Raw genomic sequence first — 144,179 nt, forward strand, 5'->3', positions numbered from 1 at the left:
CCCTGCAATCTCAGGAATGTCTTCAATTCTGAGAGTTGCACTTTCTCCCAGGGTATCTTGGTAGAAAGAGATTTTGGCCTTTGTCAGTACTGGGTATTGACATAAACCAGAAGGATCCTGTCCAAGTCTGCTTTTAGTTACCTGTGTCCAGAGGGCTCCACGAGTATTTCTCTTGGGCCAGGTTTCTGAGCAGTTGTGGTGGTCTCTCATGAGCTCTGAGGATTGTCCAGTCTTCTGAGAGTCACACTTTCTCCACTGGGGATTTGGAACCAGTTCAGTTCTGGGCACAGGCAGAAACAAGAAGCATCCTGTCCTAGATGGCTCCTGGTTTCCTATGGCATGAGGGCTCCAGAAATGTGGAAATTGTGGTCTTATGTCTGTTCTCATGTGTGTCGGTGCTTTTGGAGACTGGCCTTCAGCTCCTTGCACAGGCAAAGCCTGGAAAGATTTTGTCTCTGACTGCTCCTAATATCTTGTGTCCAGAAAGCTCCAGGCAGAACCTGGAGAACCTCTTCTGCCAGCAAGGTGAGCAGAAGAGGTGGTCTCCCCTGTCCTCTCAGGATTGTCTGCACTTCTGAGAGTCCCACTCTCTCCCAAGGGGATCTGAGTACAGAAAGCTTTATGCCTATGTCGGCACAGCACACTGCCAGAAACCAGAAGGATCCTGCCCACGTCTTCTCTTAGCTTCTTGTGTAGGAGAGGATCAAGGTGGGTTCAATTTGGGCCTGAAAGTTGAGTCAAAAAGAGGCCTCCCATATCCTCCCAGGTTTGAAGTACTTCTGAGTGTCCTGCTGTGTTCCCAGGAGATCTGTGTACAGGGAGCTTTGTGTCTGGGTAAGCAGTGGGCAGAGCCAGAATCCAGAAGAATCCTGTCCAAGGCTGCTCTTAGATCCCTGTTTTCAAAGGGATCCATGTGGCCTCCTCTTGGGTCAGGTATGTGACCAAAAGTGGTGATCTCCCCTGTTCCCTCAGGATTGTCAATATTTCTTAGAGTCACGCTTTCTTTCCAGGGGAACTGGAAAGCTGGGGGATCCGTTCAGTTCCAGGCCCAAGAAGGAACCAGAAGGATACTGTCCCAGATGGCTCCTGGAGTCTTTTTCCTTAAGTGCTCCGGGTGCATATCTCCTAACAGAAGTTGTAATGTTACCTCTGCTCTCAGGTTTGTCAGTGCTTTTTGAGACTGGCTTTCAGCTACTTTCACAAAGACCTGAAGCTGACTGCTCTTAGATCCTGTGTCCAGAAGACTCCGGCTGCAGGCTGGTTCAATTTGATCAGGAATGTGAGCAGTATTGGCCGTCTTCCTTCCTCGAGGTCTTTATTTAAATTATACATATATGTGTTTCAGAAAACCATAGGGAAACATCATGTAAGCTTACTTACCTGTGTGTTCATCTTTATAGAGTCTATCCTTAAATTTATTTATATGGCTGTGAAAGAAAAAGAAGTAGAAATGATGTTAAAATAAATTAGCCAAATATTTCAAATAAGATCTTTAAACAGTTTTAGCGAAACCCATGGTTTGGCTTTTCTAAACATGTTTGATCTGGTTTTAGGCTGTAAATATTTAAAGTCATTCTTGTTCAAGTCGTTTTTGTTTCTTTGCTGAGATTAAAGGTGCGTGCAGCACCTAACCTGGTGCAATGTTTTGTTCAGATTTATTTTATGTGTATGAGTATTTTGCCTCGCTATCTTTATGCACCACATTTATGCACCATGTGAATGCCTGGTGGCCACGAAGTTAAGAAGAGGGCATTGGATCCTTTGAAACTGGGGTTACAGGTGGTTATTTGTCACTAGATGGGTGATGGGAACTGAACTTGGATCTTTTTAAAGAGCAACCAGTGGTCTTAACCACTGAGCTGTCTGTCTGTCCAACCCCTAGAACAACTTTCAAAAAAAATGTCTAGTTGAACCTCCAGCTTTGTTCCAACTGGAGTTGTGTTTATTATTAGTGTAGATCTACTTCTGGAAATTCTATTTGGATTTTTAAAATAGGTCATTTTTTAAAATAGTTTCCCGTCATTGAATAAAGTGGTCAGCCTTGTCTTTTATATCTTTGAATACATTCAACAACTATTTTAATATCTTTCTGAAAAATCATACCATCTAGATCCTTAATGGGCTCTTTCCATTGTCCCCTGGTTATGATAACATGATTTTATTTCTTTATGTACCTACTTGATTTTTATTGTGGACTTAATATATGTGAAAAATATAAATCTAACTTTTAGCCTTTTTGTCAATGTTTCTATCATCCAGAAAGAATGGTTTTGTTTAGTTTTTGTTTTATAACAGCCACCTAGAGGTATAAGCAAAGTCCGACCACCTTAATCCTACTGCAGGGGCAAAAATGATTTAATACGGAGTTTTGGTAACTTCAAAGCGCAGGTCTGGTATTTCCTTCTTAGTTTTTAATCCTTACGGTTTTTTTTTTAACCCAAAGTATGATTTCTTTTTATTCTGAACATTTTTTATTTAGGTTCATATAACCATGAATTTTCTGGGGTGTCTACATGATTAGCATTGTGTAGAGGTTGTTAAATTTTTTGAATCAAATGCATTTCTTGGGTTTCAGAGAGTGGGATTTCTAAGGTACATCAGGACACAAGAACACCACAATAGTGGTGCCCACACGTAGGGCGTGTTTCTGAAGGTGATGGGAGCATATTTGAATTATGGCGCATTTTCCTGAGTGTGGAGCCACGCAGGGACAGAGCTCAGCTTGCATGTTGTCTCTTACTGACACAGTTTTGTAGCTATATTTTCATTTGTGCCCCCTGTAGAAATCCCCAAAGTGTGATTTCTTATCAACATTCTCCTCCTTGGCATGCCACGGAATCTAATTATCTTATGTCTTGGCTTATCCACCTCTTCCTGGAACCAGTTAGGAAACTAATTCAAATGTGACGTTTTACTGTTTTCCTACTTTTTGTCAACATTGTTAGTGAAAAAGTTTATGCTCAGTCCTTAGTTCACCATGAGATAGAATTCAAATCATTTCTAAAATATTTTAAATGCTTTTTTAGGTAAGATTTCCCAAGACTAATTTGAGATCTACTCATGATCCTACTATTTAGGAGACTGACACAAGAGAACACGAGTTCTAGGCCAGCATTGACTACAGAAAGATTCCATTTAAAACCATCACCACCAAATGTAAACAAACAAAATATTTAGGTTAAAATCACTCCTTAAGAATTGCTAGTATCTGTTCTATATCTGTAATCTCAGTACTCCAGTAGCCGAGGTAGAAAGGTTTTTGAGTTCTAGAGTCAGCCCTAAGTTTCATAAGTGAGACCTTGTTTCAAAAAGGAGCAAAGAAACAAAAACGACTTGAACAAGAATGACTTATAAATATTTACAGCCTAAAACCAGATCAAACATGTTTAGAAAAGCCAAACCATGGGTTTCGCTAAAACTGTTTAAAGATCTTATTTGAAATATTTGGCTAATTTATTTTAACATCATTTCTACTTCTTTTTCCTTCACAGCCATATAAATAAATTTAAGGATAGACTCTATAAAGATGAACACACAGGTAAGTAAGCTTACATGATGTTTCCCTATGGTTTTCTGAAACACATATATGTATAATTTAAATAAAGTTATGCCACACTCAGGTGATAATCCTCACTCAAGAGCCTTAGACTATGCAGCAAAACACCCCAATGGAGGCCAGAGACCAATATTGGTGTCTTCCTCAATTGCTCACCATGTTAATTTTTAAGAGTGACTCACTCCCTGAAATCTGGGAAACACCATTTATGCTAGACTGGCTGACTTGCAAACCCCAGGAATCCTACTGTCTATGTCTCCCCAACACTGGGATTATGTAGTAAGCCATATCCCCATCTCTACATCCATCTTTTTGATAGAATTCACTATTCGCAATAAAAACGAAACACTAACCATAGGATTTTTTCTGTCTGTTCTGTCAAAGGGAAAAATCACATGGGTAAGTCATGACCAATTGGGCCTGAGGAAAAGACTCCTGGAGACTAGAAAATATTGCTGATGTTCTGAAGACAGTACTGTGTGAAGACAGAAAGCACAAATACCCTACAAAAGCTTTTGAGCAAATATATCAATCAGGAACATAAATTGACCTTTACATTCCTGGTTATACAAAAAAACATGAACATTATTACTTTAGTTCTTCCTACTTGGGTTTTCTGTTACTAATAAAAGGAGCATACTAATAAAATTACAAAGATTTAAAGTACATTCTCAAAATTATTTGCTACTTCTTCCATTGACAGACCATAGAAGTTGCTTATAGAATGTATGGGGTGTTTTCTTGAATGTATGTGCACCATATGTGCCTAGAGCCTGAAGAGGCCAGAAAAGGGTGTTGAGTCCCCTCGAACCAGAGGTACATACAGCCTTTAGCTAACACATGGGCACCGGGAACGAAACCTAGGTCCTCTGTAAGAGTAGTGATTGCTAACTTCTAAGCCATCTCCTTAGCCTCAATCACATATTTTTTGCAATAGTCTGGCAAAACCCAGAATAGAATAGAACCAGTACAACAAAAATCACATCATCAAGTTTGATTCAATATTCATAAAGTGAGAGTGGTGAATTGGGGGACTTGAGGATTCAGTTAACATCTATATAGGCTTCAAGTTACTTCATGTCTCTTAATTCCTGTTTTACTCTCAAAGTAATAGAAAGGGATTAGAAAACCAATGAGCCTTCTGACTTTGATACTGGGAAACAAAATAGAAGTCATTGTGTTGGGCTGAATATTTCCCCCCACCAAACATATCTACATTTGAATCCCAGAAACTGGCAATGTCCTAGCCTACATGGCCAAAAGCCTTTTGTTTGTACGTGTAGTTAAGACTAACACAGGAGAGGTGGTGGTGGCTCAGAAGCTGTAGGAATGTTACTAAAAGTTGTAAATAGCAAGAAACTGAGTAGCTGCTAGCCCGTAGTTCTCAACTCTCCTATCGCTACAACCCTTTAACACAGTTCCTCATGCTGTGGTGACCCCGGACCATGACATTTTTTGTTGCCACTTCATTATCGTAATTTTGCTACTGTTATGAATTGCAGTAGTAGATGTAAATATCTGCTATACAGGATATCTGATATGCAACCCCCGAAGGGGTCATAACCCATGGATTGAGAACCTCTGTGCTAGTGTCTCCAGACCCATTTTAGATATGTGACCTTTAAAACTGTGAAATAATGCTTTTGGTGCTCTAAACTACTATGTGGTAATTTGTTATAGCAGCAACAGGAAGCTCACAACGGTGTTCAGGAACTTGAGCTTTGCTAACAGACTGCAGCACTCGAGCTAATAGACCTCTTCTATCACATACTGTATATATGACCTTGGATCGGTTACTTCAAATTTTTGCATCTTAGCTGTACTGAGAACAAGAGAATAAAGGAAGGAAAAAAAATCCAAATTTCTGAGAATTTGAGAAAAATCTCAAAACCAACCCCACTTAGTAAAGGAATCCTAAAATAAATATAAACACAGTACTTCTGCTAAGGGTTATAATTCCATTTAGGGCATTTGCTCATTTCTCAAAAATCACACACACACACACACACACACACACACACACACACAGTCTTGATGGAAGAGGGAGGGGCAGCAACTTTAGGAATTGTTTGTACAGTACAGTCACAAAATAGAGGGATTTTTGTTTATCATATGTGAAAACTGAATCTGTGGGGTTTTATATTTTTCAAAGTCAGTAACTAGTACAGGGAGAAATAAGTCAGTTACTTGATCAGCTGCTACACTCATTTGCTGGCTAACTGTGGATGACTGAATTTTGTGCTCAATATCTCAGCAGGAAGCCCTAAACCACTTGTGCTGAGTCTAGACTGGCTGACACAAGATTATCCTAACTAATCCCCACGGAAGCCCTTTGAGCTCTTAACGTGCTTCCCTTATTTTCAGAAGACCAGCCTAGCCTGAAGAACACTCTAGACCTAGCAGGCACCCTTAGCCTTGCTACAGGGCTCAACTCAACCAAAGCCCCTCCCACTGTCCTTTAACCCCGCCCACATCGGGTCCTTGCCTGTTTACGTCAGTAGGGCAGGGCCTACGTAACAAAAGCCCTGGGTCTTGACTGGAGGCGGGGCCTCCCCAGAGGCCAGTGCGCCGCTGAGGAGCTGGACCGAGGGTTTGCTCCGCCCCCGGGGATAGCCACCATGGACGGGTACCAGCGGCCCTGCGACGAGGTACCGCCCCTCTAGCGCCAGGAAGAGCCCCCCAGCCCTCTCTGACTGGCTGTGGAAACACTGCCGGGTGGTCTCTTTAGCCTAGGTCTGCCCCGTGCCGCCTGGATCCTTCTTAGCCTTAGGCGTCTCCCTCTCCCCGCCCTCCCCCCCCCCACTTCCCCCGCCCGAGGTCCTTAGGGTAGGCTGATGATCGCGCTGGCCTGAGTGACCTAAAGCGCTTGGGGGCAGACATCGGGGTCTGAGAGGGCCAGCCAAGTGGGTGTTCGGAAGGCCTAACTTGGGATGCAAGGGCAGGCGTTGGCAGCCCCGCCCTTTTCCGATCAGGGCCTGGGAAACCGGTCTTCTTTCTGATTCTTCCACTCATTTGGGTCTCCTTTACCTGGTGCAGCAAGGTGACTCTAGTCCTGGGAGTTATCCCCAGGAAAGGCTAGAGGAAGTGCTTTATGGATTAAGAGCCCTTGCTCACTGATTCAGGTTTCCCTAAGCCTCACAAAACATAATGTCTGTTATTTTCCTGTTATTGATGGTGACTCTGACTTTTCATGGCAACCAAGTAATAGGCCCCAAGTTAAAACTGCTAGGAATGACAGATGTTCCATTTGAACCCAGGTCTCTGGCTTCATATTTAAGCCCTTGTTTCAAGGACTTGGAAGGTGAGTCCTGTTGAATTATCGCACAGCCTGTAAGAGTTTGCAAGGACAGAATACACAGAGATTTTCTGCCCAGTGATAGCCACTGGTGAGATACAGTAAAACAAATGATGAGACCTGGAGGCAAAATGTGACGTCATCCTTGTAAGGGGCTTCTGGTCCAATGGGAACTTTTAAGGTACAAGTTTCTGCACAAGATTCTGGACTGCAAGGGAGTATGCATACTTGTAGGCGAATGGTGAAACATGCTAATGTTCGAAATAAGGACTTGCCCCCACCCCCAATCACAGGCTTCTTCCTCAGATTTACCTCCTAACAAAGATGCAAGGAGATCTATTTTGCATTACTTCCTAAATACATGAAATTTCAAAAGAAAAAAAAAGTAGAGAAATAAATCCTAGAGTGCTTGTGTAGCACATGAGAAGCCCCGAGGTCATAGCACCAGAAGAGAGAGAGACGCATCCACAGTATTGGGCGACTTTCCAAACTGCAGTGAAATAAATGCACGTCCTTTATTTCTTAGGCCAATTTTTATCTGATTTTGAAGTAAAAATGATATTTTATCATAGGACCAAAATATGAGACCTCTTTTCATAATGTCTCCAACTATTTAGATTTTCATTCCTTTTTTAGGGGAATGGTGGGAACTTGTGTAGAACAGTTAACAGAATTAAAATAGGGAGATCTATACTTAAAACATAACTCCAGGGTTGGGGATTTAGCTCAGTGGTAGAGCGCTTGCCTAGCAAACGCAAGGCCCTGGGTTCGGTACCCAGCTCCAAAAAGAAAAAAAAAAGTAGTAGAATGTAAATAAATAAATTAAATTAAATTAAAATAAACATAACTCCAGGATTTACTTATTTCAAGTAGTTTGAAGTTGCATAGTAGTTTTTATTTTTTATTTTTTATTTTTGACTTTCCAGGGTTTTTGCATAGTGGTTTTTAAAACACAGAAGTGCTGCTTTCTTTTCCAAATGCACGCAAAGTATCTTCATGGAAGTGATTTTTGTTTTACCCAAAACATCTTGGCTTGTATTTCAATCTTATCACATAACCTAGCTTTGCACTAGGTGACACTTAGATGCTATTGAAAATTGCTGCTCACCTAAGATTCTAACAAGCTACTCCAAAAAAATGAAATACCAATTTATACAATTAAATTAACATTAATTTCTAATGACAAATTATTGCCATAATCGTTTATTTGGGAAAGCAATGGTTTGTCTCACATCAGTTCAAAATAAAATTGGAAGTGACAGTTGAGCATCCTCTTCTTGTGGGCCACTTTAGCAGAAATGATTTCCTGTATTCTGATAGCACACATCAGACATCTTTTATAGCTACTAAATGCTAGTTTCTTATGATTTATTATATAATTATTATCTAGAATATTCATTACACTCCCTATTGTAAAAGTACTTTTCAAAAATGGTATTTGCCTAGGTCCTGCCCAATTCTAATGGCTTCACATTAACAGGGAATAGTATCAGGGTCCTCAGTAGACCTAGCACTGTGGTCTTCTGTCACTATGGCTTTCTTAGGCCAGATGAGGGCATCCTGAATATTGCCTGTGCTGAAAGCAGTTTTATTGTGTGTTTTCTTTTTAGATTGGCTTCAATGCTGAGGAAGCACATAATATAGTCAAAGAGGTGAGTTCTATTTGCTATTATCTCAAAGTTGGTTTTGTTGATGGAAAAACCTTTTTTTAATTTTATTTTTCTTGGATATTTTATGTATTTACATTTCAAACGTTATCCCCTTTCCCCCTCTGTCATGCCTCCTCTCCCTGCTTCTATGAAGATGCTCCCACTCCCACCCACCCCCTCCCACCTCAATGCCCTGACATTCCCCTACAGTGTGGAATTGAGTCTTCACAGGACCATGGTCTTCTCCTCCTATTGATGCCAGACAATGCCATCCTCTGCCACATATGCAGCTAGAGCCATGGGTCCCTCCATGTGTAATCTTTGGTTGGTGGTTTAGTCCCTGGGAGCTCTGGTGGTATCTGGTTAGTTGATATTATTGTTCTTCCTATGGGGTTGCAAACCCCTTCAGCTCCCTCAGTCCTTTCTCTAACTCCTCCCTTGGGGTCCCTGTGCTCAGTCTGATGGTTGGCTGCAAACATCCTCATCTGTATCAGTAAGGCTCTAGCAGAGCCTCTCAGGAGACATCCATATCAGGTTTCTGTCAGCATCCAGTTTTTGATTTGTCAGGCCAAAGCTAGAGATGTTAATGATAAAAACAAAAATTTAAAATATTTATTCCGTCTTTGTAGGGGTGTGGATGTAGTACAAGCAGTGAGGCTTAGTTGGACTTTTTTCAGGAAGACCCACTGAAGCTCTGTTTCAAGTCTACAGAAAGAAAAGATACTAAGGATCCTTATTGATTCTAGTGTTATCAATATAGACTACACTGTGGGTGAGGTACTTTAAGAGTACTCTAAAGAGTCAACATTAACTCTGCCAAATCCCAGGTTAAAAAAAAAAAAAAACCGAGCTGGCTCAGGAGGCTTCAATTGCGGGTGTGGCTCTTGAGGCCTGTGTCCTTGCAAGCCCTGACTTGAATTCTGTCTGGGCAGGAGTGGCTCCGTGTGTGTGTGTGTGTGTGTGTGTGTGTGTGTGTGTGTGTGTGTGTGTGTGTGTGTTTGTGTGTGTTTGTGTGTGTTTGTGTGTGTTTGTGTGTGTTTGTGTGGGTGTGTGTGTGTGTGTGTGTGCGCGCACACACACACACACACACACACACACACCATCAGTTTCCCCAGAGGCCCTTCTTGCCTTGCCTGACTGCTTGCTCTAAGGGTATAGTCTCATCCGCAGCTCAGCTGGACTGACCCTGTGTAAGTACAGTCATCAGCTCAACATCCCAGAGGGCTAGGCAACATGGAAAACAATTGCTGTATTTTAATAGTTGAAGAATTCTTATTAGATATTTAATTATTTAAAATACTCAGACTGTGTTATATAGCTGTGTATTTATGAATATTGAATTAAAATAAAATGCAAATGTGTTCAATGCCTTCACAGTGTCCGAGAACAAGGAAGAGCAATTAGAAGGGAGAGATAAGGGGGTTGGGGATTTAGCTCAGTGGTAGAGCGCTTGCCTAGGAAGCGCAAGGCCCTGGGTTCGGTCCCCAGCTCCGAAAAAAAAAGAACCAAAAAAAAAAGACAAAGCATTAGAAGGGAGAGATAGTGCTCATCTTATTTTTCAAAATAGAATGTCAAGAAACATTAGCATTAGTGGTTAGTACACATGAAAGGAAAGATGCTGGGTCTTTGGAAAAGCCACTTTAATATATTTTCCTTACCCAAGTTTTGAACCTTATGGAGAGGCAAATGCGTCACTTGAAAGAGTGAAACACTGCCTTTATTGTAGATAAAAACTAGGCTGATGACTGGGTCGTGTTATACTAACCCTTGCTCAGTTCAGAACTTGCAATACTGGCTCTGCATGCACACAAGGGAAAGTTTGAGTCAGCAGAGAGAAGCAGGATAATGTGACTCTTTGGTCTGGGTGGGGATGGGAGAAAACTGGAAAACCCAAGTTCCAAGTGCTGGGGAATGTGGTTTTCTCAGCTTGCTAAGGAAGAACAATGCTGACCACTCACCAACCAGGTAACTTACTCTGTCTCCCTAGGAAGGAATGATGGATGGCGTAAGGGGTCAAGAATGTTAAAGACGTGTGTGTGTGTGTGTGTGTGTGTGTGTGTGTGTGTGTGTGTGTGTGTGTGTGTAAGAAATGTGTTTCTATCTGTAAACATGTTGAAGTAAATCTACTGAGACCTCTATCTTGAGAAGAGGTGGGGGGAGCTAATGGGGAACTAAATTTTCACCTATCATAGCATAGAAGTTCTGGACATGCTTAGCTATATAAGCTGTTAACTGAAAACAGTTTGATACCAACTGAACTTGAATTCTAGATTTGAAAGATAACACTTAGGAAAAATCTTAGGCTTCATACATGTTGCTTTGAGGCACACGTCTCTGGTCTCCTTGGTCTTTCTTTCCTGTGTCACCTTTCTATGCCACTAAAATATTTCCATTGAAAAGCTGGAAAGGCTTAAAGGTACAAGCACTTTTTTAAAACCCTTTCGATCATCCTAGGTAATTCTATAATTTCAATGGTCATTTCTGTTTTATTCCATACTCAGTCTCATTCCTTTAATTTCAGGTTTTGATTTGATTTGGTTTGGTTGTTAGCTTAGTTTTTCTTTTTTCTTTGTTTTTGTTTTGTTTTGTTTGTTTGTTTTATTTTTTGTTTTCAAGACAAAGTCTGTCTGTGTAGCTCTGGCTATTCTGGAATTTGCTCTGTAGACAAGGCTGGCCTTGAAGGCCCAGAGTATCACCAGCCTCTGCCTTTGAGTGCTGGCATTAAAGGCTTGTGCCACCACCAGCAGCTTCTTTTAATTTCTTGCTCTGGGCTCTCTCTTCCTGTCAACTTACTTTTACTGCTGAGCTTTTAGAGCCAGTCTTGTACTAGTACTAGAAGACATTTAATTTAGTGAGTGATAGAATTTCCCCCATCCCCAACATTTCCTCAAAGAAAAATTACATTTTAAATGACATAAACTCAAGACTTAGTCTAAAGCATGTTTAGTTTAAACTATCTCGAAAGCACATTTTAATCAATATTGCTTCAACAACAAACATTTAAGTACTTACTGTTGTGCCCAGGTCCTGAGCTTTGCTCTGGGGGAACACAGCACTGTTTAAATCTCTGATTTGTAGTATCTTTAAGGGTTGATGGTAACTAGTTAGGGGCTTCACTTGGCTCAAATCAATGAAGAGATGAAGAAAAGACAAACACAGACAGACACATGGCTAGAAATCTGGGATCAGGCACAGTGGAAGGAGGGGGCCAGGGTAATCTACAAGGTTATCCATTCATATTGTGACATTAAGGGTTAAGCAAAGAAACATCTGTTGGAGACTAGGCCTTAGCCAGTGCATCTGACTTCAAGGCCGTCAATTCATTCTCCTACACTTTTGGTCCAAAACTCAGAGTGAAAAGAGGACAAAGGCATTAGTTCTTGGGAATTGCATCTCTCCCCACAGTCTGGGAACTCGTGGGTAAAGATCATTAGCTAAAACTTTCACAGCAGACAGATACAGAGCCTGGCCTAAAAGCCCAGGTATCCAAAGTGGATGCAAGTAAACACTGTGGTAGATTGTTTGACTTTCTTTTCTATATAATATCTTTATTCACTTCCACTGGCAGGTGTATTAATTACTTCATAGCTAAGCAATTATTTGTCATGAATGGAATTCCAATTATACTCCAGAGAATTGTTTTTAAATTAGCCTTTCTTTAGACGTCTTTGATTAGTGCCTCTGCTAGATTAAGGTCTTTAACACAGAGGCAGTGGCTAATTTATCTTTGTATGACCTGTAAATTTTCGTAGAATGAGATAAGGCTCATGGAAATGTTTAGAAAACTCTTAATCGCTTAGAGACAGTGCACAACAAACATTTAGTAGATATGTGTTTTCTGTTAATGCCTTAGCAGATGCTAACTTGAATGTATTTCTCTTGGAGTATATGTCCAGTTTGGTTCATCTGGGTTAATTGAGCTGTTCTTTCTCCTAGTGTGTTGAAGGAGTCTTGGGTGGTAATGACTATAACCAGAATAGCATCAACCAGTGGACCGCAAGCATCGTTGAACAATCTATAGCTCATTTGGTCAAACTGGGGAAAGCTTACAAGTACATCGGTAAGTGATAATTGTAAGTCCGTCCTCATTAGTTTGCATACCTCTCTTCTGATTTTCTCTGAATTTTGAGAGCGTACCTGAATGATAGGTATTATAGCTGAACACTCATAGTGTAGGATACACTTCTGACTTATCCCTTCAACATAATACACGATAGTGTGCGGAAAGGAGAGGCTTTCCGTCTAAAGTGGTTTGAACTGCTTGTCCTTGGTAGCACTTTGTACCTTGCCCTTTGTAGTACGGAGACCCTTCAATGCTGTCTTCTGCTCATCCATCCATGCCTCCGCAGAGGCCTGTGAAGATCTCCGCCAAGTACAAAGTGGAATATTCTCTGCATTTCTGTCTGAAATCTGTTAATGGCACAGAGCACACAATTTGACCCAGAATTTTTCTGCCATGCAATTGCTAGCAGCGGTGGAAACAGTCCGTGAAATGGCTGAATCCCATGGAGTAAGGTTCAGGGTGGTAGGAAATGTTCAACATAGGAGACTATTTTAGTTGACTGGCTGAATTGTTTTGTGTTACATTTTTAGTTTCTAGAGTTCTAATACAGACCCTGCAGCCTTGCCTCCTTCCCTTTTTCAGTAACTGCTGTTCTGTGTCTTTCTTTGTAGTGACCTGTGCAGTAGTCCAGAGGAGCCCATATGGATTTCACGTGGCCAGCTCCTGTTTTTGGGATACAACATCTGATGGTGAGGGACCTTAAGTGAATTTACCCAGAATCAAAGTTCCAGCAAAGTCAGACTGGAGTTATTACATAGTGCTACTTAAAGTCTGAAAAGATAGTATCAATAGAATTGCTTTGTACCTAGTCACAAGTATGATTTCAGTCCAGTATGAAATGTAAAGACACCATGTGTTGGAGGAAATACTACTAAAATCTTTAAGAGTATGGCATACGCGTGCGTGCGTGCATGCGTGCGTGCATGCGTGTATGCATGTATGAATGTGTATGTGTTTAGTGTTTTAAATGTGAGATTTTGCTAGTATATCAAAGTCCTCTTCTTGTATACTTTCAGGCACCTGTACCGTTAGATGGGAGAATCGAACCATGAACTGCGTTGTTAATGTTTTTGCAGTAGCAATTGTCCTATAACATGTGACACAGTAAATGTGTTGGGTTAAAGCCATTAACTTAAGTTTGTGAGTGTATCCTTTCTTAAAAGTAACAATTACATATTAATGTGCTAGATGACAAGTGTGCAATATGCTTAAAAGCTATCAACAGAGAATTGATATTGTAAGCAGAAGTCTAAGAGGAAGTTGGCAGATTATCTTGTATTCTATACAGCATTATTTAAGGACATAAAATGTTAGCCAACAATTAATGCAGAGATACGGCTGACCTAAAAATAGAATCTTCTAATTATACAAGCCTTTCACTAGTATTATGTTCCCACAGAGATGCTGAAATCTATTTAGATACTAACATTAATAACTAGAAAATGTGACAGGGATAAGTATGTGCATAAAAAACGACAAGGATCAATGCAGAGAAAATGACATGAATTAGCTAATACCTTTTTGGTTTAAGTTTTTTCCTTCGTTGAATTGCATATAGTAGTTCATGGAAAGTAATTTCGACACCCACATGCCAGCCCCCTCGAATGTTGTCATTGCTGCTGTGCCTAACCAGTTTTGTTTTCCTGAGAACTGGCAAATCCATTGATTGTCAATGTCAGTTTCTTACATTTACCCTTGAGGTGGGATTAAATACGATCAACCAGATTTCCTGGGTGAGCAAAATTAGTTTAGTGTATGATCAACGATGTATGACTCAGACAACTGCCTTATAATCCACTCCTTCCACGGGGGACGGCTCACTATTGAATGTGTGCTCTGCATGTTTCTCTGCCAGGCAGACAACTCTTAACGTTGTTTCCCCAGGTCAAGTTTGTTGGCAGCTAGCTGTTCAGTTGGAAAACTGGTGTTTATGTTTGAAGGAAAACAAAAGAAAGGAAGAGAGTCTGGCCCTCTATGGGAAAATTAACTAGAAAGAAAGCACGAATTGCTGACAGAATTATAGATGTAGTTTTTAAGGGTTGCTTCCCACAAAGTAATACATCAAATATGCAACTCTTACTTAAAGGCCTTATTACTAGTCTCAGCTATACAGTAATAAATTTTATCATTGAATTAGTTTCAACTATGTGTGAATAATTTAAAATACTTAAGTAGAGTTAGGACAAGAATAGAAAATACATGTAAAGTGAACAATCATTAGCAGGTTATCTAATATCTCAGGGCTTATGAAATATAGTTCAATTTATTAATAAAATCAAAGATAAATATTAGGATACACAGCTGACCACCAAATGCAAAGTCAGTCTGCCATTTAACCTTGAACGTGAAATCAATTTCACATATTACCATTGACACTCAATCCATATAAACACTGGAATTGCAATTCATTGAATTTTGGGGGTAAGGAAAAGTTTAGTATTAGTGGCAACAGCGAAACAGGATTCTTGTATGAGGACTCCGTGCATGGCTGACATTTTTGCTAAATAACTGTAATGACAAGAATGCAAAGGTAGGGTTTAATGAGGTGACCTGTAGCTTTGGCACATCAGGAGTTCTTTGTCATTACCTTTATGTTACTTTATGCTGCTGGCTCTTGTACCCCAGGAGATTGTAACAGTGACCAAATTATCTGTGCAGTTAAGATTTATTCTTTGATTATTATTGTTGAAGACTCATTTTAAAATTATCAAATCATACCTCGTGAGCTTGCTATCTGCTGTTTCTAGTTTAAAATATAATAAAGACTATCTTATTGTGCTGAAAAATCTGGCTCTGGTTGATCATTCAGTGGTAAAGAAATCAGGATTGGGCTTACTTGAATAAATTCCAAATAGGATAAATGGGGGAAGAAAATACATGTGGGACCACATAAATATATTACAGAAATTAATACATCAAGTGTGTGAGGCCAGACTCAGTTACCCAACAAAACTGTGTCTTAAAAATGTTGCTACCCAAATCTAGTCTTTACCATTACAATTTCATTAATAGCTTCTGTTTTGTGTATTTTATGATCTTTAACATGACAGTTTTCTTTAAAGCTAGTGTAAAATATACTTTGTAACTATTTTTGAACTTGTAATGATAATTTTTAGTGATTTGTCTTGTTTGTCAAATTGCAAATGAGTTGTTGCTTATTTTTAACAAATTGGGGACTTCAAGTAAAATAAGAGTAATCGCATGTAAGCCCTAACTGTGGTTTCTGAAAAGCTATAATTTTGTGTTTGTAAAGTCCAAATAGACTGCCCCAATAATGGCAACATTGCATTACATTTTCTCTTTGTAAAGAGCACATTTCTCTTCTTCCCAAGTTGGGTGTTATTTAATTATGAGCCACCAGATGGGTTTTCACTGTGTGCATTCAACATTGTAATTTTTAGTGATCATAGGATGATTTTAGGGTTTCTTCTTCAACATTTGAGCAAAAATAGTTACATGTTCTTAATAGTAGTTATTAAAATGGATGAGAAAATAGTCATCTATTTGGGGAAAGTGGTTAAGGCTCTTCTAGGGCACATATCAAAAGTAAGTTGAAGGTGAGTTGAAATTCTTTCCTCATGTGCTACAATCTGACCAAAGGGAATTGGTTTTATAATTCAAAAGGTGGAACTATGTTTGTGGCTGAATCATCTATGACCAGTGTTAGATAGTTCTGTAAAGTTAACCCTCTGCCTTTTACAGTGAATATTTTAAGTTAGCATACAAAGTAATGGGTTTTTATTATATTTTCATACATATGCGTCATACTTTGTTTTTGTCTGATGATCCCACTGCTCCCACATCCTTCTCCCTACTCCCACTTGCTGGTTCCCTTCCTCTTCTAATAGTCCTTCCTCTGTCTTCGTATTTCATGTATTCTATACAATAATCTTAAACACCCATCCCTTATAAGATGTAATACTGACTTTTAATGGAGGATTGAGCTGTGACTTTGTGCTGCTCACTTGGCAAGCTTTCTACCATTGAGCTATGTCCCTAGTGAAGGGCTCTAGCAGGCTCAAGCATGACAAAAACAGCCCCCAGCATGGCAAACATGGAGCTTGCAGTTTTACCTTTTCTCCCTTCCTTCTCCCTTGCTTTACGCTATTACTATTAGATTACATTCCTGAAGCTAGCCACCAAGGCCTATTCCCTTATTTGAATACGTGGTTATGCCTGACTCATTCCCGAGGCTCATCACCAAGTTCCAAATATCCAAACATCAAGGTCCAGCAATCAAAATACATCAGTTTGTCTACCCTGATTAAAATACCCAATCGGAACTTAACAACACATCTTAGCTTATTCTAACAGACCTTCCCCCTTTTTCCTGTTAAAATTAACACTTGCAAAGCTATTGTTTCTGCCCAATTCAGAGTCAGCCACTTTGTCTCTTGCCTTGCTTAATTAAAGGAGTTCATTGTGTTTGGTTTGTGCTTGGAAATTGGTATTTGGGTGTGGTCTATGCCTAATCAGGGATTCAGATGGGACACACTGAAGTGGGTCCCTTCACCTAGCCCTATTTGAGGGGCTTATTTTATGTGTACAGGTTGTTTGCCTACGAGGATATCTGTATTACTTGCATGCCTGGTGGTGCCTGTGCAGGCCCAAAGAGGGCATCAGTTCCCTTGGAACTGGGGTTAGAGACAGTTGAGAGCTACCATGTAGGTGCGGGGAATCAAACCGCATTCCTCTACAAGAGCAGTCAGTGCTTGTAAAGGCTGAACCATCTCTCCAGCATCAGTTTTCACATTTATTTTGAGACAGGGTCTTCTTTTGGAGGATCTAGAGCTCTTTTTCTGACTTGTTTTGTTTCTGGAGGCTAAGTGAATTTCGTGAGGTTCATTTCAGTGATTCCAACCTGGATCTTCAAAGCCACTAGAACTGCATCTTCAGACCCCATCTCTGACCCCTGAGGTTTTGAGTTTGATTTGGTTTTTGTTCTTTGGTTTTGTTGGTTTCTTTTTCTTTCTGCCTGATCCTTCATCTTGCCCTAGTACACCATCTTGAGAATACACTGGCTGCACTCAGGATTTTATTATCTCCACAAGATCATTAATCATACCTGCATAGTTTCTGTTAACTGAAAACAAATTCGCAGGTTTCAAACTGAAAGATGTAGACATCTTTCTGTGAGTATTATTCTGCTATAACTCTTATCACCACATGATACCGAGTGTCAATGGACTCTCAATGTAAGTATCAGAAAAATAGAGAACAGGTAAATAGTGAGTGATAGACTGGATTGCACATGTGCTATTATTCCAAGGGAAGTTACAGTTCAACTCTATCTGCTGTTTCTATTAAGGAATGGAGGCTCAGGTATTGCTAATCTTTCAGCTTCACAAAGAATCACAATTATTGGTTATAATGGAAAGATTCACAAAACTGAAATAAAAAAATTAAACATTGACTTTTAATTTAAGCAAGCTCAATAAATAGTTTTTTCATCCTGTAGTCCCTCCCTTCCTTCCCTTCCTTCTCTTCCTCCCTCTGCTATGCCTTCCTCCTTCCCTTCTCTCCCCTCCCATTTTCTATTTTGACACATAGTCTTGTAATGTAAACCAGACTGTCCAACTATCCTGCTTCTGCCTACCAAGTGGATTGAGGTGGGCTCCATCATCTCCAGACCCTTACCTTATCTGTGAACAAGTTAGGAGATGAGAATGATAGAATAATAATAGGAAAATGGTACCTTTCCATTCCAGATTAGGAATTTTCTGGAGCAACTGGTCTCTCTCATTAAATTCCAGTATTAGAATCTCAACCCATGAATGTAGGGCCGTGCTGTTTTTGGGAAGCCAAATACAAAATCAAGGAAGACAAAGAATCCCAAGGATGATGGAAATGAAGGAGTAAAATATCAAGATGTTATAGAAATGTATTATTCTGTTCATAGAAAACTACAAGGGAAAAATCTACCATAAGTAGGGATTAAATTGATCCCTTAAAGTTTGGTGAGATTGGCCAATTTCATAGTTGTTAGTAGTTATGGGCTTCTACCAGCCCCTCAAGCCCCATCCTAGCAACCTCTGCTGATTGTATAGTCTTGTCACACATCATACTTATTCGACCAATAGTCAATAAGCAAAAGGTTGGGAATGAAGTTAGCTACAGTGTGGGCTTAAGGCCAAGTCAATACTGGGTACAGCTGCTATAGTTGTCACCATTGCCAATGGGGACAAGATATTTCAGCAGAATTAATGTCCTATGAATCATTAGAGGGTTTTTAAATGGTAATTTAGTGACATCTGTCAATTTTTTTGTTTGTTCTATCATGTGAATAGTTCTTTGGCTCACTGCTACAGAACTAACAGCATAGCTCATAAATGGAAAAGGCAAATAAATAAAGCTTTTCTCTTGAATAGTGTTAGGAAAGTAAATTTTAAAAATGAAAATAAGAACAGGGATGGCTTTAGCACAGAGGAAGCAAGCTGAAGTGTTAGGACTGCAAGTCTCAGGCCATCCTAGCTACATAGTGTGTTGCAGGTCAGCTTAAGGTTCATAAGATGCTCAAAAGCAAACAGAAAAAGAAAACCAGAGTATCTGTCTGCCAAGAGGACCAGGGATAAAAGCAAATTACATTAGTTGAAATAGTTAAGCCACTGTTAACTTTAAAATTTTTTAAATAGAATGCATTAATATATTTTTATGCAAAACTATTGTGAGGTCCGGATTGAACCTCTTCTGGGACCTCCCAAAATGAGACTCACAGAGGCGGTGATCGATGCAAAAGCAAAAGGAGTTTAATCGTTCCAACAGGTGGGGCCATCCCACTTCGAGGGGGAGACGACCTCCAGCAGATTATAATAGGGGATCATATAGCTTGCAAACAATTGGGGCAGAATTCAAACAACTGGGGCGGATTTTGCACAATGGTAACCAGGCAGGGCACTATATACATTTCTTAGAGCAAAACAACTTTCAGATAGACTCAGTGTATTTTTCAGGACTTTCCAAGAGGGATCAGTTGGGAGTCACAGGTAGCTTTGTGGGATAGTTTGGCTTGCAGCTGTTCCAGGAACTAAACCAGCTATTTCTTTCTTCCTGGAAGGGAGGTTTCCTTGTGCTTGGAGATTTGTGGTGGAATTTTTCCACTGGCCTTAGATTGACCCCAACTCCGACTCATTCCTTTCCCCCTTTTCTTTTAGCATATCTTAAATCTTGAAGCTCATATTATTGATTCTCTGCTTCCAAATGCATATATTGTTGCCTTAAAATCATTAACTGAACTGTATTTATTCATTCTCTTATAAAAAGCTACTAAGTGGTTTAAAATGCAGTGGACAAAAGTTAGAAATAGCAATAAAATTAAGGTTTCCAGCAAGGTAGAAATCATGGTGGTAAACCAGGGCTGTGCTATTAAACCAGGATTCAAACCTTGCTAGTTCCTGTTTTCTTTCTCTCTTTCTCTTGGCAAATCTTTCTCTAATTTTGGCCATGGAGTCTTTAACAACGACTCCTGAGTGGTCTCTGTAAAAACAGCATTCTTCCCAGAGGGCTGGAGGAATAAGAGGTCTAGACCACATTGGTTCTGCAATGCCAGCAGCAAACCACTGAACTGAGAATAGGACCCCCGTTGAAGGAATCAGAGAAAGAACTGGAAGAGCTTGAAGGGGCTCGAGACCCCATATGTACAACAATGCCAAGCAACCAGAGCTTCCAGGGACTAAGCCAATACCTAAAGACTATACATGGACTGACCCTGGACTCTGACCTCATAGGTAGCAATGAATATCCTAGTAAGAGCACCAGTGGAAGGGGAAGCCCTGGGTCCTGCTAAGACTGAACCCCCAGTGAACTAGACTGTTGGGGGGAGGGCGGCAATGGGGGGAGGGTTGGGAGGGGAACACCCATAAGGAAGGGGAGGGGGGAGGGGGATGTTTGCCCGGAAACCAGGAAAGGGAATAGCACTCGAAATGTATATAAGAAATACTCAAGTTAATAAAAAAAAAAAAGAAAGAAAGAAAGTGAGGTCAATGACTCTTGTAAATGGGAGATGGAAGTCTCAATTATTTCAATATCTGCATCTATAGCTATTCTGGGTTTTTGATAGCTCTGTCCCTGGGGTACTAAAGAAGTGGTCCCAGTGGGTCCCTACCACGCCCAGACCCAGCTCAGACACAGTTATAGCTACAGGCCCTCTTTTGACTTGGTAGTCTTATCCTATCTATCCAGGATTTTTTCAAAAGGGTGGTATATTAGCCTGGGGATTAACAGTACAAGAACACAGAAATCTTTTGTCTGGTCCAAGACTTGTGTGTGAACACAGGGCACAAGGTCTGTGGAGCAAGCCCACTATTGGTTCTGGGGTGGTATAATGTGTGAAGCTCAGTAACCTGGGGAATAGGTAGAGTTGCACAAAGACCAGTGCGACAGTGGGACCTGCCCTAGGCAGAGTCCAGGCCCCTTCACCACCTATAAGGTAAGATCTATTCCCAACTTTTGAGCCCACCTGCAGGAAGGTGATGCATTGGACAGGGTGATATCTGAGGGGGTAAAAGCAATGCCTTCATAATAAGAGAGTGCTAGGTCAAAGCAGAGCCAGTGAGAATTAGTGGCCCTAGGGTTAAATTCATTCAGCACATGAAAGGTTTTCTTGATAAGGTCAGTTCAAGGGGGCTGGGTCAGGTGGATATTGGGTTGGATTTCCTAAAACACAGGAGACTGTCTTATAAGCTGACTGAGTCATCAGAGGGGGAGCTCCAGCAGCTTTGGTGGCACGATGGCCATTTCTTTGTTGGGTCCCACTGAAGCAGTGGGAACTTCTACCCTGAGCCAGACAGTAAAAGGGAGACCATCATCATACCAGAGTTTATAGAGTCTAAGCGCCCAGGTTTTTCCCTTGAGTCAGCTACTATTAGCCTACTTCCCTGGCTCAGTGAAGTTTACAAGTAGGGGTTTGCAGGCCCCAGATTAGCAGGGAGAGGTTGTTAGATCTGGTTTGCAGTTAGTGGCTTTGGTTAGATTTCTCCTGACTGTAACAAGGTCCCAGGAGGAGGATGGGCCCCAGTATCTCAAGTAGTCTCACATCCCCAACTACTGCAGTAGAAGTAGTCAGCCCCCCACACCTGTACTGATCTTTCTTGGTAGGTTTGTCCAAGGGCAGACACAGACTGAGGTATCATGAAAGTGACACCATGGGTTGGAGCATCCGCAGCCAATCCCTAAGTCTCCCAGACCCTGAATTACCCTTGGTGTATTTAAGAGTACAGGAAGGCCATCTAACCTAGCCCCATCAGCCAAGGGTATAGAGTCTAGTCCCACAGCCAATTGACATAAGTCAAAGTCAATCATTGACCACCATGTGTAAGGGGGTGTTTCTCGGTCACTGTGGTCACCTCATCTCCCGTGATGTTCTAAGGCACACTCCAGGTCAGCTTGGCCACTTGGTGGGGGCTTGTCCCTCTGGCCATCCCTTCGGCTGGGAACGGGATCAGGATCAGGATCAGGATGATTCTCAGCCAGAGAAGGAGTTCCATTTCTCCTAGGCCACCAAGTGAGCTTGAACTTCAGAGATCTGTGTGGGAAATGCTCCAATTTCCATTCCAGGAAAGATGACCAACTGGGAACAAGCAGGGAACTGGCTTTACATGAGAGGCGTGTATCCAGACTGCAAATTTGTTCACCTTTATGGCCATTGGTGTGGTCATGAGTACTATGTAGGAACCCTTCCACTGAGGTTCTAAAGACTGGGACTGGTGCCAGTGGGACATATACAGTGTCTCCAGCTTGAAACTGATGGGGTACTTCAGTAGTCCCTGGATCATATAGAGCAGACAAATTGGACCTGATTTCTCTCTGAACTATCTGAAGGGCTATTAGCCTTTTATGAGCTCATGGTCGCCTTAGTTGGAAATCTCAAGGTCAGGTCCAGAAGCTACCAATGGGGCGGGCCCCCCCATGGAGAATTTCAAAAGGGGTCAAAGTTAGAAGTAAGGGTTGTTCCGGTCTCGAAACAGGGCCAAGAGAAGGAGCACCACACAGTTACCACAAATCTCCAAGGTCAATTTCATCAAGGTCTCTTTTAGAGCTCTATTCATCCTTTCTACCTATCCTGAACTTTGGGGATGATATGCACAATGGTGTTTCCAATTAATCCCCAAGACCTTAGCAAGCCTAACTTACCTGACATACGAAGGCAGGCCCATTATCTAATCCTATTACCTTATGTGCTCCAAACTTGGGAAAAATCTCTTCTAGTATTTTCTTTGCCACCACCATGGCTGTCTTCTGTTTGGTGAAAGGCCTCCACCCCTCCTGAAAAGGTAGCTACAAAAACCAGTAAATATTTGTAACCATATTTCCTAGGCTTTATTTCAGTAAAATCTATTTCCCAAAAGACTCCTGGCCTGCTCCCAGGATAGGTCTTTTTTCTTTCTCTATCTTGGTGTGGCAGGCATTCACTCATTGACAAACCTGGCATCTTTCTACTATTTCTTCTGCCAGGTTTCTCAGGTTTATAATAAACACTCAAGAACCTTTGACTACTTGCACTAGTTTCTTGGCACCCAGTGTCCATTGGTGCATCTGGGCAAGCGGGTCTCTTGATTAGACCTGAGGCAAAATAACTTTTCTTTCTTGTGTCTTCCATTCTCCATCTTTTTAAAGGTAATAGTGAGGCAACCAGAGATCTGAGCTGCTTCCTCTGGGGAGTACTGTAGAAGGGACCAGCCCTTAGTCCAGTCATTTACCCCCCTTTTCTTTGTCTTTATTAGTTGGACGGTAACTGTGGCAGGGTCTTTAGTAGCAACTTCTTTTGCCATTTTATCCGCAAAGTTGTTTCCCTGGCTATGAAACTCTGTCCTTTTTGATGGCCTGGGCAATGGATGATGCTCACTGTTAGTGGTTTAAGGAGAGCCTCCAAAAGTGCCTTGTTCTCAGCTTTGTTCGTAATTTCCTTGCTATTGGATGTCAGGGGCCCCCTCTGCTCCTGAGCACCATGCACATAAGCAGTGGTGAAAGCATACCTTCTATCAGTGTAGATATTGATTCTCTTTCCAGCTCCTAGATCTAAGGCCTTGACTAGTTCCACTTTCTGGGCTGACATTCCAGGGGGCAATGGTTCTACCCAGAGCACTCATCGCCCATTTACCACAGCCGCTCTGGCCTTGTGCTGCCTGTCTAGGAGATAGCTGCTGCTGTCAGTGAACCAGGTAACCTCAGCATCAGTCAGTGGCTGGTCAGAGAGATCTTTCTGCCACCCCTGATTCTCTGGCAGGACCTGCAAACACTCGTGGGCAGGTACCTCAGGATCAGGGCCAGGTAATAAAGTCGCCGAATTGAAATTCACCAGAGGTCTTAAAGTGATTCAATCCGAGTTCAGCAACAAAGTCTGGTAGTGGGTCATAGGGGCATTAGTGAGCCACCAGTAAGGGGACTGGCACACCACACTCTAAAGGCATAGGGGAGGGCTATTGCAGTCAAACCCTGTACCAAAGTCAGCTTATCTTCATCCTTGACCAGGACTGCCAAGACCACTATTATTCTGAGACAGGTAGGCCATCCAGCCACTACTAGGTCCAGTTTCTTTGACAGGTAAGCAATGAAGAATTTCCATAGACCCAATGATTAGGACAGCAACCCCTTAGCCATCCCTCAGAATGAAATGAAAAGGCTTGCTGTCATCAGGCAGCCCAAGCACAGGTGCTTCTAAAAGAGCACTCTTAAGGGCAAACCCAGGAATCCAAAACCAACAACAGCAAGACATCCTCCCAAATTTTCACATTTGTTTAGGGGTCTTCGGGGCTGGGATATGAAGGATGGTTTCTTTCCTGGCCTCTGATAACCAGCAACTCCCATCCTCTAACAGGTACCCCACATAGCTAACCTTACGTCGACAGATTTGGGCTTTCTTGGCTGAGGTTCAATAACCCAACTCAGCTCTTTCATGAAGTTGCTTAGTGCCCCTGAGACAGTCTTCCTCAGTCTCTGCTGCAATTAAAAGATTATCTACATATTGCAGGAGGGTCACCTATGGGTAAGACTCATGATAGATGTCGAGGACATAATATGGGGCCTCATCGAAGAAGGTTGGAGAGTCCTTGTAGCCCTAGGACAACCTGGTCCAGGTGAGCTGTCCTATGATTCCCCCTCTCCTGATCTTTCCATTCAAAAACTAAGTACTCCTGACTTTGGGAAGTCAAGTTTAAGCAAAAGAAGGAATCGTTGAGATCTGAAACTGTGTACCATGTCCTGGTAGGTGGTAGTGAGCTCAGTGGGATATAGGATTTTGTACTGTGGGGTGTATGTTGGCTGTTTACCGATTTACCACATGTAGGTCCTGTACAGGGTGATAATCCTGGGTGCCAGGTTTCTTGGCAGGTAGGAGAGGCATGTTCCATGTGACTGACATCTCCTCAGGATCCCCAAGTCCAGGAGACTATTAATGTGAGGCTGGATCCCCTCCCAGACCTCCTGAGACATGGGGTACTGGTGCACAGATGTCAGGGTAACAGTGGCCTTCAGCTCTACATGAATAGGGGCTGGTTGGTAGACTTTCCCATGCCTGCTATCTCCACCCAGGCCTGGGACTACTTTTGGAGCCAAAAGTCCAAGTTTTGGGATGTCTCCTTGATATTCTCAAATGGTTTGTATTCATTTTTCTATCTTATGGTCAGAACCTATATAGGTTCCCCCTTGGGACCCATGATGGTAGGGGCTTCCAGGAGGAAGTGGATCTGAGCACCCATTTTAATAAGCAAGTCTCAGCTAAGGAAGGAGTAAGGACATTCAGGTATGAACATAAAAGAGTAGGATACACTAGCCCACACCTAGATCAACAGATCTTTGGGCCGTCCATGAATAATCTTTGGTCCCTGTGGCTTCTTGGACCTACGTCTTTTTCTTGGACAGAGACCTCTCTCTTTGCAGGAGTTAAGACTCTTTGGATCTGTGAGCCATCTTCCTTCCTTCTTGCCCCCACCACCTGCTTTTTCTTGTTGGGATAATTTCTAGCCCAGTGGCCACATTCTTTGCAATAAGCACACTGGTCTTCTCAAGTGGATCTCTCTGTCTTCTCATTTGTGGCAGAGGCTCAGGTCCCTTCCTGAATTCTTTGGCCATTGCTGTCAGGATCTTTTTTAAGTTCTATCTTGGCAGTTCTCATTTTGCAATTCCCTTTCCTCTGCTTCTTTCTGTTTCCTCTCTTCCTTTTCTTCCTCTGTTTCCTTATTATGGTAAACCTTCTAAGCTACCTGTACTAGCTCTCTCAAGGACTTACCTTGTAAGCTTTCTAGTTTCTGGATCTTCTTCTTTATGTCCCTAGCAGCCTGATCTTTAAATGCCATAATCAGTGTGGCCCTACGTTCCTTAGCACTAGGATCATAGGGTGTATACTGGTGGAAAGCTTCCATAAGTCACTCTAGAAAGGCTGAAGAGTCTCATCATGGTCCTGCCATACTTCTCGTACCTTAGTCAGATTGGTGGGTCACTTTGCTGCACCCCTGAGACCTGCCAGCAGAGCCTGGCAGTAGACCTTTCAGCTCTCTTACCTGATGCCTCATTGTAGTTCCAGGTAGGCCTCCTGAGGGAGAAATCCCTCATCTATGTCAGCAGGGTTCTGGGTTCGGGCTCCATTATTCTCTGGGATGTTCTTCCTGGCCTCCAGGAGAATTCATTCCTTCTCCTCTGTGGTAAAGAGGACCCATAAAAGCTGCTGACAGTCATCCCAAGTAGGCTGGTGTGTGAAAAGAATGAACTCTATTAAGTTAGTGAGGCCCTTGGGGTTATCTGAGAAGGCTGGATGTTGATCTTTCCAGTTATAGATGTCAGAAGTGGAAAAAGGCCAATATTGCATGGCCTGATTCCCAGTTGCATCTGCAGGCCCAAAGGCCTGTAGTATCAGGAGATGCAGTTCTACAACTTTGCATTCCCATGCCAGGACCTGTGTACTTCTCTAGGGAGTGGGAGCAAACTGGCACAGGAGCTGGAGCCAGCTGAGCCTCAGCCTCTGCTAGGGGCTTCTGTGGCACACTCAGAATAAGAGTGGGCAGATATGGTGGAGGGGGACCAAATAGGAGATCTACAGCCCCCTGATTCATGAAGAACCTCAGTCTTCTTCCCTAAACCAGCCAGTGGCTCAGGCTGAGTCTTGAAAGTCAGAACCCTGCCAGGGAGAAAAGGACAGACCCAAGCAGGGGGGCTAGTTATAAGTTCTTTCCAGACAATTATATAGGGGACCTGAACCAGGTGACAGGCAGATTGGATCCAAGTTCCAGGAGCTTATGCTTGACTGCTATGGTTATCGGGAGATCAAATGTCTCTTCCTGGGGCCAATTGACACAAAAATCTGGCTACTCAGTCATGCACAGGGTCTGGAGTTTCTCTTTATGTCTACTGATAAGTTGTGTGCACATCTCTGGACTTCATCCCAATGCTTCAGGACCAGACCCAGTGGGGTTGTAGAAAGTTTGTGTCCCATGACCAAAAATTTTGTCAGTCCAAAAACACAAAGAAAAACAAGAATGCAAAAAAGAAACAGAACTAGCACACACAGACCAATTGCTCACTCTGTGGGCTGAATACACAGACCAGTCCATCCCACAGACAGAATAACTCAAACAACCTGTCCCTGTCACTGGCAAGATTCACACAGATTACACACAAATTCTGTTCCTGTCATGGGCAAAATACACACAGGTTCTGCCCCTGCCATGGGCAAAATACACACAGCTCTGGTGACTTTGTTGGCTCAAGCTGGAACCAAAGTCCTAGCAACCCCGTGGGCTCATGTGGGAACCAGAGCTAGTGTCCTCCAAGTTCCTCCTTAGTTACTATGGTGACCCTGTCAGCTCATGCTGGAAATAGAGTCTGAAAGGCTGGAGCATCCTCCAAGCCTCTCTCTAGTTACTGAGGCTCTCTAAGCCTTCCTGATGCTTGTAAGTACAAACCAAACCGAATGGAGAGCACAAACAGAAAAGCTAAATAGGGGAAACTCAGACAAAACTTGGTAACTTACTTGAGCTGTTCCTCCCATCCACCGTTCTCCAGAGAGTCCCCCATAGGAGGTGAGATTCTCGGCCAATGCACCAAATGTGAGGTTCGAATTGAACCTCTTCTGGGACCTCCTGAACTGAGACTCACAGATGTGGTGATTGATGCAAAAGCAAGAGGAGTTTAATCATTCCAACATGTGGGGCCATCCCACTTTAAGGGGGAGACGACCTCGAGAAAATTCTAACAGGGAGTTATATACCTTGCAAACAATTGGGGCAGAATTCAAACAATGGTAACTAGACAGGGTACTATGCACATTTTGTGGAGCAAAACAACTTTCAGATCAACTTAGTGTATTGTTCAGGACTTTCCAAGGGGGATTGGTTGGGAGTCACAGGTAGCTTTGTGTGGTAAGTTTGCCTTGCAGCTCTTTCAGGAACTAAACCAGCTATTTCTTTCTTCCTGGAAGTGAGGAGTTCTTGTGCTTGGAGGTTTGTGGTGGAATTTTCCCACTGGCCTTAGATTGATCTCAAATCTGGCTCTTTCAGTATAACATAGTTTAACAAACTATGTGGCTTCCATCTTGTTCTCTCTTTGTCCTCCAAATCTGAAACTACTCCAAAAGGTCAAAACTGGTATTTTGTTGGACACAATTCAGGCTATGGTTTTGCATTGATATAAGGATATGAATATATGTTTTTTACAGTTATATGTGACATAAAACTGCAGAATGATCCTTTAAAATTTTTTAAATGGGGGGCCTGGAGAGATGGCTCAGTGATTAAGAGCACTGGCTGTTCTTCCAGCCTGTATCTGTATCTGAATCTGTAGTACCACATGACAGCTCACAGCTGTCTGCAATTCCAGTCCAGGTATCCAGTGCTCTCCTCTCGCCTCCAGGGATTCCAGGCATGGGCATGGTGCACATACATGGATGCAGGCAAAACACCCACACAGAAAATAAAAACAAGTACATCTTTAATAAAACCAGAAAATTTAAATGTTACATTTGGGAGGGGGGCTCGTGTGCCACAACACAAGTTTGGAGTTGAAGACAACTCGTGTAAGTTGGTTATCAGGCTTGGCAGGAAGCACAGACATGTCACCTATCAAGGGTGCGCTTTTTATATTGTACTTTACTTACAGACTTTTTCCTGTTAATGAGTAAAGTCTCAGTGTTGAGCTTAGGTAATAGTTTATTCACTTTGAACATTTAGGAAGTATCCCATGTTCCACTCTTACAAAAAGGTTGCCTATGAAGATCTTTTGACAGATCGACTGGTTTACATATATAGATTCTTCTTTAAAATAATTTAGAAGTGGAAGTATTGAATGGCTAGACCTTTGGCACCTTGTTTTCTTTTGTATTTTAAAAACAATAACTTGGGGCTAGAGAGATGGCTCAGTTGTTAAGAGCACTGACTGCTCTTCCAGAGGTCCTGAGTTCAATTCCCAGCAACCACATGGTGGCTCACAACCATCTGTAATGGGATCTGATGTCCTCTTTTGGTGTGTCTGAAGACAACTACAGTATATTCATATACATAAAATAAATAAATGAACCTAAAAAGAAAAAAGAAATATCTTTTAAAAAATAAAAACAATAACTTGTCTTTATATAGTAACAGTTGCCCTTGTGGTTTATTTTTATTATTGTTTTAAAATTATATGTGTGGGTTTACCTGAAACCAGAGGTATAGGCAGTTGTGAGTTGCCCAGTGCTAGGAACACAAGTTCCTACAAGAGCAGTACATGTTGCTAACTGCTGAGCTATCTTTTCAGCCCTGTGTAATGGTTTGTTTTATCAACTTAGTTGCATTGGAATGTGTACAAAACTCATGAGGCACACTTGTACATTTCCAGAGAGGATTGAATAAGGGGATAAAGATATACCCTGAATGTGGGCAATGGTGGTTCAGCTCTGAGGTCCCAGATAGGTTAAGAGAGGGAAACAGAGGATACTAGCTAACACAGATATTCTCTAACTCTACTCTCAGACCACTACAATGTGATCTGCTCTGCCATACCCTCCTCACCAGGATGGGCTGAAACATCTAGAACCATCAGCCAAAACCAAATCTTTTCTTCTTATAGTTCATCCTGTCAGGTTATTTGTCACAATAATAAGGATACTGATACACCTTCAAATATATAGTGTATTCATCAGCTCTGAAAGTTATCAGTCTCAAATGAAATTCTTCGTTGTCTGTAGTGTTGACTAACTCTCCCAAAAGTCCAAAAGTCATAGACAGTGGGCCTGATTTGGGGGTAGGCATGCTTAGGATATCATATCTGGATTTGGACAAGGAAAGATTTTAGCTCATGATCCTATGCTCTGCTGATGGGTCTTAGACAATGTTAGAACATCATAATGGTACAAGCCTGTGCACAGTAGATTCTGTGCACAAGAGTCAGGCAAAGCAGTGATCTACAAGAAGCAGAGGACAGGCACCAGAACCAGATACACTCTTCCAAGTCATGACCACTGTGAACCAATTTCTTCGGAACTTTTCACAACCTCCAAAACCAGCACCACCAGTAGGGTAACAGTGTTCAGCAAATTAGAGGCTGTGGAGGGTGTGCCATACCCAAACCACAGAACTGGTAGTTTGTACTTCAACTTAAGTGGGAAGACCTGAAGTGGCAGAGTAGTATCTAAGTAAAAATAACTAGACTCCATCTTTGGCATACTTAACCACAGCTGAACTTTCATCTGACTATTAGCTTTTGTCTGACCTACCTCCAGGGAACTCTGCAATGGAGGCTGTGTTCTCTCTGTTACACCTTAGTTTCTTTCCTTTTCCAATATCCTTTCACTTCCTTCGATGACTTGTGATGTTTCTCTTCTGCTTCTCTCTTGGGTACAGAATCTATTCTTTCCCTATTCTGATTTTGCCCTTTGCCAAGTTGTACAGAGTAGACTCTGGTCCACCCTTGGGAACCCCGAGAATGACTCAGCATATGTGGTACAATCCTAGAGTTGGAGAGCACTTTGAGGCTGCTTATGCCAGCACTCCAGCCACAGCAGAAATCCTTTCTTCAAACACTTAGCAGAAGGCTAGGAGAGAAGGTTGCCCAAACTAGAAGCTGTCTTGCACTCAAGCAGACCCATGAGGGAAATGCCCTCAGTTTAACTGGCTCCTTTGATGTTGAACTCAAGACATATAAGGAAAGATGGTCAAGCTTCCTTTGGAAACCTTTATCCCAAGAATCCCCAAAAGAAATACATACATACATACATACACACACGCGTGCGCGCACACACGCACACACACACACGCGCACCTTTAACAATGCACACTATGCATGTACACGAAATGAAGCTTAGCTTATGCATTTTTAGTTTGTCTCCCCGTGTAGTTTAGCATTGCTGCCACCAGGGGACAGAAGGGTGCTATTGCCACTGATTGTGCCCTGAAGTATAAACTTGGAGTTTACTTTGTATGAGTAAGTGATTCAAAGTGATGCATTTTTCTTCACTCTTCCCCCTTACCTACACTGAATGTTCATAGATCCCCAGTTTTTGCTACAAAGCAGCCTTCTGTTAAAGTCATTAGACTATGTTAACCTAAACTCATGCTACAGCCAAGTTTCCCAGGCCTCACTATATGCAGTAGGAACAACAACAACCATTTTGGATTTGTTGCTATTCCTTCAGAGAAATTACCAGAATACTGGTTTTTGTTTGTTTGTTTGTTTGTTTGTTTGTTTGTTTTTAACTTTGAAGCCTCTCAGCTATAATATTGTCTTAGCGTCTTTTTACACAGGCCTTTCCTGGACTCTTTCTACAAACAACATGTGAATAGGCACTTAATGTTCGCTGTATATTCAAAATTTCAGAAAAAAAAAAGAGTGAGGAAACCTACTTGCTGAGCTTACCATTTTGGTGGAGTGAACCATAAGTCAATACAATCAAATGCTAACATGTGCTGTAGAGCACTGACAGGGTGGAAGATGGAGTGTTTGAAGCAGTAGGAAAGAAAAGTTCAAAGGAAAAATGGGGACTTAGACCTCTTTAGACTACTTGTTGCTGATTACATGGGTTAGGTTCCTTGGGGCAAGTCCAGTGTTTGTTATCAGAATAGCCACAGTCCAGCAGTAGCAAACAAGCAATAACAACCCACAAAGCCATCAATAGCAACAGTAATATGGACCAGTAGCAGCCACCACAGGCCCTCTTGGGACTCTCCTATTTATATCCCCCTCAGAGTCCCCAGGATTAAACTACCTGCAGTGGGCAAAAATCATGCCCTTCCTATAGCATAAGACAACTATAGTTAATAGCTGTGAACAAGCTGAATGAAAACAAAAGCATATTCATATACCATAACTTTTTTTTTAAGAAATCCAAATTCTCACTACACCTCTCTAATAAAAATTCTATTTCAGCTGAAACCTGGAGGAAATGAGAGGGAGTAAACCACATATATTTGAAAAAAAAATGAGTTCAGGCAACAGGGCCACAAATGTAAAGACCTAGAAGTAGAATCTACCAGTATATTTGAAGGACAACAATTCTGCCATCACTGTAGGAGCTCAGTGAGCAAAGCAGAGAAGTATACCTCATTCTGTGTTTCTGTCACCATATCTTCCCTGCCACAGTGGACTATATTGTACCCCTTAGAAGTGCCTGACCAGTGAACCTAAAACGGTAGAGAGAGTTCCCTGAACTATAGTTGTAGACAGTTTTGAGCCACCATGTGGTTGTTGGGAATCGAACCCAGGTCCTATGGAAGAGCAGCCAGTGCTCTTAACCAGAGGCGCACCTTTTCAACCCTACACCCGTAACCTTTTTAAAGAAAAAGTTTGAGTGTATGTATACGTGTCTGCATGAGCCTGTGTGTACCACTGCATGTATATGTGTCTGCATGAGCCTGTGTGTACCACCATATGTATATGTGTCTGTATGTATACGTGTCTGCATGAGTCTGTGTGTACCACTGGTTTACCAGGTGCTCACGGAGGTCAGAGGGCATCAGACTTCCCAGAACTGGAATTACAGGTCCTTGTGAGCCATCGGATACTGTGCTGGGAACTGAAGCCAGATTCTCTGCCAGGGCAATAAGCACTCTTAACCACTGAATTATCTCTTCAGACCTGGCAGTACTCTGCTCTAAATGTGTCAGAGCCTTCTTATCAGCTAGTGTTCACTGCCTGGTCTCAGAGATCTCAGGGGTCCAGGTTAATTGAGACTGCTGGTCTTCCTCTAGGGACCCCCTCCTCCTCCTCAGCTTCTTCCAGCTTTTCCCTAATTCAACCACAGGGATCAGCAGCTTCTGTCCATTGGTTGGGTGTAAATACCTGCATCTGACTCTTTCAGCCACTTGTTGGGTCTTCCGGAGAGCAGTTATGGTAGGTACCTTTTTGTGAGTGCCTCATAGCATCACTAATAGTGTCAGTTCTTGCCCGCCCCCCATAAGCTGGATCCCACTTTGGGCCTGTCACTGGACCTCCTTTTCCTCAGGCTCTTCCCCATTTTTGTCCCTGCAGTTCTTTCAGACAGGAACAATTCCAGGTCAGAGTTTTTGACTATGGGATGGCAACCTCATCCCTCCATTTGATGCCCTGTCTTTCTGCTGGAGGTGGGTTCTACAAGTGCCCTCTCCCCACTGTAGGGCATTTCATCTAAGGCCCCTCCCTTTGAGTCCTGAGAGTCTCTCACCTCCCAGGTCTCTGGTACATTCTAGAGGGTACCCCAACCTCTTACCTCCTGAGCTTGCATGTTTCCATTCATTCTGCTGGCCCTCAGGGCTTCAGTCCTGTCCCCCACCCAATACCAGATCACGTTCCCTCTTCCCTTCCATGTCCCTTTTCCCACACAGGTCCCTCCCTCCCTCCCCTTCCTATGATTGCTTTCTTCTCCCTCCCAAGTGGGATCGAAGTGTCCTCAATTAGGCCCTTCAGCTTGTTAACTGTTTTGTTCTGTGGACTGTATCCTGGGCATTCTGTACCTTTTTTTTTTTTTGGCTAATATCCACTTATTAGTGAGAACACACAGTGCATTTCCTTTTGGGTCTGAGATACCTCACCCAGGATGATATTTTCTAGTTCCATCCATTTGCCTGCAAAGCTCATGATGTCCTTGTTCTTAATATAGAACTAAACAGAGAATTCACAAGAGAAGAATCTCAAATGGCTGAGAAGCACTTAAAGAAACGTTCAAAATCCTTAGTGATCAGGGAAATACAAGGCAAAATGACCCTGAGATTCCACCTCACACTAGTCAGAATGGCTAAGATCAAAACCTCAGGCAACAACACATTGGATGTGGAGAGGATGTGGAGAAAGAGGAAAACTCCTCCATTGCTGGTGGGATTGCAAACTGGTTAAACTATTCTGAGAATCAATCTGGAGGTTCCTCAGAAAATTGGAAATAGACCTACCTAAAGATCCAGAAACACCACTCTTGGGAATATACCCCAAAGATGCCCCACCATGCCACAGGGGCACCTGTTCCACTATGTTTATAGTGGCCTTATTTGTGATAGCCAGAAGCTGGAAAGAACCCAGATGGCCTTCAACAGAGGAATGGATACAGAAAATGTGGTACATCTACACAATGGAAGCAGAGAGACGTTTTAAAAGATGTATTTATTCATTTTATGTATGTCTCCAGACACACCAGAAGAGGGCGCCATATCTCATTATAGATGGTTGTGAGTCACCATATGGTTGCTGGGAATTGAACTCAGGACCTCTGGAAGAGTAGTCAGTGCTCCTAACCGCTGCTGAGCCCTCTCTACAGCCCCAGGGATTTTGTTTTTGTTTTTGTTTTGTTTTGTTTTATTTTTATGCATCTCATATGTACCAAATAGAAAGTAAATTTTATTGCTTATATTTTACCAAGGAAAACTCACTCATCTAAAAGGTTTCAAAGCTCACTCCTTTTGTGATTTGTTCATAGTCAAGTTTCCTGTTACCTTTGATCTCAGAAAAGCCAGAGGTACTCCAGCAGAACAGAGCCCCTTGTAAATGAACGCAGCAGGGAGCTGACAACACAGAAGTCTGAGTGTGACGTTTCAGCCATTTCAGCACTGAAAACTGGGATGATCGGCTAGCTCTGCAGACCCTTACACACCAGCTATGGATTGATTTACATGTGACTAAAGTGCCATAGTGGTTTCCCAATCCATACACCATGATAGACGGTTAAATAATACTTTTTAAAATCAACCAACACAGACATAGCAGAAATTTAGTCTACAATCTTGGCAAAGATAGGTGATTTATTCTTATAGCTTGGCTTATCCACATCTGACTCTGAAGAGCGAGAAGTTCATAACTAAAAGGAGGAAGTATTGCTTAGCAATCAAGTAATCTAACATAATGGAAAAATTGAGGATTGTTTAATATTTGAATGCAATTTTAGGATTTATGAAGATGTTTTGAACTTGATGTTTTAATATAAATCAGATTTGCAGACTGTGTGATCTTCTCTAAAGAATCAAATTTCAGAATATAATGTTTGGGGATTTTTCCAATAAATAAGCAAGCACAACCCATTTGTTGTTCGTTCCCAGGGTGAAATCTCCTAACTAAACTCATAGTGGTTTCTCGTGTTGCTACTCTTAGTACTGCCTTTAGTCATAAAGCAGTTACTTGGGGATTGAGTTCTTTTTAGTACAATTTGAGAGACTCTATTTTCTTGGTTGCTGCTAATACATTGCCAGTAATTGTGTAGAGTAACCCCTCATTTACCAACACAACATGTAAGACTATAGCATTCAAACCATCTCAAGTCATGCTCGACTGCTTGATCGTTTTCCACATTTTAGAAATTACCAGTGGTCAGATTTCCCAGCCACTGTCAGCATATTTTTTTGGTTCTGCAGAACAGCACTTTAATGTTGAGAAATACTGTCATTTTATAATTTCACTTCTTCCTCCTGAAAATGTATCACACATGCATACGCTTGCACATGCGCGTGCACGCACACACACACACACACACACACACACTTACTTCAAACAGTGGCTGGTCAATTCTCCAAAAGACATAAATGTTTATAAATAAATAAATTATATACATATATATATATATGACTTTTAAATTGAATCATTAGGCTTTTTTTTTCAAGAAAAGTAACCTTTTCTTTGTGCGGGACAGAGCTAAAACAGAGTTGGATATGCAGAGCAGCCTACCCTCGAATTTATAATTCTGACTGAGCCTCTTGTGTGCTTTATTACATGGATTTACCAGAACACCTGACTCTTCTCTTCTTTTATAATATATTTCTATATATTTTCAGTAAAATTCCATCACTCTTTTCTTTTCCTCCTTCCAGCATCCTACTTTATTTAAATTTAAAAGTGACGTATTTGATCTCTATTGCCACCATTACCCATTTTCAATGCCTATTTTGATTCCATAAACCTTATCTAATCTGCTAGTGGAAAGAACATAGGCCCAATTGCTGGTAAATGTCGATTTCATGTTGACCAACTGTGGGGCCTTTGCTTATCAACCATATTCCCTTGGGCAGTTTTCTTATCAACAAGCTTAGGGTTAAAATGGCATTGTGCTGTAGCTGAGGTGTATGTAAAATGTTTGCCATAATAGTGGGCACTCACTAAATGCTTGCTATTTCTGTTATTACCATTTGTCTCTGGTGATGTGCTTTGCACCCATGATAGCAACAACCGACCCAGCCCAAAACAGATGCTCATGGCTCCATGCATTACCTACACAGGGAGAATTGTAACTGATGGACTCATTTAGAACAACCTTCTTGGTAAAAGACAGGATCTTTGCTAGTTGGATTCACCCTTTAATGACAAGTTCAATAACAAAGACACAGGGAAAGCTCACCGATTTCAGCATCAAAGCAAGCTTTAATAGTTATTTCTAAAAATTGTCTCCAGATCATCTTCTACCCCAGACTATTCATATACAATGGCTGCAAGAATTCAAATTCCATAAACATGATACTGCAAAAGCGGAAAAACCCAGGAAAATCGTTTCTAGACTTATATTCTCATTTTATATTTGTTACTAAAGACAGATCTCAGTATCTGTTACTAAATTCTAAGAACTAACTGTGGAGAGAGTTGTGCTGGCAGCTGGTGGCTGGGAGCCAGGAACTTGGGAGGAAAAAGAAGGAAGTTCTCAAACAAGAAGCACATGCGCACTGCACTCATTTTCCATCTCATAACCAGAATAACTCAGTGTAGATCTCTATTTTGGGAACTATGTTGATATCAACTATTGCCTGCTTATGGGATCCTTTTCCTCCTACTGGGTTGCCTCATCCAGACTTGATAAGAGGGTTTGTGCCTGTTCTTATTGCATCTTGTTATGCTGTGTTCAGCTGATATCCCTGGGAGGCCTGCTCTTTTTTTTTTTTAAGGGAAACAGAGGAACAATGGACCTGGGGAAGAGGAGGTGCAGAGGTAGGGCTTAGAGAGAGGGAGGAGGGAGGCTGCAGTCTGGATCTATTGTGTGTGAGAATAATAAAGAAAAAAGGAAGAAAAAAAACCCCAGAAAACTGGAGAAACATTCTTGGAACAACAAACAGACTCATTACCATCTTTGTTAGAAAGGTATTTTCAGATTCCTTGTGACTGAAAGAATGAATGAACTAATGCCTGGGGCACAACACAAAGGGGCTGGACCTTTCTCCAAGGGCAACAATCCTTGTGGTGCATATGCATTTCTAGGAAGGCCTTATTTGCCAGAACCAGCCTTCAGTGCTCTAAGGATGGTAAGAGAACAAGGGTATAGCAGGAATATAAGGAGAATCTGGGCTCACACTTCATCTAGTCCCTTCAAAAATGCCCCTACAATAGCAAAATTTGTGACCAGCATTGAAACTATGCAATACTACATGAAGTCAAAACAAGATGAGTGCATGCATCCTTCAGTTACATGTGGTACATACCAAAGAAAAATAGAGGGTGAATGCCAACACTGTGAGATCCTTTCCCCCGCCTTTTTCCTTTTGAGTGTTGTGCTTTCCTTTGTCTCCTGTTATCTCCATGCTTTCTCTCCAACAAGGCCTCTGCCCTCTCTCTACTCTTCCTTCCTCATTACTAAAGCTGAAGAGTCATTTGTATCCCTAGTGGTGGGGTAACAGAAATGCTTTTAGTCCCCAGAAATGGGAGGAGGGATGCTTTTCTTTTTTTTTTTTTTGGATCTTTTTTTCGGAGCTGGGGACCGAACCCAGGGCCTTGCGCTTCCTAGGTAAGCGCTCTACCACTGAGCTAAATCCCCAGCCCCTGAGGGATGCTTTTCACATCTGACTACTCTAGCAGTGATCTAGACTCTGTCCTTCACTTCTGAATACCCATAAAATATTGGGTGTGATTTTACTATGTACCCAGTTATTTGGGGATTACAGTTTCTAGGACTTATATTTCAGGATGATTGTGATACTGATTCCAGTGGTGATGAAAATGCTGTAATAAAAAACATCATTGTCTATACACATAAGATCTATTTGTGTAGGAATTTAAGCCAAAGGAGAAATGCATTCTAAGCAGGTTACGTATTATCAGGTATACATTTGCTAGAATTCAGTTCAAAATTCACAAGGGTTGGCTGGAGCAGACCAGTTAGTAAATGAATGTTTTTCTTTTCCAGCTTACAGAGTAGACGAGAAGTGTTAGCCAGCATCATCATAGGAGGATAGGTCTCTAAATTCAACCCTCCTGCCTCCAATCAGTCTAATATTCCTTAGTAGGAATAGTCTCTGACCCAGTTACGCTGTTGTGCTGGTAAACTGGAAAATACTTGTATCAATACTGTCATTAGTAAGTATTAAGTCACTGTCAGTGTCACTATCTCCTATTAAAAAAAAGTCTCCTTTAGCATGATGCTAAGGTTAAAGATGAAACAAAAAAAATGAAGAAAGATAAGCTACTCTTTGATTTGCTCGGGGAGAGTATAAGAACTGACTCTTGAGATAACTTGGTATTAAATGTGAAAAAAATGGCCATACCCAGAGTCAGATGGCTTAGATCTGGTTTCAGCTTCTGAATTGAAAGGAAGAAGGTGTTGAACTCATTTGTGTTCCTATTATTTATCTTAGAACAAGTCCCGGAAAATGCTTTTGCCTTACCCTCTTCTCGCATGGCAGAGGGAAATATGAAACAATGCAACATAACAATGTTTGTAAAAGGCGCTCTGAAACCATGACGCTCCGTGTAAAGATGACCTATGACTAGCGAACAATCTTTGGAATTCTTTTTAGGGGGCCTGTGCGAGTACAGTTTCCTTTCCTCCTCCTCTCCCACAATCAACCGGCAATATCAGGGCATTTGGCTGCATACGCTGGTTTCCTTGGGAAAGAGCTGAGTTAGAAGTTTTCCTTGTTGAAGATGAAGTGGACTCCACGTGGGCCGGACTCAGAGTTGGAGATGCTCTGTTTACTGAGAGTTTTAGCCAAGGCTTCGGGGCCACACAGAAAAACTCCTATTCTGGTGCTTTGGAGAAAGAAAAGAAAATTTCAGGCTTTGGCATAAGTTGAGCATCAAAAAGAGTTGTTAAATTTCCTATAAAGTAGAGGCTACTGAATTCCTATCTTTTTCTACAAGTGACAAAAAATGTTCAATTTATTCCCAAAGAGCAGGCTCAACTGAGTATAGAGACAGCTGTCAAACTCTAATGGCGTTGACATCCTCAGCTTAGGTGTACTGAGCCCTGTTGGACTTGAGCCCCCCAAATCTTTCCAGTATTCTGAGATCAGTAACAAACCCTCATCGGGTGCCTCAACTCTGACAGTGGCTTCATCCTCCAAAGTCTTACAGTTGAAATCCTTGTGGTCCCATGCCATCTTCAAAAGCATTATGTTTTTAATGATGCAGGTTTCTGGACCCCACTTCAAACCAACTAAATCAGAGTCTATATGTAATAACATAGCAAGGAACTTTATGTGCACATTAACGCACATTAAAGCTCATTAAAGCAATGGTTCAAGTAAAGCAAGTGTTTCAAGCCTGGGGCCAATGGGCCACATACGTCTAAGAACAGCTGTACATGCAGCCTGACACATTTCTAGATCATATCGTGTTGCAACAGCAAGTCAACCTGTTTGCTACATCTATTTGAAAAGATACATTTAAAGTTAGAAATTGAGTTTCCTGTGTGTTCTATGTGACAGGGGGATTTCCTGGGTTTCATGATAGCTAAAACTGTAATGACAATAGAAAGACTCCAGGTCACCTGTCATGCTTGTGATTTTTAGACTCACTTGATCTGAAAGTGAAGGTATGATAGTCTTAATAGTAAGCTTACACTGAACTCACTACTTAAAATCAATATATACAATAGTGAAATTTGAGCAAGCGAAGAAGAGAAATGCTGTGGTACATTGAGAGAATTACTCTCCATGTGATTTTGCTATGATTTAAAGATTATTTCTAAAAGTCAGAGCTATCAGACATCTGTTGGATAAGAATTCAACCCAGTCACAGCATTATGGAAGTGGTAATGGTAACGTTTAGATGACAAAGTACAGTCAGTGCTCAGGAACTGCTGCTTTAAGCAGACCACAAGCTTCAAGAACACTTGAGTGGAGGACTCCTTACTTGGGGTGTTGACTTGCAATGGTCTTGAACTCGTTATCCCAGTTGGGCCGTCCATACAGAGTCTTCTGTTTTAGGCCTGTAATCACATCTTTCTCCTCATCGTGGTGCACAGCAAAGTGATTGGCCTGTAGCAAAGGATATACCATCAGGCAAAAGAGACATAGCTCTTACTCCTTAACATACACACACAGTGACATACACACAGAATGATGGTAGAGGGTGATGGGGATGAAAGGGTCCTCTGTACCCATCTGCTATCACGATTTTATACTCGATATGTAGGGATCAATAAGTCAGTTCCTTATGAGACATATGGCATAGTCGATAGGTGCCTTTACAGAAGGTGCTTTTACAAAAAAGCTTTGGAAAAGTTCAGGTGTCAAGGAAGAGACCATTTGAAGCAAGACTTGCCCTGCATTAAAGAGAAAATTCCTCTTTTACAATCCAAATAAGGCCAGCCTAATCTCAATGGTAAAGGGAATATAACACAAACAAAGAATAGATTACAAAATGTGAAGAAGATCTGTCCCTGGAATGAGATGTGTCCTTTGTATACACCAAAAGCTCGGCCTCTAGAGGCAGGTGCCTATAGGACCTTCACTGCTGGGCCAGTTGGTGTAGGCAGTGGATTAGAACATTTAGGAGGGGGCTGGAGAGATGGCTCAGCAGTTAAAAGCACCCGACTACTCTTCCAGAGGCCCTGAGTTCAATTCCCAGCAACCACATGGTGGCTCATAACCATCTGTAAAGAGATCTGATGCCCTCTTCTGGTGTATCTGAAGACAGCTACAGTGTACTTATATATAATCAATGAATAAATCTTTAAAAAAAACATTTAGGAGGAGATGGATTTCAAGGCTGTGAGGGGAAATCTGCCAACTGTTTGTAACTCATCTAAAGAGTTGGCCTTCCTTTGCTGGATCAAAAAGAAGTCAGCTCCAGCCTCTCAGTAAAACATCTAGACATGCAGCTGCTTGTGACTCCTGGTAGGGCTCAAGATGAACCCATGGACAGGGCTTTGAACACCTATGGAGCCAAAGGGAAACGGCTGACAATCACTCAATGAACTCTATCTAAGCTCACAAAGCTAAAAGGTAAAGATGGTCATACATACAATTAGTCATTATTCCTCCCTGTCTCAGACATACCCTGAGCTCGGGGTCACACAGAGCAAGTGTTGACTGACTCCAAGCTAAACAAAATAATACAGAAGTTAACTATTTCCTCCCTGGTTGATGCAAAAGTGTGAAGTTCTGCTTATGCCCCCAAGGATCCTATCACTCTCTAAGAAGGGCAAATTCATACTTCAGGGAACCTGCCCTAGTTTCCTTTCTTGTCACTGTCACAAAGAATTACGATAAAATCGACTTAGGAAAGAAAGGGGTATTTGGCTCACACTTGCAGGTTACAGTCCATTATTGTGGAGAAGTCAAGGCAGCAGGTACTGGAAACAGCCAGTCACATTCACAGTCAAGAGAAGGAAGAAAGAAATGCACCCATGTGGGTTGCTCTCTGCTTCTATCTAAGCTTTCTTCTGTCCTATGTAGTTCAGGGTCCCCTCCCCAAGGACTGGCAGCACCTACAATGGGCTGCATCTCCCCACATCACTTAGCAACTAAGACAATCCCAGATAGATATGCCTGTAAGTCACTTCGATATAAATATTTAATCAATTGAGACTCTCTTCCCAGACTGACATTTATAACTAACCATATAAGCCCTAATGAAGCTTCATACAGCATTGCTTAACGTTGTCAATTATAAGATGCTTATATTGCTAAATGATCCTGGTGGGAGACTATATTGCATTCTGTTGAAGACAAGTGACTTATTTTAGTAGACTCCAAATATTCTTGTAACACATATTCATATACATATATGCATATATACTATATATCCAACTTTCTTCATCATATATGTCAATTTATTTGTTACTAATAGGCACAAACTGCTGAGAACTGCTAAGTGCATTTGGGCTCTGCTGTTTACTTGTTGAATGCCTTTATGCAAATCAAATTTAGAGAATAATAGTAGTTTATCATAGGGTTTGCTGAGAACAAAGACTAGAAAATCTGCATAAGGTCTTGGGGAGGAGATGTAATAAAAAAAAGAAAATCTGCATAAACACTAAAAACAATACCTTGAAAAAGACTCAGTATGCAAAGGATTGTAGGACCCCAATCCTTTGACACCCAAATCCATAACTGCTGAAGTCTCTTACATACTCTGAATCATATCTAGATTAGTTATGACACCTCAGGCAATGGAAGCCTTACGTAACTAGTTGTTATACTGTATCATTTAGGGAGCAATTACAAGAAAAAGAATATATGTTTAGTATGGCTAACTTTTCCCCATATATTTTGATTAGGTTGATAGCGTATATAGATGCAGAACCTCATGTATGGAGAGCTGACTAGACATAAACATGTTGAATACATCATACAGCATACATATAATATCATTATAATATCAACGCAGGCCTTTTAATTTGGAATCTAGTCTCAATGATCTAAATATCTTATGATGATATTGAGTGGCCGTGAGCAGGCTGGCTCACTTGAGTCTATTAGCTGTCCTGGTGGGGGGAGTACTGTATGGAAATTTCCCAAAAAGTAAAAGGAAGCCAGCATGTTCTGGTTATACTAAGAAATACCTGAGAACTGGATTCTTGTTCTCACCTGAGATTCATCCCAGCCAGTAAGGTAGATGTTGTAGCTGAGGAAGTTGGCATTGTTTCTTTCTTGCATCTGGGTCTCCAGGAGCTGCAGCAGGTCTGCGAACCACTCAAAAGCATGCGTGTCCCTGCACAGCCAGTAGAAGTAGATCTGGAGAAGGACAGGCCACAAATCAGATTAGATCAGCTTTGATGAATGGGTTTCGAATGATCTCAACTTTTTCATTATGCCAGAAACGTCTAGAAACAGGTTTTTAGAAATCTAGAGATGTTTGTCATTATTTCAAGACAGGGTCTTTAATATGGACTAAATCAATAGTAGTTTAAACTTGGGATCCTCCCGTTCCTGCTACTCAAGTGCTGATATTGTGAGTATGAGTTACCAAACTATATATCCTTCATAGGCTGATTTATACAAATCTTCTCTGACATTCAAGCACGCAGATCAGATTTTTCAGTAGCTGCTAGAGAGGTGGTTCACTGGGTAAGACTGCTTTTTTGCTCTTCGAGGGCATCAGAGTTCTGTTGCCAGCATCTGTGTCAAGTGGCTCACAACTGCCTGTTACTCCTGCTCAAGGCCATGCGATGCACTCTTTTAGCCTCTAACTGCATCTCTATATGTGGTGTGTGTATGCACACACAAACACACGGACATAGATAAAAATTAATATTTAAAGCTAAATCAATAAATTGATGATTTAGGCTCACAAATATGTGGCTAGCCCCTACCTTGTGGCTTGCTAATTTCCCTCTGCTGGCTGCTGTTCTGCTCCCAGAATCCCTGACTTCCTATATATCTGCTCTGAGAAAGGCCAAAGAAATCAACACAACGGCTGCCACAGGATGTTCTCCCTGCCTGGGACTGACAGATCATACTAAGTTCCTAGGGGGAAAAGGAAGTCTTACTAATACCTTCTTCACTAGAAAAGAATGAAATGTGAAGCTGGGGTCAATGACCCTCTCAGAACCAATCTTAACAATTAGTAGAATAATGTGAGGTTAATAAGGCGTCTTTCTTCAAGTAAGATGTAACCGTTCCCTGGAAGTTTATCCCCAGGAGACCTCCATAACTCATTTCCATGTCCCCTGCCCTATTCTGCTAAAAAGCAGTATATTGAAGAGCTGAAAATAGAGTCAGTATCATTGTATAATACAGGATAACAGGGAAAAGAATGCTTTCAGCTTGGCCTGCTGCTGCAGTCTATAATTGCAACACTTCAGGTCTGTAATCACAACTCTTCTGAAGACTGAGGAGGGAGGATCATAAGTTAAAGGCTTGCCTGGGCTGCACAGGAAACTGCAGGCCAGGCTAGGGAGCCTAGTGAGTCCCTGTCCTAATACAAAAAGGGAAATGAGCGTCAAGTTGTATCTTAGTGGTTCAGCAATTGACTAGCAGGTGTAAGGCCCTGGGCGCCATCTCCAACCGTGCGTTCCTGTCTATAAAAATTATGGAAAACGGGGTCTTAAATTGTATATGTTTAATATTTATAAATTTCTAAAAATATGTTAATTTACAGAGGTAAAAGTAGAAAAGAATATCCAAGGAAAAGGAGATGTAATTCAGGGGTAAAACATTTGAGTAGCACATTTGAAGCCTTGGCTGCCACCCTCAGTACTGCTTGGTGTGTGTGTGTGTGTGTGTGTGTGTGTGTGTGTGTGTGTGTGTGTGTACACATATATATGTGATCATGTATGTGCATACTCAAAGTGTAACTATTATTCCTCTTTTTCTCAAATTTTATGAATTTATAATGCTGCTAGACAAATACAGCATATTACTTTTACTTTACTAACAGGTCTGTTTATATACAAGCTTACCTTCTTCTCCCTTGAGGTAAGTCTACCCCTTTGGAGTCACTCAAACCTTTTCTTCATTTTCCCCATTCCTGAAAGCCTTTCAGAAAGTGATGGTTAATCCAGCCCCTCCAGCAAGTAAGAGGAACTTACCTTTTTGAGTCTCAGACTGGTGGCATTGTCACAATATTTGTACCAGACAGACTTGAGAATGGAGGCAAAGGGCGTGACTCCAATCCCAGCTCCCACTAACATCACCACCTCATAGCTGAACACATCTTCACTGGCTGTACCAAAGGGCCCATCAACTGCTATCCTGAATGGAGAATAAAGAGGGGATGGTTATGGGGGTATTGATCTGCAAAGCAGAATACCCACTGTTGGAAATGTGCACTATGTGGACTCTAACTGACGTAATGTATGTATTGGAAACCCCTATAAATTGACTTTCATGGAAGTCATTTAATGCCACCACTGGGGTTGAAAGTAAGAATATGAATGATTAGCTAACTGAAAATATTTGCTAGATTGCCATGGATTTTTTTTCATTTTCTTACTTTTCTTTCCCTCTACACTCAACAAATATGCCTCTTTAGATTAGTTTTATTTTGTCACTTGCATATGTGGTATTTTGTCTGCATGAATATCTGTGTACCATATACATGCCTGGTGCTCATAGAGGCTATAAAATGATGATGGGTCCCCTGGAATGGGAGTTACCATAGTTGTGAGCGCTCATACTTGAACTCAGGTCTTCTGGAAGAACAGCTAGTATCTGAGCCATCTCTGTCTGTCTCTCTGTCTCTCTGTCTCTCTGTCTGTCTGTCTCTGTTATGAAAATCTATACTTCATTTTTTTTTGTTTTGTGCTGTTGTTGTTGTTGTTGTTGTTGTTGTTGCTGCTGCTGCTGTTGTTGTGTATACACATGCCAAAGAGGACAACTTTCAGGAGTTTCTCTCCTTCAACCATGGGATCTGGGGGGCAGGGGTCAGACTTAAGGATGTCTGGTCTTCAGAGCAAGCTCTTACTCATCGAGGCATAGCCCTGTGTTTGCTTGTTTCCTTCCTTCCTTCCTTGTTTGTTTGAACCAAGATTTCTTGTATCCCAGGCTAGCTTCAATGTTTCTATCTAGTGAGTGAGAACTTTAAGCTCCCCATTCTCCTGCTTCCACTTCCCAAGTCCTGGGATTATAGACGTGGGCCCCACGCCTGACAGGAAAATCTACATTTGAGATTCCTAATTGCATTACACACTTGGTTTCTACTGAGTCCCTGACATGATTTTCAAAAGGGCACCATTTGTTTGTGTTAGGCAACTGGCGAGAAGGATATGAATCAAATAGTATGTTCAAACAAATGCTATCATTTAAAATGTAAGAATATCCCTGACACAATTTTTGTTTCCCTGAAAAACTCAATATAATTTGCCCTTGAACTATACATATTTAAAGAAAGTTGAGGGTATTACTAATATTGGATCTCAATGCTTTAATAATTCACCCAAAATATCTAAACACACACACACACACACACACACACACACACACACACACACACACACATACCCCATGCAATTGTGAACACAGAGAAACACCATACAGTTTTTTGAACCACTGTACTTTGTCACTCAGAAGATTATGTGGTAAGATATGAGGGAATCACAACTATTTAGCCATTTCTCCTGAACACATACACACTTGCAATATGTGTCCCATACTCACTTAGGTAGTTTCCAGGCATCTTGGAACTCCTGCTTATCACAGCCACAAGCATTGAATAGCCCCTCAGTCCAGTCTCCCACAATACGGATATGGATGCTAAAAAAGTCTTCCTCAGGAGCAGAGGTCAGTGTGAATGGGTGCCACTCTAGCTTGGATACCTGGGGACACTTGACAAAAATGTACTGTCCCACCTCCATCTTGAATCCCTTCTTCTTCATCTGAAGCTCGATGGTTTTGAAAGGGTGCGTGACCACCTGTAGAATAAAACACAGCCCTGGAAATTGCATATGCACATTTGCATTTTCATGGTCCATATGGATAAGATAATTAAGATGCTCTACATGTGTTTTTTTTTGGGGGGAACCAACACAGACGGTCTATCAGCAGACCTATCTGTCATTGGGATTTGTCCTCAAGTGTAGCTGATGGCTAACCATGGACTGAGGAATGGACACCAAGTTCAAGTCCTTCAACCTGAGACAACTCCAACAGTGCCTTTTAGGATCAGGTGGCATTGCAGCTGCAACCACATTGTGGGCCAGGCCAGCCCTTCTCTCTTCCTCATTCTGTCTTTTTCATTTTTTTATTTGTTTCGAGACATGTTTTCTGTATGTAACCCGGGGTAGCTAGAAACATGTGCTGTAGCCTAAGCTGGCCCGGAACTCTTGCTCTCCTACCTCAGTTTCCTGATTACGGAGATCGTGGGAATGTGCTACCACACTCTGGTTTTCTTTCCTTATGAGCACAGCCCCTGAGAACACACCCCTAATAAGCATTTTGCATACAGTTCTCTGTTTCAGTCTTTGTCAGGAAATCGAAACTATCAGTCTGTGTAGTTTCTCTCTCTCTTTGAAGCTAAAGAAGGTACAAAAGAATTAGAAAAAATAGTCTCCTGTTCACTCTGTGTCCCCAGGTCATGAGAGAGGACACTGGTAGCTAAACATAATATTGAGCTTTCACTGCAATAGCCCCCAAATGAAGCTAACCATGCTGTCTGTTCTTGTCCTGAATCATGCTTAAGTATGCCCAATTCCACGCATTGTTTCCACATTCCTCCTCACTTAGGGAGAGCACCATCCATCTTTCCCCAAGCCAGTTACTATATTTATTCTCTATATATTATATATATTCTCTATATATTATATTATATATTATTCTCTATATACACAAATGTCCACAGAAAATCTATTCAAATTATGCAAATCAAGTAAATCGATGCATCTAAAAGAGAATGGAATAAAAGAAACAGAAAGCAAATATTCTTTCTTGTCAGAAAGCTATCTTCACTCCCAAGTTATTTCAGCATCATAGCTAGGATGTAGAATCAACCTCACTGCACAGAAACAATGAATGCTATTCAGCTTAAAAGGGTGAAATCTTGCCATGGGTCAGATTATATGATCTTATAGGACCCTGAATAATATAGGTGAAATAATCCAGACACAGATACAGCATAATCTCCCTCAGATGATGAACCTGCATGAGTTCAACTCATAGTATTGAGTCTAAAATGATGGTTACTAGAGGATAAGGAGAATGGGGTAGAAGGAGACATGGCCATCTCAGGAACTGAGTTACAGTCAAGTATGATGAATAGGTTCTGGTGGTCTGGTGGACAGTAGCTATGGTAAATACGGTGAATAATATGTTTTCTATTTTAAGACGTTTTAGCAGACTGGATATTTTTGTAACAGTGAGATCATACATGTTTGAGTTGAAAGATGTGCTACTACTTTACTTGATGACGCAAGTGTAACATAGGAGAATACGATATTGTAGCCTATAAACACAATTCTGAGCTAAGTGAAAATGAAATCGAGCTTAAACCTAACTGCAAAGGTCATATACTGTTCCTGTGAAGACGCCTGTAACACCTAGAAGAATCTCAGAGGTATGGGTACAAACCAAAGGTCATCAAAGGACAGAAAGTTACTGAGAACTGAAACAACAGCTTTTCAATGCTCATTGATATTGCTGGGGTTTTCTTTCCTACAGTAGACTGAAGAAGTGTGGTAAATCCTATTAATAAAAATGAGTGCTGAGGCTGTGGCTAATTGGCAAAGCAGACATTTAGTATATGGGATGCCTGAGTTTGACCCCTAGCACCACCAAAAGAAATAGAAAGCATTTTCAAAACAGAGGATTAAATGTGTCTCATAAGACAAGGCTACAAACACTTTCCTCTTCTCCGAAACAAGCAATTGGAAAGCATCACTTTGAATGGAGAAAATTTTGTTGAGATTTGTTTACTGTCTTGTAATTTTGTGTGGTAAAACAGATTTTCTCATGTTGCAATTTCTTATGATAAGCATAAAGAGGATTTAACTAAGTAAGATATACTAGTAGATTTACTGGCATATTGTTGAATAACCCCGTTTCTTATATTTGCATGAGATGAAAGTGAACATTTATTTTCTTCACAAGATAGCAAATTTGCCCTAGAAATAATATTTGTCTGGTTCGGTCATGATTTATTTATGAAAGGAAAAATAAAACAATAAAAATAGCATAAAAGAAGAAGACTGCACATCCCTACACTGCAAGGCTCCCAGTGGCAGCAGGACTAGCATGACTGTGGCTCTCCCTAGGTACCAACTGGAAATAATCCAGTGGGGAGGAAAGAAGGAATTTTGGTGTCTTGCAAAAATACACTACAACACCTTTGTAAATATTTTCAGAAGTGAAGTGAAGTGAATTTTATTTAACAAAATAAACTTGTTGGGTGTTTCCTGAAATGACAACAAGGAACATTTCTGTCAGTCTATCTACCTACCTATCTATCTATCTATCTATCTATCTATCTATCTATCTATCTATCTATCTCTATATATGTACCTATTTGTCTGTCTATCAGATAGAGTGTGTCTAATTAAACTTCTATCTCTTTAGTTTATAATGAAAAACAAAACACGGGAGAATGGAGAAAAGTCAATCCAGATGTAGAGTTCAGAGAGCAAATGCATGGTGTAGCTTATATTTCCATCTGTTTGATACCTAGGACACTGAAGCTCTAATATACAGTGATTACATATAAAGAATACAAGATCTTTTCCCAATCTGTTAGTTGCCATTTTGTCCTAATGACAGTCCTTTGCCTTACAGAAGCTTTGCAATTTTATGAGGTCCCATTTGTCAATTCTTGATCTTATAGCATAAGCCATAGGTGTTGTGTTCAGGAAATTTTCCCCTGTGCCCATGTGTTCAAGGCTCTTCCCCACTTTCTCTTCTATTAGTTTCCGTGTATCTGGTTTTATGTGGAGGTCCTTGATCCACTTGGACTTGGGCTTTGTAAAAGGAGATACCAATTGGACGGGAAGAAGTCAAACTATCAGTATTTGCAGATGATATGATAGTATATTTAAGTGACCTCAAAAGTTTCACCAGAGAACTACTACAGCTGATAAACAACTTCAGCAAAGTGGTTGGGTAGAAAATTAACTCAAACAAATCAGTAGGCTTCCTCTAGTCGAAGGATAAACAGGCTGAGAAAGAAATTAGGGAAATGACACCCTTCACAATAGTTACAAATAACATAAAATTGCCTGATGTGATTCTAACCAAGCAAATGAAAGATTTGTATAAGAACTTTAAGTCTCTGAAGAAAGAAATCGAAGAAGATCTCAGAAGATGGAAAGATTTCCCATGCTCATGGATTGGCAGGATTAGTATAGTAAAAATGGCCATTTTTCAAAAAGCAATCTACAGATTCAATGCAATCCCCATCAAAATTCCAACTCAATTCTTCGTAGAGTTAGAAAGAGCAATTCTCAAAATCATTTGGAATAACAAAAATCCAGGATAGCAAAAATTATTCTCAACAATAAAAGAGCCTCTGAAGAAACCACCATCCCTGGCCTCAAGCTGTATTACAGAGCAGTTGTGATAAAAATGGCATGGTATTGATACAGAGACAGGCAGGTAGATCAATGGAATAGAATTGAACACCCAGAAATTAACCTATGGTCACTCGGTCTTTGACAAAGGAGCTAAAACCATCCAGTAGAAAAAAGACAGCATTTTCAGCAAATGGTGCTGGTTCAACTGGCTGTTATCATGTAGAAGATTGCAAATTGATCCATTCTTATCTCACCAATGGCTGATGCTCTAAAATCAATAATTGATAAATGGGACAGTGTGGAGGGGTTAGAGAAAGGACTGAAGGAGTTGAAGGGGTTTTCAACCCCTTAAGAAGAACAACAATATCAACCAACCAGACCCCCCAGAGCTCTCAAGGACTAAACCACCAACCAAAAGAGTACACATGGACAGACCCATGTCTCCAGCTGCATATGTAGCAAGGGATGGCCCTGTTGGGCATCAGTGGGAGGAGAAGCCCTTGGTCCTGTGCAGGCTAGATGCCCCAGTGTAGGGGAATACCAGGGTGAGGAGACTGGGGTGGGTGGTTAGGTGGAGGAGCACCCTCATAGAAGCCGGGGGAGGAGGAGGGGATAGGGGATTTCTGGAGGGGAAATTGGTAAAAGGGTAACATTTGAAATGTAAATAAATAAAGTCTCCGATAAAAAAAAGAGAAGAAGAAACTGGAAAGGTGCAGCATCCCTATGGTTACTTGTCGCTGGGTATTGTTTTGGTTTGTTTTGGTTTTGGACAGAAAATTTTTTTGTTTCACTAACACAATATGGGGTGTGTGTGTGTGTGTGTGTGTGTGTGTGTGTGTGTCAGAGAGAGAGAGAGAGAGAGAGAGAGAGAGAGAGAGAGAGAGAGAGAGACTAAACCCATTTTATCATTAAGTTAAATGCATTAAAATCAACTGATCAACTATAGGATTTCACTCGGTTTTTGCTTTAATAAAAAGAATGTGGCTAAGTGATCTTTTAGAACAACAGTATAGAGAACTCGGGACAAGTTGCTCATGTGGTAACTAGCTAGTAGCAATAATTCTACATCAGTGAATACCTTAGTGATGACCACCTTCTGTTGAGAACGCCAAAACCGGACCAACCTCTCGCAAAGGTACAGGAACATGGGACCCACTATCCATTTCCAAGTCTGTAATCACACCAAATACAAAACAAGAAGAGTCCCGTGAGAGACTCAGAAGGAACAAAGTTTTACAAATCAGGTTAACCTTTGTAAGCTTGCTGAAACACTTACTACTGATAAGATTGTTTTTTAAGAGAGTGTATATGAAAATATCAAAAGTTAAAATGATCTGTTACGCTGCTAAGAGAGCTACATTGGGGTTATATATTACATAATCGGCATCTGTAGTGTGAAACTTTCCAATGAGGAACTTCCTGAAAGAATGAGATTTCCTCTTAGTGCCAACCCCTGAACTGGGACTAAGCCTACAACAGAGCAGGGATGGCTTCAGAATGAACCTGTCTCATTTCAGCAACATGATAGGTTTAATGAAATATTGCGATTTTTTCTCTCTGTCATTGAGTCTGTGATTAATCCATTGCAAGATGACAAATTTTGTGTAAGACATCAATATATCTTCAATATGCTTATAAATTCCAGGAGTCGTGCAATGCTTTTGCTATAGGGACGCACATGCGAACTCTAAGACTTCTCTCTGAGTCTCTAGACTTGCTTCATAAGGTTGTAGGCTCTCTATAAACATTTAGGTCCAACAGATCTATCCAGTTTGATCAGTTGCATTACTAACGTAGTATCTGAAGTACCAAAAATGTAAAAGATAACATCATCTCAATGGACTCTGAGGTAAAAAAAAAAATAAGAGCCTGTTTCCCATATGTCCTGGTTTGTTTTGTTGTTTTTGTTGGTTGGTTCTTACCAACTTGACATATGCTAGGGTTATCTTGGAAGAAGAATTTCAGTTGAGAAAATGCTTCTAGCCAATTCATACAGGAGACAAATGCAGACATAGCATGCTAATGGACAACCCTTGTACCTGTTTCTTGAGATTATCAATAACAGCACTATAATAGAAGCAATACAAATACATACCATAGGAGGGTTTCCGGCAAACTTTGGTACTGGGCACTCCTTTATTTTTCCCCATTCTTTGATTTTGTCTGCACAAACATCTAAATTATGCTCTTTCAAACTGTCCGAAGTCTGTCCACGTACAATTCGTCTGGTAAATTAAAAAGAAATTCCATGTCACTTAATAACAAAACAATAAGCTGCTTAAGTATTTTAGATTTTGGGGACCTGGGGCCTCATATATGCTAGGCAAGCACTCCAACGATGATCTGTATCCTCAGTGCTGATCGTGCACATATTGCAAATATCTTCATGGGAGCCCTGTGCTTTTTAACCAGTAACACCCCTTTTATGTAAGACATGGAAGTAAATGAGATCATGTGATCTTGTACAATAGAAAGCTGTGCAGATGGTACAAAGACCATTGCCTGTAACATTGTAGTGTGTGTCTTGGGTTACCAATACATGTCTTGTCAAAGACAGAATGTGCTTCTTTTCAACTGCCATTTTTGTGTATAAACAAACAGAACCAGGGAAAACAGTCTGATTGTTAACCCAGGGGGTGCCTCTGCACAAAATTGAAAAGTTTTCTCTGTATGTGAAGATACTTCTATAAGCCAATCATGTGGCCAGCAGGAAGTAGATTGCCTTTCATCTTTTGGACAGGCCTTGGTATATACTGGACAACACATATAGCCATACATAGTGACTCTGAGGTAGCAGAGTGCTTTATTTGTAAATCCCTGACTTTTGTAGGCCAGGCATGCTGCTCACTGTAATCCCCACATGCTAAGGCAGAATGTGATTTGAGGATTCCTGGGTGGTCGACTCTACATAAAGAGATTACATCTGAAAAATGTTTTCGAAATGGTATCTTTCTGGGAAAATTTGACCATCCTCACAGATATGGACACCAGTACTGTACTTCTTAAAGTGCATAGACACTGGCTCAACTCAATAATAATCAAGTAAGCATATGTTAGAATATTACACAATTCTGGGTTAGCACGAAATGGATTAAGTTATTAAAAAATAAAAATGACATGATCTTCAGAATATATTGAGAGATGAGACATAGATATCCATTTGTAAACTTCAATTGTAATACCCATAATTTAACATAACATTTAGTGTGTTCTGAGAATGGTTTAATTGAAGGTCATGTCCCACCCCCCACCCTTTTGTAAAACAGGGTCTAATTAAGTGGCCCTGGTTGGCCAGGAACTCACTGTGTAGACTAATCCCTTCCCATTCCTAAGCTAGGTTTCCATGAAGAGACTGTCCTTGTATAAGCACTTGCTTTGAGCTTGGCATGAGGGAAAGTACTCACCACCAATTATCTCAGTTAACCTGTGGAATAAGCTTGAGAAGCAAGTATTCCTTTGCAACTTTACACCAAGGTACTAAGCCAGCATGATTTGTTGATAACATTTCTGTTTTTGACCCAGATAGCCTTGACCTTAAATCTCAATTCTACACATTCATACTTTGATAGTCTTGGTGAAATTAACTTCTCTTGAGCTTCAGTTACTCTATCTCCAGTACAGGTATATTTCTTCATTAAAGACTGAATTGAGTGCTCAATGGACGTGGCTTGTGAAACAGGTCAAGTACAAAGCAGGAGTCTGAGACATAGTAACTACAAAGAGTCTTGATTTTTCTAGTTAATGTGGGGACTAAACTGGAAGCAGTGGGATTAGTAAAGTGGGGAGGGGAAGACAAGCTTTCTCCCTTGAAGGATTCTCTGAGATAGCTGAATTGTGAGCAAGTTCCAGGGAAAGGCACTCGGTTGCTTTAGGAGACTCAGCAGATCCTCCACTCCTACAGACCTCTCAGTGCTTAGAAAGAGTTTCACAGTGGTGCAAATCAGGAAGTAGGTGAAGAATGCACACAGAAGTTGGCCACAGTTGTTTTTCTTCTATCCTTCCTCTTTTCACTCTCAAGACTTGGTCACCCCTAGTTTACTTGAATTGAGCTTTGCATATTCTCTTTCCCTCCCCCTGTGTTCCTGGAACTCTATACCCATTATGGAATGTTCCTGGCCTTGGCTTTTATGTGCAGGTGGTGCGAAAGAGTAGAAAAAATGAAACTTGATATTAAAGCAGTTTTTCCAAGCATAAAGTCAAGCACTGTGTGTCCTTATGAGAGTTTTCACCGCAGCCCACTCAAAACCACCTGTTCTCTAGGCTACTCACCAGCCTGGAGTGGCTTGGCCCACATTTTACCATTTTTACCTTTGGGTTCCACATCTACACATGAGATGGTTAAAAGAAACATTGAATATCAAGTTCTTAGTGCTGAACATAGAGTTTGGTGGAAGTTAATTAGTTTTTATCATATTTGAAATTTTGAAGGTAATGCCCATGTATTTTTCTAGCTAGCATTCCTCCCTAATTCCTGAGGTAGATTCTCATACCCAGTAGGAAACCAGTAGTGATTCAGCTACTGCTGAAACTGCTTCAGCTGATTAATCACTAATTCCTCTACCTTGGGATTTTGCCTAACCTACTCATGATTTATCTGTAGGAAGCATTGAGGTGGTCATCCAAGACCAAACCAATGATTTCAGTAAAGTATGGCCATGCAGAGAGTAGACTACCTTTCTTCTCTTTAGGCAAGAATATAGTGGGCAATCTACACAAATAATGGCCTTGAGACAAACCATAGTCAGTGTATTTTATACACGAGGTATATATTTCAAGCTTATTTTAAATCACCCATTATGAATTGCATGGGTACAATAAGAAAGCAAAAACCATTGCTGGGGTTTTTTGGGGGGAGGTTGTCTTTTTTTTTTTTTTTGACTGACCTCAACTGTTCTCTCCTGTGCCTTTCCTTGGTCAAAACATCTAGAAAGTGAAACCAAAGTATTTGGCAATGGAGTTAGAGAACTCACTCAGCTCCATGGATGGCAAGGCCGATGAAGAAGATCACAAAGAGATGGTGTGTATACCAGAACACTTCAAAGTAAGACCTCCGAATGGTTTTGGTGGAGGATGTGATGATCAATATAAGACACAGTGTGATGACAATTCCTGTGATGCCAGCCAACCGAGTCACAGCCACATACAGGCCCCCTTCAGGGTTCTGGAAAATAGAAACACACAAGCTCAGAACTGTAAGAGTATCCATTTTAAAGCTGTTTATATAAGGCATTTCCAGTCCCTTTGGTTATTATAATTATATCTCTCAGTGTTGAGATTTCCAAATTTAAATTGTCTTACATTATTGGGGAGTCACAGATAAAGAACAACATTCAGATGATTCTAGTGGAGTTTGACTTAGTAAAAGGTGTCTTCAAAATGTCTCATGCTCTCTCTCTCTTTGACTTGGAAAGGCTACAGTACATAGTTAGCCAATGAATTCTTACTACACCTTCCACTGGAGGCTGGCTTCACTATGTGTAGATGCTTAGATGAGAGTTTGGGGGTAAAGTTGACCTTATAGATGGTCTTTCACTATGTCTACTTTCAGGTAACAGAAAAAACATGGTAAAAATGTGTAGAACCAGAGAATAGGTGCTCTAGAGCAGACTGGGATGCACAGAGTTGCACAGGGTCAGGGCGAAGATATCCCTGCCCCCAGGCCCCGTGAGACTGGCCCCCACCTTTATTGTCTCCAATCTCGGAGAATTCTATTGAACAAAGATGAGAAAACGTCATATACTCAGGCATACACAAACCAATCTGAGAGTTTGTACTCATAATTTGTACTGACTAAAGGAAAGGGAGCTGGATGCCAACACCGACACTCATTGGTTATTTGACGAAGGCTTCTCAGGGAGCAGTAATTGTCCAGATGCTTTCAGATCACATCCTTACACAAAGAGAAACTTCAAGTCTCAAGGCAGTCCTTAGAAGAGGAGGGGGCTTTAGTGATTGAAAAGGAAAACATTCTGGAGGAAACACAAAGCCAGTAAAAGTGACCCAAGGAAATCTGGACAGATCATGACAGTGTTTGTTCAACTAATATGTTCAATATAACTCATTGAGAAAACAATGAGCAATGGAAAGAAAAATCATCCATGATATAACAGAAAAAAAGGATGAGTCATGCCAGCTTCTGTCATGTCAGTTTGAATGTAAAATTTGGGGCAAAATTAAAGTTCTTTGTTTTGTAGCTGTTTTTGTAAACATGGAAAATGTGTTTGAAATTCAACTGGGGAAGTTGACTGTCTCCCTAAGCCACTGGGTTCATAAAAATGGCATAAGCTCCTTTCTGAATATAAGAACCGGGGGGTAGGAGATATTTTTTACATTTATATTCTAAATTACTAGCAAACTTTCTTTGTTGGTTTTTATGGAGAAATTATTGGTTTTTTTTCATTCAGTAAAATGAAGTCCTCTGTTCTAACAGCCCGGCAAACAACTGAATCAGAGAAGGGAGGCTCACCTTGATTTTTTCTCTAGCAAAATTGAGATACTCTTCATTTTCTTTGTCTCCAATGTTAGAGAGTGCTACTGAATATGGGTCCGAAGTCCCGACTCTGGCATTCACACACCACTCCACGTTGAACAGATGTGCAATGGTGTGAATGGCTGAAGAGGGCAGGGAAAAGACACAATGAGGGGAGAAGGAAGTACCACATCAGTTCTGCCTATAGCCTCTAACTCTCAAGAGAACCAAAGGGATGAGGCCTAGGATTCAGTAAAGACACTGGGTCCCAATAACCACAGAAGTAAGGCAAGCCTAGTAGGTCAGCTTCGTTCTGCCTGTGCTACTGTGGAAAAACCATACAGCCTTTCTGGTATTGGTTCCCTTATTTGTGAAATGAAGGGGTTGAACTAATGTTTCCAAAGAGCCAGCCAACCAATTTTTAAGAGTATACATTTGATAGATTCACAGCTTCTCTTCTTCCCTCATGTGTTTGTGCTCAAATGAGAAAAGCACCCATGTAATGTCTGCTTCATCATCTCCAGAGAGTAGTGGTGGGCATAATTGAATTAATACAAACTTACGACCATCAATCAGCATGAGTCTCTTAAGTTAAAAAGAAATTGCTCGCCTAACTGGGCTGCCTTGTCTGGCCTCAGCAAGAAAGATGTGCCTAGTCCTACAGATACTGATGTGCCAGGGTGAGGGAATACCTAGTGGGAGGCCTCCCCCTTCTCAGATGAAAAGGAAGTAGGGGAGGAGCTGCAGGAGGGGTGACTGGGACTCAGTCCTTATCACTCAGTCCTTACATTAAACCAATGAAATAAGTGTGTTTAATATTAGCTCATCTAAAAGATGAGGGAACTAGGGCACTGTTTGCTTTAAAACCTTGACCAAAGTAATCTAAGCCAAAAAGAAGCTGAATTAGGAATCAAATCCAAGCTATGTGGCACACATGTCTGGATTCTTACTGGTATAGCATGCTAATTTCTAACAGGATCTTGTCACTCATCTCTTTTAAAGCTTTCTTTACCACAACTCAAAGTTCTATAAAATCTGGGAGAAGAATCTGGAGTCAGTAAAACACCTCTACGTTAAGCTCATTTTTCCTCAGTAAAAGATAACACTCCCCACAGGCAGAGTAAAGGGCCTTTTTCTTCATTCCTATGCGTGTCTACTTCCTGGCAAATAAATTGTGTAAGTGAATTCATGAAGATTGTGTAACAGTTCTAAGAACACTCTTTGCCACAACAACATCCCCACCACAATCATGATAATAATATATAATATACCACATATTGTATACAAACAATGTATTATATACATATTACACATTGTATACAAACATAGTATGATATAGTAATAATTACTAAGGTATACATATGATAAGGGTTTTATTAAGATATTTTCAATTTATGGCTCATAGTTCGGCAGATTTATTGAAAAATCGACAAAGTCCACATCCATAGCAAAGCATTTGTAGAATGGATAAAAATGTTTGTGTGTTCACTAGCAGACATTTTTTATACTAAAATAATAGGAAATGGTGGGAACAGGAAGTCAGACTGTATAGCATATTTTAATTTTATGTATCTAGGAAGAACTTATGGTTAAAAATTATTCAACCCAAGGTATGAATCCTAACATCAGGAAATGGAGTTTGAATGATTTTGACCTAAACTCATCTGACCACAACTTAATGGACCTGCATACATTTATCCAAGATCACTCTGTGCATTTCAAATGTCTTCTGAAACTTACCCGTGTGAAGTGCTATCATCCAAGCTACCATCTTATGGAAAGTAAGGTTCCTGTCCAGTTGTCTTCGAATTCTGGTTGAGCAACACTTCAGATGGAGAGAAAAAAGAATGGTAGAAATTATTCATGTGAACGCTTTCTGTGTCCCAGATGCTTGACACGTAATTCTCATAGCCACTCTATAAAGACAGGTTTCCACCCATTTGGTTGATGGCAAGACTGAGACAGTCATCCCTCCCAGTTCAGACAGCCAACTTAAGTCATACGTTTCCTCTTCTCATACTAGTGACACGAGGCCTTGTCTCAAATACAGTTTTCCTTGTCCAAAGTTTTGAATTTTGACAAAATATATTTCTAGTTTTAATTAATTTATTTAATAAACAGGTATCTAAAACTTCATGAAGAGTTGACACATTCCTAAGAGTCTGGTAGAGACAAAGATGAGTGAAAAATTCTAGAACAAGTGAATATGTCCTTGCACAGTTGCTCATATATTCTTTAGGAGGGTGGAAATGGATTCACATGTTCATTTAGGCCAGAGACATTACAAGGAACATCATTGTCATATATTAATAATAATAATAATAATAATAATAATAATAACAACAATAACAACAACTAAGAGTTACTGAGAGCTTGTGAAAGGAACTGCTTTAAGCCTTTTACAGTTTGACTAAGGAGGGTCCATTATGATTGCTCTCTAGCAGTTAATGAAAGAAAGGTGGTTGGTGATCTTGCCTCATAGTGACATAGCCTAGTGAGTGGCACAGATGGAATTTAAATTCAGCCTGTCTGAGACTAGTGTGAACCAATATTGCAGTATTTTATCATTTATATGGTACCTTGACATTCAGAATAGAAAGTGAGTCCGTATCCTAGTACACTTGGCTCACCTGCATATGGTAGAGTGCATGGGTTTGGATCTGGAGTCAATGAATGCTCAAAGCAGGGAAGGCAAAACCTCGTAACAACTAGCCACGTGCTTGTTCTAGCTGCTCTGCTCCACAAATGTAGTGACACAAGAAAGTCAAAATTCTTGAACGACATCAGTGAACTTCTCAATCTGAGGTATTGTGAATACATTGGTCTAAATATCCCATTCAATTTAAATAAGGAGGTTACTTATTTTTAATGAAATATTTTGATTTTGCACAAAAAATATGATTGTATGGAAAATTGTATCTGCGCCATTGCTTCTCAGTGCACCGCACCAGCAAGGTGGGAAGGCTGCATAAAAGATGACACTTGGAATCACAAAAGTCCTGGAAAGGAAAACCATAAGGATTCCAGATAAAGGAGAAACGCTTTATCAAGTGGACTGTGTGATCCACACAATTTACCTATCACTTAATACAATAATGTGTGCATTTTTGTCTGTGTTATAAATAAAATATTAAAATTTCAATTTGGCTAGGATTCCAGTCTATTATTTGTCTATCAAAAGTCTATGCCCCTTTCCCTGAAATCAGATGCAAGGACACCATCATTAGTATTCTAAGTGTCTCAAAATCAGATTCAAGAATTGAAGTATTAGGATCCTTAGTGGAAAGTGGTCAGAGAAGCTGAGGCTAGAAGAACAGGAAATAGAAGGGCAATTAATCAACGAAGGGTCCATTATCATTTGGCTAGCACTGTCCTTTAACAGCGGGCTCGTTCAGACCTGAAAACTCCTACAGTTTTAAGGAAATAGCACCCTGTTTCTTAACTGCCACATTCCTCAGGTTTTAATAGTCCTTCTGGTAAGCAAAATTCTGGAAGAACTTGTGCAATCTTCCCCCCTTGAGTTTGGATGGGACCTGTGTGGATGACGTGTGGTTTTGTTATATTATATTAATTATATTATATTATATTATATTATATTATATGGCGGATTCTGCAGATGTAAAGTTCAAACTTGATTTAAAGAGGGAGCTCCCCCAACCCATGGTGATCTGACACTATCACATAAACTCTAGAAGTCCAAAGTAGAGGAAGTCAGAGATTTGAAAAACAAAAAGAATTTAAGGTACTATTGCTGTCTGGAAGACGGAGGCAGGTACATGGCAGGGGGTAATAGGGCCTGTGGAGTCCAAAAGTGGCCTTGGGATGGCTGCTAGCTAGGAAACAAGGACCACAGACCTCAAATGAACAGATCTTTGCTAAGAAGGAGACTGGAAGAGGTTTTGTGTTTGTTTGGTTGTTGTTTTATTTGTTTCACTTCATTGTACAGAACTGAGGTTGGAACCCTGTGCATGCCAGAAAGACACCCTATCTCTTCCGAGCCTAGACTCTCAGAAGACTTGCATTTTTCTCTCAGTTTCACAGAAAGCTGGACCTCTTTTTTTTTTTTTTTTTTTTGGTTCTTTTTTTCGGAGCTGGGGACCAAACCCAGGGCCTTGCGCTTCCTAGGTAAGCGCTCTACCACTGAGCTAAATCCCCAGCCCCATGAGGCTTGTTCTAAACCAATACATCTGTGGCAATTTGTTGCACAGAACTTACGATTATTAGCATCTTTCCTGGAGTGGTAAACTGTATTGGACACTTAAGAATCATAGGTTTGTCCAGGCAGTGAGCAGTGGTGGCTTTTAATCCTGCACTCAGGACACAGAGGCGGGTGGATCTCTGCATTTGGGGCCTGCCTGGTCTACAGAGTTTCAGGACAGCTAGGGCTACACAGAGAAACCCTGTCTCAACACAACACAACACAAAACAAAACAAAACAAAACAAAGAAAAGGATAGCAGGATAGGAATTAATTTAGTTAGTTGAAAGCAGTGATGAATTACATTTGAAAGTAAGTTCTGCCTTCACATGTATCCGTATATGGTGAGTCACAGACCTACCACATAATTGTAGGACAGGTTCTTCACATATTTAATCATCAAAGCTCTTTCCTAGGAGGCATGTATTCATTTAGAGAGGCTTTTTATTAGAATCAGATGTTATTTTGCACCATTGCGTACCTAAGTTCTCCATTACCTGTAGCCTGGCTCTGCAGCTAGAGGGCAAGCATTTCAAACAAAGATCAACATGCTACCTACTTTAAAAAGTGTTCTTTAATGATTCATTGATCATACAAACAGGTCACACTTTAACCACCTCGGAAATAAGATCACTAAGCCCATCTGCATTCACTGCTGTATAGTTTCTATTTTCTTGAAGAAGGGGTGAGAGGAGTAAATTCGCTAGCCCCTGCATCCTAACAAACTTGAAGAGAAACAATGTGGCTTTATTAGGCTCCCTATGGCATTCCCTCAGCAATATCTTTGTCACTATTAGCATCAATAAAATTTGAAAAATAATAGATGTTGATGCCCCTTACAAACCTTTGACACAAACACTTAGAAAAATAATAAATGCAGGGTCGGAGCATCAGAGGGATCTGATGAGGTAATACAATGCCCATTCAGAGATAACCGTTATGGCTTAAGATCCAGTGAACTCAACGCACATTGTAGTCAAAGAAAAAACTAATGAGTCAGAGAGCAACGGGTCCCACCAGGGCAGCAAGTCTTCATCCCACCCCGACTCCTGTGTGGTCAGGAATGGTAAACAAAGGATGCTGGTACTAAACTTTCGAGAAAATGATCTCCTCACCACTTCCTGAAAAGGGGGCAGGATGATCAGCTGGTAAGGTTTGAAGGGAGGTCTTTATTCTCTGAGATTCTGTTCCTCCTTAGTCTACAGAGAGCATGTGGGTGCTTTGACTCACCTCTGAGTTATTGCCAGCCAGCTCCCAACTAGCCAAGCTGTCATCACACCTTACAGCTTCCTCAGGGAACGATCGCTTAGCTCTTGTCCACTGCCTCCTAAAGGGAAGTTTCTCTCTTACTGCCACCAAAAGCCTTGCCCAACTTTGATCAGCTATCATTATAGTGCAAGGGCAATTGTTGGGACATTCTGGCAAATTTCTAGGCTGTATTGAAACGGAATTTCAAAAGTATGAAAAGTGGAAGTAAAATAAATTACATAGTTAATAGGGTATACTGTGGGCTTTTGTAACTCCATCACATGTATACTTGATCGTACTGTGCTTGTCTTGCAAATTCATAAATATTTTAGGTGAAATGTCAAAAGCTAGGCTTATATCTACCTACAAAACGCAGGCAAAGAATCTGACAGAAACATTGGCACATGGTGGCAGTAAAAACGCATGAAGAATGCCACTTTGCATGACACTCCTCATAATTTTGAAAGCCCATACTTAGTCTCTAGCTCTTCCACAAGACTCTAAGCTCCTTGAACTATGGCTATCCGTCTTTCCTCACACTGTGTCTCCAGTTATTAGGACACAGAGAGACCTCTAAAGGGGAACTACTCAGTAATTGACACATTTAATTAATTAGTTTTATTTTTACTAAAAATATACCTATTCATTCTCCTTCCCCCCAACCCTGGGGACAGAATTTAGGGCCTTTCACATTTGCCCTGTTCTTCACTGCTGAGTTGCAGCTCTACCTAGGAGAGTATCTGTATGCTTAATTAGGAGGTCACAAGGTTAGAGGAAGAGCCACGAAGAGGCCATCTGATCCCGAGACTTTAGAAGACAAAAGACCTTTTCACCTTCCTGTTTGATTCTGATCTGAAGATTAGAACTGTCACAAGTTCCAAAGTTGTTTCTACACATCAAGCTGAGGTGACTAAAGGTTCAGCAGATGGTTCTGCATGTTCAGGCCTAGCCTTTTCTCACCGCCCTTGAAAAGCTAGCTAAGAGCCTGATGCTCTCCTTGTTTGTTTGCTTGTTTGGTTGATTGGGTTTTTGGTTTGGTTTGGATTTTGTTTCTTGTTTGGTTAGGTTTTTTTCTTTTTCCTTTTTTTGTTTGTTTGTTTGTTTGTTTTTGGAGGAGGGTAAGGTTCCACAGCCAGAGGGCTTTTCCCCGTCCTGGTAAACCCTGAAGGTTTCAAAACCAGAGTCTGCATGATTCAGACCTCTAAAACTGAACTGAAATTCTACGCCTGTTAAGTTAGCTCAGTCCTTAAGTTATAGCCCAATCAGACCAGGTTACTTAGCAGGTTCAAATACGCATATTAAACAGAGCCAGGGGGACACTTCAAGGTGTTTAGTTGACACATACAAAAGTGAATAGTCTCTGGGAGCAAAATGACCTGGTTTTGAATTCCAATACTCCTATTTGTATTCCAACCTCGCATCCTTGACATGAGTTCCAATGGAGCTCGGTGAGCTGCTGCTGTTACAGTTTCTTTTTTATTTTTATTTTTATCCTTTTTCTTTTTTCTTTTTTTTATTAACTTGAGTATTTCTTATTTACATTTTGAGTGTTATTCCCTTTCCCAGTTTACGGACCAACATCCCCCTAACCCCTCCCCCTCCCCTTCTCTATGGGTGTTCCCCTCCCTACCCTCCCCCCATAACCACGCTCCCCCCATCAATCCCGTTCACTGTCGGTCCAGCCTTGGCAGGACCAAGGGCTTCCCCTTCCACTGGTGCTCTTACTAGGCTATTCATTGCTACCTATGAGGTTGGAGCCCAGAGTCAGTCCATGTATTATAGTCTTATCTAGTTTGGTGGCTATATATGTATGGACCACATGTTGGGCAGTCTCTGAATGGGTGTTCCTTCTGCCTCTGTTCTAAACTTTGCCTCCCTATTCCCTCCCAAGAGTATTCTTGTTCCCCTTTTAAAGAAGGAGTGAAACATTCACATTTTGGTCATCCTTCTTGAGTTTTATGTGTTCTGTGCATCTAGGGCTGTTACAGTTTCTAACATCAGTCACAACATACTCACTCATTTAAATCCCAATCAGAAAAAGTAGCTTTGTTTGCAAACTCCAGCTTTCAGATTGCCAACCTCAGAAGGAAGGGCATGTTATACCCAACAAGATCATTGATTTTGAGGGAAGGGAATTGGGAAGGGTAACAGAAGTGGTAGTATGAAGGTACCAGTAGCAATTCAGGGGGAGGAAGAATATAAATGGGGATGGGTGACAATTAGGGAGGAGAGGTGGTGGGGAGGCTCATCAACCAGAACAAAGTAGGTACAAAAATGCCCTAAGGAAAAACATCATTATTTTGTGTGCTAATATAAATAAATAAATAGGGGAAATTGTACTTCTGTTTGAAGATGTATCTAGTTACAGAGCTTGGCTTTTCTCCAATTTACTACTGCTATTAAAGATTCTCATAAGGGTATTCCCTGTGGGTGAGAAGATGCCCCAAAGCTGACATTTTATATGTGCTGTTCATGGGACGTGACCAAGGCAATGCAACTCCGGGTTATGGGGTAACAAGATTTCTTAACTGACCACCTCCGTGAAAACACTGCCTGTTTTTCAGGCTTTACTTCCTCTAAATAAAAAGTATTCAGATGGGGATAGGGAGATTTTTTTTAAGTTCCCAAATCATGTCTCCATAAAAACAAAAAGATATTACACAATGGTGTCATTTAGCAAGCCTTCATCTGGCTCATGTGTTATTTAAAAGATGGGTAGCTTGGTAGTCAGCCTTGCAATCTAGTGAGATTTCATCTATGTGGATCCTTCCATTCAGTAGATTATTTGGAAAGCCTTCTGATGAATGGCTAACATCAAGCGCTATTATTGGGTGTTGCCTTGGTTTACAATGAACAAGTATGACGCATCAAATTAATGATTTAAATAAAGGAGCTTCATCACAGTATTTTCCGGAGACAAGGCTCTTTCCAGAGAATCTTAAAGGATTTGTGAACATTCTTTTGATTATGTTTGTTTGACTTGTTGTTTTGCTGCTGGACGAAGTGACTCTAATACTTTGCTTAACTATTTATGGGTTTGCAGGGCTGAAAGTGGGTTCAGGGCCTCTGGCATTCTAAGTTAATGCTTTACTACTGAGCAACCCCTTCTTCCCAAGTCTTCATGTAAAATGAGACCCCTGAGAATGGAGTTTAAGGAGTATGTTTAAGACAAAAGGGTATTTTATAAAGTAGTGGGTAATATCAAAGTTTAATTGTTGTCCACTCATCCCATTTGAGCAAGTTGAGTGCTGTCTTTTCTTAAATAAAAACTCTTTTTTAAAAAATTAATAGGAATTTTATATGACTAGGGAAAGGAGGCAACGTCGTGAAAAGCCAAGTTGTACCTGTGACTGATAACTTAGTTCAGATATTCGGTAGCTGTCAAATGAAGTGTTGCTTCTTTAGCAGTACATTTAAGTTTCTGGTTTTCCCAGCAGAATCCTTTCTTTCTTCCCCAGCCTTATCTTAGACATTTTGCACATTAAAATTACTGTACCCTCATGGAAATAGTTTTCGGGCCATTTTCTTTTAAAAGTGATTTTTAATTCAAATACTGTCAAATTTTAGGAAAGAGAAAGACAGACAGAGGAGGTGGGTGGACATGTTTGTGTGGTGACCAGAGGTCAATGCCAAGTGTCTCGATTGTTCTCCATCTTATTTCTGAAGCAAAACATCTCACTGAATCGGGAGTTCACCAACTCTGCAGAACTAGCTGGCCAGTGAACTACAGGTCCCAGGAGGCACTAACCCCTTATATTTATCAGGAATAGCAAAACATTCAAAGTGAAACAATGACTTGCTGATATTAGGTTTTAAAGACGAGTTACACAGAAATATATCCTAACCAAGCTCGGGATGTGGCATGTCCTTAGCTTGAGTGACATGCTCAACCTGTCCAATTGTTTCTATTTCTCCCTATTGAAAACATGCCACATCCCTTTTTTCTCAATCCATACAGAAGCTGACTATGTCCATCTTCATTTTCCAAGTACAGAAATGTTCACAGAAGCTAAAGGAAAACAATTTATCCATCAAATCACACACTGGCAAAATATTATCCTTTGCTTTTCTTTTGGTGTTGACCACTCAATTCACAGCCTCATGCATGGTTGGCAGACCCTATACCATTGAAGTGCATCTCCTACCTGATAAATAGATTACATTTAAATAGAATGCAATAAAGGTTGACTCAGAAACTACTATACTATTTCGGATTTTTGTGAATAAGGTTTTCTCACATCTTCTGTGCTTTTGCCCATGCTATCTTCTCCATATATAATACTTTTCTACTTCATCAGCAAAGCCTATATGTTGATTAATCCTCACCTGCCCATTCTCAGGCTACTTTCTCTCCAAGACCTTATTTTAAATGTTTTATGGGACTCAACATATTTTGCTCTATACCACATTTATTTGAACATGGGTGCTAAATCAGTATCAATAACTTAATTTTCATTTTCATATAATGCTACCAGTAAAAAAAAATATGAAGAGTCCTACAGCTTTAAAATACTGTGTCTACATCAATGTGTTCATTAAAGCGTTTATATGAAGGCAAAGGGGACTCTGGGCACATAGAAAGCTCTAAAATCTCGAATCCTGTGGAGCTAGCAATGCTTTTCTTGTCTTTCGTTTTTTGTTTTTTAAAACAGGATCTCACTATGCAGCTGAGACTGGCCTAGAACTCACTATGTGGCCTGGGATGGTCCCAAACATAAAATAAGCCTGTCTCAGGCTCCTCATGTTGGAATCATAGGCATATGCCAACATAGGAGCAAACTTTTCCGAATTATATTTTGCTGTTTTGTGCAGTGATTGGATTTGCTTGAGACATACAGAAAATATGTTTTCTCTGATATGATTTTAAAAACATTCTTGAACTCTTTGTTCCTAAATGTTGTGTGTCTGGCTCATAAAACCCTACGCATGTATACTTACTTCATTACTATTGCTGGGAAATAGTTTTTAGCTGCTTTTTATAATTTTCAAGTTAAATGATATTTCAGGAAACTCTGCCCTCAACTAGTATAATGTATGGTGTGTGTGTGAGTGTGTGAGTGTGTTTGTGTGTGTGTGTGTGTGTGTGTGTGTGGTGTGTCTGAGGGAGTGTGTGTGTATGTGTGTGTGTGTGAGTGTGTGTATGTATGTGGTGTGTGTGTGTGTGTGTGTGTGTGTGTGTGTAGAGGTAGATGCTGACACAAATGATGTGTATCATAGCATATGACATGACATAACTCCAGAATATTCTACACAAGATGAGCTTTACAGAGCATTACTTGACTTTTCCTTGGAAAGAGCATTTGGTGTGATTGATAGCTTTGACAATCTGGGGCACTAGACAGAATGTTTGCTCTTACCGCACTGGAACCCCTGAGGAAGGAGAGGAGATTCCGACACACTGGCAGCAAGATCAGCATGCAGTTGAAATTCAGGCAGGCTGCAGGTGCCCGGGCCAGAGCCAGTGCTGACTAGACGAGAGAGAAAAGACAGGAGAGAGGTTGGTGAGCAGAATACCTGTACTCTTCTTTCCCAGAGTCTCATCATGGGACACTAAAAGCTCCTTCAAGAGATCAGGAAAGAAGCACAGGAGTTTCTCTTAGGAGCTACTTGTATGCTTTATTTTAACTTTGAAACAGCATTTTTACCCCAAGTCAACACTTTAAGTCTCACACCTGAGAAGAAGTGGGACACATTTACTTTGAGTTCTTGTTTATTCCCCTCCAAGACCACACTTTTTAAGCTTTCCTATGCATTCTTTATCACAGATCTCTCTTTCCATTCCTTTCTCAATCATAGAATATCAGGTGTTTCCTTTGTTTGAACTACACTCCACCTTATCTTCTTGAGACGGGGTCTCACCTTGAACCGGGAGTTCACTATCTTGTCTAGTCTGGTGTTCAGCAAGTTTTACTGTCCCAACTACTCCCCCCTTCTCAGTAGTAGAATTATAGGTGCATGTGGCCACACTTGAGTTTTTACATGGAAGCTGGGGTTCTAAACTCTTGTCCTCATGTCTGTGTAGCAAGAATTTCTACCCTTTGAGCCTCCTCCACCCCGCCACTTATATATTCAATATATTTTAAAGTAAGTTGCATGCCTCAGCTTACTTCCTCCTAAATCTTTAAGCACATATACTATTAACATGAGGTCAGTATCAAAACTAGATCTTTCATTTGGAACATTTCCCTTAACACTTAGACCTTCACTGTAACTTAGGTTGGTATGGTGTAATGCTTGGGCAAAATTGGTTTAGCAATATCTGAAGATGTTGCCTATTATACAGGGAAAACAGATCAGCATTAATGCATTAAAGACAATTTTAATAATGTCATGATTATTTGATATGACTTATACATATGATTATAACATAATATTAATGTAAAAAAATATGATGTGCCCCAAATGATACGAACCACCAAACTTAGAAAAAAATAAGGAAAATGTCAATTGTCATACCAGTGTCACCCCTGTACAAATGGCTCCTAGTAGGCTTTCCATTGTAGAGATAACTTATGTTAAGCTCAGTATATTGGTGGATAGGGATGTGGCAAGGACCTTCTGCCATGCACTTGTTACACTGGCAGACCATAAGAGACTTACCAAAGAGTTGCAACTGGGGGATAAAGCTGGTGGTGTTGTCTTAGTTGGTCAGTAGATTTATTCAAAGTCTTAGAAAGGAAGACATATAAGTACAGCTGCTGTAAGTCTGAACTGGCCAGGACTGCGTGAGGCAGAAGTTATACTCACCCCAAGAAGTTTTCGAGTGTAATTATATTTAGGCTCATCGTCATAAACCTTGTAATACTTGACAAAGAGGAAGACATTCAGCCCCAACCACACCAGCTGCACAAACAGAAAAAGTTGTGTGAGGTTTGTATCTCTCAATAGATTCCGTATGAGACTGGAGGCAAATGAAGGGCAGGACTTCCCCAAGTTCAGACTCTGGCATAGGTCTGGGTGTGCCCAGCTCAGGGCCAGCTCTTTCCTATCCCAGCACCTCTACACTTTTCAGGAACTAACTTTACCTTCCTTCATTGTGATTGCCTCACTACCTGGTCAACATACTGAATTAATATCTGTCTGTCTCATCTCTTTTCTCTTTCCTCTTCTTTTCATCTAAACTTCAGACAGACGGGTAACAGTGATTGGAGAGTAGAGAGCAGATGGAAATAAGGTATTGTTCTTGTCTCCTGACCTGTAGGAAACTGAACTCAGTGCTCACAGACTCTAGTCTCCTGCTTGCGACACACTCAGCTTACCATTCTATTGGAGAAGTTTTCCTTTAGCATGGACAAGGGGTGAAGGTCATGGAATTTAAAAGTAAAATAAATGCTCTAGGTTTGAAGTACACATTGGATCCCAACAACAACCTCATCAAGGAATGGTACTAGTAGCTCAGTCTTCTACTTCAGCTCCATAGAATTTTCCTTAAATAGTAAATTATCAGTTGCTATTAATATTAACTACTTAATACCCATGGACGCTTCCTTCTGAACAGTGTGTCTTTTTACAAACGATTGCTACCAAAACTCCATTTCTTATGTTGCCATGCTCCCTAACTCTGTATTTCTAAGCCACATTTTACTTTCACATATATGCATAGATAATATAAAAGATCACTTTCTGAGAAAACTGTAATTAGAATGAAAGTTAAGAGTTCAACTTGTTTCTTAAGTGAGTAACCTGCTCTTAAAATGGCAGCGAGGACTCAAGACTAGAGTTTCCAACCCTCACGCTTCTGTATTGCATAAACATGTTGGTTTGTCGTGAACTATGTTTCAACAAAACATTTGTTGTTTTAATTTTAACTACGCTAATAATTTATTAATACCTCCAGAATTCGGAATCTATGCATTGCATGGTTAATCCTTATAAAACTTCCATTCATAAGTAATTTTTAATATCATGTTTCATGAGCTGTTTGCCAAGAATATTTAGATACCACGTTTCTTTCTATCCAGAAATTGCTTTGCTGAGAATGCTGTTAGAGTTCAGAACAGAAATCAATTAGCTATTAAAACATTCCAAAATTGTTTCTTAAATACATAGTTTCCTATTATACACACACATATTTTATATATGTACATATTATATTACATACATTCATAAATGTATATAATCCACATACTGCATAGGTATGAGTTTAGATACTTTACTTCAATTCTTTTACCTAGATTTGTTGTAAAATTCACAAGTAACTCCAGTTCAGACTGCATAGAAAAAAATTGTCCTTGTTTTAAAAAGAAACTTGAGAACTTTGATTGTTTTGGTGTTGTGACTGAAATAAAGCCAACTGCCCTATCTAAGAAATCCGTAAGAATAAATGTTACTCAGAAAGCAGTAGAGTTTTAATTGACCATTTAAAATAGTTAACACAAAAAGTGAAGAAACTTATCTTGGAGTAATTGAGAAAAATTTTCTCATCATTAGAGATCTTTCGTATGAAGTACCTTTTATGCTCTCTGTTAAATGCTGGCTAACTTCATAGTCTTAGGAATTCAGAAATAAACTATGAAAATGAGAGCCGCTGATGCATATTTTTAATTAAGAAGCTTGAGATGGGAGAATTAACTGAAACTATCTCTAAGTAGATGTTTGTTCACAGAGTAAGTACATTTCTTAAGAAAACAACAATAAGAAAAGCCAGCGCTCCAGTTTAGCTTTCAAGAGAACTTCAACATGTCAAAAGAATTCATGTTACCTGGTTTTAGTACTTACAATGACAAAGATGGAGAGTCCCTCATTCACAGCCCAGTTCCCCATGTTCGCAGAGGTTAACTGTGCTGCCTCTGCCTCTCTTCTCTACTGTGCTGCTTCTCCTCATGAGGAAATGAAAACAGCAGCCTTGGGGCAATATGTTTCCTTTTCTATTATCAGAAATTAGCTAATCATTGGCCAACTGAAAGGCTGTTTCCATAACAAATTTAAATCTTCAAACCACACAAAAACTGCAGAAAGGAAAAAAAAAGATCTCGTGATTCAATCACAAGTAAATACACTAAAATATGAAATCTATTGGTACAACTGAGAGACTATTTGTCACGTTTTAAATTTTGTTTTATCATTTATCAGTTATCTGTATAGTTTATGGATGTATTGCAGACAGCAACTGTTTTAAATAACTAGTTATCTATTTGAAATTTTCAAGTTATCCAGCCAGCCTTGGTGCTAGGTAAAACACATTAAACACATGTGACACCTTCTTACAGACTCTTCCAACAGTATTGGTGCTCACTGGGTAATGTATAAAAGAGTGATAGATGATATTTATAGGGTGATAATCATGAGCCAATTTTATATCCTAAAGTGGATATAGGTCCATATCGTGTTTGTGTATATGTGTACACAGAAACGTTCTTGTACACACATACAAATCAAGCCATTTGATTCTTACAACTCGATTCCTATAGAGTAAGCTTTAGTTCATGACTACATTTATAGATGAGGAAACCAAGTCCCAGAACAGTGAATTTACTTGGACCCAGTTGCAGTGCCAAGAAATAATACACTTGCTTATTTGAAGTCCAAACGACCAATATTACCTATGACTAAGATACCAGAAAAAAATAAAGCTTAAATTTGTCACCTCCATCCTAAATTACTCCACGTAGAACTACAGTAAAGGAAATAGCAAAATGTTTAGATAGCAATCATGGTCCCAGGCAGACATTCTATATGCTAAGTTTGTAAACATGCTCAGATCGAAGTTATGTCAGTGTATGGTAGATGCTAAAGCCAGAACTACCTCCTGGCGGCTATTCAGTCTTCAAGACATGAATGAGAAGGCCTTGATGGTAACCTGATGCTGTGATGAAAGTTGACTGACTGCCCAAGCTCTACGGTAGTTACAGCTAATAGAGAAGTTCAAGAAACAAACTGGATCACTGGAAGAGGACAAAATGGCAAACGAACAAGAGGCACAAACTCTACAAAGTACATGGACAGCCTCTGGGCTTGTGGCAATTAGTAAACCAGTGCGTTTGGTCACTGCATGGTAGTTAAACAAGGGTAGTCTGACAGTCTCCGTTGCAATTAGAACATGTAAGACCCACATCAAGGCAAACTGACCTGGGTTCATCCCCAAAATAGACAGATTCAAAGAAAACAGGGCTAGAAAAATCAGAATGAGAGGAAGTTATGTGCTCCTTTGTTCCCTCATCTGTTTGTCTACTGCATGTATTTCATTGAGAGCTACATTGGTCAGCCAGCTTAGATTGACGGTTTCTGACTGGTTTAGATAAACCGGGCTAGAAGAGGAGCCACAATGTTTCTCTCGGCAGATTTTTGCTTGAAGAAGCATTCGCCAGGTGGCTGCGCCGCTGCTGGGCCTCCAGCTTCCCCGGGTTAGCCATTTCTTCCGTGTCAAGAGCACCTGCCAGTCAGTAGCACTGTAGGGCTCCATGCAGCCAGATGGCCCTTGCTGCTGAGTGGGGGTGGGGAATTAGACAGCCTCCTCCCAGTTCCTCTCTTGCTGAGAGGTAACCACTTCCTGCAGTTGTTCTTTTTGTATGTTGACTTTTGTCCGCTGTTGGGATTCTCCACTTTTCCATCATCCATGTGGCACTTTCCTGGTGTGAAAGTCCCTCTGTTGAAATATGGTGGTTTCTGTTTTTTTTTTTTTTTAATTGGATTGTGAAACAAACCAATTCAGACGAGTACTTGCCTTGGTTCTATCCTGGAATCAGGTCTTCACTGAAGCAGCCTTGGGGGAAGAGTGTAAGAAGGGGCTTGGTCCTCTAATTGTAAAAGTTGCTTTCTATAATAACCTATGCCTATCTTGACTTTAAATTATTCTGAGACCAGAGGCTGCAGGCCTATGGATCTATTGACACGTGCTGCTGACAGTGGGGTGATTCTGTCAAGGATTTGTTGCTTCTGCTCTCTTTGGCAAAGCAGCCTTCCAGAAGCCTCCCTGGTTAGACTGGTTAACTCTTTACGAACCAGAGAGGAAGGAAAGGAAAAAAATTAAGATGCTTTATATGAGCAGATAGGCACAGACACATAAACATTCATACACACACTTATATTTTCATTCACATTTTAACACATTCACATTTTTGTTTGGCCCAACCATTTGTCACATAAGTCCCACAAGTATTTATGTATACCTACATACATATATACCTACACATATACATATAGACAAACGGACATTTATATGGATATATGGGCAATATGTATGTATGTATGTATGTATGTATGTATGGATGGATGGATGGATGGATGGATTGATGGGGCAGAGCCCTCCAAGCAAAACCACCCAGCCAACAACTTTATTTCTTCTCTCTGGTCTTTTTTATACCATCTTAGGCAAAAAGTTATTTAGAAAATTACCTCATAGATAAAATGTTGGATAGAATGGGAGTTACAGAAGGTTGTTGATATTAAGTTCAAAGCAGTGTTTCATTCTATACTTGTGAGCTCAAAGCAATGTTTTTCCGTGACCTTGCCTTATCATAGTGCACACCCATGGCTATATCCTTGAACCTGAATGTTTTTCTTTGAACACAAATTTGTCCCAAGCCTGTATATTGTCTTAGTGCAATTATGAGAGCTCCTCGCATTTCTTATTGCACAACGTTTACTTCCTATATGAGGAGTGGGCATGTACTATTCTTGATTCTAACTTTATTACATTTTTCTAGCAAAGCAACCAGAACCATCTCTTAAACCTTTCTTCCTAAAATTATCTGAATCAAATCCGGATCTTAATAAAATCGTTAATTCATCTAAACAGCAGTAATTAACAAAAGTTCATCTTTATGTTGATCTGAAGGAAATATGGTCAATAGGGTGGCTAATACCCAGGGATTATTTATATTAATTCAATAATGACAGGAGAGGCTGTCATTCTATCATATCATATCAACTGCAAGAAGCAATCCTGAGATGAGCTCTCTTTGGGCCTTGCCATTGAGCTCTCCCATTTTAGACCATGCAAAAAGTGACAGGCCACCTCCAGAAAGGTTACCTGCTAGCCTTAGCATATACTGGATGGCTTCTGACAAGTCCTTATTGTTTCATATAACTAATGAGTCATATGTGCCTCAAGAACAACACCATAAACATGAATTCTATTTATATTCTCCAATCTCAAACTCTTTCTTAAGAATGACTTCAAGCTTTTCCAAATTCAACAAGGTCTTCCGTTGTCTACATTTCCCCCTCTTTTCACTTTCTCTACCTAATGGTTTATCTTCTCTTGCTCTAGCTAAGTCTTCCCATTTCTCCCACCATTTTTTATCTGCTTTCTGAAACCTCTGCTCTACCATGGAAGAAAAGAGCATACTATGAATATTGACATACAAGGAGAACACCATTTTCTACTTCTTATAAACATGTTTCTTGAATATTTCCCCCTCCTTTCCTTCCTTCTAGAAGTTTGGAAGAAAAGTCAGAGAAGGAATTATTTTTCCATGGATAGGCAGCCATTCACTTCTATTGTTTTTCCCCTTTATGAAAGTTGCCACAGCACTCGGAGGAGCCTTTTGGTGAGTCTGGAGAACCTCAATCAGGGTCATGGATGAGAAAATCACCTGCAATGAAAAGTAAAATCGTTCTTCCATGGAAACTAACTGCCCTAGGAGGAGACTTTAAGAAGGCTATGGTGTGTGCTGCTCTTAGAAACATGGGTGGCAAGAGTAATAAAGGAGCAATGGAATTAGCTGTGTAGCACTGACTACACAGGAGAGTGAAAAGAAATTAAACCTCCGTATTAGCTAATGGGTTTTAGCTAAGGATTCATCTTGTCCCAATCCCTTCAGCTTCCATTGTGTCTTTAAACTGTTGACATTCAGTTAGACTATGGAAAACTTAAGCATGAACTCACAAGCCCTTGAGACAGGGAAGAGAGGAAGTCCCAAGTTTCAGATTTCACTTCCTGAATATGATTCTGTCTTTCTATCTTGATAGCTCAATTTGTAAATTAGAATTCTCACAAGTTCAAGAATGGAAATTGCTATAGAACGGGAGATGTGTAACTACATCAAAAGCCCCAATGAATTTTCTCCCTGGTGCTGATCGAAGTGTGTTTTCCTTCTTCTGTAGCTAGCTTACATATGCTCAATTTTCCAGAATTGTCAAGTTCTGACAAAATCAGCATCTATAGGTGATGTGGTCCCACATTCCTTGCCTAAGGATTACTACTGAGAAGTCCTTTTGAACACAGTAATTGTCCTAGTTTGAGTCCCTTGATGGAAACGAAACCAGTGTTTTTGCATCCTGTGGTAGACTTTTTATTTTGGAGGAACAAAAATAAAACCTTGTTCTCTTCCTCTTTGTCAATGATGTATGCTTGGTGTGATCACAGTCTGTCTCTCCTATCATGTGCTAAAAATCTGAGTTATAATTATACCAGGTCATGGAGGAATTGAGCTAGAACTGACTGGGAAGCCTCCTCCCTAATGCCCAGCTCTCACAGTATCATAAGGCACTATGAAACCAATGAGGAAAAAAAAGCAATCAAAACTCCTACCCAGATGTAAAGCTTACAGACCCCAGCAATGACTGGCCAGGCAAGATATCCTGACTGGTACAATTGTGGCACTTTTATCTTTGAGGTAATCGACAGCTATCTAATTATACTAAAGACACCTTTATTAGGAAGGAATTTGTGTCTGTACCATGAACATAGTCAACTAACTGTGGCTAGGGCAGTCATAGGCTCCAGAGGAGAATCTAATACTGCCATTTTCCCAACCCAATACATTTCTAACTCTATTCTAATCACTTAATCACTTATCCTTATACCCAGATAAGTGTAGCATTCCTCCCTCTCCAAAGAAGCTTCATTTTGGCAGCAACAGCCACCACAGAGGTCCAGAACTAGTCAAAGCTCAGAGGACAAGTGACTGTATGCTGTTCTAGTTTGCTTTCGGTCACTGTGATAAACACTATGACCAAAAGCAGCATAAATGTATTGCATTTCACAACTTCCAGATCATAATTCATCACTGAAGGAAGCCAGCTCCAAAATTTAAAGGCAGGAACTGAAACAGAGGCCATTGAGGAGTGCTACTTACTGGCTTGTTCCTCCATTGCTTATACAACCTAGGACCACCTACCATGTGTCACCCAGAGTGATCTGGGCCCTCATTCAGCAACCATTAATAAAGAAAATGTCACACAGCTATTTCCATAGGCCAATCTGATGAAGACAGTCCCTGTGCTGTCTCTCTTCTGTCCCTGTACTTCTGGGTTCCCTCTTCCCAGATGACTCTAGTTTCTATCAAGTTAACAAAACCTAATCGTCAAAAGTGACCTGTCTCACTTTGTATATCTACCATGCAATACCTACACCTAAAGCTTGGCAACCATAGAAGAAGATGGGGCACAAAGATTGCAAGGAACAAGACTGGGATGACTGATCCTAGATAACATCTTCTAGACTTGACAAGGATGCTGTATGCATAAAATCTCAACAATGAGGTTGCTTAAAGAAGATTCGAATAAGGAAAACACCATTCAGGATGCCATTGCCGAGGGTAGAAATTTAACCAGGACCTGACCCAGATAAAAAACTATAAGCAATCAATGGCTGCAGAGCAAGGGGGAAAAAATCACCCCATTCCTGGGATACGAACATTGATAGATTATCAAATGCTAAATGGTAAATATTAAATATATGTACAGATGAGCAATATTAAGGGAGTCAGTAGTATATATTATAAACAGTCGGGAAATAAATTTTTAAATTAAAAACCAGGGTGTATGCATAAAATAATTATATCAACACAAATAAATCTGAATTAGTAATTAAGAATGGATGAGGAGGGGTTGGGGATTTATTTCAGTAGTAGAGCGCTTGTCTAGCAAGCACAAGGCCCTGGGTTCAGTCCTCAGCTCCGAAAAGAAGAAGAGAAAAAAGAATGGATGAGGAGATTTGAAGTTATGCTGACAGTGTTTGCATTTTTGGGTCTTATCTACCTAGACATTTAGGCGTTCTAGTTATTCTTAGCGAGTGGGTTTCCTAGGAAGTAGACTCTAAAGGAGCGATTGGTATGCAGCTTTATTAGGGAGAGTTCTTGGAGGTAAATGCCTACAGAAGGAAATAAAACCTAAGAAAACAGGAGCAGGCCAGAGAAGAAAATGAAATTTTTGGGGTTGGGGATTTAGCTCAGTGGTAGAGCGCTTGCCTAGTGAGCGCAAGGCCCTGGGTTCGGTCCCCAGCTCCGAAAAAAAAAAAAAAGAAAATGAAATTTTCCTGCAGCAACACCAAGAGTTCAGCAATCAAGTGGAGAGATCTGAAACTGGAGTAACCTTGGGGAATATGAGTCTGGATTTTAGTTCCTTGGTTTGGTTTGAGACGAGGTCTTGGAACTGTAGTCAAACAAGCCTGAACCTCACAACGCTCTCCCTGTTTCAGCCTTCTGAGTGCTGAGATGCTCAGCGTGGGACACCACCCCTGGAAAAGATGGTTTTCACTGAGACAATTCCTGTAGGTGTTTATACTGTGGTAGAAATAATATGCCTTCTCTGTGAGAAATCACTCTGCATCCCCAGAGCTAAAGGAAAGCTCTTTAGTAAAGTTCCTGGCATACTGGGGCTAGTGCTCAAGTAACAGTCAACCTTGAATACAAGAGGTCCCTAGCTTATATACACCTTAGACTTAGGAACTTAACATATGTACTGTCATCCTTAAATATCTTTCAGGGTCTAGCTACACTTAGAACAATTCGATCAGAGAAAGGAAATGGAACATATTGGCAGAATTCTTTCTTAAGTACACCAGTATTGTTCTGAACAGTTGTTGCCCTGGGGTCATCTTGCCTACTTGGCAGAATTATGTTTCCTGGTAAGCTTTTTGGGGCTTAATTAGCATGTGTAGAGTCTTAGTTCAATCTCCAGTTCCCTGACAAATAGAGGAAGAGAAGTAAAGAGCTTAAGTGAGTACTCTGTAGCTGATAGTGGCTCTGTCTCTAAACTAGAAGAGACCAATGCTAACAGTTCTTCAAGTGAGAACTTCTAGCACATAGCACCAAGTCCTCTTAGCATATAAACTTTGATATTTTCAAGTCATCCAGTCTATGTAACATCATGACAACCAAAACTAACAGCTGGGTGGAGCAGACCTAGAAGGCACAACAGAAGTCTGGGACTGGGTGCGTGTCCAGGAAAGACCCAAGAAGATCACAAGGGCTTTTTCTAGACCCAGACCAAGCAGAAAATGAAGATGGTAGTAGGTAAAAAGGCAACTCCGGGATGGACTGATGGAACATATAGTGCTACTAATTCCAGATGGGCAGCCCAGGACCTCAGAGGCAGGACATAAGGAACAATAGGGGGTGGCACATTCTCACTGCAGGGTGGATCATTCACAATAGCTTCGGCAACTTAACATGAAAACACATAAGTTGCCCTTTTCCCTAGTGATTTTTTTACCTCAATACTTATGCATATTTGTGCATCTTATATATCCACTTAGAATGAATTTTTGGTAAAACTTGGCTTCTGAGATATGTATGTCCTTTTCCTGGAAGTAATCACTCTGGAGGATGGCAAAGAGGGAGGAATAACACAGGAAAAGAAATATAAGCCCCATGTTTACCTGGGGCAAAGCTTTTTTTGCTGAGTTCAGCCCATTCATTTCTAAAGAATGTATGCATGTATGCTTTTTTTTTCTTACTCTAATTAAACACTTGATTGATTCCTCTGCCATCATGCCTCATCTGAAGCACAAGAATCAAGAATGCTTCTGGGACAATACCAGAAGAAACTGGAGACATCCCCCTAATCATAACAAGGGAAAATGTCAAATTGGGAATTGCCTGGCTGAGGGTTGAAAGAGTGCCCTGCCTGGACCCAAAACCAGTCTTGTAGGACCTAGATAATGCTTTCTTTTTCCTTTCCTTTCCATCCTGTCCTGTCCTATTACTTTATATTTTCTTTTTTAAAAACTGACAGCAGGCATTTAAGGATATCTCTGTCAAATGCCCAGATAGGTTTTTAGGTAAAGTAAACTAGAGCACACATAGCATCAAGGATATGAAATACAGTCTTTACAGAAGCAGTTTTGAAAGTCAGTTAAAAAGAGAGAGAGAACAGTAGGAAGGCAATACAATTCTTGAAGAGGGAAGAGAAAGTGAATAATTTCATGGCAATACTAAAAATATCTATTTTTCACACACAATTTCAAGAAATAGAAAGATTAAAATGAACTATTGCTCATTCATAGGAAAAGAATTAACAAAAAATACCCCCAAGAAATGACATTTATTGGTCTAATATTTTAATAGTATTAAAATATTGTCATGGAGTTAAAGGAAAGCATGAACAATAAATTTAAAAGAAATCATGACTATCAGGAAAATGTTTCTACAAATAGAGACTATCTGTTGGCATTCTGTCTAAGCTCCACCCCCACAGCTACCTGGCAATAGCCAGGTATGCTCTGCCCCACAGTTGCCTGGCAACAGCAAGGTATGCTCTGCCCCACAGTTGCCTGGCAACAGCAGGTATGCTCCGCCCCACAGTTGCCTAGCAACAGCCAGGCAAACCTGACACTACATAAGGGGCTGCTTGGCTCCTCCTCGTTCTCTTACTCTTCTCTTCTCTTGCTCTTTGCTGTCTTCTCTTCCTTGCTCTTCCCTCTGTCCCTTCTCTCCCCACCCCACCCCCTTTCCCTCCACGAGTTCATGGCCGGCCTTTGTTCCTCCCCTCTTGTACTCTTCTTCTCTCATTAAACTTCTTCGCGTAGAACCATGTTGGTTTGGTGTGTTCTGTCTGGACGCGTGCAGAGATTTAAACCCCAACACTATCAATTAGGAGAAAGAAATTATTTTTTAAAAAAATAGAAATTTGGGGTCTGGTAAACATATTAATTGAAATAAAGATGTATTAGAAGAGCTCAGAAAAGCAGACAAGGCAATCAGTGTACTAAAATATATGTCAAGTAAAACTATTTACTTGGAAGAATAATGAGAAAAAAGAATGAAGAAAAATGAAGAGCCTGTAATACATCATAAACCATAACACACACAAAGTGGGAATTACAGAAGAGGAGTCACCTAGGAGATAAAGCTCTGGGCATGTCTGGGACGGAGTGTCTACACTGTGTTGAAGGCACATTGAAGGCATAATATTTTTGTGCACTATGAAATGGTCATCCTTGTGTTATTCAAATGCTGATTTATCTGTCCTCACATTTTGCTTCAATCCAGACACAGCATTGTTATTCATGAGCCTCCTGTCTCAAGTTTGTGTAAACAATGCTCACCATTTATCCTCTATCTTGACAATAAGAGTTGATCACCCAGTGGCCAAGCAGAATAGAGAATAGGGCAGGACTTCCAACAGCCAGGGAAAGGAGAGAGAAGGGATGGGGGGAGATTGACCTGCAAGGAGAGACAAGAGGAGTATATTACAGTTCAGCTTAAGCATGCAAGGTCTTAAATGCATCACTGGGATTTCGGCTGTGAGGTAGCTATATAGTTTAGGGGATCGAGATAGACTGGCCAGGTAGCAAGATGAAGCTTGAAATAAATTTTACTCTCTCTATGTTATTCTTTGGGAACCAGCTAGAAAAAAAAGCCGTCATGTTAATTTAACTGTATACATTTATATTAAAATTATCATTTATATCCCTTATATATATCTTACACTTAATAGAAAAGGGAAACAGAGGTGAACGTCAACATGCATTGTTCTCTGACTTCTGAATGGAGTTGTGATGCTTCCAGCTCCTGCTGCCAGGAATCTCCTGATATGGTTGGCTTTAGCCTCAAATTTTGAGTCAAGCTAAACTGTCTCTTCCTTAGGCTGCTTCTGTGAGATATTTTTATCACGGCAAAGAAAGCAACTGATGTGGGTTGGAGAGATTTCTCAGAAATTCAGAGCACTTGTTACTCAAACTCAGTTCCCAGCATTCACACAATGGTTCACAACTGTCTGTCACTCTAGCTCCAAGGGATCCTATACACCCTGTTGGCTCCCAAGGGCACTAGATGCATATGTAATGCACAGATACACTTGTAGGCAAAACGTTCATGTCTATAAAATAAAATAAAGTTCAAAATATAAAAAGGAAACTGACTAATACAGAAGAAAAATACATAAAGAAATAGTGGTAAAAAGGACTTTCCAAATTTGGGAAGAGTCATGAAGATTTTCGGTTCAACATCCCCCAAGTAGAATGATGCAAGAAAAAAAATTGTTTATAGTGAGTTTGAGGCGGGCCAGTTTTATGGTTTCCGTAAAACCATGTTTCAAAAAACCCCAAATCTAAAATAGAGAAATAAAATCGTTGAAAGATAATGGAAAACTGAAGGAGCGAAAATCCAGTAGACCTACCTTATAATAATGGCTAGAATCATGTCTTTCAGGCTGAACTGAAAGGTTACTAAATGTAATTTGAAATGAAGAAACAAAAAGTATCAATAAAATTGAGTATTGATTACTTAAGTTTTATAGGTTTGATCCATATTTTTATTGCTTAAAGTTGATTTTAAGCAGTAAATAAGTTTCATTTTATTTATTAATTTGAAAGTTGTGAGTTAAATGGAAAAACATATATATATACACATTAATACATGCACAAGCACATATAGATATTAAATGTGTTAACATTTATCTAAGAAAGGGATTTAAAGCAAATCTTGATCTTTTTTCTAATCATTTGTTGTTTTATGGATTTGACTTGGAATGTATGAAATCTTTTATACAGTTGCCTCACAATACAAATTTATACTTGAAAGACAATCTCTTAAAGTCAAAGTGAAACTAATAGACCTGTACAATGGCACTTCCCTTATTTGTTTTTCCACAAAGATCACATGCAGTTTCTTTTGTTTTTGTCACAAGGAATAAAAACAGACCTGTGTTATAACAATTTTGGAACTATGGTTTCTTTAAAGAGCACAGAAATATTAAAAGATATGCTATCATGTTAATCCCAGGTGTGGGATATGGAACTTTTTCACACTGTCCACAGCGGCTGACTGTGAGCTCCAGCAGGGTTGTGATTTTGCCAGGTGCAGAGAATTTCTGTGATTGTGTGACATTTGGAATTCTGGGGACTCTTTAGAGGGTATATATATATATATATATATATATATATATATATATATATATATATATGCGTGCCTGCATGCTAGGGCCCCAATAAGGAGTTGTTGTTTTTAGTGGGGTTTTGGGTAGTTGCTTTAGGTCATGCACAAAGAAGAAACCAACATGAAGAAATTAGCTATCCTGACAGTGAAGCTCAAACTTACCACAAGGAACTTGATGCCCCTATTCAGCAGGAAGTACTCTAACATAACATCACCCTTTCCCCCTCTATCTCTTTCTCTACCCTATCCAGTTAGGGGTGGAAAAGAGGAGGAGAAGGGTGTAAGAAAAAAGAACCTACAGAGTAACCAAAACCAGCAATAGGCCTATTTTCTGCTAAACATAACAAGGAAACCAAATCTGGTCAGTCTCCTACTAGAAGCACGGGTATTAAGAAAATATAGTCATTATCTCACACTTTTTTGCTGGATCAAAGGACAATTGCAGCAGTTCTTTTTATATAAAGTTGTTTAAGAGTTTAGGAATCAAAGGAATCATTTTGACGAGTTGTATACAGTTGTTATTAAAGAAGAGATAGTTAATTTGGGAGGGAGACACATCAAGAGTTGAGGGGAGATGGAGGGGAGGGAGGGAGGTAGATGCAGTAAGCTTGTATGGAGTTCTCAGAAGGGGAAGGAAGGAAGGAAGGAAGGAAGGAAGGAAGGAAGGAAGGAAGGACCAGTCTCCATTTACTCAGTAAGAACTTAGAGAAAGAGGTAGTCATTAACACTGACACAGATGAGGTAGATATTTTTCTAACTCATTTTTATGAATTTTCAACCACAGCTTGACCAAATGTTAAATGTAGCATGGTTTGCTTCCACTCAAATTTCCTAAATGAAGAGCTCTAATATCACAGACAACATATAACTCTAGGTGAAAGTCAGCTGTAAGCACCCTCGAGCACTTCTCAGCACACTACTTGTTTCAGACATGTTTTGCAATGAACAGAAACCGACTCTGATTAACTTCATCACAACATAACTCACAGCCAGGCCTGGTTGTATAGACCTGTAATCCCAAATACTTTGCAAGTCTGCAGGACAGGGGTATTACATTCAAGATCCAGGTGGGAAACTTGGCTTTCTCCTGTCTCCTAATAAACAACAACAAAATGTTAGGGCGCTGCTTACTGATAGATCGCTTGTCTAGAATGAGGAAGGACTTGCATTTGATTCTCCGTACCACAAAAGTAAAAAGTTATGGAAACTGTATAAAATACTTTATAGAACTCGAGGAAGGATTGATATGTTAAAAAGACAAGAGGCAAGGGCAGAGGAGCTTCACTAAAGCGATGCCAAAGGACAACATCTGTTTGTGCTCTCACTCCAGCTAACAAGGATCAAAAGGAATATATCTTTTCATCCACTAATAAAAATGATCTATTCCTCAAGAAATGGGGCTTGTGGATTGGGTGGCTAATAAATGACATATATCCATGATAGTAACAATGAGAGAAAGACTAAATGCCCAAGTTTTGGTCACCATGTTTATCATTTTTAAGCTAAAGTACTATTATTTACAGAAACAGTGTTTTAGAAATGTGTGTATTCACAGGAGACAAATAATTAGAAAACCAAAGTTCCTATTGTCAGAGATTTTAATGTTACTTTTTTTCTCTCACTTTGGTGCTCTAACCACTTAGGTGGTGTATTAGGTCCTCTAATAGAAGATGAGAGAACAAAATAATAAAATGTCAAATCTATAGATAGAGAGGCCCACCTACTACCATATAACATGGGCAAGCAGAAGACACCCAGAGGCCGGCTGCCATATGATATAGGCAGGTGGGAAGGTGCCAATGAGCAAGTGTGTGGTAAAAAAAAAAATGAGCGACAAAGAGAAGAGGAGTAGTGGTTTGCACACTATGAAGAGAGGAAGAACTGGAGCCGTAAAGGTGATAAGGCTCACCCTGCTGGGAGTAGCCTGATGTGAGAAGCCTGCATTGCCACCCAAGGCCATGGTAATGTCCTGGCCCGTGGTGCCTCTGAGGACCATGTCTGGGTCCATGGTCCTGCAGCAGCAGTGGTCTGTGTCAATGTCCGTGGTCCATGTTATCACCAAAGGACAGATGGGCATCCCTGGGCTGCCGCCTGGGGCATGTTGATGTCCAAGGGCTGCACAGAGTGCCCCTCACTGCCTGCAGCATTTGGGAGAGCACCTCTTCCCTCAACCTGGGGAATGTGTGCAGGTGAGCTGCCCCCTAGGGTAAGACCCAGGGAGAAATGGCCCTGCCCCTTGCTAGGGCAGTGCTGGACCACAAGGTCTGATGGAGTACAGGAGGTTCTGCTCCTTGCCAACTGCTGTAGGCAGGAGAACTGTCCCCACCCCTTACCTGGGAAAAGCAAGAGATCTGGCCCCAGTGGCATGGGCACAAGTCAGCTACCAACAAGGCCCAGATCTAGGGCTTTGAGTTGGCCCATCCCAACATCTGCCCTATCTATGAACTGGTGCTATCTATGCTGGTGTGTATAAAAGAGGCTGGTCCTGAAGAACCAAAACTTCAGGATCTTTGTGACACAGGGCAATAACAGGATATTGGAGAGGTGTCCTTGAGAGAATTCAGTATTGATATTGTAGCAGAAGCCAAAGACCTTATACCAGACCAATGATTCATTGCAGTGGACATTTGTAAGTAAAGTTGTTTGGGCAAAAAGGTATACTGTGTGACATTACTACAGCTTCCATGGAGACATGTTTTTGTTTTTGTTGCTTGTTTTCTTTTGAGGGGGAAGTTGCAAGAGTGAAGGGTGTATATAGAGGGACCAGGAGATGAGTGAGACTGGGGTGCACCTTTTGAAAATCACAATGAATTAATAAAATGTTAAGAAAAACACTGTAGATAATTTTGTGGTGATTTGAATGAGAATGGCCCCCATAGGCTCATAGGTTTGAATGCTTGGTCCCCAGTGAGAACTGTTTGAGAAGGATTAGAAGGTAAATTTTGTAAATAGCTACAGCCTTGTAATAGCTTTTGTAAATAGCTACAGCCTTGGAGGAGATGTGTCCTGGGGGTGGGTGGACTTTGAGGTCTCAAAACCCCACGCAAGGCCCAGTGTTTCCCAGTCTGCGGTCAGTTTCCCAGTCTGCGGTCAGTTTCCCAGTCTGCGGTCAGTTTCCCAGTCTGCGGTCAGTTTCCCAGTCTGCGGTCAGTTTCCCAGTCTGCGGCCAGCAGTTCAGGATGTACAGTTCTCAGTTACTGCTCCAGTGTCACGCCTGCCTGTCTCTTGCCATGATGATCATGGGCTAACCTTCTGAAACTGCAAGCGAATCCACAAGGAAATGCTCTTATCTATAAGCTGTAGTCAGTAGGTAAGACGGGGAGTCGGGTATTGATGTAACAAGACTGACTGTGACATTGCTTGGAGGAATGTGGAAAAATTTGGAACTTTGTGCTAGAAAAGTGGTTAAATGTTTTAAGCAGGGCTTAAAGGCAATCCTTATAAGAGCACAGAAGTCAGTAATGCTGACTGTAATTGCGACTATTGAAACCCAGTTCAAGAAGTTTCAGAGTGCAAGGATAAAGTACTCTACAGACCATTCTTGTAATATTTTGGCAAAGAATGTGGCTGCTTTAGGCACATTTTTCATTTGAGGTGTCCTTTAAATTACAATTCGTTAAACCCCATCTTTTAGGAGACACCTATGGCCCGCCAATCAGTCAATTGTATAACACTAACTCAAGTTCTGCCAACTAGATTAGTTCATCCTGGATGCTCAGAAAATCCTGTAGAGTGGCTGACCCAGTAATATTTAAACACAGAAGTAATGGTGTGGCCCTAAATTTGTAAATGATAAGAAGCAAAGAAATCCTGGTTGTTTTTGGAAAAGCAAATATCGTTGATGTACAAAGAGAAATAGATATGAGAAACTGAGAAAAGCATGAGTCGCTTTAACTTCTAGTGCCGCATGTTTAGTGACAAATCACTAGGCAATATCGCATCTTGGTTGGTGGGTCACAGGTACATTTATGACAAAGGAAAATCCCATTCATTTGAAAGCTACAAAATCAGTTTTCTTCAAGTTACTTTTTTGCAAGCATGTTGTTTAGACAACAGAATGACCTTTAAACAAGTCTAGGAGATAAGGAAAGATTTCCTAGGAGAATTGATAATAAGGACGCCGCCTGATGAATGTCTAGGATTAGCAGCCTGAAACAGCCGATTAGAATTGTATGCCGCTCTGAATTGAATTGTCTCCCCGAAAGATAAGTTGATGTCCTAAATACCAACACCTCAGACTATGAACTTATTTTTAAATAATGGAACAATAGATGTAATTAGTTAAGGTTAGGTCATATTGGAGTCGGAAGGAGCCCTAATCCAGAACACTTATGAGAAGCTGGTGTGAAAGCCTGAGATAAGAACTATACAAGAGGGCCACAGCTGAAGTGCAAACCCAGGGTTGCCAGCAATTTCTAGAACCTAGAAAGAAGGAAGGATGAGTGCTTGCTTCAGAGCGAATGTGACCCCGCTGACACCTTGAGTCCAGACTTCTATCTTCTAACAATCAGAGCAAACAATTTTTCTGTGATTTAAAACCACTCAGTTTCTGATAGTTTGTTAAAAGAGCCAAAAGAAAGCACTTGAGCTGCCTGGTAAAGGAAATAACATGTTCAACGGTGTGCAGTGAGAGTGAGGACGTTCAACCAGAGCAATCAAGCAGCTCGGTTGTGAAATCAGGAAAGAGAGGCATCTGGTGCCAAGCACTGAGGTTCGCCAAATGAATGAGCAGGAGGTAGAGTAAGCAGAAGGTATGATTGAGAGAAAGTTCTTGGAATAACTTAGGAGGGGTCAACTTGGTGCGGTAGAAAGGCACTATGCTGCACTAAAAATGCATTACAAAGATCTGGGAGGATGATTTAGACAGTGAAGTGCTTGCTGGGCAGGAATGAGGACTGGAGTTTGGATACCCAGCCATTGTCATTCGTACCAAGAAGGTGTGGCTGCCCACCTATAATTCCAGTGCTTGGAAGGGGAGATGTGAGTCTTGGAGCAAGGTGACTAGCTAGACTGTCCCGAATCAGTGAGTTCTGGGTTCAACTGGGAAACTCAACCCAACCAATTAGGTGAAGGCAGAGGAAGACGATCCCCCGTGTCCTCTACATGTTATCTTTCCTTCCCTTTGGTAATGGTGAACAAAAATGGGCAAGCCTTTATCATAAAATGGAAGGTGTACAAGAGGAAATGCCTAACATGTACACACGCCCTCAAGCCTATACCCGCATGGTATCCCGTTAGCCAAAGCACATAACAGGCTGAGCATAATTTCAAAGGCCGGGAAAAAGTATTCTGTCACCTGATAGGAGAAGCTTGAAAGGCATATAGCAAAGGGTATGCATATAGTGAAAAGGCTAAGAATTGAGGTCATTAATGCAATCGGTCCACCTATTCTATGGGAAATTACCTCCAAATACATTCCTAGGCAAGCCATCAAGAAGTCAAGAAAAATACAAACCAGAGTAATGGTGAACAGTGTATTTTGGTGTTTGGAACTTGTAGCTTCTAGAACTGTGAGGAAAACATATTTAAGCCAAACCATCTATAGTGTGTTGTTGTGGTAACATGGGAGAATGCCATAGCAAGAAAGGAGGGATCTCCAGAAAGAAATATTCTTGGAGTTTTAGGTTGAGAACAAGAGAGGGGGACTTTGAAAAGAAAGGAGGAAAAGCAGGTAGAATAGCCTTGGGGCATCAGGGCTTGACAGCCAAGGGAGACTAAGAAAACAACAATAACAACAACAACAACAACAACAACAACAAAACAACAACAAAACAGTTATTTGATGCCAAGAGTTAAGTATTAAACAGGTTAGCAATTGATAGCCTGAGATTAGTAACAGGAAGTTATTAGTGACCTTAGTAAGAGGTTTCACTAGGGAGCATAATGGGAGCCAGATGCTATGTATGGATGGAAGTCAGGGACTGAGTCACTTCTAGGTGGCCAAGACTATGATAGGCAAGAGAGAGCTTAGCTTGGCATGGAAAAGGAGAGTGCACACCGGAAGGATTTAACTTTTTTTAAAACAAAGTTTGTAAATGCTGTGTTCCTGGAACATGGACAAAAGGAGGAGGCTAAACACAGAGAGCTTGGATAGTGCAAGGTTTCTAAGCACATGGACAAAAGGGAATGGAAAGTCTTCTATACAAGGAGGCACCTGTTTGGTGAAAGCTGAGAAGGTGGGGGTACAGATACAGGAGGGTTTCGAGGCTACTGGCAGGGGCAATGAGACTCTTCCTCTTTGTGGTCCCCATTTCCTTTGTGAAAGAAAGGGCAGGGTCATCTGTTGAAAGCTAAGTGGTGAGGAGACATTTCAGAAAATACACGATAGCTTTCACTACAATAGTTGCTGCTCAGAATGGGAGATTTGACTGTAGAAACAGAAAATGACTTGCAGGCTGAGTTAAGGACCCACTTGAGCCTCGAGATCAATCAATCAGTAGTAGCCATGTGCAAATGCAAATGAAGAAGACGGGTGCATACCAGTCGGGTGTCACCTGACAGGCTGTTCATATGTGAGCTGGGAATGGGGAGCAGATTTCTGAATTTGCTAGAGCAAACCCAATTCCAATTCCCACTCGTATAGCCATTGCTTTTGGGGAGGGGGCTCCACTCATGTAACTGAGTTGCATTCTATACTGCGTAGATTTACAACGACTTTAAGCTTTAATTCTGCACCACATGATGTATAGGTATACAGTGGAAAACCTTGGAGGGTTGGGAAGCCAGAGAGCCATGGAGCACACAGGAGGTGGTTCAGGTGGTTTGACTAGACACACCACCTATTCCATTGTCACCCCAGGAGTCCCAATAAATATATGATGACAGTGGTCCTGTTCTTTTCCTATTGGACAAATGGCTAGTGCTATGTTTCCAGATGGCTCGAAAGCCAAGCACCTTCCTGCTGGCTTCCCCTATTTCAGTTAGGTTGGTGAAGTATGTAAATTTTCTTATTGCTGTGGCAAAATACATGAAAAAAATCAATTTAAGGAAGGACTCATTATTACCATACCTTCATCATCACCACCACCACCACCACCACCACCACCACCACCACCACCACCACCATCATCATCACCATCACCATCATCACCATCATCACCATCATCATCCCCATCACCATCATCACCATCACCATCATCATCATCATCACCATTTGGCTTCCAGTTCCACAACATACAATCCGTTATAGATAAGATGGCATGGTAGCAGGACATTGAGGCAGCTGCAAACAGTGCATCCATAGTCAGGGAGGAGGTGGTGGTGGGGATTCCTGGTGCTCTACTCTTAGCTCGTCTCTCTGTCTCTGTCTCTGTCTATCTCTGTCTGTCTCTGTGTCTCTCTCTGCCTCTCTCTGTCTCTCTGTCTCTGTCTCTGTCTCTCTCCCCCCCCTTTTATTCATTCTAGAACCATACATATTCCATGGAATGATGGTACCTACAGTTACAGTGGGTCTTGCTATCTCAACACAATCCTGTGCACAGTCATGGCCACTGTTTCCATAATATGATGTTAGGCATAACTTGGTTGAACCCCAAGCCCTGTACTTAGCAACTCTGTGATCTTGGACAAGCCTCTTTTTTTTACTCTTCTTATCTTTAAAAAATGGGGTTACTATAAACCTTGCTAAATCGATGGGAAGCATAGAATTAAGAAAATTTTCTAGGTACGATCTGACTGGCTAATACCGAAGTGAAATTCTGATTTCCTGTGTTGTAGAAACCACAAGTCAATGGTGAAATCCACACCAATTGTGCTACCACTCAAAGACTTGCCTCACTTTATTGGTTCATACAGAAGTGTGCAATCAATTACAGCTACATGGACTTTTTATATAATCTATGACAATTAATTGTGTTGTAGCAGTTGATGAAAGTATCTGTTCTGTCAAGTGTATGTAAATTAAAGTCCTCATAGACCTACAAAGCTTTGACTGTCTGGCATGCCAAAGTCAGTCAGGCTGTGGGGCTTACATAACAGAAACTTAGTTTGTCATAGGTCCTTGGTAAAAGTCTAAGATCAAGAGTTTAACTGATACAGTTTCATTCTGAGCCCCTCCTCCATGGTTTTTGTATGATAACCTTCTTCTCACTCCCCCTCACACATCCATGGTATTTTTCCTGTCCCAAGACCTTGTCCCTTATCAAGACAATAACCATACTGCATTAGAGCTCATCCATTTCTCACATTATAACACACATTAGAAACGGTCCAAAAGTTGGAAAGCGGAAGAGAACATGCAGAGCACTTCAGTAACATAACAAGAGATTGGTGATCTTTGTAACAAAGGAATGAATCTCTGAAGAATCATTGCTGCTGCTGCTGCTGCTGCTGCTGCTGATGATGATGATGATGATGATGATGACGACGATGACCATGATGATGAGAAAACAGCCACAATGTGGAGGATGGTCTTTTCCTCTAATTCTGAGAAAGGCTGCTTTGGAGGCATTTACTTCCTACTGGAAACATGAGCTTAGTGGATGCACAAAGACTACAAGCTGGCATCACTAAAAGTTATGTTGATCGAGAAGTAAGTGTTCCCAACATGGTTAAATTGTGCAATCGCATCTTTGACGTTTTCATTGGTGAGATATTTTGCAGCCACCAATGAAGATAGAAAGCTGAAATTTTATATTTCATACTAAGTAGACCTCAACCACTTTGGGGTAAAAAAATTATAGTTGAGGATATGTATTCTCCACTTTACAGCTTACACTCATGCTCTCTTAATGAGATCTATTTTTTCTTCTTTTATTTCTTTTTGACATTTTGAATCAAAGTCTTTCTATGTAGCCTGGGGCACCTTTAAACTTACTGTTTTTGCCTAAGTCCCTCAAGTGCTGGGATTGCAGCCATTCCCTACCATGCATGCTTAACTATTTTTTAAAGTCTTTTTTATTGCAGTGATAACATTTGAGACACAGCCCCAACAAAATTTTAAGTACACAATATAGCACTGTTAACTCCAGGCAATACATTGCATAACATGTCTCTAGTACTTCCTTTCCTTGTATAACTAAAACTTTGTATCTGTTGACCAGTCACTCTCATTTCTTTCTTCCAGCAGGCCAGAGCAATCAGCAGTCTACCCAAAGCCTATGCAACTTTTGGTCCTGAGGATTCCTCATTAAAGTGAGGTCAGTGTTTGCCCACCAGTGTCTAAGTAAGTACTTACTCTACTTAGTAGAATATACCCCAGGCTCACCATATTGTCCAAATGGCAGAGCATCCTTCTCTGTAAAAGAAACAATATCCCATTGTATATGCACATCTGTCTAGCTATGTCTACGTATGCCACATTTTCTTGATTCAGTTGTCTGTTAGTGGACTATGGTTGTTTTTCTAGGCCTTGGCTGTTGTGAATAGTGGCGCAATGAAGAGGGAGTGTAGATAGCTCTTCAAGATCTCAACTTCAATGCATCAGAACCCTACAGTAAAATTGTCCCATATTGAAATTCTAAATTTAATCTTTCTGGGAGTCATATTTCTGTTCCCATAGTGGCTGTATTATTTGACTTGCCACCAACAGTGTACTAGGTTCCCCATTTCTCCCCATTCTAGATACCACTTAGTATCAATTTTTTCAGTAATAGCAATCCTAACAAGTGTTCAGCATCTACTCATCCATTTGTTGGCCATTTGAATGCCGTCTTTGAGAAATGTCAAGTCTCTTTTTCATTTTTTAATCAGAGTTTTAAAAAACTATTTTCTTGTAAAACTTATATAGCTTGATTCCTGGGATGTTTTAAAGTGCGAGGGGATTCAATCTAGGACCTTGCATATAATAAGTAGCTGCTTCATACTCTCATATCTGTTTTATTCTTTTATATTGAGTTATAGCCATTCCCTGTAGATTTTAACATTAACTGTTCATCAGATATATGTTCCTCCCACTTCATATTTTCTGTTAGTCAATTTTCCATTATTGTAATGAATATCTCAGATAAAATCAATTCAAAAAGTGTTTTGCTTTGGCTCGTCACTAAGGAAGCATTAGCCTTGGTTGGTTGGTACCAGAGCTTCTTGGCACATGCTTAGGTGGCAAAACATAGTAGCAGTATGTGGTAGACGAAAATGTTAAGTTCAATGCAGGAAGAAAGAGAAGGAGGAGGAAGAAAAGAGGAGAAAGAGAATGAACGAACGAGTGAATGAACGAATATGAAGATAATAAGTTACAAGAAACCAAGGTTCTACAATCCTTTTTGAGGATACATTCTTTTTTCTCCATCTTTATTAACTTGAGTATTTCTTATTTACATTTCAAATGTTATTCCCTTTCCCGGTTTCCGGGCCAACATCCCCTTAACCCCTCTCTCTCCCCTTCTGTATGGGTGTTCCCCTCTCCACCTCCCCCCATTACCGCCCTCCCTTCAACAATCTAGTTCACTGGGGGTTCAGTCTTAGCAGGACCAAGGGCTTCCCCTTCCACTGGTGCTCTTACTAGACTATTCATTGCTACCTATGAGGTTGGAGCCCAGAGTCAGTCCATGTATAGTCTTTAGGTAGTGGCTTAGTCCCTGGAAGCTCTGGTTGGTTTACATTGTTGTTCATATGGGGTCTCAAGCCCCTTCAAGCTCTTCCAGTCCTTTCTAAGATTCCTTCAATGGGAGTCCCGTTCTCAGTTCAGTGGTTTAATGATGGCATTCACCTATGTATTTGCTGTATTCTGGCTGTGTCTCTCAGGAGAGATATACATCCGGTTCCTGTCAGCCTCCACTTTTTCTTCTATTAGTTTAAGTATATCTTGTCTGATGTGGAGGACCTTGATCCACTTGGACTTAAGCTTTGTAAAGGGTGATAAGAATGGATTGATCTGCATTCTTCTACATGTTGACCTCCAGTTGAACCAGCACCATTTGCTGAAAATGCTATCTTTTTTCCATTGGATGGTTTTGGCTCCTTTGTCAAAAATCAAGTGACCATAGGTGTGTGGGTTCATTTCTGAGTCTTCAATTCTATTCCACTGGTCTATCTGTCTGTCTCTGTACCAATACCATGCAGTTTTTATCACTATTGCTCTGTAATACTGCTTGAGTTCAGGGGTAGTGATCCCCCCAAAAGTCCTTTTATTGTTGAGGATAGTTTTAGCTATCCTGGGTTTTTTGTTATTCCAGATGAATTTGCAAATTATTCGGTCTAACTCTTTGAAGAATTGGATTGGTAATTTGATGGGGATTGCATTGAATCTGTAGATCGCTTTTGGTAAATTGGCCATTTTTACTATATTAATCCTGCCAATCCATGAGCATGGGAGATCTTTCCATCTTCTGAGATCTTCTTCAATTTCTTTCTTCAGAGGCTTGAAGTTCTTATCATACAGATCTTTCACTTGCTTGGTTAAAGTCACACCGAGATAGTTTATATTATTTGGGTCTATTATGAAGGGTGTCATTTCCCTAATTTCTTTCTCGGCTTGTTTTGGAGGATACAGTCTTAGTGAACTAAGGCTATCTCACTAGGATCCATCTGGTAAAATGTTCTCCATTTCCTACCAGCTCTACCCCGAGAGGAAGCTCATTACAGATGAGCACTTCCACAAACTGCCGCCATTTAATGTTTGTTTGTTTCCTTTGGTATGCAGAGGGTCTTTTGACGCAGTCACATTTGTCTGGTTTTGCTTTTGTCCCTTGTTCCTAAATTGCTCAATATAAAACCATCAGGGAATTACATGAATGTATAGTTACAGTACATAGAAGTTCATAGAACTTACAGTTACAGTTACAGTTTCATAGAAGTTCTGCCACCTTGTTTCTAAGATAAAGCCCACAGTGAAGATGCTCACCCCTGGCTGCTCTTGTCTCCTCCTCCTGTAGCCCAATGGCAGCAGAAGGATGGAGACAGTTGGTCATGGTGATCTACAGGAAAATATGGCCAGTGTATGGACAACTTCACACTGTAGACAAAGCTTGTCCACATCCTTCTCTACAGCTGCACGGGTACTAGTTCCTTTCTTCATCTCCATAGTCATTATCATTACCATTTACTTCCTCATAGATCCTTTGCAGGGTTCTTTCTTCCTGGGAGTGGGGAGAATGACAATGACCCAGAAGGGACACACCCTAGCCCTGAGTCAGGAGAGCAGCCACTACTAAGCTCCCTTCCCGTTTCTCCATGTACACCAAAACCATTCAGCACCATGATGCCCTGTAGACAGTGTATATTTTGTTGGCCATTTGCCCTTGGGCTGAGTGCAGACCACTATGCCTCCAAAGGGTGAAGGAGAACCTAGGCAAATAGGTTCCATGGGGCCCCATCCAGCTAGAAGTATTACAGCTCTCAGAAGAGAAATGAAGAGGTCTGGGCTCAGGGCAAGTAGCTGAGGACCTGCTACCAAGGAAATGCTGGCACCAGTGCCAGTGCCAGTGGCAGGGGCCACAGCAGTGCAGGCAGGTCTAAGGTCCAGTGATGGATACTTCAGGAGCGAGAACACTTCCCTAAGTGATACAGCTCAGTAAAAACAGTCACTGTCACACGATTTTTTGGTGAAATAACTTGAGCACTTTATTCCCTGTGGATAGGGACTTTATCAACATTGAGGAGTAGGGTGGGGGTCCAGGGGTAAATGCTTCCCATTGGCTCAGTTTGAGATGCTAGTTATGCTCAATTTGCATGGAAAAGGATCCTAAGGGTTTTCCTTTTGTGATTGCCAGGGTCCTCTCAGTGGGGGTGTTGCAGTTTCCTGTTTCTGAGGAGGCATGGGAATGGATAGGGAGCAGCTAGCTGGCTAGCCCAACTCCTGCTGATCTGAAGTCTCTGAGATTCCTGGGGTCTGAGCTCCCTCAACCTTACCAGTTCTTATGCCTGTCTGATAATGAGGTCCTACATCCACCACAGCAGATGTAACTGCCTGGGTATTGTTAGGCCTCTTTCCTGTGTTCCTGCAGCCGGACCTAAGGTAAAGGACATCAGCCTTTCTGGGAGGCTTGATCAAGTGGGCAGGCCTGATTTCTCTGCAGAAATGTTAGCTTGTGGGAGCAAGAAGTAATGCCATTTGGAGCTTGTGGGAGTTCAGGCATCAGGCAGTGACAGCATCACTGTAGTTTAAGCTCTGAAATGAGAACATGTGATAGCCTGGAGGTCCTCCAAGGAGTGGGAGACTAAAGGCAATGATGTTGAAAGAGGCTGGATGTAATCCTGTCTCTTCCTCTTACGGAGTGCATGACACTTTTTTTTTCCGGAGCTGGGGATCAAACCCAGGGCCTTGTGCTTGCTAGGCAAGCACTCTACCACTGAGCTAAATCCCCAACCCTGTGCACGACACTTTTTAAACCCCAACTGTGCTTACTGCATAGGTAACAGTATCTGCCTGCTCTACAGATTGAATGGGCTGACGCATCTGAATGTGTAGCTGTTCATCACAGTGGCATGTGCTCATTACTGGCAGCTGCTGCAGTTAAAGCATCGTCATTGCTCGTGCAGCGGGGGAGAGCAGCTGCTAATAAGACAGTGCCTTCTGGTGGGGAGATGCAGCACAGAACATCTGGGAGTGTGCAAGCTAAGCCAGAAACAAGTCCTTCCCGCACAAGTCATTACGTTTTGCCTTGTTGCATATTAGTTATAAGCTTCTGGCATCGATTTGCTGTAAGGCCGGGCAAGTGGCAGTGTAGGGATATCATCCGCTCTGACCATCATAGCCTGCACTGGATTCTCAGGACTTGAATGTTGGCAGGCTTGCTCAGACTTTACCTTTCCTAGTCTTTAGGGACATAACATTTAATGTTTTCATGTTCTACAAACTAGCTCATTTTAAACCCTGATTTCTTGTTAGTGCCTCATAGCTAAGTGGGTAAAGGACTACACAGATTTATCTCCGACTCCTTTATGGAAGACCACGGTATCCAGTGCACACATTCTGGGGGATGGGTAGATGGGAAAGCAGTGAGGGTGATGAGAAGAGGGGGAAATCAATCTCCAGTCACAGAGTAAGAAAATCGACAAATGTTAGCTCCTAGGCAATTTCCAAAACAGTCTGAAGACCAGTGGCCAGAGTGCTAATGCCAGAAGAGACTATGCCTGGATGAGCAAAGACTGCCGCCTGCTGGCCATGGAGCATACAGCTGCTGAGGGATCATTTGCAAACCCCACACTCTTGAAAAGCAGAACTGGTCTGAAGAGAAAAAAGAAAATACTTAAGATGTAGTGTTTTGCTATGTGTGTGTAAACTTGTAGTTGCCATATCAAACCCATATAGCAGAGGCAATGGGATTAATAGGTCGTTTTCCAGTGTGCATCCTTTTTTTATTTTTGTGGTGGTGGTGGTGGTGGTGGTGGTGGTGGTGGTGGTGGTGGTGGTGGTGGTGTTGGTGGTGGTCTGGCTACTTTGTCCAAGGTGGCCTTCATCTCCTGTTACAGAACAATTCGGACATCCTAGCTTCTGAAGAAAATTTCGACCCCAAGAGAATTGACACTGCAGCCAGCAGTCACATTCTCATTTTTAGTAGCTGACAAGCCGTAACTATTGACAATGTGCCAGTCATGAGTCTATTCACTATATTTTACATCTGTGCAAAAATACACAGAGGAAGAATGTGTCCTAAACAAAGTCGATCAGCAGACAACTGGATGTGTCTGATATCAACACATGTGGTGTAGTTCCAAGCCAAAAATATATGCAAACTATAAAACAAGCAAAAGACGGGGCTGGGGATTTAGCTCAGTGGTAGAGCGCTTACCTAGGAAGCGCAAGGCCCTGGGTTCGGTCCCCAGCTCTGAAAAAAGAACCAAAAAAAAAAAAAAAGCAAAAGACTAAATGCAAATTCCAGAGGTGACGAGAGTAGGCAGGAAAGGACAGGAGAGAGATTAAGAGAAAATATGAAAACACTTACATCTTCCCATTTGAATCAAATCCACAAATACATACTAAGCAGTTCCTATGTGTATATCCTACTGTGCTAGGGAATGTGGACCTAACCCAATAATAGATATGGTCCTTGTCTTCCAGGAGGTCTGAGTCTAGTTGGGGGGATGAGATATAGGTGGTAACATCTGCAGGCACCACAGCAGTGGACAGAACTGTGGTGGATTGTGAAGGGCAGGGTAGGTGACAAGCCGAGGATATTACCAGGTAGCAAGGAATGGAGTTCCAGCCAGCAGATCCTCTTATAAGCAACACTAAGTAAAGGTTCTCGAGGATTAAGACTTCACGACAGCAGGTTAATATCTAGGGAGGATGAGCCTTACTGATGACTAACCAGTTAACATAGTCTCCCTATACATTTGGCTTAAGAATAGGGGACCCCATTGCCTTCCAAGTAACATCCGAGGAGTAGATCTCTTGATCCTGTCTCTTAGTCACCATGAGTTAACATTGACCTGGGATTGGGGAAAGAAGTGATTGGGTTAGGATATTTGAAAGAAAGTAAAATGTCTCCTTCCATTCAGACCTGGAAAAAAAACCCCACAATTTTCAGGGTGGACCTCATGATCTTGAGATTCAACTTTGTTGTGAGCATGAACCTTTATCCAATTCCCCTGGACTCTGACTGAACATATCAAAAGGCAACCCTCTGGGACCGAGGCCACCTTGCTCCCCAATGAGAACACTCTTCTCCTTTAGCAAGGGAGGCCTAAGGTATGGGAACTTCCCCACCTAGAGAGAGGAGAACGTAGGAGAAGGAAGGTCAGTGTGTGTGTGTGTGTGTGTGTGTGTGTGTGTGTGTGTGTGTGTGTGTGTTTGGAGAGCACATGAGGTCCCACCCATGCCTTTGGAGCTAATAAAAATTAATGATTGCCTAGAGAAAGGGTATCGTTTTCTTCAGTGTTACAGTCACAGGTAAGGTTTTCATGGTTTTGGTAAACAAATAACAACAAAACAAAACTCCTCATGTGTGCTGATACAAGCAACTCTAATTAAACTCACCCAGTGGAAGAGGGTCATGGAGGTAGGAAGGTAGGAAGGAATAGGGAAGAACGATAGACAGTAGTGGGAAAAGCATGAGAAAGTGGGATGGGGAGCAAATATGATCATACTACACTTAGGAAATTGTCAAGCTGTAACATTGTTAAAATTATTTAATTAAATAAGAAAAATAATCTAAGATGAAAGCAGATTAAAGTCATGACATTGGTGGAAAGGCCTCTCCCAGAACTGTGTCTGAGAAGAGGCCTATTAAATTAACTGAGACAATATCCAATTTAGGGGATTTTTTGTGCCCCTTTCTATTAGTGGCTGTCGACTGGATGTCTCTCTACCCCCCTCAAGATCCTTACTTTTCACAAAGGAAGGTAACCCAGCAATTTGGTCAGGCCATAAGGGTCCCAGAAGCCCAGCATTACCTGGAGAGGCTAAGGTGGAAAGCTGCTGCTGAAAAACATCTTCTGTGCTGCCCTCTGCTGGCAAGAGGTGAGACCATAGGTCTGAAAAGGGGACGGTGATCTACAGGATCTACACAAACCATAAGGTTAAGATATAAGATGCTGGCAAGGATGTGGAGAAAGAGAAATACTGCTACACCACTCCTGGACATATCCCAAAAGATGCTCCAACATATAACAAAGACACACGCTCCACTATGTTCATGGCAGCCTTATTTATAATTGCCAGAAGCTGGAAAGAACCCAGATGCCCTTCAACAGAGGAATGGATACAGAAAATGTGGTACATCTACACAATGGAGTACTACTCAGCTATCAAAAACAATGACTTTATGAAATTCATAGTCAAATGGGTGGAACTGGAAAATATCATCCTGAGTGAGCTAACCCAATCACAGAAAACCACACATGGTGTGCACTCACTGATTAGTGGATATTAGCCCAAATGCTCGAATTACCCGAGATAAAATCCACAGACCACATGAAACTCAAGAAGAAGGATGACCAAAATGCAGACGCTTCACTCCTTCTTAAAAGGGGGAACAAAAATATTAATAGGAGGAAAATATGGAGACAACGTTTGGAGCAGAGACTGAAGGAAAGGCCATCCAGAGACTGCCCCACATGATGGTCCAGTCCATATACAGCCATCAAACCAGTCACTATTGGGGATGCCAAGAGGTGCATACTGACAGGAGCCTGATATAGTTGTCTCCTGAGAGGCTCTGCCAGAGCATGACCAATACAGAGGTGTATATTTGCAGCCAACCATTGAATCAAGAACAGAGTTAGAGAAAGGATTGAAGGAGCTGAAGGGGTTTGCAACCCCATAAGAACAACAATACCAACCCACCAGAGCTCCCAGGAACTAAACCACCATTCCAAGAGTACACATGGACAGACCCATGGCTCCAGCTTCATATGTAACAGAGGATGGCCATGTTGGGCACCAATGGGAGAAGAAGCCCTTGGTCTTGCCAAGGCTCGACACCCCCCCCCCACTGAAGGGGAATGTCAGGGTGGGGAAGCAGGAAGGGGTGGGTGGATGGGTGGGGGAACACCCTTATACAAGAATGTTGAGGAGGGATGGGATAAGGGTCTTTTTGTTTTTTTTTTTTTTTGTTTTGTTTTGTTTTTTGGGTTTTTGGGGGCTTTTTTTTTGGTACGGGAAACCAGAAAAGGGGTTAACATTTGAAATGTAAATAAAAATATCCAATAAAAATCTGAAAATAGGAGGCAGAAGGAGGGAGGGAGATGTGTGGGACAGGGGATGGGGAGGAGAATGGGAGGGTCAGGACCAAGTATGGGAAGGGACAGGAGAGATGGCCAGATGGCCGTGAGGATGAATATACATTTGGTGGGGGAGGGAGGCATCTGGAGGAAATGCCAAAGACTTGGGATAGGAGAGGCCCCCATATCAATGCGGGTGACCTTAGCTGAGACTCACAGTACTAAGAATATGGAACTTGAAGAGGCTACTTCCTGTAGCCAGGCAACAACCCCAGTGGACCGATAGGGACACCAACCTACCCACAAAATTTAGCCTGTCTACAAGAAATGCAGGCATGGGGGTTAGAGCAGACTCAGGCAACAGCCAACCAATGACCAACTTGAGACCCATCCCATGGGCAAGCACCAATCCCTGATACTACTAAGGATACTCTATTATTCTTGCACACAGGAGCCTAGCATAACTGTCCTCTGAGAGGCTCCATCCAGCAGTTGACTGAAACAGATGCAGAGACCCACAGTCAAACACTGGATGTAGGTCAGGGACTCTTATGGAAGAGGTAGGGGAAGGGCTGAAGGCCCTGAAAGGGATAAGGAACTCCACAAGTAGACCAACAGAATCAACTAAACTGGACCTTTGAGGTTCCCAGAGACTGAATCACCAACCAAAGAGCTTACACAGGGTAGACCTAGGTCCCCTGCACATATGCAGATGTGCAGCTTGGTCTTCATGTGGGTTCCGAAGAACTGGAGCAGGGCCTATCCCAAAAGCTGTTGCCTGTCTGTGGGATAGTTCTTTTAGCTGGGCTGCCCTGTCTGGCCTCAGTGGGAAAGGAAGCACCTAGCCTCACAGAGATTTGAAGTATCAGGATGGGAGATACCCAGAGGGGGCTTCCACATTCTCAGAGGAGAAGGGGAGGGGAAGGATTGTGGGAGGGGTAACCAGGAGGGAGACATCGATCAGGATGTAAAGTCAATTTAAAAAGTTGAAAAAAAAAAACAAAAACCAAAACAAAACCAAGCAAGCAAGCAGAGTGGTGAAGCCTCACCAGTGGTTGTCTTTAGGACCCGCTACCAGAAGGATTGGGATAGAGGAAGGGAAAGAGGGAGGGAGAAGAGGAGGAGGAAGTGGAAGAAAAGAAGAAGGAGAGAGGGAGTGTATATGTGGGGAGGGAGAGAAACAGAGACAGTGACAGGGAGATAGAGAGACAGAGAGACAGGAAATGATCTCATGAACTTCCCTGAACTCCTTTGCGTGAGGTCACAATGCCTTTCATATTCATGGTAACTGTCTCCTAGGTGAAAGGAGGCCAGGGAAGATGGTCAGCAAGACCTCCTAAGACCTCCTACTTTTAGTCAAAGGTATCTGGTTCCTTCTTTTTTTCTTAAACGTTTGTTTCTAAATTAGAATACAAAGTATCAGGTTTCCTTATAACATTTCCATGAGCTCTTAGTTTCAACTCTTCCCGATCTCTCTCTCTCTCTCCCTCCCTCCCTCCCTCTCTCTCTCCCCCTCCCTCCCTCTCTCTCTCTCTCTCTGTCTCTCCCTCCCTCCCTCCCTCTCTCTCTCTCCCCCCCTCTCTCTCCCCCCTCTCTCCCTCTCTCTCTCCCTCCCTCCCTCCTTCCTTCCCTCCCTCCCCCCCTCTCTCTCCCCCCCTCTCTCCCTCTCTCTCTCCCTCCCTCCTTCCCTCCCTCCCCCTCCCTCTCTCCCTCTCTCCCTCCCTCTCTCTCTCTCTCTCTCTCTCTCTCTCTCCCCCTCTCTCTCCTTTCTATCCCCCTGTTCCCATCCTTGGTTACATTCTTCCCACCCCCAGGGGTTCCCTTCCACTTCTATGTCGTATGTACACTATTACTCTCCTTACCTGTGAGGCCCCTGTCTTGCCCCTCTCATGGGCCTCCTTTGATTTTCTTGGCCTCTATGCATAAACACTGTTCTATACACATATCTAAAACTTAGAAGCTAGGCTTCCCATATGAGATAGAAAATGTGATGCTGGTTTTTCTGGGTCACATTACCTCACTCAGTAAAATACGTTTCAGTTCTATCCTTTGACTGTGAATTTTATCCTTTCCCTTTTCTTTACGGCTTCTATGTATGTACCCCATTTTCATTATCCACTCATTAGGTGTTGGACAGCAAATATAGATGAGCAACTCTCTCTACAGTAGGATACAGAGTCCTTTAGTATTGTATACGCCCAGGAGTGGTATAGCTGGATGTTATAGTGGATTTATTTTTTTTGAGAAACATCCACACTGACTTCCATAGCATTTGACGGAAGTTCGTACTTCTACCAACCAATCTCCTGGCCAGCATTTGTGGACAGCTGTTTTCCTGTTTTGATGGCATGGGCTAAGATAGACCTCTATGTGGTTTCATTCACATTTCCTGAATAATGAAAAGTAAACATTTTGAAAATATTCATTGGCCATTTCTACTTTTGAGAGATCTCTGCTTGATTTATTAGCCTATATTTAAAACTGAGTTATGTATCATTTAATGGGCCAAGCAAGATGGTGGCTGAGTAAATCCTCATGCAATCTCTCCCCAGACCAAGGAAGCAGAGCAGCTACTACAGGCCACAATAACTTCACAGGAGCTAAGGGAATCAGGTAAGAGAATGCCACATCTGCTTACAGTATAACAAAATCGAAAGAGTGCTGAAGAAAATGGGAAGAAAAAAATGTCTCCCCATCATTCCCTTTGCCATAGCTACTTTTTTCTTGTTCAAGCAAATGCCATAACAAAAGAAACTTATGGAAGAAAGAGTTTATTTGAGCTTCTGGTTTCAGAGGCATGAGTCCATCATAGGTGTGAAGGTGGTGAGAGGTGACACATGGTAGCTAGCGGGCATGGCGATAGTAGCAGGGAGCTGAGAGCTCACATCTCCAAACACAAGCATGAAGCAGAGAGAATGAACTAGAAAATGCTTTGGAGCTTTTCATCCCATAGTCTGGCCCCCAGTGCCTTAGTGACATGCTTTTCCCAGCAAGGCTGCACCACTTAAATCTCCTCCCTTGGGCCAGGGGCCAAGTGTTCTACTACTATTGAGGTGTATGTTGGATTCTTCTCATTCAGACCCTTACAACTTTCCTCCGGATCCAAGAAAACCCCAGAAAGAAATACTTACCACTTGGAGGGGGGAGAGAAAATTAAATCTAGGTTTTAGACTTGAAATCCAGGATTGGGCATGTCATAGTGACATTCGACTAGAAAACGGTTCCATGATGCCTATTTCATTAGGTTAGTACACGAAACTAAGCCATTGTAACTGTGTATGGAAGGCAATAAAGACTCCGCTAAGCATCACCCACCCCCCACCCCCAAACCTAACCTCAGGCTTGAGAGTAGGAAGCAAATTCAACCAGCTGAGGAACACGATAGAGAATCTAGGACAGGCATTTTCCTGTGAGTCCAGTAGCAGGCTCAGTGTGAGACCAAGATTTAAGTAAAAAAAATAATAATAATAAAGGTTGTATAGGTAGTTCAAAGCTCAGACAGAGCTTGTAAACCAATGATCACACGGGAATCTGTGTTCCTGTAGGACAGACCTGAGTTTCAGTTGCATCAGTTCTACCCATAAAGTAGGCTTGGGAACACCTGTCCTACCCTGAGAAAGTCCAAGCCCCTCTGGCTGATACATAGATGTGGTGCAACTTAGTTTTGGGGCCAGGGGACTGTCTCCACCACTCTCCCCCAATTTCAGCCAATTCAGCAGTACTTGTATACAAGACTCCTGAACTTCCACAGTACTAATCCCAGAACCATTTGTACAACATGTGGGACTGATTTGTGATTTGGCCTGCATCATTGCTATCTGTGATGATTTTACAGCTTCTCACAACTCATGAGATACACACAACCCAGCTTACCAGAAGCCAAGATGATCAATAGTCTGCCTTCACCAACAATATACAAGGCTCCACTTGTGTCGTTCAAGGCTCCATTGAAGGATGAGTAGCACAGAGTAATAAAAGAGTAATAAAGGATATAAGCCTTTGCCCTGGAGCCTGTTTAGCTGCTGAAGCCACACATGGCCAGGCCTTCCAGCCCGCATAAATAGTTCTGCCTGAGGACAGAGCCTCTGGTGCAGTTCCTGTAAGGGAAGGTATGCAGCCTCGGTTTACTGGACTTCCCATTCCACCACTTGTAGCTAGCTCTGCCAGTCCTGGGTTATGGGGCTAAGGAACTGGCAACCCTTTGAAGCACAGTTCTTGTTCCTAACCCATTGTTGTACCAGTCTTCTTGGGCAGTGGCCTCAGAGAGAGACACAGCTTTTGGCTCTTGTGCATGCAGGAGCTTGTGGCTGATCCATTGACTGTGATTCTTAAAAGCCTAACCACAAGTCAGTAACTGTAAACAAGGCCCCCAGCACAACCACTACAGGAAAGACAACTCTCCACGTACTCTACTGCATGATTTTTAGTGGAAAATTTGGAAAAAGCTCAACTTTGCTTGCAGCACTGAAACAATGACACCACATCATTGATAGGCTTCTGACAGCTCTGTACCTTGGTACTATATAGTGCTAGGATAAAGCAAGTGACTAAGATTCCTTAAAATCCCTTGAAAGACAGGCATAGACAATACCTGATCCTTCAGAGACAGATGATACGATATGGTAACAAGCAGCATGAGCTTTTAGAAAACCATGTCATAAAATGACAGAAACTGACCAGGTAGTAACCAATGTGATAGTAACCTCAGAGAACTTAAAACAATTGTTTCAAGGAATTTAAGGAATTCTTTTAACTCAATAAGCTTGAAGAAAACAGAAATGTGTCATTATTATAACAAAGAAGCAACAAAAATATAGGAGCAATTTAAAAGTCAAATAGAAATTATTAAGATGAAAAATCCATTTAGGAAAACTTTAAATGTGATATGGACTCTAAATAGAATAGACAAAAACAGAGTAAGTGGCCTAGAATATAAAGCACTTGAAATATAGTTTGAGAAGAGAAAAAGAGAGAAAATGCTTACTGGTACTTTAAGGGACAATATTAAAGAAGTAAATATGTGTGATACTAGGGCTGACCCAAGAAGCACCTGAGACTGCCAAAGGATCAGAAAGCTTATTTCTGGGTTACAATAATCAGTACTGTTTAAAGGTTCCTACTTCAAAAACCAATTATAGATTGAACACAGTTTCTATAAAAAATATAGTGGCTTTCTTCACAGATGTAGAAAAATGTAAAACTTGTATTAAACCATAATAACTCCCAATTGTCAAAGATATTTTGAGCAACAAGAACAAAGCAGGAGATACTAAGCTACCAGACTATGCTACCTTACTTTAAAGGTTACTATAATGCTATAGTAGTCAAATCAGTATTGGATTGAAATAAACACACACACACACACACACACACACACACACACACACACACACACACACACAGAGAGAGAGAGAGAGAGAGAGAGAGAGAGAGAGAGAGAGAGAACAGAGAGCCCAAAAGTAAACACAGAGAGAGAGAGAAAGAACAGAGAGCCCAAAAGTAGACACACACACACACACACACACACACACACACACACACACATCTATCACCAAATGACTTCTGAACAAAAGCACCAAAAAATATACTGTGAAGAAGAAACATCCCCTTTAACAAATGGTGTTAAAAACTGCACAGCCACATGCAGATGAATGTTTAAGACCTTAGCATAAGACACGACTTTATCTAACCACTAGAATAAAGCACAAGGAAATGCTTTGCAATATTGAAATTGGCAAGATTTTTGGGATATGATCCCCCTGAAATACATACAATGAAAACCAAAGTATACAAGTGGGATTATATCAACTATAACCGCTTTAGTACAGCAAAGGAAACATTCAACACAGTACAAAAATAACCTACAGCATGAGGCTACACGGTTCTTGACGATATCTGAGAACATAATGATATCTAAAACATATAAGAGATCCTAAAACTAGCAATTAGACAAACCAACATATTAGACAATTATATATATTTAATTATTTGTAATTATCTAGGATAATGGCACTTTTACATGCCATGGGCTATCAGATAAACATCCCCGTGCCAAATGCGTATCATTTCCCTCCCAGTTGGTCAGAGGAATCCCCTATTTCTCAAAGCAATGCAGGCTGCTGCCAGTGCTCTTGGGTACCAACCACAACCTGAAGGTAAGAGAGTATTGCTGAAGATACTGCGTATTTGAATCCTAAGACAGAGAATTCAAGCTAGTACAGTAACCTGGACGTTTCAGCACTACTGGCTAGCTTTCACAGTCCTACTAGATCTTATGCAGGCAGCCTTGGGAGAAAATCATCCACAGTCTTACCCAGTTGTGAATCCTGAAAACTACAATAACAACCAGCCTAGTAAAATCTTTCCATAGGTGTAATAGCGGCATAAATGTTACAGAGGTAACAAAACCACGTTCTGATTGGATTTAAGATCTACTCCACAGGTCTAAACTCCACATGTTCAGTATTGTAAATCTAATCAAGAACCTACAGGTCAAGAAGAGGTCATAGACCTCAGTGGTTTGCTGTTAGCATTGACCTCTGTATTTGACATGCTCTGGGTGTGTCTCTCAGGAGAGATCTATATCCGGTCCCATTCAGCATGCATTTTTTTTTTAGTTTCATCAATCTTATCTAGTTTTGGTGTCTGTATATATATGGGCCACATGTGGGGCAGGCTCTGAATGGCCATTCCTTGACTCAATGCTCTAAATTTTGCTTCCATATCCCCTCCTATGGATATTTTTTCCCCTTTTAAGAAGGAGTGGGAGCATCTACATTTTGGTCATCCTTCTTCTTGAGCTTCCTGTGGTCCCAGGGAGGCTTTCTTAGGGAGATTAGAAGGCAGCTTTGTAGGTGAAGGGGTTTTCTACAGCTCCCTATGGTGGATCCTGATAAAAAGAGACAGTGGTGGCTTTAAGGGGTTTATTGTCATGGCAGAAATTGGATGAATAAAATCATATCCTACTTCTCAGAGTGGGCCGGAGATTAAAAATACCTTTCGCAGGACTGAAAGAGCTTGAAGGGGCTTGAGACCCCATATGTACAACAATGCCAACCAACCAGAGCTTCCAGGGACTAAGCCACTACCTAAAGACTATACATGGACTGACCCTGGACTCTGACCTCATAGGTAGCAATGAATAGCCTAGTAAGAGCACCAGTGGAAGGGGAAGCCCTGGGTCCTGCTAAGACTGAACCCCCAGTGATCGTGATTGTTGGGGGGAGGGAGGTAATGGGGGGAGGCATAGAGGGGGAGGGGGAGAGGTTAGGGGGATGTTGGCCCAGAAACCGGGAAAGGGAATAACATTTGAAATGTAAATAAGAAATACCCAATTTAATAAAAATGGAGAAAAAAATACCTTTAGCTGGGAGCAGTGTCTGGGAAGAGAAATTCATTGGCTAAGTCTCCAGGCCTTTAGGCACCTCATTATAATGGGATCTGTCTTGAGCCTACGTGACCTAAGGTCATGTCCTCTACCTGTGAAGGTGCTTGCCCTTATGTGACTGATGGTCTCAAATCTATGGAGGGCTGCAGGCTAATGACCAGCCTGGTTTCCTGGGAGTCAGGCGAAACGCCTATGGTTCCTCAGGGTCACCAGGGTTTCAAACCCCCTCGACTAGAACCAGGGTCTTTCACAGTCCCAGTTGTTAGAGATTTGTTTTTGCAGTAGATGACCATTAACACAGAGATACACAATGGATCAGTGTTGAGAATAAAGCAATATGGAGTGTTCAGTTCTAAATGGTTTATCTTTTCATAAACCTTCCTCCAAAGGGAGGAAGGGATCATTGCAAAAGCAACAGCATTAAGACAGAGCCAGAAATTGTGGCGGCTGCAACAATGTTGTTTGAAAATAACAGGGCTTCAAATAGGGACTGGCAGTTGCTGTAAGTGCGTGCACAGGGCCTGTAGATGACCAAGTCAGTCAACATTTCAGAATGGATGAGGGAAAGTAGTAGTGGTTATGAGACAGAGGCACTGGAGGGGAGGAAGTGAGGGATACATTTGACCAAAACACCTTACAATCATGTATTAAATTCCCTTTCCCAGATAAAAAAAATTGAAAAGAGAAATAAATACAGGTTTTCATGAAAGTATTCACCAGACCACATGTTTGAAGTTGCCCTGTTTAATTCAACACAGACCACAGAAGGGAGCCTAGTGATTGATTCTAAATGTCCCAGTCGTCACAGGAAACAGTGACTTGGAAGAGGTAAAATTTAATTTTATTAAATGAGGTAAATTTAACTTTATTTCTCTCTTATTTAGGCCAGTAAACTCCAAATATTTGACTTCATCATGTCATCTGATGTAAAGGTAATCATGATTAATATATCCATTAATTTATTTTGTTACTGAAGTTTTAAGATATTCATGTTTTGTATTTACACATTTCAATTTGAAGTAGACATATTTCATATACTTAGTAATCATAAGTGGTTAATGGCCACCACATGTGTGAGTACTGGTGTATACATAAGAGCATTCATTAATATTAGATGCTGAATATGAATGCTATTTAAGGACATGACATTCTAGCATCTAATTAATTTCCCTTTGGAACTGTGTAGATAATATCCAGGCCTTAATAATATTTGTTTTGTTCTATAATTCCAGGCAGCTCTGTCAGGATACAAACAGCCCTGCATACCTAAATAGTTCTTTGGGGCTTAATAGAAACCTTGCTTATCTTTTTTCTTCAGAATCAGTTCTCCAGAGAAAGGAGAAAATGAATTCAGTGTGAAAGGTAGAACATGTGATATAAAGAAATTCAAAGGTGTTCTAAGACCTAGGAAATGAGGTCAACATTCAGGCAGAGGACTTAGGAATTTGCTTGCAATAACACATGGTACTGGGTGAGAAGTAGGACCCTGGTTCCATGAAGATCACTGCGATGCAATGCACCCCCTAAGCCCTTTCTCTTCTTATTTAATTTTCTTTTAAAATACATTTAGTTGGGGAGAGAGAGCGAACATTCTCCCACTGTCAGAAATTAATGCAGTTGACTTTCCCACATGGGTGGGGGAGGCACCACAGGAGTCAGGAATCAGCACAACTGGAGTGAATGAATAAGCCTCACCGTGTGGAAACCAACTTCATGATCATGGTGTCACTTCTGCTATGCCAACACCTTAGCCCTACTTCAATAAAGAAAAGTCCAGAGTCACGGTCAGATTTGGAGTACAGGATTAGGCAGCATTAAGCCTTTTACAGGCGAAAGATTTGCCCTCAGATAGAAGTGGCCGAACCTTTTCCCCCACTAATCTTGTAAGTCCATTTATTGACAGAAGAAACACATACATGCAATACTTTTAATGTAAGTGCATGTCTGGCCTCAGTAGGAGAGGAAGTGCCTAACCTTGTAGAGACATCAGGCTGTGGATACCCAGGATGGGCCCTATACTCTCTAGAGGAGAAGGAGAGGGGGGATGAAGGGACAGACTCTATGGGGAGGGGGAGGAGGTAGGACGGCGATTGGGATGTGATAAAATAATAAAAACATTTAAAAAGGAAATATATTCATAAATTGAAAAAATATATCAGTGCAGGTCATTAAACCCAGAAACTTTCTAAACCATGGGAAAGAATCCTTCCACGTGCATCCAACCACCTAACTGGAGATCCACATGGAGTTCGGAGGAAACAAAACTATTGCTTCTCTCTTGCAGTCATTAGTTCTTGAGAACACTAAAGGAAGAAATTGATGGTCTAGGTGGGTACTGAATTATCTGGGGGCTGGTGAGCTGATACGGCCATCTGCCTAAGTAAACTGTGTTTGTCCACAGTGGGGACTCTTAGTGGACAGGAGAAACTATCCCCACTGAGAAACTACCTCACAGAATAGTAGCCCTGTAGTTTCAAGCACAGTAAGTGTCCTTAGGTTTACTGGACATGATAGTGCTTCCATTTTCAGGTTTTATTTCTTGTTTATGGTGTGTGCTGGGAGGACTTTGATGACTGCTTTGACCACAATGAGAGTTTTCATTTGTTTCCTCCTACCACTCACAACAGCATCCCCATTGGCTTGAAAATAACTGTCCAAATGTGTGCTAGATACTACTCATTCCTAGACAGGATGGTAATTCTGCCAATCCATTTAAGGAACAGCTATCAAAAACAATGACTTTATGAAATTCATAGGCAAGTGGATGGAACTGAAAAATATCATCCTGAGTGAGGTAACCCAATCACAGAAAAACACACATGGTATGCACTCATTGATAAGTGGCTATTAGCCCAAATGCTTGAATTACCCTAGATGCACAGAACACATGAAACTCAAGACAGATGATCAAAATGTGAATGCTTCACTCCTTCTTTAAAAGGGGAACAAGAATACCCTTGGCAGGGAATAGGGAGACAAAGAGTAAAACAGAGACAGAAGGAACACCCACTCAGAGCCTGCCCCACATGTGGCCCATACATATACAGCCACCAAACTAGATAAGATGGATGAAGCAAAGAAGTGCAGGGTGACAGGAACCGGATGTAGATCGCTCCTGAGAGACACACCCAGAATATGGCAAATACAGAGGCGAATGCCAGCAGCAAACCACTGAACTGAGAATAGGACCCCCGTTGAAGGAATCAGAGAAAGGACTGAAAGAGCTTGAAGAGACCCCATATGAACAACAATGCCAAGCAACCAGAGCTTCCAGGGACTAAGCCACTACCTAAAGACTATACATGGACTGACCCTGGACTCTGACCTCATAGGTAGCAATGAATAGCCTAGTAAGGGCACCAGTGGAAGGGGAAGCCCTTGGTCCTGCCAAGACTGCCAGTGATCCTGATTGTTGGGGGGAGGGAGGTAATGGGGGGAGGATGGGGAGGGGAACACCCATATAGAAGGGGAAGGGGAGGGGTTAGGGGGATGTTGGCCTAGAAACCTGGAAAGGGAATGACATTTGAAATGTAAATAAGAAATACCCAAGTTAATAAAGATGGAGAAAATATTTACTTTGGTGTATTCACCAGCACACCGTAGTTTTCCTACCTTCACCTTCCTATCAGACTTGGAAGGCTTCATATTTCATTTGTACTCACGCTATGTTTACAAATGAAACTTTAGAGGCATTGTTTAATTTTTAAGCCTATCTGTCCTTTCTGATGAGTAAGAGTTTTTAATCTATTTAGTATAATTTCTACAGAGCTATATGTGATAATGTTCTCACCAAATTCAGACTAGTCATTGAATATTGCAACACTTTGGGTACCACCTTCTTCCTAAGTATGTGATATGAACCATGACATTACAATCTTAAAACTGTAACCGGAATGACTTGTGTTTGTACTATATCCCATTCTCATTATATTCTTTGTCACACAATGAAATAATGTTGCGCCATTTTCTATTCTCATTACAATCTTTTCCTTATGAATCGGGCATCAGAATTTTATTGCCTTTTGTAATCTGTGAAATATAGTAGTATGTTTTGTTATACCAAAAAAAAAAAAAAAGGAAGTCCTCTTGGTGGAGATGGTGACAGCAGGGTACTCTTCTCTGTGCTGCAGAGCCGAGTAGGGGATGGTCTTCAAGCATTGCTCTGAAATATAAACTGTCCATCCTGTCTTGTTTCTCGAGTTCTACCACTTCTAAAGCTGACTCATTAACTGTAGATGAGGTAATTAGGATCAGAAGGGAACTGATAAGAAATTAAGCCAGTTTGCATAATGCAGATATGTAAAGAGGATGGTATTACCAGGATTCTAGGAAGTAGGCTAATCAGGTTTCAATCAAAAACTCATCACTAGGAGAGAAAATTAATTCAGGATGGGAGACAGGCAAGAATAAGCACACACAGGATCTTCAAATCTGTCTGCACGAACCTTTCCTCTTCGGAGGGCAGCAAAGCCTGGAATTCCTCCCCTGTACAAGATGCTGTCACTACAGTCATTAATGAAAGCTTCCTCTCATCATCTGCTGTGGAGAGGCTGCTGTGTGTAGCTAGTTATACATGCCTCGACGATGTTCTTCGGTCTGAACCTTGCTGAAACCACCACTGCTGGAAATCTAATGATTTGCAGAGAAAATATAATAGGGCATTTCCTAACAGTTCAACCCCGCCTTCTGACATTGTAGAACAACAGGATCATCTACAATGCCCATGCTTTAGTCCTGCAATTGAATTAAAAGGATTTCAGAAACCCACATCATAATCCCTTAAGTAAGTTTATGATTGTGTGCTGGGTCTCCTGCATTGGTATCTTTGCTGTATGTGACGAGCAGGTGGACACACCTACAGTCTAGAGCATGGTTCTGCAGAAACTCGCCATCTTGGCATATCAGGGCTCCTCTGCCAGGCCTTGTTGTGTACCTGGAAAGAAGGGGCTAAGGGTTTCTGAATTTCATACCAAGTTTCACTGCTAAAAAGGATCTTTTCCTGCAAAAGAAAACCTGCTGAGAATGTTATTCATTTAATTATAATGTATAATTGGCATGCTTTTTCCATTGCAAAGACATTCATAAAATAGCTATGTTCCTTAAGTTATAGTTAGATATGAATCGTAATTTCTAGTGTTCTATTGCACAGTACATAACCATAGGTGGTGACTATGAGTTTTTGAAATACCTAGAAAAAAGATTATGAATACTTTCACCATAAGGAAATGACAAATGTTTGAAGAGACAGACCTGATTACTTCTAAATACTGCACAATGGAGATGGATATATATATATATATATATATATACATATATATATATATATATATATATACACCTCCCCACAAGAATATATAATATTTTGTCTCACTATGTATCCCTGTCTCCTGAGTGCTTAGGTCAATGACATGAGCCACCACACTCAGAAGTCTATTAAATTTTTGGTATTTTATTGGTTCTGTGAATGCTTGATACCCCAGCATAGGTGAATGGTAGGTTGGTGAGGTAGGAGTGGGTGGGTGGGTGGGGTGGGGGAGCACCCTGATAGAAGCAGGGGGCAGGAGGGGGTGGGATAGGCGGTTTGAGAGGAGAAACCAGGAAGGGGGATAACATTAGAAATGTTAATAAAATAACTAATTTTAAAAAAGAAAAACATTATCCCTTGTAAGAGGGACATGAAGTAATATGGTCAGAGAAATATCTACAATAGCTCATTGCCCTCACCTCATTCCTAATATTTAAAGAAAACCATATTTTCATTGAAAATAAACTTGTTTTCATACAGTATATTCTGATCACAGATTCTCCTTCCCCAATTCCCTCCCAGATCCTCCCCATCTCCCCGCCCTCCCAAGTCCATCCCCTTCCTTTCTCTTTAGACAAAAAGATAGAATAAAAATACAAGATCTATTTACACACATGTGCACACGCACAGAACCTATAAAAACACAAAACTGGAAGCCATAATACACAAGCAAAAGGCCGATAAAAGAAAAAACAAAAACAAAATGCCCAAGCAAAGGCATATAAAACAAATGTCTGCAAAAATATCATTGAGTTTGTCTTGGTCATCTACAGAGCATAGGTGGGGGATTACCGAGAGGAGTGTAGACACTCCTCCCTCAACCTGCTGTGCCCGGAAGGCATTATCTTATCCAGCAGGGATGAGGGCTTCTTCTTAACTGAACATATGGAGCCCTGATTCAGTCTTTCACAACACACACACACACACACACACACACACACACACACACACACTATAAATATATGCACATATATTCTACTCCCTCCCCCACGCCACATGCCAAGTTGCCAGTTGGGAGGGAGTAGTGGAATTCTCAGTTGGGGGTGGGGGTACAAACTGTCAACAAGGCCAGCAAGGGGCACAGTTGAAATGCCATAAGATGGCAACTTCTTGGCTTGGAGTCTCATCATCATGGCCCTTAAAATTAAAAAAAAAATAGAACTACCATATGATCCTTTTGGGAGTACAGTCAAAATAGATCAAATCAAGATGTCTAAGAGACAAGTGCACTTCCATATTCATCACAATAGCATTCCCAACAGCCACCCCAGGAAAGGGATCCAAATGAATAAAGAAAACACAGTATATGCATACACTGGACTATTAACTTCCAAGGAAGGAAACTGCTATTCCTGTCAATACACATACATTTGGAGGACATTATATTAATCACAATAAGCCAGACACAGAAGAATACTTTGTGGCTCTACTTAAATGAGGTGTCTAAAATTATCAAATTCATAATACAGACAGATAGTAGTTGCCAACGGCTCGAGGGTAAAGCAGTTGTTACTGGATGCATATGAAAGCTCAACTGTAAACCACGTATGTTCTAGAGATCTGCCATGTAACACAGTACCTCAAAGCTGCAAAGACAGTGGTATGATCTTTAATAGGGTCACTCTTTTGTCCCATTCTTCTAAAAAAGAACCCAAATCAAAAAAAATGAACGTTTTTGAGGTGTAGCACCTTGTTTGCGGTGATGACATCTTGGGAGTATACAAATGTCTAAACTCAGTAAACTGTACACATTCAACATGTGTGTTTTTATGCAGCAATTATGCTCCAACAAAGTTATTTTTAATAGGAAGATATCCTATAGTTATATCTTTGCAAAGCAAAAGGACACCTTTAGAAACAAACTGTTAAAACAAGTCGCACCTAGCCCATGCTGTGTGACCCCAGTGACCCCTTCCAATGAGTGATATTTTTTCTAGTCACAGAAGCAATTCATTTTGTAGTATGTTTATGATGTTCACACTAAGCCAAAGTCTGTCATCCTGGTATTTTATATTCATGTTATCTAGAATGAATATATATATATATATAGATATATATATATATCTCACATCTGTCCTTGTGTCATACACAATACCTGAGATAACTCAGCAGAATCTCAGTAGCAGTATCCAGCACCATGACTTGAATAAAGAATAAAGAGAGCAAGTTCTCACAGGACAGCAGTGTTTTCCTGGAGAGCTGTTGCACTGTAAGCCTGAATCCTTGCATTCGTGAACTTCTCATCCGATTACTGGGATTTCCATTTTACATTTTAAAACATAAGTAATCACAAAAAACATTTTCAAATTTGCTTTCAAATGGGCCTTAAATTTAAAAAGAAGTCATTTGAAGATTATACAAGAAATAAAATGCAAGAGAAAATTGAAAAAAATTAATTTATTATATGAAGAAACATAAACAACATTTGAGTCAATGACTCCAAGAAGCAGTCCACAAAAGTGCCCACAAGCCACTGGCTGAGATGCACTGGCACATACGACCATACTAATGTAAGATAGATCCCAAGGAAATGCTGTGTTTGCAAGACAATCAATACTACGCTTATTTCCCCGTTTACAAAATTGAACAGATTACATTCACATTTAATTAATGCTTCAAATCGGCCATTTAAGTTGTAATGTACAATCATCAAAAGATGCTGCTACATTCTTTATAAAAGATAATATCAAGACAATAAACTTATTTGCTACCAGAAGCACTTGCTGAGATCCACTGGTCTTTTTTTCCCACCAAGTAAGTGCTAAGGGCTTAGAGGCTATTTCTAAAGTCTTTGTTTTGTGAGTGAGTGTGAGTGTGTGTGTGTGTGTGTGTGTGTGTGTGTGTGTGTGTGTGTGTGCGCGCATGTGTGTGTGTGTGTGTGTGTGTGTGTGTTCTGTGCATCTGTGTGTACACGCACACCGTCGTATGCTTTTGGAAATCAGAGAGCTGTGGGAACTGTTTCCTTCCACCAGATAGGCCCCAAGGGTGGAACTTGGGTTGTTGGGTTTGGTGGCACAAACCTTCCCCCACTGAGCCATCATGCACGCCCTGCTAAATGTTGTAATCAACTGATGGTAAGAGTGGGCAACTGCAGAGAAGACCAAAGACCAGTATGTTCCCTGAAGATAGGATGTGGATGAAACTACTTACGTCATTTCAGTCCAGAAAACAAAACAAAACAAAAAAACAATAACCAGTTTATGGACTTGAAGAATATAATAACTTTTTATGGTATTTTGAAATATTTTTGTGTGTATTATTTAATGAAATATTTCCAACGAGTTTGTGAGGTAAGTTGGAACAGTGTATCATGTAAATTTCATATGTTAGGAAACTGAGGCATAGAATAATTAAGTAAGCTTGTGGGACAACACAAGGAAAATGCCTACATGCCAAGAGACTGAAATAATATCTAATTAGCTAAAAATAAAAAGTTAAAAAAAACCACCTGTCTTTATAAAGTGTGACCTTTGGTGTCTGATAGTTTGCTTAGCACTGCTACTTGGGTTTGAGGTCATTCGAGATGCTTCCCAACTGTCTAAGGTAAAAGGGCTTACAATATATTTGAAAACTAAGAGTTTCAAAGTATTTTTGAGTCATGCTTCTAAAGCAAGGCCAGAAACATACAAGTGTCCTTACCCTTGTCTAATTCTGAACTTGCCCAGGAAGTGTCAAAGTGATGCTAGTCTCACTTTCAAGGCATGACTTGAAATTGGAAATGCATACTACTCTACCTTCAGTCACCGGAAAGCTTCAAGGAGAGGATGTCCTTCACATTAAAGACTGAAAAGACCTAGTGTCTGTAAACATTAGAAAATGAATTCATAGAGGAAAACACTTTGGAATGGCCTGGGAAGGCTCTTCCTACTCTTGCAATCATTGTGGACTCCTTAAACTAGGAAATACGCAAAACAGGAGTGCTTTAGCTTCTTAAGCTTGTTTTCCCTGGACTTGTTACACATGCTCAACAGGTTTATACCTGTGAGCAAGGAAACTACAAAGAAGTATCTGTCATATAAAGTATCATTCTGATGATGTACACTGTATCTAGAGCTATTAAAAACAGGAAAGGTGATACACAGGTCAACAGAAAACAGAGACAAACACCTATTTGACTTTTCTATGTTAAAAGTGGTCAAGAAGGATGTACTGCCTATGCATTCTCATACAAGTAAACCACAAATCCTGACAAGCCAGAAGAATTACAAATGAGAGCAAACACCTCAGGAAAGGCAAATGGACGCTCTAAGGTTCAGAACCTTACTAAGTGTGTGAATACAAAATGATATAAAGATTAATAGTGGGAATGACACATCAAAGAATAGTCATTATTTTATGAAACCTCTAGTATAGTAAAACATTTGCCAAACTGAATTTCCATTTGTTTATGAAATCACTCATCAATTTGATACCAAAAAGAGTTTTAAAAAAGAAACTATGAGTATGATGGTCAGATGAATGTGTTTTATGAATTTATGTGGCCAGAAAATTAAATATCTATTCTATCCCATAGAATCACAAATAATGTTGCCTTTGAAAATGTACTAAATTATGGTACAATTCTCATGTTAAGTTGGTGCGGATTTTATGGTCACTTCTTTCTAGACATTTTACCATCTATCTACATTTAGTGGTAGAAATCGTAGCACTGGTTGCTGGCACTTTCGTCAGACTATTGACAATATTCTATCCAACCATTTTAAATTAAAATAAATAGATCAGAGAAAAATTATTCATTAGATGAAATGGTGTGGAGGACAAAACTAAGATCTCAGTAAAATGAACTCAAATCAAGTCAAAATGGATTTTATGAGGAACAAAAACTTCTGATCATTTCATTACTTTCTATAATTTAGAAAGTTTCTAAGGTCAACATTTCTAACTAAGGGTGGTAGTGAGGAAAACACTTCTTTTTCTTAAAATCATGAAAAGTAAACTGTCCTATACACTTGCATCAGGGAGAAGATTTCAATAGGGCTTTCTAGAAACAACAGCAAATGAACTGAGGTAAGCCTTGTTTAAAACTTTCCTGACAAGTGAGGAAGGGGGAGATAGGTATGAAGACTATTAGTTTTATTTTTTTCTTTCTTAAAATATTAATTTTAGAAAATTCTACTAGAAATTTTGCAGAATTATAGGACAAGACTGAGTTATGAGGTGAATTGAGCCTACCTTCTAACCAATTCCTATCTTTAAACATTTGGATATTTGTATAAGCTTCTGTCATTTTGATGTTCTAACAATCCATCCTCATCACTACTTTCTTCAGCACGTGGAATGAAACATGGCTTTCCTAAGTAACTGGATCAATGGATCCTAGGAAATAAAGTCCCCAAATCTAGGGTTTGAAGCAAAATGCACATTGCATGCCAGAGTGGCTACAGTTGGTTGTGTATAAAAGTCTTAATGGGGTGAAAATGAACATACTGATAAAACAAACTTAAATAGCTCTCCTGTAACTTGTAATTGGAACAGAGTTGTAAAATCCCTAGTAACCTAGTCCACGCATCATGGGGACTTCTATGTAAAGCTATATTCAGTAGTAGTAAAGCATCAGGCTACTGAGACAACAGGCTAGAAAGCTAGAAAACAAGCATTTCTCCTCATTCTACCTGATGAATAGGACCAGCTCAACTTGAAACGTCAGGGAAACTGTGTCAATCAATGAAATGGCCAGCGAGGCCAGTGAGGACATAACAGAGTCAAGTGTGAAACAAACTGTGGGGTAGTAGGCTTCCCTAGTGTTCCCAAAGCTGCTTCAAATCCAAGAGCTTCATAAAAGGGAGCAGCTCACAGAGAACTAAGAGCTAAGAGCTAACTCCCTGCCTTAGTGCCTGTGCAGGGCTAGTGACGTGTATGAAGTTTCATTCCTTGTAAGAATCCTCAGGTTCCATTAAGTGGAGCACAGGTCCACAGCGGTCCAAATCTCAGTGGCCTCGGGAGTTAGTTTACTGGTAGAAGGCTGTGCACCTTGATCTGTGCATGCCTTTAAGTCTGTGTCTATCCTTCCTACTGGCTCAGTGGATTTTCTCCTCGCGGAGGACCAACAGACACACCTGAGACATGCGCTAAAGCTTTCAGAAACACTAGAAGAAAAGAGCTTTTTGCAAGGGTGGAAAAACTGATAGAACACAAGCATGAAAAGAATGCTGGTGCAGTACCCAATGAGCAGCTGCAAAATCAACAGCGGTGCACACACATACATGTATATGTCAGTTTTAAAAAAATACCACAGGAGCAGGAGGACAGAATTCTCGACGAATCTCATCATGTAGTAAATCAGCAGCCGGTACCAATTCTGGGACTTGCTGATGAGTTCTGGATTGTCGATTTTCAGCTGTACGGCTGACCAGCAGAACATGTTGATACCGGCGTAGAGTAAAGTGAGGAAACCGAGCACGATGGTGGTACCTACCCTAGTTAGGGCCTTCTCTATGTTCTCAGGGAATGGGGAGCCACTGTTCCAGAAAAGGATCCACGGGTACAAGAAGAAGCTGAAGAAGTTGACAAGTATGACCACCACCACCCAGATCTTCAGGACAGAGGTAAAGAGGACCAGGACGATGACCCGAGTGGCAATCTCAAAGCTTCTCCAGAGGAAGATACAGACATAGGCCAGGGGTTTGACTTTGACCTCGTACTCATCATACTTGATTTTGATGGCTAAGATGTTGCAACGTAAGGCACCGTAGACGATAGACAGCAGGGACAAGACCATGATGACGCCTAAGAGAGAAGAGAAAGAGCACTGTGAAATTTCACCTCCTCCAAGAATCCTCTGGCCATTGCTCTCCTCCCCAACCCACAGACGTCGGGCTCTTCTGGATTCCTAAGTTCCACCTGGTGACATCTGAGACTGCCCGAGGACTCTCACAGAATTACACAAGACTGCTATACACATATTCCTGGCAGGCTGAAGCACCAGGGGTTTGAGAGCCATGGGGGAAACCCTCAATAACTCAATTCTAGCCATAGTAAGAGCTTGTTTCATCACCGGTTGTGTGGACTAACTTTGAGACACGTGTTCTATGCTATTTCCCAGTGTTCACTTCTAGTCACCTATGGTGATTTTTGTCTAAAAATGACTCCATTCATGCCTTCCATTCCTCAGTTTTCTCTCACGTTTGTTATACACTCCTTTTAAATGCATGGCCTCAAATTTTCTCAGAGCCTGCTTCAGAGGCAACTCAGACTGAAACTCATCCCTGATGCCAATCTTGGTCAGTGAGAACATGAAGGGTCTCTAACATGGTGTGTTTTGTTTTCTCAGCTGGTCTATCAGTTTCTTCAGAATCAAGACTCTGTCTATCATTACTTCAATTTTTTTCCTTTTCCTTTTTTGTAATGTTACACGTACAAAACCATCACCAAACTTCAGACCTTGGAGATTCTCACATATTATATCCCAGCGTTTGTATCATTTTGTACTTAATATTTGGGTTGTTGTGTATTTTGAGTTCAACTTTATCTAAATGGTGAGAGCTCTGTGTTTACTCATGTGTTACAGATATTCTACAGGGGATATGTGGTTATTCTAGCACCAACTGTTGAAAGCATTTTTTACAATTATGTAGCCTTCACTCTCTTGTTGAAGATCAAATAATGTTGACTGTAAAGGAATCTATTTCTGCATAATACATTCTGTTCAACTGATCTATCAGTCTGCTTTGTCAATACAATACTACCTTAAGTACAGTCTCTCTATCCATGCCTGCCTCTTAAAATCCTAATCCATGTACTAAAACTGTATCTAAATAATATAACAAAGGAAGGTAGCAAGATCTCTCAGTTAGTACGAGTGCATACCGCTGATTCTGAAAACCTGAGTTTAATTCCTGGGACCCACGTACTAGAAGGAGAGAAGCAACTTAGTTCAAGTTGTCCTTAACCTACATATACACACCATGACCCCCACAAAAATTAATTAATTAAAATAATACATGAGAAGTAAGTTTTTCCCCTTAAATTCAATAGAAAAACCTATTTGATGGGCCTGAATATTCACACGCATTCATTTTATCTTTGCCCACGGGAGCTCAATTTTACTGGAGGTATCAACTTTACTCAGCTTTTGGTTTTAGAAGCAGTACTATTCATTGTCAAGACGGGCATCTACTAAGAATACCTAAAAGCTACAAACATCAGAACAGACTGGGAAGCAGCTCTACTGGGTTCTTTTCCTTGAGACGGATTCGGCGAACGCTGTATGCAGAATATTTGTGTGGTGGTTTTTATGTGTGGCTATAGGTGCTCACATCCTAAGGACCTTGTATTGAAGCACTTTCTTTCAGTACTTAAGTTTTACTACAAAAAATGCTTCATAAGCTAAAAAACCTACTCATGCATTGTTGGAATGTAAATCATTCAATCACACACACACACACACACACACACACACACACACACACACACACACGATATTTAACCTGAAAATGTATGTTGCATTAAATAATATAAGAATTACAACAATTCCCAGAATCTACTAATGTATTTCTTGTAAGGCCAACTATTCACAAGTAATATCCTTTTCTCCATTAAGAGAATTAAACAATTATTACCCACTTGGTGCTGAGAAATCAAGCACAGAATTCTGAAAATACAAAGAAGTTATCTTAAAATCATATACTTTAGCCTAACAACTATAAATGGTGAATGCCTATTGTAAAATATAGAAATTGGGCCAAGAAAGATAATACCCTAAGGGGGGTGCTTCTCAATCTTCCTAATGCTGTAATCCTTTAGTATCATTCTTCATACTGTAGTGACCTCAACCATAACATTATTTTTGTTGTGACTTCATAACTGTAACTTTAATATTGTTATAAATTGCACTATAAGTTACAATTTACATCTGTATTTTCCAATGGTCTTATGTGACTCCTGTGAAAAGGTCATTCTCCATTCACCTTCATCCCCCACCCGGTTACCCCTCACTGTCACAAAGGGGACACAACCTGCAGGTTGAGAATCAGTGTCCTAAGGAAGCAAAAAGCTAACACAAAACGCTTATAATTCACTGTCTGCCTCTGGAGGTGAATTGTTACCTAGGAAATGACTAGGATGTTGGTCATGTAAACACAAACTTATATAGACTTAAATGGAGAAAAGTACACGAGAGTCAAAAAAGAACCCTGAAGATTGGCAAAAAAAATATTCTCTACGTCCACAAAGATCCAGACCCTACCTGGTACTCCTCAGCCATGAATTTTCCTGTCCGTGTCTTCATCTTCTTACACTTACAGAGAACACGTCTTTAGGGGCTCTCTGACATCATCTCCTAAACCTAGCTACCATAGTAAACACAGAAGGGGGACACTTGGCAATCCTGTTTATTTAAGTGGTTCTTTAGCAAAGTCTAATACCCTTTCATAAAACTAGCCTCATCTTCTACCACAAGCAAAACACAATTTTAGGTTAAAAAGTGAACTGCAAAGGCTTCAGTAGATTCTAAATCCTTGCCACAATCTTGCTTCCTCTTTCCTAATTCTAGTCCAGCAAAGTTCTGCACGAATTCTGTGAACTTGGAGAAGCTGTCACTAGGCATGTATTTTCTAATTTCTTGACACCAAAACCTTAATCTTTATGCAAAAAAATGAAGATTATTTTCTAAAGAGTTCTGTTTGGAGAAGGAATTCTAGTTGTTGGACAGGAGGGCATTCTCTATGTGGGGTCATTTCACACCAAAGGCTGCCAGTAAGATAGAGGATGGGAGATGATGGCTCTCTGTTATGTAATTGCTATCTGAAGACACCATCGTTCAAGACAAGAAAACCATGGAACTCATGAAATGCTTCGGTCAGACAGACTTTAATAAAATTAACTAGCTGAACATGTTCATATATGTCAGTAATCCCAGGAGACTAAGGCAGAAAGATTGTAAATTCAAAGGCATCTTCATGAACCTAACTAGATCCTGTCTCCAAACGATCATAGACCATGTTATGGGGATGGGCAAGAATTGAGAAAACTCAAGGGGATATGGAGTGTAAGGGTAAGGGAAATTGGAAAGAGCTGATAGACACAGTAAGCAGCTAGAAATTCAAGTTTCAAGGCTGCTTCTGAGATGCACTGGATCTCATCTTTTATTTCTATCGATTCAGTAAACAAAGTATCACTTAGCTGGAGCCCTGACTGTTGCCGGTACCACCCTCTATGACTAGTTTTCTTTTCAAAACCTTTATTGTATCAAGTATTATCTTTCTCCTCCAAGTTCTCAACTGCTCCTTCAATGTTGGCTCTTTTCACTGAGCATATGAATCTAATTGAGTCAGTTATATCTAAAACAACTGAAAAAACAACAAAAATATTTTAGGAGATTTCTGTAATAATAAGGAATGGGAGGGGAGAACAGAAAGGAAAATGCAGAGGAACAGAACAATGATAGGCTGATAAAGGAAGACAGGATGCCCCTTTTATCCTGTATTTTCTTTAGTCTGCACACACACACACACACACACACACACACACACACACACACACACACACACCACAGAGAGAGAGAGAGAGAGAGACAGACAGACAGACAGACAGACAGACAGACAGACTGAGACTTTCCAGGCAATCCCCTTGAGCTGTTTCTAATCAAACACTTCCTAATCCTCCACTCCTTGCTCTCTGAATCACAACTTTGCATTCCATCCAGTATACCTTTTGATGTTCACTATCCTCTTCATCAAATTCTGCCTGCAACATTAGCCACAGTATTTCGTATTGATCACCCTCTCACTTTCGTGGCAGCCCTGACTCAGGGCCTTCATGGGCACATCTTTCTTCTTTTACTCAGGAAACAGTTTCATTTTCTCCTCCTATGTCTGTCATATTTCTCTTGCTATAGATGCTGTAGGTGCCTCAAAAAATACCCCCCAAACATATAGAGCAAAACCAATATTTCCCCAACAATCACTTACATACCACCATCATGCATCACCCTATTCATATATCCATGTGTTAGCTGGAACTCTTTTATCTCCCTCCCTCGTTATACTCGAATAGATCTCGTGAGTTCGTGCTATTCAGTATAACTATGAGCAACAGCTTTAGCATGGGGAGCATCCCAGCTCATGTCACTGAATTACAATCTTCACAGCATCTTCTAAGTGATCTGTAGGAACATTCAAGTTTAAGATGTCTGACTCTCAGATTTTTCTCTCCTTGTCTCACTTTATCCTGTCTGAGCATCCTATGTCTCTTGCCAGGTGCGCTATACCACGAGTCATATTCTACCCCTTCTGGCTGCCTAACTAAACCTTTGTATCCTTTTTTGTTGGAGTCAGTGTCTCATGTAGGCCCAGCTAGCATTGACCACGTAATATGGTCATGGACGACAACAAATTTCTTCTGTGACTACTTCGCTAATGCTGGGATTACAGAAGTATGCCACCATGCATGGTTTGCTTCATTTATTCCTTAAGGTTCAGTTGCTTATCAATGTTGCCTTCCTCAGCCTTCATTCATGTTCAGCTGTACATGTGCTTTTAAGGATTTCCCAAGCTCAGATAACTGCTCATGTTTCGAGCATCCACAGCCACCTTTTATCTCAGTACCTGATTTGTGTAAGTTACTTTCTTTCCTATTAGAATGCAATCTCATCAAGGTCACTCTTTCATATGGACTCGTCACCAACACCAACAACAGTGGCTAACACAGAAAGGCCAAAAACCTGTATGAGCATAATAAGTGATTGACTAATGGCAAATAGGACAAATCATCTCTTTTCACTGCTGGTAAGAGCCTTCAGCTTCAACACTACCAAAGAAACACTTGGAGAAAATAATAAGAGCTCTCAAACTTTTTTACCTTGTGCTAACTTATGGGTTTATGGACTTAGGTCAATCTGTCTGCCTCCATGTATTTTCCTAAGTTTAAAAGTTGTACTTTTCTCCAACATTTCCACACAATTAGAATCCAAATTGGAAAAGCTAGTTAAGGTGTAAGCCAACAGTCAAAAGATGCTATTTGAAGTGAATCAGAGTCCCGCTACACAGGAGTATATAGGAACAAAGTAGTGCTTTCTGACTGCAAGCTTAATTAAAGAAGCTAAATAAGTGTTGACTCAGGATATGGGGCCCAGATAAGGGCTAAAACAAGTGTGAATTTTGTTGGTAGTGTTGTGGTTTCCTGGTCAGATAACTGGTTAAGGTTTCTGATGCATTATACGACTTGCACTTTGGGGTTAGCTTTGAATACTTATTCTAGAGTTCAGTCCTGTTCTGATCTAATTCTCAGCCAGACCCTGAAAGCCCTGAGCAAACTGAGGAAGCCAGGGTTGAAAATGAGGGATTACTATCATTGTAAGCTTGTATAAACCTTTGCCACGATTCCCCCTAGTTTTATTGCAAATTGTTCTTTGGGTTCTTTAGTCTGCCCATTACAAACCAACTCCTTACCAGCTTTAAGCAATAAGCTTTCTGTCTCTATAGATTTCCTTAAGTTGGAGTTTCATATTAGTGGAATAATATAATAATATAATATGCTGGCACTGAAAGACTTTTTTTGACTTAACTAATGGTTTTAAGGTTCATCCATGCTGTAGCATATATCACCTCTTCATCTCTTTTTATGGCCAAGTAACATCTGGTCTGTTTCCAGTTCCAAGCTACTGTAAATAGTAGCTTTGAACTATCTGAATACTGCTTTGGACAATCATGGATGAGTCTTTCAATACACAAATTTCTCCCTTGACTCAATTGAAGTGGAATTATCAGATGGTACAGTATTTTATATGTAATTTTGTGCAGAACTGTCAACCTGTTTTCCAAATCAGTTTCAACATTTTATACCACAATAAGCAGAGGAAAGATTCCAATTTCTCTATATTCTTTCTAGCATTGTTTATTATCTAACTTTTTATTTTAACCACTCTACAGAATGTGAGGGATTTTCTTAGAATTTTCATTTTCTAGGTGACTTAATGGTATTTTTATGTGCTAACTGGACAATTTATCTTCTTTGGTTGCTTTAGTTTCTGATCAAACTCAGATTTTATTTTGTCATAAAGATATTCCTCTACACTCACCAGTAAACAGATCTTACTACAGAATAAACCTTACATTTATACATACCTGTCAATAAGCACTTGTAATGGAAGGAGAAAGGGGGGAAGCAAAAACCAGAAAGGATTTCCATGATGACAAAAAGCAGATTAAATTTATTACTCCAATATTCCTGCCAAGAACAACTGATTAATCATGTGTCCAAATACATCAGAAACTGACCAAAGTAATGAATACTTCAGGGGTTTAACATATTAGAAAGAAGAAAGATCCCTTCGGGAAATTTTGAAGCTTTTTTCCCCCGCAAAATATTTACTCAAATGAAAGTACATACTAAGAGATTAAAAACTTTTAGCAGTCTCAAAACCTGCTAGGTGTGTAAGTAAATATTGACATTCAGCCTCAAAATATCACAAGGTTCCTGGCAGCAACACAAAGGATATTAGGTATAAATGTAACTGAAAAATGGACTGAGCCCTCACAAAGACTGAAGGATGGATTTCAATTGACCTGAGGTTGAGATTCACCCAGGTTCATTTGCTACTTTGAGTAAAATAACTTATTCAAGGCTTCAAACCAAGAAGGATAAATACAGTCCAATCGTAAAACATTATTTCCTTTATTTTTATATTATGTTTTGATTATAGCATTTCCCCCTTCCCTAACATTCCCACATATAACTTCTATTTCAAATTCCTGGCCTCGCTAATAGTTATTTGTGTGTGTGTGTGTGTGTGTGTGTGTGTGTGTGTGCACACGTGAGTGTGCATATGTATCTCTCAGGTGTTACTCATACATATGTTTTCAAAGCTGACCATTTGGTAGTGGATATTTCTCCCTATCTCAGCCTTAATTACCCGGAGTTCTTTGTGTTTATTTATTTTTTATGTATATGTGTGAATGCCTGGTGTCTGTAGAGTTCAGAAGAGGGCACTGGACCCCCTTGAGCTAGAATTACAAGGAGTTGAGTATTGCTATGTGGGTGCTGGGACCCAAATTTGGGTCTTCTCTAAAAGCATCAAATCACTAAAATATTTCTCTGGCTATAAAATTCAAATTTAAAAAGGCAAAAAAGTCTAAAGTCACACTACACACTACACACACACTACACACACACACACACACACACACACACACACACACACACACACCACTGGCAACTAAAAATGTGAAAATAAAACCAAATTGTTTAGTCAACAGGAAATGAAGATTCAAACTATCAGACTATACATCATCACTAAATTGTACAAAAAGAATAAAATCATAACATTTGCAGAGAAAGGGATGGGACTGGACATCGTTTTATTAAGCAAACTAAGGCAGACTCAGAAAGACAAATACTACATGATAACTCTCACATGTATGCGTTATAATAAATGTTTATTAAATTGCAATTTAAGACAGTTATGTCACTGCCACTACGAAGCTGGCGCAGAGGCATTTTCTGAGGCCTCTGTCATGACAAATGCAAACAGAAACTAAATTCAGTAGCAAGGTCAACATATATTACTGCAGCGGAACTTGTCATACAGATTTAACCAGTTCTAGGGACTCTAGTCTGTCAAGATCTTCAACTCTCAGTGACAAAGAAATGACCTTTACCACCTTTGCTCTTGAACATAAGCTGCTTTAGCAGATGTTTACTCAGAAACTGAGACTTTTCTTAAATTCCAAACTTACATTTTATTGAGTTGATCGATTACCAGAAAAAATATTTTGGCCCATCAGTTACAACTCACATGGTTGAGTAACTCTTCATTCCCTAGAGATACTGAACTATTTTGCTCTTTTCCTCCCGCCAGACAAACTTCAATTTCTTGATTCCCATAACACTGTCTCCTGACAGGATTTTTGTATTCCAAAAGTAACCCTCCCCACCTCTTTATGCTTTTATTTTACTTGTTCCATGCCAAAGACATAATCACTTAATTCTATCACTTTTATAATACAAATATAGAGTATATAGTGTTATGATCTTCATATACCAATGTTCGGTAACCTCCCTGGTATCATTTAGCTCAATGAACAGTTCTGAACTGTATTGAACAGTAATGAACAGTATTGAAATCTAAGCAGTCTCATTCTAGAAGTTTGGTCTCAACCACTAGGCTTTTCTACCTAAATAAACAGATCTGGGTGTATTTCTCAGTTTCTCCTTCTTAATCTCTATCATTGACAAGGAAAACTGTCATCCTTACAACTATCTCAAGCCCCACAGGGACCAGAGAATCTTCCCTGACTCTTGTCAAGTGCATCACACTTGTTTCCACTGAGCCCACATTTCCAACTATTTTCTACTCTATGAGTAACCCATATCTAAAGACCTTTCGAAATTACACTGCCTATGCCCAGAAAACAGATAAGCCTTACTTCACTAAGCTCATTTCTAGGGATCACCTCTGAGGATACAAGCAATGCTCACAGAGAAATAGGGCAGGGACATATTCCTCTATCTGCCCTACCAACTTGTCTCCCTCCTTTCTTATCATCCTGTCTCAGGCAGAGAGAAGAAGCATCAGTGAGTTTAGCTGAACAAGCAAACGCTGGTTGCGATAGTCAGATGAAGGAAGAAGTCCCTGCATTCCCCTGTGGGGCTCCTGAATATGCTGTCCCACAGCCATCCAGAATGCAATGCAGAGGTTCTCCACTCAGCTGCACATGCACAGCTAGGTTAAGGCATGACAAGCCCTCATGAATGCAGTGTTTCAGGGACAGTAAACATCACAAACAATCAGCTATGGCCATTGGACCCCTGTGGTGAAAATAAGCTAGTGCATTTTCTCTTTGCTAACAAGTCAGACATTCGAACCTCTATTGATCATCTCAGTGGCAATATTTCTCAGTAACCCTCTCCCACCTCTTTTTGTTTTCAAATGCTCGCTATGGTTAAAAAAGGCTTTTGTTAATTGAAAATTTTCAATAACAACAGCCTTTAATTAGCTCTTATTTTAGCATTCTACCAATACTCTCCTTTTAGATAAAAAGACATATGTTAAATTGATATACTTGATAGGTTATTAGTGGACAAAGGTCTTGTATTATTCACAGACATCTGGCATAAACTTTGTATGGCTACAATGAAGTACCTGAAGTAATCAACTTTAAAAGATAAAAGGTTTATTTTGGAGCTGTGGCAATATGAGAATATGTGGTAATAACGACAACTTTCCTCGTGACAGTCAGAGAGCAAAGAGAGGGAGAGGACCAAGGATCCAGTATCTCATTCGAGGGCCTTCACCCATGATACAAATTGGGAGACGGGGCAGAGTGGAATATAACTTTCCCAATAATGCCACAGGTTGAAAACTGTACCTAACGTATTTTCCAAACTAGTTGTAGACATTCAATAATTATAATCAATAACAAAGATTTATTAGTAAGCCAGTAAATACTATAGACAAAAGAGAAGTAATCCTCTTCATTTACTAGTCCATCATCAATGTATGGATGTATGCACAGAAACACTTCCTCTAATTAATGTTAATATCTGGATCCTGATCTACATGTACACCATGACACAGAAAATGTTCAGAAGCAGGTACTTAACTCCATGTCTGGAAGTGCCACCCAAAGGAAACTAATTCTCAAAGATCCTTAAGGCATGAACCTATTGTCCTAATTTTCTGCAATATAATGACTACCTTGTGTCTTTGCACTAACCCTGGTGTGAGGCTTATTAAATTTGTTTCATATTATTTTTCCTAGAGAAGGGTCAATTCTATTCTGAGTCTAAATCATCGATAGGTCTCTTGAAGTACAATTAGAGATGCCAGAAATAGCTTCCAATATGTAGTAGGCCACAAAAGCTACTTATACATGGAAATACTTTAAACCAGCTTTTTCAGTTTCCCACATAATAATTAACCAAAGAACCAACCTTAATAAGAAAAGGTCACTAACACCAATGATTCCTATCCATACAAAAACATCTCTATGAGGGCTACCCTGGAACCCATTCACAGCATTGCAAAAATGTGCTGCCATGTGAGTCAGTCTAACTCTTTCCATATAGTCACCTTATTTCTTTATGAATATACAGTCAACTTTTCGTTTTCTCACATAGCACACAGAGTGACTACAGAATACATGCAATTCACCTTCAGAGAAAACCATAATATATACAAGTACTCATTATTAGGCAAGGGACTATAAGAGATGTGCTCTAGGCATTGACAAGATGCTTAGGGTAACATAGGAGAAGTGTGTTGTTATATATAGATTTTTTTTTCAAACTCAAGTTCCTATATTAGGACAGTAATTCTAATGCAATGTATCATTAAAGTTATTTTAACATAGAATTGACAGCAACAAAATTGAGAAACACCTATAAAGATTGGTCAACGAGGGCAAAGGCATGAATTATCAACATAAGAAAGACTAAGATCATTATAGGCATAAAGATATTGCATGTATAAGGGGATTGTACTCACTAGTGACTTTTCTATTTCTGTGGTACAACATCATAAGAAAGACAACCTACAGAAGAGTTATTTTGCCTTACAGATCCAGAGGGGTAAAAGTTCATCAGGGAGGAAGGACTGTAGGAGCCAGAGAGGTCGAGGACAACAGGAGAACACAGCCCAAAGAATCAAGTAAGTAGGGCTCATGGGAACTCACAGAGACTGAATCAAGCACAGGCCCTGTATTGGTCTGAGCGAGGTCCTCTGCATACCTTATGGTGTTCTTGTGGGATTCTCAACAACGGAAGTGGAGGTGTCTCGGACTCTTTTGCCTGATCTTGGGACCCTTTCCCTCCTACTGGGTTGCCTGCCCAGCCTTGATATGAGGGTCTGTGCCTGGCCTTATTGTATCTTTTTTTTTTTAATTTTTTTATTAACTTGAGTATTTCTTATTTACATTTCGAGTGTTATTGCCTTTTCCGGTTTCCGGGCCAACATCCCCCTAACCCCTCCCCCTCCCCTTCTTTATGGGTGTTCCCCTCCCCATCCTTCCCCCATTGCCGCCCTCCCCTTATTGCATCTTAATATGCCATATTCAGTTGATAATCAACTGGGAGGCCTGCACTTTCTGAAGGGAAACAGAGGAGTGGATCTGGGGAAGAGGGGGTGGGGAACTGGGAGGAGTGGAGGAAGGAGTGGCTGCAGTCAAGATATATTTTATGAGAGAAGAATACCGAAAAAGAAAAACAGAAAGGGAAAAAGTCCATCATGGCAGGTAAGCACAATAGCAGCAGGAATGGTGGCCAGAGCAGAAAGCAGAGTCGTCACCTCTTCAAATACAAGCACAAAGCAGGGATCTATATAGCCTCAAAGCCTGACCGTAGTGATACACTTCCTCAAAAAGATTACTTCACTTAAACATGCTCAATTAGTGCAAGCAACTGAGAAACGATATTCTAATGTTGCCAGAATCTCTCCCTTAATTTCTTCAACATTTCTGCACAATTTATGCAGATAAGTGCAGTTTGCATATTACAAAATTATCTATGACATTAGTGTGGCAGCACAGGTATTTGGGAGAAAAGCAGGCCACCTCAGACTAAGTTCCTGATCTTAGAGCCAAAGGTTTTCAGCAAAGTAACAGCTGATACTGGGAAGAGGCTGCCCACATGCAAGCCTCCTGAATTTATCATCATCATTGCACCACATCGAGAAGAAGGCTCTAAGCAAGAATGCAAACCCTGCGCTGTGTGTCTAGACATCTGCAACTCCCAGATATCCAAATGCCAACCTAGGTTTCTCAATAACCTCCTTTATATTTTAATTGAAATTTAATTCTGAGACTCTTCAGGTCAGAAAGAGAGAGAGAGAGAGAGAGAGAGAGAGAGAGAGAGAGAGAGAGAGAATGAGAATGAATATAAAAAGAAAATGTAAAACAAACATTTACAATATTTAAGTCATTTTTACAACCAACTATTATCTACTTAAGCTTTAAGATGGTTTGTGTAACTGCCACCTTACAGAATCTAGAGTGATGTGGGAGAGGGGCATCTGGCCATGTCTGTGGTTAGGAGATTATCTTGACCTTGTCAATGGTGTGGGCAGATTCATACACTGTAGGTGACACCATTCTCTAGCTAGGATGCAGGATTATATAAATGGAGAAAGGGAACAGAACTGCAACATGCAGCATTCATTGACTGCTCTCTGTTTCTTGACTGAATATAGTGTGCCAGTTGCTTCAACTTGCTGCTGCCTTGACTTTCCTATCGTGAAGGATCATACACTTGAACTGTGAGCTCTAATAAGCCCTTTCTCCCTAAGTAGTTTTTGTCAATGTTATGGGAAACCAAGACACTTTTCTAACATTTTAAGGAAATAGATGAGAAAAACCATTACCACTTTTGCTCTAAAAGAACTTGTGCCAAGGAAGTCACACAAATCAAGGAGAAATGATGGTGTTGTAGTCACAGAGGAGAACAGAAGTCGTCAGACTGTGTCCTATCTGTATATGACTCAAGAGCTAAGAATGTCACAAAGTTCAAACACTTACAAAGCAAGCATATATCCTTCTGTATATATGTCTCTATAGTGTCTCTACAGTGCACTCATACATCCACTAGGGTGACAAACACTAAAACCATGACAGGGAGAGCTCACAGAAATGGCCTTCACAGAAATGTTATTTTCAAAAAGGAAAAAGAAACATGTATCTAAAGCAAACACGTCATGTGAAGATTTGATTAGTCAGACAAAGAGGTAGGTAATTATATTATTTTCTAATCCTATTTAATAATCCATTATTGATGTTTTGAATTAAAGTCCAAAAAGGTACCTAGACTTAGTAAGTGAATCAACACTATAGACATCAGCGTATCATTATCAGCAAGGCCTCCAGGAAACAAACAAACAGAAAACTGGGCATTGAAGCTTGAGATTGCAATTCCAGGATTCTGAAATGCAGAGGCAGGAGGATTGCAGGGAGTTCTGGGACAGATTGGACTGCAAAGGAAGACCCTGTGTCCAAAATGTTCCAAAACTTTTTAAAATGAAACAGCAAAAACAAACAAATTATCTTCTCACCATAACTTTATGGCAAAGTTAAGAAACTGGAAAACTGTTAAATCTAAGCACAGTTGTGTGAGTTCACAACTAGTTAAGCAATATTTTTCAGTTAAGATGTTTCTAAAGTTGCTGGGTTTTCCACATTGCCCCTTCACAATATCAAAGTTGTCAACTTCTGGATGAAGACAGACTGATAGCTGAGATAAAACTTGGAAGTTATCCAAAAACACCCAACTTTTAGAAAACCTAAGAATATTGTGATTCAAACTTTTATTTTAGCAACATGTTACCTTGAGAATGAAACCAACAAAAGGAAATATAACAAGAAGAATTTCAAGCCTGTCCTTTAAATATGTAAAATTACACCATAAGTGAGTACAACTATTTTGGAAAGCAGAAAGAAAGTTACTCAAACGATGAAAAGAAAACTTCTGGATGATCCAGCAATCTCTACTCCTGGTTACAGACCCAAAGGCAATAAGATCCAAATCTTAAATATTATCTGCTCACCCTGGCTTAAGGCAGCACTATTCAAAAGAGCCAAAAAGGGGTGCAGGGGAAAACAACATAAATGTCTAACCGGTGAATATACATATCTATAAATGTACACATAAAGTGGAATTCTATTTAGCTATACAAAGGATTAAATCTTGTCATTTGTAGCAACAGATGAAACTTTAGGTAGTTACAGCAAATGACGAAACCCTTACACTCAAAGAAAAGTACTGGAAGGTATCATTCATATGTGGAGAATAGGACAATAGGCTGTGGAGAATAATGGGGCATAGCAGTGAGGGTGAGTGGAACTGATGTGTCAAAGGATGAGCACCAAGCTATAATCAGATGGGACTGGTAAATTCTCACATGCTGTTAGACAGCACAGTAATTATAATCATAATATATACTTCCGAAAATAAAAGACATTGTGTTGAATCATTTGGTTATTGTGCTTGGTAGCAGCAGAAGTCAGAAGAGGGTATTGAATCACCTGGAACTGCTGTCACAGATGGCTGTAAGACAAGACGGGGATGCTCGAAACCAAACCTAGGTCCTCTGCAAGAGCAAGTGTTCTTAGCCACTCCAGGCAATCATTTGAAGAAGCGCTGATAGTTAAAAGATGACAAAAATGACATTAGAGAGAGGACTAAAGGATCTAAAGAATTAACTGGAAAGGAAGATAGGCTAATTGTGGATATATATAGAGAGAAGTCGTAAAAAGGGAGAGAAGATGCAGCATTGCTTGGGTAGAAAAAAGCAGGCTAGTGATTAGAGAAGGCTGCTTTCTGTGCATTTAAAGTGAAAACATTCTACTTGGTAGTGCTAATTCAGCAGGCAGATTACCATGGGAAATATTTACATCTGTCTGTCTCTCAAGCTCCTGTCAATCTGGTTTGTGAAAACATGGTCTATAGAACTGGCAGAATCCTTGGCTTATGGCTAGACAGATAGTTTGCAGGTTTCTATCCTCGGACTGTTTCAGAGCCCTGGATCACCACAGTAGCCTAGTGGGGAAGTAGAAACCACACAGAAGACGGTAATTTTCGATCCAACCATGATAAATGAAACATCCTCCAACATCCACCTCCAGGAGCTCACGTGGGTTCACCCTCCTGCCACCCTCTAAAAGCATTACACTTAATGTAAAGGCATAGCACATAAACATATTTCAAAAACACATACTCTCACTATGTCACCATTTCGATGTATTTTAGACATTTTAGAATTTGGAAGATCTTTGTATATGTGTGTACGTGTGAGTAAGCATGTCAAAACCTGAGACAGACAGTATAACTGAAATGTGTAAGCCTAGCTCATGTAAAAACTACATATACACACAAAAGGCTGTCCTCTGAATCCTCCTCATTTGTCTCTAAAACGTAGAAACTGGAGCTATTACACTTAATGAATTCATGAAATGCAGTCAATGCTGAAAACAAGCAACATAATAAAGTTGTGTTTGTTTGTGTGTGCCCAGAAGCTACAGAATGTATTTGACTACTACAGAGCTCTAGAGTATGACCTGATCATACAGATGGACTTGTCAAGTCACCGAAGTTCAAAAACTGTATAATGAAGCTAGACCTATGAGTCCTAGTTTATTCATCTTTCATACAGATGTAGTAGGAGGTGACACAGTGGGAGGAAATTATTAATCATGATTTCCAACAATACCTCTAAAAGCACTAATTTAAGTACCCCATACTAGCCAGCCTCTTTCCATCCATCCATCCATCCATCCATCCATCCATCCATCCATCCATCCAAAGCACTTGGAGAAAAACACTACAACTGTGGTGTAGTTAATGCTTATTAAACTCTCCAGGAAAATAAGTTCATTACCGTACAGCTTAGTGCGAAACTTCATTCAGTCTCCTTGTAAACCTAAAGTACTCATTTTTTTCACAGACTTTGTCAGTCTTACAAAATTTGTCCCTGGATGAAATTACCTTCCTTTTCCACAGTTGTACATGCCATGGCTCACGTTATCATCTACTCAGATGACCACTCTCAAATACCACGGGTGAAGACAAAAAAGTTCATTTGGGAGGCATTGCCAAGAAAGCAGAACAAAGTTGGGGGAGGCAGAAGAAGGGAAAGACACAAGACCAACAGAAGCATCGTTAAGCTGGTTACTACTCTAGGATACTGCATGCTATTCCTGTCTACTGGGGACCCAGAGATTCGTCTAGACTAGATCCTCGTTATCCAGGATAGAGTCTGAGGCCTTGCCTGTTAACTGCCACCTCTCTCAGTTTTGAATTGATCCAATGACTGTTAGCTTCCACACACCATCAAGCAGTACACAAGCTACATTCTCTGGCACAGGTAAAAGCCCTAAGAAAGGAAAGAAAACACCGTAGTGTGTGTCAGGGTATGCACTCATAGTAGGATATTGGCAATCTGCACTGAATCTTTTCTTGCTAGGTTATGTGGTTCAGGGCATCCAAGAATCTGCCACACTTCCCATTTTATCTCTCCAGTCTATACATCCAGTCCCAACTCTACACAGAATGCTCATAATCCTAGGCTGCATTTACTTAGATGTCTCACAGACACCACCATCAAAAGACTGCCATAATATGACAGACCTCTGAAGCACATCAACAGATTTAAAGTCTGTGACAACATTTGATGATGGCATCACCAATTTTCTGAGCTGTGTTGTGCTTTTGCCAAAGGATGGGGCTAGAATGGCCCTGGCCAACCTCTAAATGCCCAAGCATCAGCATGTTTTTTTTTTACTACATTGGGACATATCATCAATTGTACTGGCTCTGTCTAAAATAAGAGGTGGTCCTTACATTTACTTGCTGCCATCTCCACATTGTGGGGCAAGTCATCTCCTGTGATTGTCTAAGGCCCTGCTGCTTACCAATTCTGGGCTATACTGTCAGGTCACTGATCTAAACAGGGAATGCAATGAATATTCAGGTTGTAATAGTTTTCCCTTCAACAATATAATAAAACAAAATTATATCTAATAATACATTTATGTTAGTATTTCCGGCCAACATTCTTCTTCTGAACTGGCTATACCAGCCATTTCTCTCATGAATAGATAATTAGCATATATATAGGTAACATGATTTTTCCCTTTCTAAAAAAGGTACCTTTTAAACACTTTACAACACAGGAAAAGATGACCATAGACTCACATAATATAGAATCACATAGAAGGAAGATCTTGTAGACAAGAATACATTACGCAGTGACAGCCTGCCCTGGAATTTTCTATTTGTATGCCTTTATGCTACCTTTATGTTTCTGCTTGTTTGGTAGGGGACAGCTTTTTGTTTTCCAGAGTCTTACATAGCTCATGCTGGCCTCAAACTTACCACGTAGCTATGGACAGTCCTTATCCTCCGGCCTCCAAGTCCCTAGTGCTGGGATTACAGACATATATACACTGCCATAGCTATTAAATGATTTCCTATGACTGGTAGAAAGAGCTAAGGATTTGACTTAAGGAGTTGGGCATTTTCTAATTACACAGAATAGAGCCATTAGGTTCAAAACCAGCAGAGCAATTTGGCCTGTCAGTTTTTATATTCATAAGTGGGTCAGTTAATACACTTAAATTTCAAACTACTAAAAATTTCAGGGCATACATGAGAACATTTCTGATTTTAAAAATATTCAATAAGTAGGACTCGATTTACATGTTTAACAAAAATAAGCATGTCATCTCTAATTTGTTAATATTATATATAATAAAACATATGCTTTGAGTTTCTTAGAAATGTTTTCCTAAAAACATGCATATTCATGACCAAATGAGCTAAGAATTACTCATAACAAATATTGAAGATTATAAAAGGCCTAAATTTATATTGAAAGAAAAGGAATCCTTGTTCTGTTGAATTATGATAAAATACTCTAGTCTGTTATTTTTGATCAGTATTTCTGAGGATTTTAGAAAACTAAAGATCAAATATTCAGTGTATTTTTTAAAGATAATTCCTAAGTAAGATAGGATATTGAGAATGGACTAAGAAACACCTACACTCTCTTCCTCAGGAACCACAAGAAGCTTCTTAAAAGTTATGTGAATGAAATTGTACTAGGAATTTAAAGATGATAAGGCTTATTATTTTTGAAACAGCCTCATACTGGACTTCTGCCTTCCAGACTGGCCTTGAAATTGTGGCAATTTTGCTTCATTCAACCTCCTAAGTACTAGGGAGATTTCTTAAGTGCAGAAAAGATAATGTGTCTGCCCTAAAGTACAGCGATTTGCTGCTCTAAGATGCGAAAAGGGAAGAATGGTAAATGACAAATTTGAGCATTTAGAAAACCGTAAAAGGTCTATAGAAAAAGAATCTAAAACAGGAACACAGATAGGCATGGACATTTTGCCAAATCTGTCTTAGTGTGTCTGTGTGTGTGAACAAAAGAATGAGGAGTTATTTGTGGTACCACAGGTTAACCGACAGTGTCTAAACTACTGAGGTAACAGACTTCCCCCTCCCGAGCAACAGTTAACTGCCAGTATTTCTTCAGGGAGGGGGGATCTTTCACCAACTGCCTATGAACTGCCTGTAAGAGCTCAGGGAGGGGTCAGGCTTCTTGCTCTCTCCACGAAGAGATGGTGATGACCTAATCTTGTACAGGTCTTGTATACCAGCTGCTAAGAGTTCAAAGTTGCAATACTATCTCTTATTGGGTTTATTAGTAAGACAGTCAAAAGACACATTTGGTTATTTTATCAAAACAAACCTTAAAACTGATTTTATTTCTGTGAAAATGACAGTTTTGGGGGTAGTAATCTGCTCTTACCATGAAGTTCCAAAACATTATATTGCGTTTCTATGACGTGAAGTTAAAAAATTCATGGTTAAACTTGTTAAAGATTTCCAAAGAAGCCTTGGAAAGAAGACATTTGTTCTTTCCACTTGTCAGAGACAATGTTAGAAGAATTAACATCGCTCCATCAGTACTGATGTTACCATAAGAATGGTTAGGGTTTTTACGCGCATGTTCTCCACCTACAAGTCAACCAACTGCAGGCTGAAAATGTTAGAAAAATCTGTTAGTACTGAAGAAGTAGAATTCTTTATCATCCTTCCCCAAACAATCAAGAATAAAAGCTATTTCCATTCCATTTACATTTTGTCGTTTATAAGTGACCTGTAGCTGCCATGAATTATGGGAAGAGTCAAGAATAGTGGTACACGCCTGGCATCCCACATACTTAGGAAGCTGACGTAGGAGAACCACTTGAACTCCCAAATCTGAGACCATCCTAGGCGATATAGCAAATTTCTGTTCAAACAAAATTTTGAGACAAAATATAGACAAATGGGTGTATATTATAAGTAAATATAACACCACTCTAAGCATGAATCAGATCTTCCTATCAAGAAGGTTCCAGAAACCAATACTGGATACTGGGGGACAGAAGTATTTTATTTTACAAGTTCCACGTTATATGGGAAATTTCTATAGCCCTACTTTTAATTATTAGGGACCTATAGGTGCCTTCCCTCATTATATTAGGTAATAAAATTATGGTGTAAGCAGTTGTTATTTCTGTAAATTAAAAAAAGACTTTGGATCTTCTCTTTTGAATATTTGTTAGGTGTCTTATAACAGTAATTTTTGAATAAGGTTGCCTATTATACTTTTCTATGTAGCTTTATTAATACATACATACCCACAAATTACTACATGTGTCTTTGAAATGTGATTAGTCATTATTAGAGCTATTTTGGCCAAAATAATCTTTCTATATTAGTTTTATTATCTTATTTTGCATATCAATTTTCTATTCCTACTTTGAGTATTATATCCAGTTGTATTATATTTATTATGCACGCTCACCTGATTGTTCACTTGTAAAAATTATTAGAAGTCACAAGTGAACTATAAGGACTGAAGTTTCAATCTTCTCTGGCTAATTTTTTATCTATAATGATCCAACAAGTGTTTCAGAGTCCAGTGAAAATGGACTTCAGTGACTCTGGAGAATAGGATCTTGGGCAAAAGCTCCTCATGTCATAATGTAAGTGCTTTTCAGACCACCTTGGGGATGGAGAGATGGCTCAGTGGTTGACAGCACTGACTGCTCTTCCAGAAGTCCTGAGTTCAAATCCCAGCAACCACATGGTGGCTCACAACCATCTGTAATGGGATCTGATGCCCTCTTCTGGTGTGTCTGAAGACAGCTATAGTGTACTCATAAATAAAATAAATAAATCTTTAAAACAAAAAAGCCCAACTCAAGTCTTAGTTTCCTAACCTGTATGGCCTACCCCATATAAGTGGTTGTTCTTAAAAGTGAGTTGTTGAGTACTTTCTTTTTTCTAAAGATTTTTTTATTTTATGTATGTGAGTACACTGTAGCTGTCTTCAGACACACCAGAAGAGGGCATCAGATCTCATTACAGATGGTTGTGAGCCACCATGTGGTTGCTGGGATTTGAACTCAGGACCTCTGGAAGAACAGTCAGTGCTCTTACCCACTGAACCATCTCTCCAGCTTGGGATTTTTATTTTTTTTTATTTATTTTACGTATATGAATACACTGTAGCTGTCTTCGTGACACCAGAAGAGGGCATCAGATCCCATTATAGATGGTTGTGAGCCACCATGTGGGTGCTGGGACTTGAACTCAGGACCTCTGGAAGAGCAGTCTGCGCTCTTAACTGCTGAGCCATCCCTCCAGCCCTGTTGAGCACTTTCTCATCCCACCTCTAGGACAGGAGATGGTAGTGCGCATAGCTGGTAGTCCTAGTACCCAACAGTCCCCTGAGCGTCTGGCAGAGCTAACTGCTCTGCAGAAAAGTAGCCTGAGCATGTGTGGACAGGGAAGGAGAAAGATGCAGCCATTTATAGGAAATCAAAGATGGAGTGGTCTTCGTACCCTCCAAGCTATAAAAATGCTACAGTTCAGAGAAAACAGGGAGTGTTCGAGGCCACATGAAAACAAAGTGGTACACTAGGACCTGAAACTAAAATCTTCTGATTCTGTTGTGAAAGCGGACTGGACAGACTCTGAAAAGAAGTTCTGTCTAAAAGGCCAGCAGCAGCAACAGAGGGCTAGCAGGAGCTAATGAGAGGTGAACACTTCAAATGTGGAAATTTACAGTCAGGGGCCCCAGTGCTAAGTGCGCGCAGTCCCTGAGTCTTAGTTATCCCATGCATGTTCATGAAACACTAGTGGCAGAGTTTGCACATAATACATGACAACTCTCCAAAACACAGGCTCAGCTTCTGATGACAGGTGCTATGACATACACTATCACTGAAAACCCAGAGCTTCCTTCTGAGAATGACACTGACAACTGTATCCATAACTGACGATGTTCATACATAGTTTGTTAATGCTCTGTAACTATTTAGGCCTGCTTGAATTACATGGCAGTTAAACAGTGGCGTTTCTATACCATTGCTATTTAGTTCAGCAGTGTGCCCCAGTCAGATGGTGCATTCTAGCACTTGAAAGACAGGGGTGGTCAGATATCTGTGAGTTCAAGGTCAGCCTGGTCTATGGAGTGAGGTTCAGGACAGCCAGGACTGTGTAGAGAGAACCGGTTTCAAAAAATAGGAGAAAAGGGAGGAGGAGGAAGAGGAAGAAAGAAAACAGAAAAGACTATAGAAGCATATATTCTACACAGCATTATAGCACTAGATACCTACTAATCCTTGTGTAAATCCTTTTAAAATGAGGCAGAAATTCTAAAAATTTAAAAGGGAAACCACCTATATTTTCTATTTTGCATATATTATTATATTATTAAATCTTTTTTTACAGTCCAGTCGTTATCCCCCTCACGGACTGACCTCTGACTGTTTCTCATCCCATACCCTCCTCCCTTGTCTCCAAGTGGATGCCCCTTCTCTCCCACCCCCACGACACCAGACCTCCCCACTCCCTGGGGCTCCAAGTCTCTCATGGGTTAGGTAAGTCATCTCTCACTGGGGCCAGACCAGGCAGTCCTCTGTTCTGTATGTGTCAGGGGCCTCGGACCAGCTAGTGTATGCTGCCTGGTTAGTGGTTCAGTGTCTGAGAGATCTCAGGGGTCCAGGTTAGTCAGACTGCTGGTCTTCCCATGGGGTTGCTCTCTTCAGTTTCTTCCAGCTTTTCTCTTTACTTCTGGTTTCACCATCATTGCTCAGTGCTGTGGGAAGGCTCCTGACCCTTGAACCTCAAGCCAACATTGTGGCTTAGATGGTTTCCCCCACCCCACTGCCATCATGTTTTAACCTGAGACCTAACCACCAAGGAAGCCTTCCCTATCACAGTCCATGTCTTCATCCACCCATCTCCATTTAGCCAAATCCCTGGCCTCCCAAGGCCTTGTGAGCTCACAGACTACCAGGACAGCTTCTCTGCCCTCTACCTTAGCCAAATCCTCCCACCCGACCAGGGTCAACAGTGCGTACACCTCGCCACCTCCTCCCACCAAGACCACTGTCCACATGGTCCCTATTAGAAATGTCCCCTGAAAATCAAGTTCCCCATATTAACCACAGCTTCGAACGCACCATCCCCCACCTGGGTGGCTGCTCATGGCCACCTCTAGCCCAAAAACAAAAGGAGTCAGGACCACTGGCTTCGGTTTAGATGCTTTAATAGCATGTTTGATTAGCTTCCCCAGCTAGTAGGACACTGGGGCTGGCTGAGGCTGAAGGTGTGGTGGGCCTCCAGAGTCTTGAGACCCAGGCATTATCAGTTCTCATCAGGATCTGCTGACTCAAACACAGACTTGGTGCCTTCTTTGAAGAGTTGGTGGAGCTGGTCGTTGTTCTGTACCACCCGGCACAAATGTTCTGGAGATATGCGCTTCCTGCCACTGGTGTGGGCCTCTTCACCAGCCAGTTCAAGGATGTTGGATGTCAGGTACTCGAGAACACCCGCAAGGAACACGGGTGCAGAGGAACTCAGCCGTCTAGAATAGTTTCCCTCCCGGAGGAAGCGGTCTACACGGCTGACTGGAAACTGAAGCTCAGCTCTTCTTGAGCGGGATATGTTCCGTCTTCGCCTTTTCCCGGCCATGGTGCCCGTGATGGTTATGCACCTCTCTGCTGGCCTGAGTCTCTCCAAATAACCAACCTGCTCACCCACCCAAGCATTTATCCTTGAGGGGGCTTTGTTACAACATACTTTATGATGTCACTGGTAGCCACTGAACTCTGGTGTTCAGTGCAGAAATGCCCATATTAGGAAATAGCTCACCTTACTGAATATAGATAGACTTTTTTATCTTTTCTCATTTGCATGTGTGTGAGTGCGTGTTCGCATGTGCTCTTTTGTGGACACACACATAAAGACCTGATGTCGAGTCACTCTTGATCACACTTCTAGCTTATTTACTGAGACGAGATCTTTCAACCCAAGCCAGAGCTTACCAATAGTCTCACTAGCCACCTTGCTCTGAAGAGTCTGCCTTAGCCTCCCACAAATGGAATTAGACAAGCCACAAGCCCACCTGTTTACATCCTCCTCTTGTGGGAACTCTTTCTATTTGATTTTTTATAGTCTGACACGATCTATGTGTTCATGGTTTCTTGATAGGATTAAATTTTTCTAGATTTTAGATCTAATGAGATAGGTAATGGTTATGATATAACACTAAATATATTAAAACTATTGAATTTTGTTCTATGAATTAGACTGCATTTAAAGAAGGAGGGATAGAAGGAAGGAAGGAAGGAAGGAAGGAAGGAAGGAAGGAAGGAAGGGAGGAAGGAAGGAAGGAAGGAAGGAAGGAAGGAAAATAACCTTCCAGTTATCATGTAACTGGCTCCCATGATTCCTAAGTCAAGGTCACAAAAGAGGACACAGTTTCACACTGGGAAGCAGTACCATGCTATCAGGAAGTCTAAACTCTTCCCCCACAGAAAAGACGTGAGAGTCCAAAAACATATCAGTAAATCAGTCACCAATGATTTAAAGCTCTGACATATTTGAGCCCCCTCAGCTGGTCTACACTAGAGTAAGTGAACTTTTCCTTTGGAGCTCTGGCCAAAATACAGATTTTTAATCCCCTCCTCCCAAAAAAGTTATTATTTTAACTCACTGGGAGTTTAGGTTAGTAAACAGAGCATAGACTCAGAACAAATGAACATGTAAACTGCTTTTACCTGAATAAAAATCATTTTGCTTCTCAGTTTGAACCCTAAACGTAAGCAGAAATTTTAACAACAAAAGCATGCATACATACATCTTCCAGTAGTAATGTTCTGTTCCAAGACAGTTATATACAGTTGTAGGGTCAGTTGCGGGGCAGAACCTAGGAAAGCCTGTATCACTGATGCCCGACTGAATGCAGAACGGTGGGTAAACAGCTTGCCTTCTGACTGGCCAACCTCTTTCTCGACCTCTTCTGAAAGGCCATCTTTTGGCATCTGTCGTTTCTTAGTGATGCTCACATAAGGTTCTTCATTCTGGTCAGACTGACAGTAGATACAAAAGACTTCACAACACCTAGAAATAAATCAATGAGTCAGAGACAATAATGACTGGCAGAATTCTGTGCTCTCTCTCCCAGTCATCCTGTTTTCACTTAGCCTGATTCTCAAACCCTTGCCTGGCTATTATAAATCTTTCCAAATCATTCACTCTCAGAATCAGTTCTAAGGAGTTGGTTTTCTGCAAGCCCTCCAGTAGACCAATAAGAATTGAGAATCAAGGAAAGGTGACGTTGAAAGCTACCAAAGCAAAGAAAATAAGAGAACGGGAAGTACGTCACACTCTAGAGACCCTCGATAAAGCTTGGTTTTCTTCCAGAAACATTAACTGTGCAACATTAACTGTTCACTTACCTGAACTTTTCCCCTCAACCATAAAATAGAGAGAACATACCTTGTCATCCTTCTGTAAGAGGACGAAAAGGGTGTAATGCTGTTTGTGTGTAAATGTTCCACAGTTCCACATAAAACCAATGCCACAAACCATCCTAGTTTAGTGTGTGTGTGTGTGTGTGTGTGTGTGTGTGTGTGTGTGTGTGTGTGTGTGCGAGTGCGCAGACTCAGCACTTTCTATAGTCAAGAGTCTAGAGACTGGGGCAGAACTATGTCAAGAGTTCAAGGCCAGCATGGACTACATGGTAAGCTGGGCTATAGTAAGGGGTGAAGGGGCACGGGCAGGGTAGGATAATAAGATGAATAAAGTTGACATATTACCTATTTCTTAGCCTTAATAAGCCCATACAGGCCACAGCTAAATTTTAACTTGCTCAGGAATCCCAAACCAGTTCTAGGGACAGATCCTTTATTAGTGATTAAAATTTTCCTCTCTAGATAATAGATACTGACAGAAATAAAAAGGTCTGATGCCTATGATTTACTTTGAAGTATACACAAATGCAGAGAGAGGGGGGAGGGGGAGAGAGAGAGAGAGAGAGAGAGAGAGAGAGAGAGAGAAATGGGGAGAGAGAAAGAGTGAGTTTGAGTTGATGTATGGAGAGATGGAAAGATGAAACAAAATGTTAATTGCAGAATTTAGTTTGTGGGTCCTTGAGTGTATAAA

At 40.8% G+C, this 144,179-nt stretch overlaps 4 protein-coding genes and 2 long non-coding RNA genes across 11 annotated transcripts in view; 2 read left to right on the plus strand and 4 right to left on the minus strand.

The window, feature by feature from the left end:
• The first annotated feature begins 6,141 nt into the window (after positions 1 to 6,141).
• Positions 6,142 to 15,349, plus strand: Dynlt3 (dynein light chain Tctex-type 3). The gene is made up of 5 exons (NM_001013228.1): positions 6,142 to 6,204; positions 8,462 to 8,503; positions 12,437 to 12,560; positions 13,175 to 13,252; positions 13,580 to 15,349. Exons 1-5 carry the CDS (start codon positions 6,175 to 6,177, stop codon positions 13,654 to 13,656), a joined length of 351 nt encoding a protein of 116 aa, NP_001013246.1. The 5' UTR covers positions 6,142 to 6,174; the 3' UTR covers positions 13,657 to 15,349.
• Positions 15,350 to 36,312: 20,963 nt separating this feature from the next.
• Positions 36,313 to 70,782, minus strand: Cybb (cytochrome b-245 beta chain). The gene is made up of 13 exons (NM_023965.2): positions 70,685 to 70,782; positions 68,714 to 68,809; positions 67,324 to 67,434; positions 58,262 to 58,346; positions 56,519 to 56,664; positions 55,023 to 55,213; positions 52,148 to 52,277; positions 51,131 to 51,223; positions 46,217 to 46,470; positions 44,650 to 44,812; positions 42,707 to 42,853; positions 40,026 to 40,150; positions 36,313 to 38,921 (listed from the first exon to the last, which is right to left on the minus strand). Exons 1-13 carry the CDS (start codon positions 70,727 to 70,729, stop codon positions 38,795 to 38,797), a joined length of 1,713 nt encoding a protein of 570 aa, NP_076455.2. The 5' UTR covers positions 70,730 to 70,782; the 3' UTR covers positions 36,313 to 38,794.
• A 25,936-nt stretch (positions 70,783 to 96,718) lies between these two features.
• Positions 96,719 to 100,888, minus strand: LOC120099348 (uncharacterized). Its single transcript, XR_005498447.2, has 3 exons — positions 100,605 to 100,888; positions 98,287 to 98,395; positions 96,719 to 97,323 (listed from the first exon to the last, which is right to left on the minus strand). It is a non-coding gene; the product is annotated as an uncharacterized LOC120099348 (long non-coding RNA).
• LOC102553061 (uncharacterized) overlaps positions 100,814 to 144,179 on the plus strand; it is a 171,909-nt gene continuing 128,543 nt past the window's right edge. For 4 of the 5 annotated variants that reach the window (XR_010061336.1, XR_010061333.1, XR_010061335.1 and 1 more), the window contains exons 1-4: positions 100,815 to 100,917; positions 102,108 to 102,168; positions 107,827 to 107,874; positions 129,743 to 129,831. This is a non-coding gene — a long non-coding RNA (uncharacterized LOC102553061). Of the gene's footprint in view, positions 100,918 to 102,107; positions 102,169 to 107,826; positions 107,875 to 129,742; positions 129,832 to 144,179 lie in introns of all 5 variants that reach the window. The other variant, XR_010061337.1, reaches the window with a different exon arrangement.
• Positions 114,630 to 144,179, minus strand: part of Xk (X-linked Kx blood group antigen, Kell and VPS13A binding protein) — a 36,410-nt gene continuing 6,860 nt past the window's right edge. For both annotated transcript variants that reach the window (NM_001012227.3, XM_039099957.2), the window contains 2 exon segments: positions 114,630 to 118,973; positions 142,873 to 143,135. In NM_001012227.3, coding sequence (NP_001012227.2) covers positions 118,141 to 118,973; positions 142,873 to 143,135 — 1,096 coding nt within the window. In that variant the 3' untranslated portion in view covers positions 114,630 to 118,140.
• Positions 141,263 to 141,754, minus strand: H2al2l (H2A histone family member L2 like). Its single transcript, NM_001409118.1, has one exon. It carries the CDS (start codon positions 141,702 to 141,704, stop codon positions 141,378 to 141,380), a length of 327 nt encoding a protein of 108 aa, NP_001396047.1. The 5' UTR covers positions 141,705 to 141,754; the 3' UTR covers positions 141,263 to 141,377.

This window comes from Rattus norvegicus, chromosome X (genome assembly GCF_036323735.1).
Source record: "Rattus norvegicus strain BN/NHsdMcwi chromosome X, GRCr8, whole genome shotgun sequence".
Classification (NCBI taxonomy): domain Eukaryota; kingdom Metazoa; phylum Chordata; class Mammalia; order Rodentia; family Muridae; genus Rattus; species Rattus norvegicus.

Excerpts from the sequence above, each read along its gene's own strand:
- Dynlt3 (NM_001013228.1), top strand. The coding sequence starts at position 6,175 with ATGGACGGGTACCAGCGGCCCTGCGACGAG. Across the intron at positions 8,504-12,436 it reads CACATAATATAGTCAAAGAG|TGTGTTGAAGGAGTCTTGGG; the intron begins GTGAGTTCTATT and ends TCTTTCTCCTAG. Across the intron at positions 12,561-13,174 it reads GAAAGCTTACAAGTACATCG|TGACCTGTGCAGTAGTCCAG; the intron begins GTAAGTGATAAT and ends CTTTCTTTGTAG.
- Cybb (NM_023965.2), bottom strand. The coding sequence starts at position 70,729 with ATGGGGAACTGGGCTGTGAATGAGGGACTCTCCATCTTTGTCATT. Across the intron at positions 67,435-68,713 it reads ACACTCGAAAACTTCTTGGG|TCAGCACTGGCTCTGGCCCG; the intron begins GTGAGTATAACT and ends TCTCTCGTCTAG. Across the intron at positions 52,278-55,022 it reads CTTGCCATCCATGGAGCTGA|ACGAATTGTACGTGGACAGA; the intron begins GTGAGTTCTCTA and ends TTAATTTACCAG.
- H2al2l (NM_001409118.1), bottom strand. The coding sequence starts at position 141,704 with ATGGCCGGGAAAAGGCGAAGACGGAACATATCCCGCTCAAGAAGAGCT.